The sequence below is a fragment of the Xiphias gladius genome, chromosome 11 (assembly GCF_016859285.1).
Source record: "Xiphias gladius isolate SHS-SW01 ecotype Sanya breed wild chromosome 11, ASM1685928v1, whole genome shotgun sequence".
In the NCBI taxonomy this organism is placed as follows: domain Eukaryota; kingdom Metazoa; phylum Chordata; class Actinopteri; order Istiophoriformes; family Xiphiidae; genus Xiphias; species Xiphias gladius.
In genome coordinates, this window is record NC_053410.1 from 13564495 (window position 1) to 13670892 (window position 106398).

A 106398-nucleotide genomic window follows, 5' to 3' on the forward strand; every position below is an offset into this window, starting at 1 on the left:
TAAAGTAATACAGGCCCATCATGGTGGCTCTTTTGGCGAACACCATACCATGTTAACTGCGACATCTTGGTTTGGAGACCGAACTGGGATCTTTGTCGCATGTCCTCTTTCATCCCCTGATCTCTTCTATTATGTCTTTCACCCATCATGGTACACTGTTGAATCAAACTGAAAAAAATTGGAAAAAAATCTTTAATCATTAAATTCCTTAAGAAATGTGCATAACATGCAGACTGTTATACTTTGTTGATGACATGCATCAACAATACTGCATACAGTATGAACATATTTCCCCCAGTCCTTGATCCTGTCACGTCTCTGTTGTCTGGTGCCAAGACATGTCTGGTCTGGCTTTTGGCCAGGCTGGGCTGGTCGCCACCACGGCCCTAGCAGCCTAGCAGGCAGACCTAGCTTAATGCTGACACATCGCTAACATCAGCCAGGGAGAGGAAACATCAGCAGAGCACCATTTCAGATTCAGACAAGGAGGGATACACTTGCTCATCTGCAGCAGAATTTAAGAAAATGTCACACTAACACTATAGGATATTATTTAATAAAATCCCCTTTGAAAGCTGTATAATTATATGTGTTTAAAAGATACCCGTGAGGCTTTGACAAAGTACACTGGCAGAAAATAATGGAAATGCACTAAAAAGGCCACACCCTTTCAAATGAACCTATGATCAGTCAAATAAAGCCATCATAAAACAGTTATTACTGTTTCCCTCGACAAGAAAAACAGACCAAAATATTGATATAGCCCTTGTTTTCAGTGGTTTCCGTCCAGTGCAGCAGAGAATTAAAAAGGTGTAGCATGCAAGAGATACGAACACATAACACATTATATCCACATGTTGGATAAATTGGCATATTAGTCGTGTAATTTTACTGAATGTTGAAAAATCTATTGTCTCATTGTAATTTTTAGTATAAACAAAAATGTAAGGCAGTAATAAAAAATATATCAGGACACAAATAGAATATATCTTCTTATTTACAGGCATTTTGGGGGGAAATCGACTGAGCAGCATTACCTTTTGTAAAATTGAATGGCACTCACAAACGTTAATCTTATTTAAATGCCTGCATAATGAAGAGGGTCACAATTACACAGAAAAAGGTTAAAAAACATTACGGTATGAACTAAAGAGTAGTAAAAACTGACACTATGCAGCCCCTTCAGAGTACCGATGTTACTTTCGTTCACATTGATATGACTATAATCGCCGCCCTTTGTGCTTGGCAAGCCATGCAAATGAGATTGGCAGAAACGAGTATGTGTTATCGATATGCACAGATATAACCAGGACTGCCACTGATTGATGATGCAAACCTTCTCCCTATAGCCTTGTTTGTGACCTCTGACTTGTCACCCCTCAGGCGGTTAAACTTATTACCCTTTGACTCATGTGACCTCTGCTGTGAAAGGAGCTAGATTGAAGGATGACCACAGCTTAGGTCCTATTGGTCGCTCACTGACCAAACTGTGGCTAGAGGGCTGACCATCCAAACCCTACAGGGATGTGACCCTGGTCCTGCCACACGCTCTGTGGATAATACTATTAACAGGTCAATACAAGCCTAAAAAAGGGGGGGAAGAGAATGCTGCTTTAACCTAAAGGATGAGCAAAAGAAAGAGATGAGGGGGAGATATTCAGGTCTATTTGAACAAATGGTCACCAACTTGATTTCCAAACAGAGATGTAATGACCTGACAAATTTTGAATAGCACTGACAATACGAGGTGGGATGTCCTGAAAACTTTAGCATTGTAAAAAATATGTTCATTTGCAGGTTGCATGATCAATATTATTCCCGACCAAACAAACAAAAGCAGCAATGGTGAAACAAATGTCTTATTTATTTAGGAAAAAATCTCAATCAGTTAGACTAAACCCCAGCAAAATAAGAACATTTTAGCTTAGTCATCCCAGTAAAAACGTGCTAAAACTCAATATTTAAAATAATTTGGAAGATGTGTTCAAATGTAGAATTATAATAAATATAGAACTTAAGATTCTGTTGCACATAGAAATGAAATGTCCATAGTGAATATTGTTATCAATATATTTGAGGAGTGCTGCTTTAAACTGTACCTCCAGCTCTAGTATGAGCAGAAGAGGGGTGTATTGGGTGTTTGCCAATACAGCACGTTACAAGCAAGACATGTGCTCTGTCTCAAACACACACACACACACACACACACACACACACACACACACACACACACACACACACACACACACACACACAGGGAAAACCAGTAAGACTAAAAACTACTCCCAAAATTCACAATTCGCTCATCTCCAACTCTTTAAAAATCATGATCACATCACTATCGTTCCCAAAAATGAAAAAAACAAAAAAAACAAAAAAACAGAAACAAAACAAAAAATAAACACAACCTTTTATAGCAAAGATGCTGCCATGTATTTCTACTAGACTTGATATGACTGAAAGCCTCTTCACAAACATCATGAATACGCATACAGAGGGTGTACACAGGGCATACATAATGCGCTTTGTCTCCCTCTACCCTTTGGGGTTGAGCGCCAATAAAAATAATAAAATGCAAGGCTAAATAATGCAACAAGCAGCCAAAGCCATGACCCCTATAAAATTAGTTTTGAAAAAGGCATTACAGGACGATAAAATAAAATCGAGCTGAAACACGTGTGGCTAGAATAGAATCCACTCTGCTAAAGTTGTCAGACCCGCGGCTACAGTAGAGCTTGTAAACAACCATACAAGCATGCATTCAATGTCACACAAACGCACATGCAGTCTCACACAAACACATACACATTAGCAGCAGAGGCTTGCGGATTACTCTGACACATGAAGAGGAGGAAATCTTCGAGCGAAGAAGGAAAAAGCGCAAATCAAAGAAAACTGAAGAAGAATTTGGAATAATGGCAGAAAGGAGCAATAAATAATTTGAAATAGTACCTTCTAAAGCATCAATGTAATGAGAGAAGGGTGGGACACCTGCAGAACCTTGCATGGTCTATCCAGAGCTCTTCAGCGACTGCTCCCTCACAGAGCACAGTGTGTGTATGAGCCAGAGAGAGAGAGTATGTGTGTGTGTCAGTGGCTGAGGGAGGGGATCCTACCCCTCCTCCTTAGGACTGTGCCTCCTTAACAGGATGGAGGGGTAGGTGGGGCCACTGCAATAAAGCAAACACACACACACACACACACACACATTTCTCTATGGTTGTTATGTCCTCGCTTCTCTCGCTATTTCCCGCCTCCACACTTCCATCTTTCTGTCTCTTTCCAAGACTTGCTAGTTCCCTCCTTCCCTCGCAGACTTGCTCTCATTCCTCTTGCCTTGTGCTTCCCTCTGAATTTTAGTCTTTCTGCAAGGCTCTTACACACTCCCTCTACCTTTCATCTCCCACCCCTCCCTATCGCTTGCCCCTATCCCCTCCTCTCCGACTGTATGGTCATATTAACATGCTCTCATTAATCTGGAGAGGAGAGGGACATATGCTGTTTCTGGCTGGTGGTCCACAACCTGCTAAACTCCTGTTGTCTGTGTGTTGTGCGCGCGTCCCGTCGGTCTTTAGTCTCATAATACTACAGTGCTAAGATTAAGCGGGACAGTCAGAGAGCATGGTGTGTTTGAGAGATGAAAAGAGAGGAGAGGGTCAGCGTGAAGAGGAGAGGAGTGGTGCCACGATCAACAGCAGCGAAGCACACTTTTTTTTTTTTAACCTTTTATAGTTCTTCTTGCTGTGGGTCGTTGTGCCACCACCCCTCCTCCCCTCCACTTATCCGGCCACCAAACACAAATCCCATCTGATTCGGGGAGTAGCCATTCCTACATAAATCACTTATTCCACTGGCCACACGTTACATTGAAAGTATTGATTTCCCCCCCCGCGCCGCAGCACTGATTGCAAGGAAACCCTTCACAACGGTTACAAACAGGAAGTGGAAAAACAAGCCATGGGAGTGTTTCGATTAACCACAATGGCGGACTCTGAAGCTTTGGTCACAACACTGAAAGAGGGGGATCTATGCTTTGCTGCACATAAAACACGTGATGGAAACCCCAAGACAGTATATCAAATGCAAAAAGAGCTGGTAAAACACAAAGAACTAATTAGTAAAATGTAACTCCCTGTTCAAAATGATACTTCAACAAGTTAAATTTGCAGCCACATTATCTACAAAACAACCAAGGAAGCATCAGTACTACAAGACGAACTATTACGTACATCTGTATTTCAGTATTTCCAAATCTGATATCAGTGTACAAAGATTAATCTCTTACTTTTGGCTATAGCTATTTAAAAAGCACGTGTTTTTGGAGCTTTAAAGGAGTAAATAGCAAACCTTTCAAAGGTGAGACAAAATAACAGCAAATGAAACTGAGGTTTTAAATGACCCACTGTCCTCAGATTAAAACTGACCATGAGAAGAGCAAATGCTGCTGTTTCCATGACAGCACAGCTGAGGATACTCTGACCTCTGACCTTTTACTCCTGCCTGTGCTCTGAAGCAGTGACCAAACCCAGGGGTCAATCAAAAAGGAGGTCAGCAGGGGTCAAATGGTAATGACCCCTCTCTGGTTACGCAACCACACCGCACCAACCTCCTCCAAGTAGCATCTGAGCATCATTCATCCTAATCAGAACAGTGCTCCTTCCAGGAGTATGACGTGATGCAGCCTCTGTATGATGAGGTAGATTAAGTCTATGTGATCATGCATTAAAGACTGATAGAAAGATTGTGAACAACTAAAATAAGAAAAGATGAAGATAAAGAAGAGATGAAGCATTTAAAATTGTCGATTTCCGTCCATTCTTCCAGTATATTGATGTGTTAATACTTCGATTCAGTTGGTAGCAGCTTTGTATTAACTAATCACTTCTTCAAGTATACCATTACTTCAACTTTGTTATAATATTGTCCCACATTATTTCACAATGATATACTATAACTTGCGATTGACAAAGACGGCGATGAACATGAGGAATACGAGCAGTAAAATGTAATAATGGTTGGGGTTATATATTTTAATTCATGGTATGTCTTACTAGGTACTAGGATAAACAGCAGAAAAGTTATAAAAGAAGAAAAGTGTAATATTTACTTGCAACATTTTTCCTGTGCAGTACATTTGCTAGTATGCTGAGTACCTGTGATGAGTCAGCACAAAATAAAGAAGAGTTTAATGACTGAACAGGACAATAAAAGTCAGATCCATCAGCAATTATGTAGGACTACTGTCAAAACTACTGGATTTTTTCCAATAAAGAATGTAGTTAATACACATCCCGAAAAGAAGAGGGGTTGATCTTTAAGAAAGGATGACACCGTCTTGGGGTAGAGAAACTGGGTTGGAAGAGAAGGGGGAAAGACAGATGAAGGGGTGGAGGGACTGATCAGAGGGGTGCCAGACACAAAGAGTCCAGGCCATGGCCGGTGGCACGCGATGGGCAGATTAACCAGCGTTTCCTCCCCTAACTGAAGCATTAGGACACCTGACTGAGTCCCGCCAATGGCAGCCATCCAAGGATTTGTAGGGGGGAGACAAGCTGGGGCTCGCCTTTCAACACTCAGGCTCTTCAACAACACAAAGAGAGGTGGGGTGGTGTTCGTGGGGGGAAAAAAATAGGGGGTGATGGGCTGGTAGCTTGGAGTCAGGAGGGGGGCTACAAGCCTTACCCCTCACCATCTGCTGCCCAGGCTAAGTGAGGACAGGGGTAGGGCCAGAGTGTGGGGTGGAGTATTCGAGCGCGTTCACAGAAAATACACGTGTATCTGCGTGCACGCACCTGTTAGTGTGTCAGTGGGTGGGTGAGTGGAATGGCAGATGGACAGGGCATACTCCTGGCACTGGACTGTCGATGTTAGTCATCCCACATTAAGGAGTATCCCCCTTCCCCCACATTCCTAACCCCTGCTACCTAATCCAGAGCGCCAGCCAATTCTTTATGTTTTGCTCAGTTTGATTAAGACATCCATGATTAGAGACATTATGGGCTGGGTGAGAGGGTGTGTGAATCGCTTATCCATTCGGCTGTTTACTGTAATCCAAGCCAAAACAGACACAGCCCCTTCTGCCCGCATACCACTTAGCAATATCTCTTATTCTGACATTGAAGACACATTCTATTAGTCACTAATCCAAGTTTTTTTCGCCCCATTCTCTCTCAAAAGAGGCACATCATATGTGCCTGAGATAGGGAACACCCCAGTAATTGTACTAGATATCTCTCTCTCTCACACACACACACACACACAAAATATTTGACAATTTCCCCCCTGTGCTGTGTGTCTTTATTGGCACATCATCAGTGAGCTGTTTATTTCCCTCTGTTAAAAAGGGGGTCAGAGGAGCAGACCGTTCAGTCTTGCTGAGCAGTAATCTGAAAATGCCTGTAATCCTCCATACAGAGCCCTTCTGGAGACTGTGGTTGTAGAGAGGTGTAGGCTCGTCTCCTTTTAGCAGCCATGTGTCTAACCAAGCTTGACACGCAACCAGAGCCTTACAGCTGCCAGGACACACACTGAGAGATGAGGCACAGTAAAGCTGCCATGGTCACTCACTGGAATAATTATGCCATTTTTCGCCCTATACAATGTAGAGTGAGTGCAGGTCACTGAACTTATTCAACTCAGTGTTAGAACAAGTGGCAGATCTGAGAGCCAATGAAATAACTGGTTCATGAACATCCCGTTATAAATTCAGGGTGTGCACCGTGTACCAAGAAGCACTATGTCGGAAATTTGAAAAGAGAACACTCAAAAAAAAAAAAAAAAACACAGCTCAATGACGATTGTTTACTTGGCAACACCACCAGCACGAATACATTAGCATATCAGTCATTATATGGGTGACATTTCTTTCGAGTAAGTACACGCGAGTCTTCCCAGGGGATTTCTGTAACGATGAAGATGCACTGAAGTTCCTGAAATAAATGGAAAAATTATCACATCCTTTTAACAAGTTTCCACATTGACAAAATTCGCAGGGACAGAAAAGTAAGGCGCAAAACTGTACTCGCCTCTCAAAGAAACTTTTGGGTGCTTTTTTTTTTGGTCTAAGTATGTATTATGCATCAGCTGTAATGTTGAACTTGCCTTGGGTTCGGAGTGGAAATCGCATGGCTCGCTGTCAGCCGTGTCGCTTTTCTTGCACACTGTACGTCCCAGCTGCACCTCCAGGATGTAATTTATTCCCGCGACCACCTACAAGCAACAGTAGGACTTATCATAGGCACCGTTTATGGTTTAAAATGTACGATGATTGGCCATATGACTCCGGTATTAAGTCTTACCTGAATTTTGGCCGATGTTATGTTCACAATTTTGTAGGCAAACTGGTCTTCTGCGTTGGCTCTGTTGAATTCAACCACAGCAAACCGCGCTGCCGCCAAAACCTTTGTGCTGTTTGCCTGGACTTCGTGGGGCTGACCGGTCATCACTTGTCCGGTGTTTCCAACGCGACCGGCTGAAGCACAAACGAAAATAAAAAACAAGACGGACATCTTAAGCCCAACAAGTTGCTTCGGAGTAGCTAAGGAGAGTCCCGGTTATCGTCTCCCGAGTGAACGAGTTCACCTTCAAAGCCGGGTTAAAATATGCTGACTAGAAACGCACACCTGTTTCCTATGTGTTGATTAAAATATGAACGTCCAAACTGAAAGTCACCACTCCGACCAGAAACTTCTGCGTTGCGCGGCAACCGCGTTGCTAAGCTGCCGTGAAGCTGGTGCTCCTGGCGGAAAACAAAGCTAATATGTGTTAATTCACTTAAAAATAAGATACGCAAAATCAGAAGCAAGAGACTAACACTTGATATTTATTTGTTTTTTTTAAAGAGAAAGAAAGCACTGTTTCGGTCTACAGTGACCTCTCACAGGCTACAAACAATAATTATTATACATGATAAAACATCATCAAGCACAGGTGTGACCCTAATATGATTATTAACTTTTAAAACAACATTCCTGACACATTCATCATAATTCTGCTGATAATTTACAACACTATTTAGAGACTCAAAGAAATGAAAATAACAAAGTTGCAACAGTGTTGTCAAGTGTTTTTGTTTTACAGCACTGACAAAGTAAATTAAATTTTTTTGGAATATTTTTTTTCCACACTGATCAACACACACAAATATACTTCAATATTAAAATATAACTATAAAAATATAAACAAAATGCAAAGGTGTCCATTCTGTTCACATATCCAAACAATCACGAATGTAGCCAAGTGTTTTTAGATGTCACATAAGCTGAATGGAGGTCACCTGTGTGTAATCAAGATGTGACAAGTGATTTTACTTTAAATAGTACTCTATCTGCACAGTCCAAGTGCTGGTTAGTAAATTACCTGGCAAAAACGACATCACATAATCGAATGAACATTCTAAACCATTATATGACAGGGCTCGTTAAAAGTATCAGTCAGGGGAATGAATGATATAACAAAATTTCCAGGGCACTGAGTATCCCTTGAAATAGGGATATCAAATAGCACTGCTTCAAATCTGCCTTGAGCAGGCCATCCTCAAAACCTTCTGAGTCCATGTGAGAGGGACACTTGTGTGGCAGGCCACCATAAGGCCTACTGCAACTGAAAAGGGGCTACAGGCTGATTATATTAAATGCAATATTTAATATAAACCAAACTCTGCACATAAACAAAAGCATCCAATCCCAACCAAGAAGCCTGATGGTAGCAGCATCATGCTGTGGGGATGCTTCCCTGCAGCAGGCCCTAAGGGCTTGTGAAGGTAGAGGGTCAAATAAATACAGCAAAGTACAGATATCCTGGTGGAAGACCTGCTTCAGGCTGTAAAAAAGCTATTTAGGAAAATATTTACTTTCTTACAAGACAAGTACCCCAAACATAAAGCTGTATGAGAGGAAAGAAATCAATCGACTCGAAAATCTGTGGCGGGACTTGAAAATGACTACTGACTCCCCATGCAACCTAATGGAGCTTGAGCAGTTTTGCAAGGATGCATGGGGAAATCACAAATCCATCCATACACACTCAAGCCCACAACTGCTGCCAAAGAAGCCTCTACACAATATTAAATCAAAGAGAGTCAATAATGCAATCAGTTATTTTGCGTCACATTTGTACTTTGTTTTGAACTATTTCTAGATACTTGACATTAAAGGCTTTTCCTTGATCACTGCAAAAAAAAACAAAAAAAAACTTCCACGGTAATGCGATGTTTTTGAAAACAAATACATGGTGACACAGTGAATACATTTTATAGGCAGTGATTTTTTTCCTTCTTTCTTTCTTTTTCCCCCAATTTATCATCTTTAGTTTTTCCTCCTGAGCAGAGAATTTCTGTCCCTTCCAGCAAAAGAAAGGTTAACAATAAATGTCATTGCCTCACAGATGAATTATTTTTTATTCAAGATAAGCATCAGAGAAAATTGACAGCGAAGATTTACTTGTTTTCTAGTGTTAGTCACTGAATTAAAATACCTATCAATTAGAGAGTGATACAGGTTACATGTTTATGCCAGGTAGTATTTATGAATGTATGTATGATGAAGAAAAATGACCTTTTTTCATCCATCCTTGTTAGGGGTTGAAATTGCAAATATTTTGTCTTATCGAGAGTCACACTGATAAGAAGATCTTGCAGACAGGGAGCAGGGATTGGTGAAGCAGGGGGAGCATGGTGCTGTTGGATGGGACATGGACCCCAGAACATATTGAGGAAAATGGGGATTAGTGGAAAGAAAGCAGTAATTTAGATTTAAATTTGGAGATGCTGTCATAGTCCCCCCTCATTAAAGACATAACATAAAAGACATTCCTCTGTTGTACTTGAAAGCATTGGTGATCCAGACACTGTCTAGTGTGGGTGGGACACAGCCACTAAAGGTGGGTGCAGGGTTTTGGTTTTTTTGGTTTTTCACAGTAGGAAATGATTTCTTCAAGATCAGTGTGGACAGGAGGAATAATTATAGTAGGGCTGCAACTAATGATTATTTTCATCATCGATTAATCCGTTGATTATTTTCTCAGTCGTTTACTAAATACGAGAAAACAGTTAAAGATTCCCATTATAATTTCCCAGAACCCAAGGTGGCATCTTACGATTTCTTGTTTTATCTGACCAACAGTTCAGATATTCAGTTATATTTGTCATATATGACAAAGAAAAGCAGCATACCTACATATCTCACCTCACGTTTGGCATTTTTGCTTGATATATGACTTCAAACAATTAATCACTTATCAAAAGGATTGCAGAATATTTTTCTGTTGAAAGTCATATTATCAACGATCGTTTCAGCTCTAGATTACAGCAGCTAATAACTCTTTATATGAATACATGGGCATATAAATGTTGTAATAAACCTCTTCTACCCTCTTCCAACCTTTATAAACACGTTTAGCAGCTGAGCTGTTTAAGCTTTTAAAACTTGATGTTCTTGTAGAAATCCCAGTTTCCAGAGATACCAAATGCCAATTCATTCTGAAACACAGGGAAACATAAAGTGATGCACAAAAGTTTATGTGGTTAACATCTCCATTTGATGTAAGGGTGCCGGCATTTGGAAATACACAGGCTTTTACAGTTTTACAACATGACTCGCCTTCATTCATTAATCAGAGGAATAATCAGACACATGAATATACTGTACAGCTGTGTGACATTTATGGACAAATTTTTATATGCCTTTGAAGCCAACTGAAATTTAAGGGGAATTTCACGTTTCTTAAATGTGAGAGCACGTGACATAAGGGCAGCGATAGATGAAGAATTCAGAGGAAATCCTGGAGGAAGACCTGTTTCAATCAGTAAAAAAAAAAAGAAAAGAAAAATAAAAACAGCAAAACAGCTATCTAAGAAAAATATTTGTTTTCTAGCAGGACAACTACCCCAAACATAAAGATACTAATCCATTTTAAAATTTGTGGCAGGTCTTGAAAATGGCCATTGGCTCCCCATGCAACCTGACACAGCTTGAGCAGTTTTGCAGAGACACACGGGGAATCAGATCATTTACTTTGGCAAAAGCAGCAATACCACGCTATAAAAATATTCAATTACAAGTAAAAGTCTAGCATTCAAATTTTTTACTTAAGTAAGCAATATGTACTGTAGGTATCAAAAGTAAAAGTACTCGTAAGCAGAATATTGGATCTTTATCACTGACGTTTAAGAAGCATTGTAATGTTGTGGCTTATTTCGGTGAAGCTAGTTTCACTACTTTGCATACTTTCGGGTAGTTTAATCTATAACATTGCACCATATTGTAAAAACTGGTCGTATCTTAATTTGTGGAGTAACTAACTATATAGCTTTGAAATAAACGCAGTGGAGTGAAAAGTAACGCTACAGTGTTTGCCTTTGGAATGTAGTGGAGGAGAAGTATGAATTAAAATCAAATAGAGATACTACAGAATAGAACACAAAAAAAATGTTCTTAAGTAGCGACGGTACTTGGGTAAATGTACTTTCAAGGGCACAAGTACTTTGCTGTACCAAACTACAAATGTACCTCTTTATTTAACGCCTGTTGTTGTCAGCGGGACTCCCTCAGGCAACAGCTGCTCTGCTGCAGTTAATGTTAACATGGCGGTGTGTTTTCTTACTGACATCTAAACTCTCGGGAGGTTTGGGCTGCCCTGTTGTCTAGTCAACCACAGGCATTCATCTGTTGATTCCCAATATTTTCATCATAACGAAATAATGACACGCCACCCGGCAGCCGATAAGCAGCCATGACCACAACCGCGTTCTTCTTCGTCGCGCTTCCTTGCAGCTCATTGCAGTATTTTACGGCAGTTGGCAAACAGCAAACGGCGCTTTACCGCCCCCCACCGACTCGGAGTCTGAAATAATTTTCCTCAAGCTGATGTGGCAAAATGGGTTTTGCGAATATGGTTCCGAAGTAGCGAGTTCACTAATTTAATTTAATCTCATTTTAAATGAATTCATTCCTTCCTGATGTACGCCCCATAATGTACATTCTGATGATTAGTAAACTGAGATTCGGGACACCTATGAATCACAATCATCATCATTTTTCATCACTAATGACAGGTGCTAAGTATAAATACAGAATAGAACAATTTGATCCAGAAATGCAAGTTAACTGAAATGTGTTAACATTCTTTTTTCCGAATATCCTCATTGGTTATAATAAATATCCAATTTATTAAAAATCCTTATCGGAGGTAGTTTAACCTCAATGGATGAAAATGAAGACAGCAAAGGTAAAAGGGAAGCTTGCAACCATCTTTTACCACCACAATAATAATAACAAACAAAATGTCAAAACAATATTATAATAAAACAAGTTAATGTTAGTCTTAAGGGTGGAAATATGTTCATTGCACATTTTCTTTGAAATGCTGTATTTAATTTATGAGCTAGACATATCTGCCAGTGTCTACATACATTTTTATTTAGACATTTCTTAGAGGAAAATTCTCACATCCTTATCCTGGCATTAAACATCGTGTCAGTGTAAAGATTCACTGACATCATAATATACAGTAAGTACCAGAATAAAGTAATATTTACAGGAGCAAAACAAAACATAGTCTTATGCTTTCCTGAAGGTATCATTGATTTAATATAAATTATTTTCCATATTGCAGTTATTTTTTTTTTTTAGGATTTTATTTTACCCAAATTTATTTTTACAAATATATCACCATATTGGTAATTTCGCAAAATGTTTAAACAATGCATTTGCAAAATAAAACAATAACAATTACGACCCAAAAATGTCCACATATAGCAATTAAATGTTTTTGTAAACTTAAACTACTTTTCTCTTTCTTCTAAATAGAGTATCAAAGGATGAATTTTAGACAAATTGAAATTATTTTATTTAAAAACAACAAAATATAAACCACACTACACTTTTAAAAAGCCTATTTTCTTTTTGTACAGAACATTTTAGTGTTGAACAAGCATTTTTAAAAATGGCCACATGTGAACAAACAATCATCACAAAGACAGGGCAATCAATTCACTGGAAAATCAAATTTCATAAATGTTCCTATTCCTTGGTGAGTATGATGTGAAGGTGTTTTCAGCAAACCAGCATCTGAAATGCAGACCCATTTATGTGCATTTAAAGGGGGCTCACTCCAAGCCAAGATAACTCCCATTTATTTTGGTCTTAATATACATCTGAATATAACACATACAGTAGTTTAAAAAAAACTAATCACTCTCTACCATATCAGCTCCATAAGAGCAAAATACATCCAACAAATTATTCTTAAAAAAAATTCCCTTGGACAATGAAGGAATGTAATGCTGGTTCATCTTTCTTTTCATGGCTGGAAATACCAGTACAAACACAAAAAAACAACACGGGAAAAACAGAACATCATCACCAACTCAACATTTGGAAAACAACAGAAACACTTGGATTATGCTACACGTTAGTTTTTTTTTAGTCCAACCTTAAACAATTTTATCAAATGTATATGTTGTTAGGTTTTGCTTCTTAGACACAATTGTCTGTATACATTTTTCTACCTTGAGTGGTTTGGCACAAAATGTAGCTGTATTATTTGTAGTATGATATGTGCGCTGCACTAAATAAGCAATTTGAAACAGTGCTTGGGCCGTTTAAGTTGTGCTGATATGAAGAACTGGCAAAATTCCAAACCATCATTGTCTTATCCAACTACTGTGTAATATCTGCAAAATAGAAAACTTTTGTTCATATTTAAATCTACAATAACCATGAAAACACAAACCAGCTGCTTTTTTTTTTTCCCTCTTACGGTTTGTTTCCATAAAGTATCTTCACCCCATCATAGGGAGCGTCGCACCTGAGGTACCATTAGCACATGCTTCAGAAACAGAAACTGCATTCAAGCTCGTCCAGTCAAAGGAAACTACGGTAAATAGAGAAATGTGTACCAGGGTTTGTCCTTGATATTTCCTCCTTTCTTTTTGACCCGCGGCTTGACAGCAGCAGCATGGTCACACAACATATCTGCCAACACTAACCTCTGAAATTGAGTTTTTTTTTTTTTAAAGTACAAAAGGTCTCCACCTCTCACAAGCCACACAACACACACACATTCCTTCCTAACGGGCCACTCCTGCAGCTACTGGCTATACTGGCTTTGCTTTTCTGGATATCAGTCGATGCCAGTTTCTAGTTTGAATATCAAACTGCAGCTGGACTCTCAGTTTGATTCCCTAGTTCTATAGATCTATGATATTCTTAGTATGCATGACGCAGGGCAATGGGAAAATATTGCCCCTTAAAATAAAAAAAAGGTCCAAAGTAAAATGACAGAATGCAGAATGGACCTATTTGAGGTATGTTTGTGGCTTAGCAGAGCTTCTGCTGTAGAGCAAATATTAATGATTATTCCTAGATCGTCCCTTAACAAAATTTGACAGACAAAGACAATTCTTTAAATCTGAAATATTTCTTACAACTTAATTTAAAGTATGCGCAAGGGAATGATGCAGAAGTTTGCAATGGGATTTAAAAGGGATCTTCTATGTGAATCTCTCCTGTAGATTTGACTAGTGGAAAGATATTTTACTTATTAGAATGAGGAGTGTTGTGGAACGGTGAGGTTGAAAATAAAAGATGAGCCATTGAGCAACAGGAGCGTTGACAGATATGTTAGGGAAGTGCCGCACTGCCCGAGCTGAAGGATGGTGAGGGAAACCCTGGTTTGTACACACAACTTCGTCTTCAGTCAGTATGATGTGCCCATTAGAACCACTACGTGTTCCTACAGGGTACTATTCTCGGGGGAGAACAGAGCTGCCAGGCCCACTGCTTCACTGTTCTGTACATCCTTGTCTGGCTTCGGCTTTTTAAAGAGCGATGGAAGATTCCGGATATGAACCTCTTTCCTGAACTGCTGGCACAGAGCTTTCTGTTGGCAGGGGGCAGAGAGAGATGAGGTTAAACAGAGCTATCCAAGATCTACCAGAAAGAATTTCATTAGACTGTACAGCCCTTTTGAGCTGCTGCACTTTTTTTTTTTTTTGCGCGTTACTGAGCACAGAAGATTTACTAGACTTCATAGCCAGAATCACACTGCTGAGTAATGACTTGCACTATTAAGGCCAGTGTCTCTGGTCACTTCTGATGTCTGTCTGCGGTGTGATATAATAGAGAAGTACTGCTCTCTAGTGGCTAAATGTGGCATTACCCCAACAGTTCCTGCAATGAGCTTCTTGAACTGGTCCTTCCTCTTTTTGTCTCCAACCTTCTGGGCATTGGGGTCCATGAGCCTGTGATCATACTGGTCCAGAGCATCCACACTGATGTTTGGGATCTGAGTCATTACCGCTCTCAGCTCTGTGTAGCGAGGCCGCTAAAACAGATAGACAGACAGAAGTACACACCAGCAAGGAGATTAAAAGAGAGATACATTCTCACAACTCAACTCAAATTTGGGAACATATTATACCCCTAAAAGTAAAAATCTCCACATATATAGAAAATGTGCTTTACTCCAGTACTACTACATGCAATTTGAAGACGTCACCTTGGCATTTTTCTCCATTTTCTGACATTTTATAGACAAAACAATAATCAAGAAAACAATGGGCAGATTAGTTGAGACATGATTGATATACTGATTGACTGACTGTTAGTTGCAGTCCTAGGTGACTAGGAGGAAGAGAGACTAAGATTGTAACTCTTAGAGGGAAAATGGATCAAACAAAGGTAAAACCAAAGAGCAGATATGGCAGAAATTATTGCCATTAGCCTCACCAGGTTTTCGTAGATAAGCATGGCCAGCTGAGAGAGGGTAGAGTTGCAAACTTCGTGCTGCCCATGAACCTGAAGGCCCCTAAGAACACTGGTATAGAACCACGTGACCGCCTCAGGAAGAAGATTACCCCCTACGACCTGGAGAGACACAGAGTGAATGTGGGAGGGAAAATTTTGAAACGTGAAAATCTAAGATACTTTTACAGCCACCTCCTAAGTCACAGGTGGTGAGTATTAATTTAGATATTCAATTAATTAAAAAAAGACTGACGTGGAAAAGGCAAAAACAGTGCACTAAAGAAGGGTGCAAATATATAAGTGGTCGGTCAGAAATGTTTGAGTGGCAAAGGTTTAAATGAAAATACACGAGAAGACCAAGTCTGATCTGATGCGGGGGGGGGGGGGGGTCACAAATATCTGCATTAAGTGCGTTTCTTCATGCACTTCCAAGATATTTTGAGTCATCCAAACATAATAATATTATCCAACTAGATTAACTTTTTGATAATCAACAAACCCCATTAAAAGATATGAAGAAAGAATAATACTACTACTGAGCGATCCCCCTGATGTAGCGTACCCCTCTGTGCCTCAGAGCTCTATTGTTGCCCAAAAACTATTAAAACACATCACTGAGTCGCACTGTTGCAGTGAACAATGGGTGTTCCTTCATTATGATGAAGACAGGCATACGGACTAACGCCCTTTTCGTTTTGGTCTTTCCATGGAAGTTATGGACGGTAACACAAATATACAATACAGAAAGCCTTATTCTTTAAAAGGAAAGGGTGACATGAAAGGACGTGTTTGTTGGATTGAGAGTGCTACCTGCCGCAGAAGGGTCCAACAGACCATGGAAGCAGTGCGGTGACAGTTAGTGGTGTCCTTCCACGAGAGCGAGGTGAAGGAGAGGGTCAATAGGGACATGTAGATGCTCTGTGTGAAGAAAAAGAGAAGTTTATATACAGTATTTCCCGTGTTACTATACTGTCCTTTGAACGTTATGCAATGCGTCTTAGGCTGACCTCGTGTTTCATCAGGCATTTTCCCAGCTCAGTCAGCTCCTCTGTGGGTTGGGCGGTAGACGCCGTTTGCACTGAATCCATCATCACATCTTCCTCTACGCGAGACCATTTCAAAACAAACAATAAGAAGCTTCTCGGAAATAAGAACAAATATAATCCACCTATTGATTCAAATGTTCTCATTTGACTCTTACCATCTATTTCCTCCTTATTTGCTGCTGGTTCAGGCACTTTTCTGGAAATACAGCTCACAGCTAGAGGGGGAAGGAGGAAATATTATGGCCCCATAAAAACTAAACTCGGTAAAAGCTGATCAGGCAGTTGTGTGGTATATCCTGGAAATCCCATGCCTCATATTTTCTTAATAGACACCATCAAAAAATACACTCTGTTCCTCCATGTGCGTGACACAAATCTCACCTTGTGTTGCAAGGAAGGAACACAGTCTTATCTACCGCAATATGGGGAGTCTTAGCTTAATCTAGGAATTATTATGGCTGATATTTGCACTTTCCTCGTGTGTTTTGAAACAATTTTTAGCTTATGTAGCTGGCAGAATCACAACCTTACCACATGACTAAAGTGCCTTGTGACTAAAGTAGTATCAAGGATTAAGCTTAGAGTTTCACTTCACGCCTCACTTTACAGTGAGTTAAGACAGGGACATTATATGGCTATCAACTTTAACATAATTTTAATAAAAATAACTCACATTTGAAATTAATATTTTACCTTTACCAACAAAAGCAAAGTGGCTGGCACATAGTACTAAATGCAATGCTAGTTAAAACACCTGTTTCACTGTCAAATTCCATCTTATTTCAAACTAACCTGTTTATATTTGGGAACATACGAGACAATAATTTTCACTTATAATAAATTATCTTTAAATCAAGTGTGATTTTATCTGGTGTTTTACCACACCTTTATGTGTTCTTTGTAACACAACAACTGTTTACCATACGTGTATGGAAATTGAAAAGGGAGCAATAACTAGCGATGCTGAGACTTACTGAGAAGCTCCAGCACCTCCCTGGTGAGAAGGCGTACCAGCTGCTCCTCCAACATCTCCTGAGTCACCTGGCTCTCCTGACACACCACCACCTCCTCCTCATCCTCACCACTGAAAACACAACAAACTGGTTGTCGGTAATTCCACATATCCAGTTCGTAGCTATGCCACGGTGAGCCATCAAAGAATTAAACATACACAATGTTCAACAAAGGCTTTAGAGTTACTATAGAGACAGATACAAATTACTATTATACTATCCCATAACTTACTTAATAGAGGTCCTCTGGTTGATGACCTGCCACTTGATGTTGAGTCTCTGTAGTATGAAGTAGAAGCAAGGCCATGAGATTTGGCATCAAAAAACAACTGTGACTGAGTGAATAAGGTGTATCTAATGGTGAGATTAATGATGAAGTTTTACAGAATGGGAAGTGTGGAGATCCTGACCTGCTGCATGTGGGCGAACAGAGGGCCCAGCAGGGGGCAGAGTAGACTGTTGTAGTACTCCTGAGGACATGACAGCACCAACTGTCTCAAAAACACCCGTACATTTGTTAAGGAAATTCAGTGTTAAAATAGAGCAAAGGTTCAAATTTGTTTATGTAGAATAGTATCCATCTAAATATCTAAATGAGTTGATAAAAAGATTTGGTACACAAATGATATCACCAAGCTACTGACTAAAGCATGAAAATTATTTAAAAAAAAAAAAAAAAAAAAAAAGGTAAATGAAATGGAGCAAAAACAAATAAGGATATGAATCATAGGGCGTAGTCTGTGGTCAGGCACATGTTCGAGGGAGACGAAAGCAGAGCCAGCTATTTCTTCAGCCAGCCTCTCAATGGTGTAGAATTCCTGCTGCAGGGACAGACCTGCATTTCCCAGGACATGGAAGCTGCAGAGGTTAAGAGAGCAGAAGAAGAGGTAGAATTTAATCTGCAACAGCATGTGCAGTATGAACAATGCTAAAACAAAAGTCCGGGGAAAAACTGCAACAGCACAATTCTCACCAGTTGTAATACAATGTGGTGAAAAATCCCTGCATGCGCTCCAGGTTGGTTCTATACACAGGAGAGTCATAAATATCCAGAAGATGCTGTGAGAGACCTGGAGAAAGCACATATTTAGAGGGTTTAACCAAAGTTTCTTTAAGATGGCTCACTGTGGGGAAGAGCATGTGCAGAAGGCTCCTCTTACCAAGAACTACATTTTTCTCTGCATCCATCACCTCGTGGGCCTTAGAAAAGGTCTCACTCAGACGAGCCATATTCTCTGGCATGAACAGACTGTTGTGAGTCCTGCAGTCAGGAGTAAATAAAAGAGTGTAACAGCAGATTTTTTATTGAGACAATGTTTAATCCACTGATAGCCATTTCACACCAATAACCCACGTACATGTCCCACCCATAAATCAAGGTCAGACCCAGTCTATAACGTGTAATCTAGCCAAAAAAAAAAAATTGTCGACATATATCATGTGTAAATGGCCTCATATGGGGATATTATGGTATTAAAAGGGGTAGTGCAAGCTACGGTTTCAACCCACTGGTGTACCTGATAAGAGCCGACAGGTTGGGCAGCAAGACCAGAAACTGGGCAGTGCAGGGGTTTCTGTAGATGGGAGCTCCAGCAGGGGTGTAACCAACCACAAAGCCACCAGCTTTGGCTTCCTCCAGGTCCGCAGGCCAACGTGCGCGTTTCACCACCCCCAACATAGCATACAAACAGAAACTCAACTAGAGGAAGGTCAAACAGGAGAGATAAACTGTTAAATAATTTATAACCAAATACCTGCAAAACTAATGACATTCCCCTCAGCCTCAGCTGTTTGTTCTTAGTTCCAATTAGCAAATGCTAACATGCCAAACGTAGATGGTAAACATGATAAACATACAACAACATGTCAGCACCATATTAGCATGCTAACGTTAGGATTAAGCTCAAAGCACTGCTTAATCTCGTAGAGCTGATAGCATAGCTGTAGATTAATAAAATACGGACTCCATAAAATATAAACTAAAAAAAAAATTGTTACTGACATATTCTGTCTTTACAGTAATTGTCTCTGACCGTTTATTTGATCTGACTAGTCACATAGACCTGTCAGTTGACAAACAGAAGTAAACTCCGTAAGACATACTGGACCTAATGTGTTCACCTTACGTTTGGAAACTTTACATATCTCTGACATCTTTTAAGTCGAAAATCCTTCTGTATCTTGCAGCGTTAAAACACATTTCAAATTCTGAACACACTGTTGTTAACTTGTGCTTAATTTCATTTTAACTGCAGTGTCTTGTACTTTAGTATTTTTTGCAGCCTTAATTGCAAGCCTTTGCCAAGTTGAGCAGGAAAATAAAAATCTTGCATTATGTGCTAAAGTTCTGGTAAAGTGAGTAAGTCTATACTGATTTCAAATTGTCAACAACTTCTGAAAAAAAAAAAAAAAAAAAAAAAAAAAAGCCAGGGACAGAAAATTCGCAGTCAGGACAAAATACTACAGCCTTTATAGCTCATATACGAACTCAGTTTATACACTTACCCGGCCCCTATTAAGGCCTGTTGTGTCTGTATCTGTACTTTGCTCATTGACCACCTGATCAGCTCCAACAAAGGACAGGAACACAGCAGGGTCCCACAGCACACTGAAACACAAAGAAGACATAACAGTCAATTATCTGTTACAGCATTAAAATACATCATGTACAATTTGAGGGAAATAGAAAGAATTCAAACGCACTGCCTGATCTCATCTGAGGTCCATTCTGCAACCACTGACGCCATTAGTTCGTCTAGAAAAGCCTTCTGCTTTGCGAAGTCTTTGAACTGGTTACTGATTAGCACCAGAGCTTCCATCAGTGAACATTTCTCCATGTGAGTCAGTGTGGCGTCGCTCGAGAACAGCTTTTTCACGTGATTGTAAAACATGTCAAAACAAGGCTGGAGAGGAAAAAAAAAAATATACAGCAGTCACAAATATTTACTCATGCCTGTTCATCAGAACCGATTGCTTCAGGTACATATTTTGTGCATAGATTCCATCAACTGAAAGCAAACATAATCGATGTCAAGCTATTTCACTTTAACTGGGATACAAGGACATTTACCAAGATGAACTGTGGGTAATCCCGGCAAATTTTGATGATAGAAGAACAGGCGTGCCTCCTCACATTCTTTACGGCTTTGGTCCGAGGTGCCTGAAGACGTCAGTTGGAAAATACATTTTTCGGTCTTGGAAATGAGGAATGAAGAAAAGTTCCAATATTTGGCTCTGTGAGGGCAACTCACCTTATTGTCATGACCAACCTCAAATGTGATGGCTTTAAACAGCTGTAGAGACAAAAGAAGAGACAAGTGAAACCAAACTTTAATATATTCCAAATCACCATATCTAACAATCATGAAACTACTTAATATTCATATTGCTCATTTCCATATGCCTGCAGGTATATATACACAATAAAGCATGTATAGTAGACACACATATATAATATGCAGTAACCAATGATGACTCAGCGGACCTTGCATAGGACCTGCGTCAGGAAGTGTGGTCTGTGTATGACAAACGGGAAGAGGGCAGAGACGTTGGTGAGCACACAGGACAAGATGAGCGGGTCTTTGGTGTCGTAGTTCAGCACGGCCCGCAGCAGCTCCATACTCTCATCTATCGGCAACTTCTACACGGTAATTGGCAGAAAGAGGGGGAAAGCCCTCACATAAGTATAATCATCATTATTACCTTACACAGTTTTACTCCATTACTGAAATTTGCTCCTGTTACCTCCTCTTCCAGACTTTTAAAGATTTGTGCGACCATGCACTCCATGAAGACAGTCATTGCATCCCACTGGACCACAGATGGAGACAGGAGGGAGCACAGGCCCTCTGCAGTCTTAGCTAGTGAAGTGCATGGAGAGAAGAGAAGTTCATTTGCTGCATATCAAATTACACTTTTTTTTTCCCCACTTAGGAATGCAAAGTTCTGAAATTGAGTCATCTGATTACAAAAAAAAGAAGATAAATTCAAATAAATTAACCCCAGAAAAAACCGCAACACATAGGTACAGAGCTATCATCCCCCTCTCTGAGGAGGGCAAACACTTACATGTGGTATCCCCAATGTCAATAGGGCTGGCAATCTGATACTGTAACCATTCTGCTGCTATCTGAAAGGCCTCCAGAGGAACAATGCGACACGCACTCCTCACCACCTCTCCCTGCTGCGCTCGAAAGGCTGTGAAGCATGAAAACACACCGTGAAGAACTTGAAGGCCCAAAATACCAAAGGTACTGATCATAAGTGCAGTAAAGCTGAGTCCATAATACTTACAATTAAAGAACGAGTTGAAGTCCTCGTCGCTGTCAAAGTCCACACGGGAGTACTGACAACTTGGGTTGTCGTCTCTAGATGGAAACCCCGTCTGGAGAGAGAAAGACAGAAGAAAGGCAAAACCTTTAGTAACACCCTGTGTGGCTCTCCATGTACACTGGCAACAGAAGCACTAATATCCCTGTCTCACCTTGACTAGGTTGGTCATAGATGCTCTGAGGTATTTGATAGCCATTTCCACAACAACCGCATCCTTTGACAGAGTCTCATGTCTGAACAAAGCTCCCCAAGTAGCCAGAGTGGACGACTTCAAAAACTGCAGAGAAGAAGGGGGGAAAAAAACAAAAATCCCAAGAGGAGAGATCAAACACAGCTGAGGGATTCATATTCTATTCAATCAAATGAAGTCTTTAACTCCGGGATTCAGGAGAAAAATTTTGTCATTTCACCTGACTGGAATGTGTAGTGAAGGCTAAAAAGGCTTCCATGTACTTGCTGAGATTTGCAGGTACTTCAACCTCTACATCTGAACCCTGTGGAGAGAACATGATATTTCCCGATGATCAAATATAAACAGAAAGTCTAAACTACGAAAAACATTCGTCTGTGATTTTACATAACGTGTGTGTGTGTGGGGACAAAGACCAGATAAAAAGATAAAAGGCCATGTGAACACAGGAATTAATGTGTGGTCACATTAGGATAAACTCACCACTAATGAGCAAAGCTGGCCTCCCAGAGCACACAGGACCTGACACAGCCTCTTTAGGAAGATGTAACGCCGCTCCACCACCCCCACTGCTCTACAGGCATATATACACAGGACTATAAGTCACAGCCAGATGTACTGAAAACACCGTGTAGCAACTGTTTTACATCTGCCTTTGTGCTCCACAGTAGGCAGACGCTTCTCATTACTTACTGCAATTCAGAGGATTTCTTACATATTGCCAGTCCATCTGCTGACCTGTAACCACACAGACACAAACCATTCATTAACAGTGAAAATGGTAGACTAAAGAGGAATGATGGGGCAAAGCAGCTGTACTCACTGGGCTGCAGAAAGGATGTAGTGGATGGCCACATCATCAAACAGCAGCATGAATGGCTTCCTATCCTCCAGCTTGCCCTGTGGCAGAATGACACATTTGGTTACACAGCTCATTATGATCACATCAACGACAAATATCCTACTGCTTCCAAATATCTATAAAACGTACTGTAGCGCGGCTCATCATTTCTATGGTTCTATAATTAAAAATGGGCAGTTTCAGAATCTAACTAGAAAGCACTCACAAAGCACATACTTTCAAGGCTGCACAATTCTATAAATATTAATAAATGTTTAATCTGCGCTTGGATCGGTATTATATACGCACAACGATAGACAGTCATGCTTACTGGCTGATGGTGGATCTGATTTTTGAAGAATACCTACATTCTGTCTGAGAAATTAGGGGTTTTATAGGGCTGATCGGCAAAATTTCAAAGGAATTGGCCTCGTGACTTATAGCCATTTAAATTTATGATGTAGCTATGCGCCATTTAAATGATTCTCCATCAGATTTTGCAGGATCTCTCAGAGTCCATTTGTGCACATGCCATATAAATGCGGTTACAACTACACAATTCATTCAAGAGGCAAGGCAATTTATGTCAAATGAGCCATGGCTACAAGAACGCAAATCTGAAAACCATACAATAAATTCAGAGTTTTTTGACCATATCAATGTACTCTGTGTATCAGCTTCGCTGATGACTTGATTGTCATGAAAACCAAAATTGCAAAATTGGTAAGTTTGTTTAGGAATTCAGAGAAAAAGAGTGTCTCCTCCACACCTCTCAGTTCAGGAGTTATGAGCTAAAACAAGTGTGTTTTAAATGGCGACATGGTAGGGCTGTTGCTCTGGATCTGCACCATTTCTTTCAACTTTCCAGCAAATTCCATTAAAATCTGATGTTTCTGAATCCGATGTTTTTGAGACAGCATACAGTAGTAAACATTTGACAAACAAAGACAAAAAAATGGGACTGAAATAAATCTCTTTACAGCTATCGGGCAAGTATTATGACTTAACCATGGACTTTCAACACGTGTTTTCGCTGTGACTCACCTTCCGGCTGATGGCGATGAGCAGACACTCTGCTGCCTCCAGTTGCAGCTCCGGCTCACTCAGCAGCAGACACAATATCTCCAGTAGATGGCAGTTCCCGGAGGTGATGTGCACCAGAGACACCCAGTCTATGTAGCCTGCAAGAGTATTCAGCGTAGCCACAGCGACTCGACAGTGAGCTCTGGCCTGTGCGTGGAAGAATGAGGGACAAAAAGGGGAAAAGAAGGGATGAGAAAAGAGAGTGACACTGAAGTAATCAAAGTAATCAATTTCATATGAAGCTCATTTTAGAGCAAAGATACAGTAATGTTTTCTCACCTGTAGTTCATGTTCAGGTAACCCTTTCTGGTTTAAAAAAAACAAAAAAAAAAAAAAAAAAACACACAAATCAGAGAAACATTATAGTGACTTCACTGTTAAGGTTTTACTTTTAACAATATGACTAAGTGTGATCATGTTTCAATAGATATTCTGTAAGTGCTATGCAAAGGCAACTGGACTTGCTTAAAGTTCTTGAAGACGTTTTGCCTCTCAACCCGAAAGGCTTCTTCAGTTCTAACTGACTAGTGGGGAGTTCAAGGTAAATATCCTCTGGTGAGATCAGCAATAAAAGTGAGTCTTTAGGATCACATGAGTCCTGGTGCGGATGGTTTGAAAGAGGAGTGTAAGAAGACATTTTTGTCAATCTGGAACAACCGTCACTAAACAGAGGAGGTGGTCTGAGACACCACCTGTCAGCCACCTACAATGCAGTTCTAAATTCACTCCCAAGACGGCTGAACACCCATCCACACCAGGACTCATGTGTCCGATCACTTGATGGCAGGGTGGGTCAACGATTAACTTGTCACCTTTATGGCCCTCAAGGTGTTAGCACCCATCCACACCTTGACCCATGTGATCCTGATGACTCACGTGATGACCGGGAGGCTTAACGAATCATGTGACCTCGACGACTCACTTTTGTTGCTGATCTCACCAGAGGATATTTACCTGGAACTCCCCACTAGTCAGTTAGAGCTGAAGAAGCCTTTTGGATGTGAGGCGAAACGTCTTCAAGCAAGTCCGGGGTGCCTTTGCATAGCACTTACAGAATACCATGACCTGGATGACTGAGAATCTTCACAGACGTTTCAATAGATAAAAACCATGATAATGCTGAGAAAATAATCTTAATGGTAGTTATTACTACAAAATAAAAGTTGAGACCCCACTGACCAGTTTACGGTAGTCCTCCACATTAAGTTGCAAAATTGCCATCATGAAACTGAAGATGCTTTCCATGTTCTGGGTAAGTGTCTGCTGGATGTCTCTGCGTCGCTGCGTTGGCAAAGTCTGGAAGGTGATGACATCCTCTGCCAGCCTCAACAGGATCAACATCACCAGCTCTGTCTGTGCTTCCTGTGAAAAGCACAAGTACATTTAAGGTTTACTTCAGTTTTAAAAAGTCTGTAACAACAGGAGTAAAGGGCTGCACCTTTTGTTGAAGGTTTGAAAGGCCAAGGAAATTATCAGATAAAATAATCAAGTAGTAATACTTGCTGAAAGAAGTCTATACCTACTACCAGAGGCCAACTTGACATGATGAAGCCTTGTACTTATTTGCACTCAAATTGCATGCAAACTAAACTATATGTTACTCACCCCTTGGCTGGTGAGAGCCTCCATCTCTTTCAGCATATCTGGCCAATGTTGAGGCCATTCTCTCTTTATCATTTCCACTGTGATTCGTGCCAGCACGTCTTTGATATGGCTCTCCTCCTCCAGGATAGAATGAGTACCCTGATAAGACTCAAAACAAATATCAGATAAGTGTCTACAACCGTAACAGTAATCCAAACTTTAAGTTTCATGTTAACCATAAAACGGATGGTTTTGCTGTTAACAGCCTATTACCGTCACACTTACATTTGATAACAGCTGCATGGCACACTCCTTCAAATGGACTTTCTCTTGTTGTTGCATGTTGTTCCATCGGAACCTGCAAGAAAAGCAAGCTTTCTTTCAAATATGCAGCTTTTAACATTTAACTATTTGTTATACTTGATTTATTACACTCACTTGATGACATGCTCCAGGATTTGTAAACCAAAGTGTCTCACGACAGCTGGTTGGGCTTTGTCGGCTAATTGTAAGCCACATGGGACACAGAAGAAGTTTGTCTCTTTAAACTCTTCACAAAACTGTAGTGAAAAATAAAGCTTGTTATATTATAGACAACTATATGGTTTTGAGGTTTTAAAATCATACTTAAATGAACCTAATATTGCCTTATACATGTAATGTGTCAGTGCATAGAGGCTACAACAACAGCTGCCTCAGCAACATTACGATAAATACTTAAATAGCATAAAGCTAACCTACCAACTAGCAGTTCAAGCAAGTTGCAACGTTGCCATTAGTTACATAATGTTAGTTAGCCTTGTTTGATGGAGCTTGGTTTTTCATAGCGGTGCGCAGGACAATCAGTATTAAATCCAATGTCACCATTTCTATGAATGAATGAATGAAGGTGAGTCGACAGTGAGGTGGTGGTGTGGTGATAATCATGGCATACCGGCTAGCCCGCAAAGCATCTGGCCATCATCACTGTGAATTTAGCTAACGTTAACGGACGTAAACAGACTGTATGAGCGATGCTGTTACTGCCGACCCCGCTGATAAGAAAAACGACTTTCTATTCAGCCTCGCAGGCACTTGGTGCTACTTTCACAACAGCTCCGAATAAATGACAAGCTCGACTCTAGCTAGGAGCTAGCTAGCAACACATAACGATGCTACCTTTAGGGCCTCCAGTCGGTAAATTTGGCTTGTTTCTGCATCCATCATCACATTCACAGCCTTGATGAGCTGATCACATATGGTAGCCACCTGGTCAGCCATGACTTCAGGTAGCGTCGGCACACTATTAAGACGAAAGCGAGGCGCTCCTTTATGCAAAAACACAAGCACAGCAGCGAGCTGCGTACGCTCAGGGAGGTACCAAGGTGCACAAAATGTGCTGTCTGCGTGAGGGATCCTGTCGCTCGCCGTTGAATGAGGATTCTGGGAAGTGTAGTCGAATGAGGATTCTGGGAAGCGCCATTTTTTTTAAATTAAAGATCGGCTATGTACAGACAGAGAAATCGCTCTTGATTTTTTTTTTTAAATTCTGATTTAAGTCTACAAACCTATGTAAAGTGTTTGCCTTCGTCCATTCGAATAGATACATGCTTTTTATTACTAAATGCTTCAACTATTTTGATGACCATTTTAGTCATTTTTCAAAATGATCATTGCTGCACTCCTGTACAAAATAGTTAAAAAATTAGCTCCATCTTGAGCAGCTACAACAGTAATACGTATACGCATTAATGCAGACGTAATGATAATCTATGATTATGATATAATGTATAATACTATTATAGTCACCGGGGGCCATTGAGTACTTTTACTTTTGATACTTTAAACTCATTTTCTTTATTATACTTTTTTGAATGTAGGACTTTTACATGTATAACGTATTTTTACAGTGTGATATTAGTGCTTTTGCTTAAGTAAAGTACCTGACTGCTTCCTTCACCATTGGTCAAAAATTGGTCAAGTCATAAAATAATCTGTAATGTGATGCCCGTCAAACTGTAATGCGATAAAACCGCTCGCCGTAACCCCACCCACTTCAACTTCAGCTTTCAACTTGCCAAAAAACGGGCAGAGTGAGACCTCTTACTTTTGTCCTGACTTAACTCAGGTTCATTCCTACCTTTAATGTAAGTTTAATTTTTTTTTGCTAAGAATATTGTTGTCGAAGTGTATATAATGGCGTTCTGGAGTAAATCCTCATAGTGTTAAAAGCTTTTATACCCTACAAGCGTGAGAAAGGCGTATTGTTTGCACCGGACAAGTCTGGCCGACGGGGGGTGTTGTCTGAACGGGGCGGAGCCAGAATTCCAAAGTGGAATGAGTTTCCTCTCCATACGTCACTCTGGGATAGGCTGCGAGCTACCGAGCAACGCTGTCAGTCAACGGGGCTTCGGGCTGATTGCCATCGCTTCCTCGGGTAAGTAAAATCTAGGGAAAAATATCAAACCATACCGGCATAGACTTGCGTATTGTTTTATCCGTAGCTTGCTCTCAGTACATGAGGATTTCTTTTAGCGCTGCGCGCTCGCGACGAGCCGTTGCAAAGTTTTAAAGCGATGCTCACACACAACTACAACGGAAACTTTTTCGTCGTGAAGGCCTTGTTATTTTTCTGCAACAGGTCCACAGGATACAAGTAACAACAATTGTTTATTATTATTATTATTATTAGCTATGTTTAATTTTGGTTGAATTTATGAAATAACGATGTGTTGTGTGTGTTTTTTGTTTTTAATGCAGGACGAGACCCCCCAAAAGGAGAAAGTAGCCTTGCCCGTCGCGGGTTTAGGCTCTGGGATTAAAGTGATCGCCAGTCCCACCGCTTTCGACGAAACTGCCAGTGGGAATTCATGCTGTGTTGGTTAGCTAAATGCGGCACGAAGCTAAAATGATGCCGGTGAGTTGATGCTTTATTTACATAGCTACAAGTTTCAACGTTGGATTACTATATCTGTTTTCGACATTATATCACAGCGTTAACCCCACAACGTTACCAGTACCTGGACATTTAAATTGACGTGGCAAGTTGATGCAGTTGCTACTTTGTGTCATTACTACGGGAACACGGGCTTGTGTTGTGAAGTTTGTTTTTTTTAGCTGTGACAGCCGTGTGTGTAATCGGATCATGTGGTTATGCCGTAAATTACATAATTTATTTGCTTTCTGGCATATTATTCCACGTATACACGGTTGTCTTACATGCAAACCATTCAACTAACCTGCGTCAAAATGCGTTGTTACATTTATATATCCAGTTCTGTGTCAGTTAACATTAACCTGACAAGCTTAACTTGACCGTAGATTCATTCTGTTCATTTGAACGCTTTGTTAGTATAAATACATCCATCCTGCTCGGAACACATAATAAGCAGAAGGCATCTGCCAAGTCGTGCTGGCACTACGTTAACCTCAGCTCTGGACTCCTGCCATGTCATCACTATCATCCCCATCATCATCAGAAGAGGTCCCCTGCTTTTGCTGCAGTGCAAGCCCCTATCTCTCAGCATTTCTTTGACGTGTGCAGAGAGAGCAGCGGACAGTGGTCTGCGTGCATGTGCTCACTGTGGAGAAATAACCTTCCCAGCAAATAGAAACACTGACAGGCTTTTTAACAATGACAGTTTAATTCTCTGTTGTGAGTTCTCTCTCTTGCTGGTAAAGGAGCAAAGTTCAAAGAAGTAATGGCTGGATTAGTAACTAGTGAGTGTGAGCTAAAATTCTTCTGTCTAGTGTTTATTTACCTGAGAATGTCATGACAAACAGGGCTGTAACTAAAACATATTTTCATGATTAATAAGGGGATTATTTTTTTGATGAATCATTATTTCAATAAAATGTCATAAAATAGTGATTAAAAAGCCCTCCAAAGTTTCCCAGAGCCCAATGTGACGTATTTATATTGCTCAATTTGTCGCACCAACATAAAAATATTCACTTTATGATTATACACAACAGAGTAAAGAAGCAAATCCTCACATTTTAGAAGTTGAAACAAGAGAATGTTTGGCATTTTGGCTTGGTTACTGAGTTTAAGTGATTAATCTGTTTTCTCAAAATAGTTGCTGGTTAATTTTCTGTTGATCGTGTAATCACTTAAGCAACTCATTCTTTCAAAACTAGTGCAATTTCAACACTAGTTACCTGATTATTTAGTTAAAACAGGAATGGACAGTCAGTATTGGAACATTAGTACTGTAGCATTTAGTGTTTTTTTTTGCCTCAGCTTCTCTGGTTAATTCTGGACCTTCTGTCTCTTTTTTGAACAAATGTGTAAAATCACACGCTGTACAAAACATAATTATACTTTGTTCAGTGATAATGAAAGAAAAATCTAGTGTAAACCTTTGTGTAAGTATGCTCAGGCTATACTAAGGTTGCCCTTCTCTGCTCAGACCTGCGCTTCCAGTAAAACAGCTTGATTAGTGAATTAATCATCTTAGCATTGAAGACAGATTTGTATTTGGATGACTCCTATCTGGTGTGTGACCTCAGTCTCCTACTGGCACAGTCATTTGTTATCATCAAGATTGATTCTCATTGACACCACTATGGATTGTCACCCTTACATGTTTTTATAAAAGATCTGATTTCTTGATAGGCCACGTGAGACCTTGGTAATTTCCCCCTTTACCCCAACCTGAGAATATATCTGTGTGTGTGTTTAATGAGATACAGCTTCTGGTATTCGCCTGATAAACACAAAATGGCCTCTATGTGGCCCGATGTGAGGTATTGTCTTAGAAAATACACCCCTAGCCCACGACCCTGCTTGTACAGGCCAGGGGCTCGGGGGTAGTGAGAATGTAGTGTCGTAATTGCTGCCTAGGGATGGTAAATAGGGGGTCACTGTCTCCTGAGCACAATGAGCTGTGGGGACTCTTTAACAGCGTGTTGTGGAGAGCCCTTTGTGTGTGTGTGTGTGTTTGTGTGTGTGTGTGCGTGCTGCCTGTGCTGTGGCAGCATCCTGATAAGGGATGCTCACCCTTTATTGAACAACAGCATGTTATAACTCATTTGCCCCTGACTTGCTGTTGTCTCTGCTTAAACCAGTCTTTGTTCTGCAGACAGTTATTAATGCCACATTTAGGCTTGAGTTGTCTTCTAGTTTATTAGCTCATATTTCATTTTGGAGTACTTTTTGTCAAGATAAATTCAGTAGCATAAAAGAAAAGAAACCAGAAAGGTAAGAAAATGTGTTAGCATCAGTCAGGAAAAGTTTCTGCATGAGTTTGGATTTCAAATGATGCAGACACAAATCCCACATCACTTCCTCATTCCTCTCCCATGATACAAATTGCTTGCTGTGTAGATTTTCAAGCAGATAAACTTTTGTGCGCCTTGCGTTCATTGACCACAGACATTTGTGCAATGTGATGGTTACACCGCAACAAATTTCGTGGTTGCTGGACTTTCTGGTAGTGTTATGACGGTGGGAAAATGAGGTGATGCTCTGGGAATCCTGAATTTGCTGTGTGTGTCAACAGAAACCTGAGTAGGCTTTCTCTGCAGCCATCACAGGCTTTGTGTTTACTCTGTGGGAGAGTATGTGGTGGTCACATTAGCCGACGGTCACATCAGTGATAGTCAAGGACATTCAAGAGCAATGTTTTGACTTTTGTCTAAAGAAGCGTTATCAGGATGACTAGGATACTGTATCCAAGCATGCAAGTTGGGTATCTGTGGAATATTATAATATGGTTGAGCAATGTAACATTTTGTACACAAGGCTGATTTACTCATCACAAGGCATTGCAAGAAATATTTGCTGAGGTAAGAAGGAAGATCTCATGAATGGCTGAAAATTTAGCTGAGCCCGTCATCCACAATTGATGATCTCATAAACAAGCTGAATCATTTTCTTGCATGCATAGTTTGTTAGACTGTGCATGCAGTGCATTTATGCCACATTATCAGTATAACATTAGCCTGGTTTCTGAGAGGAAGCACACCAGAGTCACCTGAGCAGGTATCAACTTACCCACATTGGAAAACTGAGTAACTCCTTGTGAAAAGCAGAATGACACGTTAAAGTGGTGCAATGCGAGAAAGACCCCTTTTTCACACAGTAGGGACATTGTGACAACACTGCATCTAAGGTCGAAAGACTAATCCAGCCATGGGGAACGGGGATCCAGCCATGGCTCATAAGTGTAATCAGGGTGGTCAGGGAATCGGCCTTCTAGGAAACCTGTGGTCCTTTTTTGACTAAATAGTTTCGCGAACTAAGGATTAGTTTATGCTCTGTCAGAACTTGTTCGTAGAGTTGTTCTGTACCACTAGATGTGTTGTCTGACCATGTTGGAAATTAAATGTGTCTATAGTTGTATCGAACAGCCACACAAGAAGGTGGAGTGAAAAGATGGCTGTCATAGAGAGGGGAGTGGCTACCAGTGGTTATCATTTAAATAGGGGAAAACGGCACTCATTTTCAGACAGTCTCTCCTGGTAGACATTCATAGTGTTGCACTCCGTCGTTCACATGAGAAGTGACAGAAAAAGTGACACACTTGATGCCAATCATGGCATCAAGTGTGTGTGAATGTCATATTATTGGTTTTGGATAGTTAGAGAAATGATCGGACACAGTCACACACGTCCAGTGATGTAATGTGTGTTAAGATTTGTAATTATTTTACATTTACCCACTTTGGGATTAATATAAAAAAATACAGACTCAAAGCTGAATGAACTTTGCTGCACTGTTTTAATTTATTATGTCGTCATCTTTGTATATTGTTTGTGCCTTTTTTGATGAAATTATGAATTTTTAAAACCCCAAAGAGGATATAATTCTAAGAATGTATTGGAAATAATGCATGGAATGGACAAAAAAATGGAAATCAGAAAGTTGACTGTGATGGGACAACCACACAGTTGTTATATTGTTCATTGTAATTAACTGTTATGTTTCAGTGGATGTTCTGCTACACAACTTGTTTCGTAGTTCAAATATATATGCTACTGGCAACAAGTGCTAGCTGCTATGTGAGTAATACCCCTGTCCAGGGACTTTTGTAGGGAGAGAAACTATGGTCCAGGAACTAAATTTAGACTTTTGATCCACTGGTCAAATAGTGGCTAATGTTCCCCAGTCCCCAAAAAAGTTAATGCAGTGTAACTTTGCCTCCTCCAGTCATTCACTCTCCTGCTTCACCGTGGACTATTTTTCATATGACAGATTAAACGCCACAAAGACATCATTCAGTGAAATTTTTTTTTTTTTTTTTAGGAAGCCAATTAGTGTGTCTGACACATCTTGGCTGTTAGTTTCCCTCATAAGATAAGTGCTGATAAAAGTAAATTTTGCATACACTAAATTCTGACACGAGAGGCTGGCTGTTCACAATTCTGTGAAAGCCACAGTTTTTAGTTATTTATTTTTATAGCACTTTTAGGTAATTTGAGTCTGTGTATATTATCTCCAGGTTGCTGTGGCCTTATTGTTTCTCTGAATGGCTTCATCCGTCCATCAAGAGGGCTCAGAAAAAAAGGATACATCCTCTCCCTTCTGCTTAATTTTGACTCCCATTCCCCTTATCTCTCAGATAAGAACAAAGTAGGAACTGTCTCATCATGTAGACCAGGAATGAAAGAGTATTGCGAGAGTGCTGATTATGAAGTGATAGGCTAAGTACTGCATTGCAGACGAGGTTGTCCTGATCTAAGAGTCACAGCTCGGTGCAGCTTCAGTATGTTGTGAAAGCTGCTGGGTTTTTTTTGTCTGAATGTTGCAGCTGAATGGGAGTACTGTGCGTTCTGATTCCCTATGCATTCTGTTGTTTGTTACCCCTGACCTTTTCTCCCTCATCCCTAATGCAGCATAGAGAGAGTGAGAGAGAGTGAATAAGAGACAAAGAGGAATAATGCATAAAGCCATCAGGGAGTTTTCTGCTGCCTCGCCTTTTTGAGGGACTGCTATGCTGGAACTGTGTCAACTCTTGAAGCTGTGGCAAGGAGACACACAGAGAAAGATGCTGCTGCAGTGTCTCATAAACTTACTGTAATCAGATTCAGAGGTGACTCCCTCGACAAGACATAGTTCACTCATTCGCTTACCACAGCAATATCTCTAATTGAGAGTGTGTGTAGACAGAAGGCCCAGCAGCCCTAAGGTGAGACCCCTCAGGCATGGTCAAAGATATGGCCCCCGTTATCCTCTGTTGTCAGCCAGCCTCAAACTGTTCACTTTTCCAATTGTCCCATATCTCCCCTAGGCATTATATCGGATGTTGTTTGACAGTCAATCCCAATGTATTCTATCAAGTCTGTCTGACACTTGGCTAATTTGTACTGACTGCTTCCATGCTTTGATATTTACAAACTGTAGATATATAAAAATGTATTAATTTAATAGGTGTGTTTTGCACAGTAGTTATTAACACACATTTTGATATTTTGCTTTTTTATCTTATAAAGGTATACTGGAGTTTTTTCAAATTGGTGTTACTATGAAATCGTTCCTCACTTGTGATTCCAACACACTAAAATAATTTAATATGTTTATAATATACTTCACTGTAACTTTCCCCAAGTCTTAACTGCTGAACTAATCAGTATTATGGATTTTAATATTCATGTTTTTAATTTATACTGACTGCATTTATTTATTCTTTGCTGTTTTATCAACAGGAGGTTGTAATCAGGTCTACCAGGGACCATAGCGACACAGTATAATATGCATGCGTACATAGGTTTTCTGTTTCAGATTAAACACACTCATGCAACACTATGACAAGCTGAAAATATACTTTACTTTACTTTATGCTATTATGTATGCTTCTTACTACAGAAAGAAGTAACATTTTTTTCCCTCACCTCAAGTGAGGGAAATGGAGTATGACGATAATTTACTCAAATCATCAGCAGGCTTCTTTACAACTTCCCTCTACTGTTTCAGTCATGTTTGCATCACAAGCTTCAAGAGTTGACACAGCCTCTGTGAAACAGTGTTGGAATGGTTAATCGACTAGTGGATAAACAGAAAATTGATAATTCTTACAACTGAGTAATCATTTGTGGTTACGGCTCATGAGTGTGTAAGTATTTATATTAAATACACACACTTCAATAGCAAATGTATTCTGACTAAGAGTCAGAATATATTTGGGTATTCTGACTCTTAGAGAGATGAAAAAGGTCATTTTAATTTTGGGCTTTTACAATTTAAGGTGTGAATTTGTCTCTTTTTTTTTTTGTTAAATTTTTATAGTCTGAAGAATAAATCAGATCTTAAATAATCTCAAGATGAATTGGTAATGAAAGTGATCTTGTTGCAGTTACAGTTTGAAAAATAACATGCAGTAAAAATAGACACATTTTCAAATTTCAGCTTTAAAAATTAGGGACCAAAACAAATTGAGGTACTAGTATCGTAATTTGATTTGAGTAAAAAATTACTTGCTGATGTTATAGGGAACATCGGCATGGATATGAAATTTGACTTTTTTCAAAACACAAAACTAAGATAATGAATGATCTCCGATGTTACTGTGGGTCTGTTAAGTTATATTGATGTGAATTTTCTCTGACCGGTTTGGCTTTCATTTCCTAGTTATCCTGATATTGCGGAGTAATTCCATTACAGTAAAATCCCTTGTGATTCATCTATTCTTGGAAATTGGAAACTGCAGTGGCAGACAGTTTTGATCACTCTTAACTCAATATGCGACCAATTGCATTTGGACCATGGTCTTGAGAGACTAATGCGGTAGAATTGACCCTCACAAGGAGAGAGTGGATTTTCAAGGTGGGACACCGGGATTGATTTACTGTAACGACTGTTTAGAATAACATCATCAAAGGATTGTTCTTCTCACTTGGTTTTAATTTTCCTTTGAATACAGTTTCATCAAGACAACAATTTCCTGCTCTGTTTATGTGCAAAACTCTATTGCTGCAGTCCACATATACGTTATCGGAACTATCAGTGGGAGTGCCACACACCAACATAGCATTCCTTCCTGTAATTGGCTATGGGTACCGTGTTGATCTTTTAAACTCAAGTCATCTCAGAGTCTTCTTTCTAAACAACTGGAAAGGCTTGAAAAGCTTGTTCCCCTGCTTCAAGGCCCCTCTGGCTTTGAGGGGAGAAGGGATCCAAATTATGCTGTAAAGACCCAAAATTAGCATCTTCTGGGCTGTAGGCTTCATAGCTGATATCTTCAGTATACTGTATCTCATAGAATAACCCCACACCTCCCTACAGGCAGTGCAGCTAATTTAACTTTATGCAAGAAAAAAATTGATGAAGACGCCGGTTTCCTTGCAGTAACCCAGAACAGCTGTTACAGTATATCTCTTTGTTTTTTGCTTTCTCAACCTCTCAGCCCTTTTCAGCCGGGCAGGCCAGCTGCAGTCACTCTCCTCCTCTTAGATGTGTTCTTATTACAGTGTCTTTTGTCTGAGGGTTTGATGTTACAGCCTTTCATCTCTGAGAGACACACACACTCCCATGCAATTATGTCCACAATAGAGGGTCTTAAGCATGTGCTAGTGACCCCCAAGATTGTTAAGGGTTTTGTTCTACTCAAATCAAAATAGTAACTAATTTTATGGATTCAAACACTTTAAACCAGGTAGTGAACACTGAAATCTGCTCATGAGAATGAAAACCTCTATACTGTTGGGCCTTGGTTACCGTGAAAGATATCTCTCTTCATCTTAAGGCATAGTAGATGTGGCCTGGCTGCAGGCTATTGAATTTAAGCTTACTATTGTAGTACTGAGCCAGTAGTCTGATGAAAGGTTGTATTTTTATATAGCGGATTAACTTAATCCCCCAGATATAGCCCCAATGACCTAGCCTTATAGCTGCTCTGATTTGAGAATATCTACAGTGCAGGCTGCATTGCCACAGTGCACAGCCACATGTCTTTGCACTGTCTATAATTGTCAGTTTGCATTTTGAGCTGTCACACCAGTCCCAAACCCTGAGAGACAGCTCTGATTTAGCTGATGCTGTGATGGAATTAAATCTATTGCTATAATAGAGCAGCATAGGCAGCACGTCCCCCTCTCCATCCCCATAGTGATCTTTTTGCCCGGTCTCAGGAATGAAGGAAGTGCGTTTCAGCAGTTGCTTGGTCGTACAGTCTGTCAGGAGGCAAGTGCAGCACATTTTTATCAGACATTGTCATGCACAATCCAAAAGGTGAAACTTTCTGGTAGATTCAGTGCTGCTGCTGGTCTGTTTTGAAATGGGCTTATCAGACTGTTACAACAGCAAGTAAAATTAAACAGCTCTGTATCTATGAATATTTTATTGAACTCTCAAGTTGTCTGGCTCAGTCAAAACAGGAAGTCAGGGCACTCCTCTCACCTGTCTGTCTAGGTAAACCCTTTTATAAAGCTGGCAGAGGCTCTGTGGTAGGGCTGGGCATTATGGAGTAAACCAAAAATTGTGATCAGTAGAAGACTCTTATCTGATATTGACTGTTCAACAGTCAATAAAAACAACTGTTTTGTACTTGAAGAATTACATGTGAAGTTGTCAAGTTTACACGCACACTAGTCTGCTGATAATAGAAAATCCAGCGGGACCCGTCATTTTCAGACACCGTCACCTTCCGCTGTGTTTATTCAGACAGCAATATTTTGTTTCATGATAAACAGTGTTTAAGAAAAATCCTTCAATATGAGTACAGTAAGAGGAGATTACAAAAAACTAAATATAAATGCACTACCTAACCCTATTTTTCATCTTCTAATTTTCCAAAAGCATTATTAATATGCAAACATGTATGAAAATCGGCCTGATTAGCTTAATTAATCATGTGTGTATATAGCACATGTGTGCAGTATCCTACCCCATAAGCAGTGACCGCAGGCATTAGGTGGAAGGGGGTCAGCAGCAGAGTGCTATCTCATTTAGATTGAGGGTAGGACTGGGTAGTGGTGGCCCTGGATCATTAACTTTAGTGCTGAGGAGAATTTGCTTTCGGTGTAGCTCGGTGTCCATCCCCCTCGCTCTGTTGTCTCTCTTTCACTCTCCAAATATTAACAGGGTCATTTGAATGTCCTACATTGCTGGGAAGTTTTGATGATGTCAGCTGCTCTGAACTGATCTCTGAATGGCTTTTTTTGGAATCCTTTGCTAAATGCAGACTACCTGAAATTGATGCCAGTTGAGTTTTTGTTTTAATCACCTGCTCTGACAGTGTCATTTATTGTGTTACCTGATTCCAGTTTAGTTCTGAGCAGCATACCACACACAGTAAAACTATTCTGATTAGCAGACAGGAAGAAACAGATTTGTTCTCTGGGGTGGTCTTCCACCACAGAGCTGTTAGGTCATCCATGCCTAGTGAGGAACATGGGCAGTGTCTGTTTACAGCTTTCTGTACTGTAGATTACTGACAAGGATAACTCACTGCTGATTCGCTCTATTGATGGGGATCTTTTATTTACCTCCCTGTTGAACAAACCAGTTTCCTCAGGTCCTCTGAGTCAGACCTACCCCTTGCTTCCACCTTCACCTCATCACTGTGAAAAAACAAACCTTTTTCTGTTTGTTTACGTTGCTAGGGAGATTTTCAGAGGAAACATGTCACCTGCCCCACTCACTCAGTAAGACTCATTTGAAGAAGAAAAGGGAGGATAAAGCCACTTATCTTAAGGCTGGTGAGCTTTTGCTTGGTGCACCCCACAGTTCAAAAGCAACCCAAATGCTTTTGTTTCTGCTCCATTGCTGCAGCTGCTCTGTATGCTCGCCCCCCAAGCCCTTTGTGCTTGTGACCCTGCTGACCTGATGTTCCCACCATGGCCCCTGTAGGCACATTCGTTCACAGCAGCTTGCTTAGAACAGAAAAACCTGACAGTATAACCTGGAGGTTTAGGGCACAAACATCAATGCTATTCTGACAATTATACATTTTCCATGTTATTCTAGGTCTTTGGCTGCTGCTTATCTTTTGTGCCACTGGTGATGTCACTGCGAAGACATTACAATATGCCATAACCCGGGGCTGAAACAAAGCGGTTCAATATCTTTATGTCTTGACATTCCCTAAGGCAGGTGTGTTTTAATATTGGTTTTATTATGGCCTTATCAAAGCTATCACTCCTAACATGTCATCAGATTAAAGATTGGAGCCTATTCCAGCCTTAAAGGTCTCTTAAGCATACATCTCTTTATGACTACATAGCATTTTTAAATTGACTGTCTGGGCTTTAGTTTGACACAGCCCACTTTCTATAATTAAAGTGGTCTCCCAATACCTATTATAACTATAAAGATTAATATTGTGTATAGGTATAGATTTGAGAATTTCTTTAAAATACAATAGCTGTCATAGTTTTTTTTGGGCTGCTAGCTGTTAGACAGCTCAGTTTCACAATTTCTACTCCGTTTCAACATGTTTGTTGTTGAAGGCTCTCACATTCCACTTCTATCAGTGAAAGCTTCATTGAGATAGTTTAGATAGTCCTGAACCAGTCTCTACCCTCTGTCAGTCACACACTCAATGACGTACAAATCCAGCTTCTCTGGAGTCTTTAGTGGTCTGCTCCTTCAGTGCTTGGCAGAGGTATTGTGTGTGTGTGTGTGTGTGTGTGTGTGTGTGTGTGTGTGTGTGTGTGTGTGTGTGTGTGTGTGTGTGTGTGTGTGTGTGTGTGTGTGTGTGTGTGTGTGTGTGTGTGTGTGTGTGTGTGTGTGTGTGTGTGTGTGTGTGTTGGACTAGGGGGATCTCTCACAGCGGTGACAGCACTAGTTAACAGTTACGTGGCATGGGATAAAATGGAATTCTGGGAGTTGGCCTCTGATTTCTCTGTTGACATGGAGGAATGAGGGATGGGAAATGCAGCTATCAGTGAAGCACACATATCACTCACTCTCTCACACATACACACACACACACACACTTAACCATAGGCAAATAAGACACTTATTACATAGAATTATGTTGTATGAATAATGTGTTCACCCTGCCTCTACAGAGGCCACCAGGATTCTCGATCTTGTGTTGCTGTTTAACTTCTCTATCTGATCTGACCAGCTCTCTGCCTCTCTCTTTCCCTCCTGTTGTCCCCAGATGTTCCTGACAGTATACCTCAGTAACAATGACCAGCATTTTACTGAGGTTCCAGTTACCCCGGAGACGCTGTGCCGGGACGTGGTGGACTTGTGCAAGGAGCCAGGGGAGACAGACTGCCACCTGTCTGAGATGTGGCGTGGATCTGGTGAGTGACAGTGCCAGTTTACCCAGTGTTAAATTTATCCATTTACACACCATGCAGAATATCAGATTTTCTGTCGGATGCTGTTTTGTTTGTGGAATATGGCTGTATCCCAGGGGAGAGGAGTCAGTGTTCAGACACTTGTTTGTCTCCTTCCTTTAATTAGAGGCAAATTGCATATCTGAAGTAGACTATATATGGAGATTAGCTGTGTGGTCAACTGCTTGGTGATTTCTTTTGGAAGGGTTTATCTCTTTGGGCCTGCAATGCAAATGAAGCAGAGCTCATAATCCCTGTAACAAACACAAGCATCCAGACATCTCCCACATCTCTCAGGTGGGAGGGGAGGGTGAGATTTGATGCCTGCCCCATTTTTTTCCATCTCTAAGAGTCAGGAAGTATTCAGAATCACAACTCAAGGAGCCAGGCTTTGTAGCTGTTTCCATGGTGATACTGCCACAAGAGTGAATAAAGTGCCAATTATTGTGTTTGAGTACTTCCACAAGTAGTCTGAAAAGACTGCTAACTGCTGAAAAGATTGTCTCATTTTGCAGCCATTTCTCACTACAGGCCCCTGTTGACTCCCCTCGAAAACACAGCAGTCACATTTTGCATCAAATTTCAATGTAAAGCTATTAATAATTGGTATGTTATAATATTTACTGATTTCCTTTGCAGTAATGTCATTACAATAGAATGGTTTCCTTGACCTCTAATTGACAGTAATCTGTCAATCAATTTGTGTAATGAAATGGTCGCAAGCAGGTTGAAGAAATTGTCTGAGGAATGGACGATGAGCCCTTTTGCTCAGTACCAGCCAGAATAATTGACAACACATCACAATTGTTTTCCCTGAGGTCATTGCTCAGAAAGATCAACTAGATGCAGATGGTGCTGATGAAAGGAATCTCCTTTCAAGTGTAGGACAGCAGTGTCAGGCTAGTGGTGGGGCAGGATTCACAAGGCAAACCTCACACACAAATTTAACCTACATAGGTATTGTCATGTGTTGCTAGGCTTAATATAATTAGAATTTTTCAATATTGAGTTTATGGGTGTTTTTTCATCTCACACCTGAGCGCTGACATTCTATTAAATATTCTGTCTGCAGAGCGAGCTGTAGGTGAAGGGGAGAGGATGCTGGATGTGCTCCAACGATGGGGGCAGCACAGAGCAGAGGTGCGCTTCTTTCTGCGTCACAACCGAGCCCCTAGCAGGGAATCGGGTAAGTGTCCATTTCCAACGCACACCCCAACCACACATTCAATGGATAATGAAGCAGACTCACATAAAGGTCATGGTTTAGACAAGGGCAGTCCACAGAGAAAATAAATAAAAGGGTTTTATATTGGCAGGCCTGAAATCTTCGAACAAACCTTATTTAGCCATACTGTTGAAGGCCTAAGTGAACGCACGGTGTCCCTGTCACATAGTCATAAGCTTGTTACTTCTTAGTTTTCTTAGGAACACAGAAAACTCTAGTATTTTGGTCTTGTGCTATCCTCTCAGCCCCCAGTTGCGTAACTAAGCCCTTTTACCCCTCACAGCTTGAGTCTGGCCCAGGGATTAGATGGCTGTTTTCCCTTCCTGTTATCTTTGCCTGCTCTTGTTTTCCCACACTGTTATCTTAGCTCTGCTCAGTCTTTGCAACACAGTTCTGTATTACCTTTTTCTGTTACCATATTTTTTTATTAAGGACAGGTACACTTTGTCCACAGTTTCTGTGTTGTTCATATTATTTATAGAAATACCGTCGCACTCAATCCTAACCATAGCATGGAGTCAATTAAATGTTAACACTTCCCTAATGTTATGCAGGCATGTTCTTTCTCACCAGGTCAGAGGACAAAATTTATTCTATGCTGAATTGAGCTAGCTAAGTAATCTCACACTTCATGTCACTTATTGAGCCTTAGCATGGCCTAATGTTCACACTAACGCTTAACCAATGCATGTGTTTAACATGCATACGGTATTTCAAGGGTCATCTTAAAGGGTTATGCAAGCTAAAAGGCTTTGGTCATTGGCCAGGGCTTTAAAGAACGGATCTGGATTGCCAGACCCCCTCCCCCCCAGCTGTCAAATGCCAGTAGCATGGTTCGATATAAGTGCATTCATGTACACAGACATGCACATACACACACAGTTGTGGGACCCACCCACAGACGGCTATGTATTAGGTTAAATCCTGAGAGTATTTGCAAGTCACAAAGAGCACTGATCCCAGTTGTTTCCCAGAGGAGCTAAGATCTACACCCTCCACTGCAGTCCAGAGAAAGCTGTACACTTAAGTGTGTAGCCCAAGCTTGTTTGTCAGAGACAATAAAATGCAAAAAGACACAAGGAAGTTCCAGTCATTTTTCACAGCTGTCTGTAAAGGCCAGTAGTTTGCTCAGTTTGGTGTTTCTTGGTTTGGGCTGAACTGAGGTAGTCGCCTTTGATGAAGCTCTGCAGTAGATTATGACGTCTGACGGAGTCTCCTATTTTTTTGGTTACTCAGGAGGCTCAAGAGGCTCAGAGCCGAAGAGGAATGGAGTGAAGGGTCCCCCAGACCGAAGGATGGAGAATGGGGTAAGTTTCTATATCTTCTTTTTAGACAATTTGAAATACCTTTAGCTTCTATCATTTTCAAGAAAAAAATATGTTTGCTGGTCAGTGAAAGGGGAAAGATATAGTTTCAGGCAATATTTTACCTGACACAGTTTAGCATTGATGAAAGAAGAGCTATTTATACCTTTTGATCTCAATTACTCAAACATTTATTTACTTTTTAAAACTTAATAGAAAAAACCTGAAAGTGTTCTCACTTACAAGTGCTTTTTGATGCACCTAATGTGCATAGCATTAGAATTACAGTTATAGCTTCCATTGATCATTGCAGATAGATTTTTGATTCATTGTCACAAAGACATTGTCATTTGTACCTAATTACCACCCTGTGGACCATATATTTCAGTATAAACATAAATTCTGTGACCTGGTAAGTTATTTCTTTATACTTAATAAAAAGCCAACTTGATGATTTGTCAAGGACTACTAATTAATTCAAATTTAGAAACACCCACTGTGTAAATGGTAATTAGAAATTAATAAGTGTATCATAACCAGGACATGACTGTTAAGATATTTATAAAGTTGGGACTGTCACATTTAGTCAAAAACATTTTGTCATAAACAATATTGTCTCTCATGCTCTACACCAAAAGGGTAACATCCTCTTTTGATGGTTTGGAGCTGCTTATACTTTTCTCACTTCAAGGCTACACTAGTAGACTTGTACAAGACCTGGAATAAATGTCAATAGACTTCCCCTAGCATATGTAACAAAACAAGAGTGAATAAGCATTCATGTGTACATGTACTGACTCACTTTGTCCCTCTGTTCATCCCTGTCCAGGTGGCGACACCCCGGATGGACATGACGCTGGCCGAGCTTCAAGAGATGGCTGCCAGACAGCAGCAGCAGATAGAAGCTCAACAACAGCTCCTCGCTTCCAAGGTGATAAAGAGGAATAGCAAGATGAAAGCAAAAAAAAGGACTGGTAGAGAGATGGGTGGATACAGGGGGTGAAGGGGTTAAGTGGTGGAGATGAAAGTAAAAGCCAGAGTAGGAGAGACAACATAATAGAGCAAGATTAAAGAGAAGGTTATTGGGAGAAAGCGGGGAGATAGTACACAAAACAAATGTACTAAAACAAGTCTAGTGCACTTATGGAAATTAGGATACTAAGATAGAGAGGATTTGGAGGTTGTGATAGACAGGTGAAATGAGTTGTGGATGGCTGCAGGGGAAGTGTTTATAATTTGAGAATCCTGAGACTTAAAATCTCGCTGCGCCGACTCATGTGGTATTTCAAAATCTCTTTTCTCTTGTTTGGAACTTGTTTCTCACCTTGCTCAGGACTTATTAATGACAGCGAGAAAGACACATGACAGAAAACATGTGTGATATAATTAAATATTTGGCTGACCGTTTTTCCTCCTACCTTATTTTTGGTTCACGCTAAGACAGCTTGAAATGTGCCATTCTGCTGATACAGGCATATGTACTATATTAAGATAACTAAAAATAAATACATAAATATACCGAAATACGCCCTTCAGGCTGCAACCTACGTCCATGAGCCATTTTTTCCTTCAGACTCAAGCACTGTGTATGCCTGAGGATAAAATAGCAATCCAGGGAATGTAACCTCAAGCAGACATGTACACTTGCACACAAGTCAAGTAAACAAACAGTCGTTACCATCGACACATGTGACCTGAAAAGTTCCGGATAGAGACTGTGTTATGTTCATCTTGGAACCTGTTTAGGAGAGCTCTGTCAGGTTTTTAACAAAGCGCACCATAGTTCATGACTGATGATTGATTTTGAAAGTTTAATACTGTTTAGCTCCACTCAGTGTTTTCTTAACCCTTTTTTTTTAACCAGGCATGATGGCATAAAATGTATTCCTGCTAATGGAAACAAGAACAGGAAGAAATCATTTTCTTTAAACAGGTAGAAACCCATGTTCTGCTAGCCCCTAAACATCTTACCAGAGTATGTATGTATATACACACTATTCAGCCACTACAGTAAAACTGGTAAGTGATTTTAATGTTGTGGCTGATCGGTCTAGTTCAATATACTGTATTGCCTGAGGAGACTTGGACAGTAACTGCTGAGGGAAGCATACTTAGCCATGGATTACTCATATAAATGAAAGTAACAGGGAAGTGTTTAATTATGTTTCTGACCTTTGCTCTGTGCTTCCCCTCTCCTCTGTTTTGTCTGCAGGAGCAGCGACTGCGCTACATAAAGCAGCAGGAGCAGCGTCAGCAGCAGCAGGCCTCTGAGCAAGAGAAGCTGCAGCGCCTCAGAGAGAACATCGAGAACCAAGAAACTCGGCTCAAAAAGGTCCGGGCCCTCAAGGGCCAGGTGGAGCAGAAACGCCTCAGCAATGGCAAACTGGGTGAGCTTGTGAACTCATGAATGGATGCCTGTTCAGAATATCGTATGACTGGATGCATGGAAGATTTTATTTTAGCAGATTAAGACACAGTGTGTTTCTTTGACTCACTGTCTTCATGATATTCTGTGTCTCTCCTTGCATCTTTTCCTCCCACCTCCTTGCCTCCATCATCTTCACGCACCTTCTCTCTGCCTTTTGTTTCTTCTCTCCACATCCCCCTCCTCTTCATCCCTGTCCCTCACCAGTGGAGGAGATAGAGCAGATGAACAACCTGTTCCAGCAGAAACAAAGAGAACTAGTGATGGCTGCATCCAAGGTTGAGGAGCTCAGCCGACAGTTAGAGTTGCTCAAAAATGGCAAAATGGATAACTTCCATGACAACCAGAGTTCTGTGGCTGAACTAGACCGCCTCTACAAGGAGCTACAGGTGTGCAGAAATAAAAATTTACTGAATGAAATTCACCAACTAAACAAAATTTAATTCCAAAGACAATATTTGTTTCAAATGAGCACACGTCAAACTATCTGTTCTCCCTGTCCTTATGTCCTGTTTCTTCTTGGTGGTCAGCTGAGGAACAAGCTCAACCAGGATCAAAACTCTAAGTTGCAGCAGCAGCGAGAGAGCCTGAACAAGCGCAACCTGGAGGTGGCTGCCATGGACAAACGGATCAATGAGCTCCGAGATCGGCTGTGGAAGAAGAAGGCAGCACTGCAGCAGAAAGAGAACTTGCCTGTAAGTATTATTAAACCAAACCAACAGAAAAAAATTCTCATAAACTGATACAGAACATCCTCACGTATCATCATTTATATTTTGTGAAAGGTGTTGACATAGCTTTAATTGTTAGTGTGACTTTCTCACAATTTGTTAAAACAGTGATATTCATATCTGCTATTAAGTGATGGAAATGGTTTTGATCAGAGCTCCCCCTAGTGGCCTTATTATAAAGGCTGTTTGTATCTTTCTTTACCTCCGGAAGCCTCAGATGTCCTGGCATTCAGAGCTCACCCATGCCAATGTAAGGCTTCTCAAACTTGTTATCCTCTGTCTGGGAAAATCTAGTGACCTCCTTATTTGAAGGAGTCAACTCTTATCCATCTTTTTCCATTCTTTGATCTCTCTGTCTGAGATAGCTGGTGGGGATAGATCATTGTTTTGATCATGTCACAGAGTCGAATCTGATTTTACACTCCCACTTCTTCACTCGGCTGTGTTTTCAGTCCCATTTGGCACAAACAAATCCTGAAGATGAGAGAGGAGTAATGAGTGCAGGCTGACATCGCAGACGGGCAGGAATGTCAGGGGAGATGCTATCTTTTCTGGCTGCACTCAGGAACAGGAAAAGGCAAATAACCAGTTTACCAAAGGCAAACAACTATCTTAATGAAAAACTCTGGCTATTCAAAACACATTTTATAATAAAATACATGACGGATTAAACACATACTAGAAATCAGCAGGCTAAATTATCCAGTCTTTATACTATCCCTAATGGGTGTTAAGGTTTTGGCTCTGACCTCTCTGCCTGATGTACTCCTGCTCCTCTGCTCCTCTCTCCCCTTTCCAGGAGTTGTTTTGAACACAGGTTGCCATGGGACTGTAAATAAAAGTCATCAGACTCATCTTTTGAACACACTGTGAGAAAGAAAAATTAACATGTTCGCTGCTTGAGGGTGAAAGCTTGATAAGGGAGAGCAAGGATGTGAGTTTGGTCAGAAAGAAAACAAAACCATCCTGACTGGATGATGGATGATTTTATGTTTTCACCTTTTGAAATGACATTAGTCATGACATGAGTCATTTCATTCTTTCCTCTATGCAGTTCTCTAATGGTTTTCCTGATCAGGCTGATTTCCTCTCAGACAAAATTAGGGTATATCATTGGCCTTCAACATTAACTTTCTTTCTCTCAACAAAATTAAAATTCAACCAACTAACCACAGAGATTGTTTTTCATTATTAAATGCTGTGTTGTAGATACAAAGAGTAGCCTTCTTAGTATATGGCATGCAATATGTACTAAGAAAATGAATTGTACAAGATCTGAAGTGGCCCATAAATTAGAACATAAATAATAAATGTTATAATGAAGACTTAACATATACTTCTGAATCTCTGCCTGGAGCCTTTTAGATAAATGGGCAACTTGCACCCTAATCCAACTTTAAATAAGCCCAACATCTCTTTTGATGTTGGCATATATAATAAAGAAGGAACAGAACAGAGAAAGGTGTGTGTGTGTGTGTGTGTGTGTGTGTGTGTGTGTGTGTGTGTGTGTGTGTGTGTGTGTGTGTGTGTGTGTGTGTGTGTGTGTGTGTGTGTGTGTGTAGAGATGCAGGGCTGAATGGGCCCTAGTGAGGAGGTGATTTACCCACACCCTGCCTGGAATCATAATGAGTGGGCCTTTTTCACACCAGCACAAAGACACACTCCATCCAAGCTGCTCTCTCCTCCAGCCAAACAGCAAGTGTCTTGCTGACATCACCCAAAAAACACGTATAACCATACTGGCTGAAGAGAGGTAGTCTGAGAGCTGCCAGCCTAGAGTCATCCCACTCCGTCTTAGTCAAAAAGTTCAGGAAACACTTGGAAAAGACTAACGTTAGATTGGAAATAAAGGGGATTATTTAGTATTTTGAACTGCTGTTGCATGTTTGTGCTTTTGTTTTCTCAAGAATGGCTATCCTGGTAAAGAGAGGGCTTCAAAAGACACTCACCTTCAGGTAACTAAACTAGTATTGGAGCTGAACAAATGTATCTCTTTTCTGTCTGATCCGATCTCTTGAGTATGATCCCAGATTCCATTAAGTCTGAGGTTTTTTTTTTTTTTTTTGCTTCGGACCCTTGATGGGTAAAAGGAGCCATGTTCATCTTGTTTTGATGTATGTCCAGGGGTTGAGCTATATTTTGAAAGATTTTAAGTTAAGTTTAACTCCTTAACCCAAGTGATTTGGTGAAAGTTGATGAGTCTGTTTAATTTTGAAAGCATATAGGCATTGCATTTTTCTTCTATAAGATGTTGCATCTTATGAAGTTGCTGTCTTCTAACATCAAGATTTCTATAAGATAATTAAAAAAAATAATAAAAATAAGATTCAGGATTTAACTCTTTACTCACTATCTGCAATCCGTATGTTTTCTTATATACTATAGATATTCAGTAGTAATTAAACAGAATGATTGCCAAGAAACCTGAATACCAGTGGGAAAATTATAAAGGCAGGGCTCAGAGGATGGCAATGCTAGTCTTTCATGACAACATTTGGCTCCAGAGTAAAATATCACAGTTACTGTTGGGTGGATTGCCAATATGTTGCATTTATAGGCATTCACGGTCCTCACTGAATGAATCGTAATTACTTTGATCCCCTGGCCTTTCATCAAGCCACCTCAGAAACTCTCATGGGTTTTGACAAACCCTCACTGAAAATACCATTCTACTGGCACCAACCACAGGTCAGAAAAATTAAGAAGAATCTTTGAACACTTCCACTCTCACCAGAATAAATCTTTTTGATCTGAGTAGCAACATGGCCCATTCTGGCACCACCCTCACCCAAAGCTTACACTTTTGCCTCTTTAGTGGCAAAGATCTAAGGAGTATTAAAGCTTTCTCACCATTTTTATTTTTATCCATCATACAATTTTTGTTATAGGGCTGCTATAGACTTTTAATGTTGATTATTAGTTTCTCAATATTAACTATAATTTTAGCATGCTTTCTATGACTCATCTCAATCTCAACATTTTCTGTATCATTCCTGGAACATCAGATAAAGTTTTGATTACCATTTTGTCATCTATATGTTTATGTGTCTGAATAGTGTGCTTTCTCTCTCTGCTATCTACTGCAATACAAGCTATTTTAAATTACCTTCATTGACCTTTGCCACTCTGACAGCCTCCTCTGTTTTTTTTCTCTCCCATCCTTTCACTGTACAGCAGCCCTCTGATGGCCAAGCCGGGCAGCAGTCAGGTCCATCTCGTGTGGCAGCAGTTGGCCCATACATTCAGTCATCCACCATGCCCCGGGGCCCAGTGAGACATGAACTGCTTGTAAAACCAGCCTACCCTGACGGCACTGCAACCCTACCAGCCCACGACCCACAGAGCAAGGCCGGCGCAGGTGAGCAACCAGAGACAATGCGCTGTCTGAAGCCTTTCGCCTCTTAACTCAAGACTTTTCCTTCCTGACCATAACTCAGATCTCTGCTGGGGCTGATTTGGCAGCAAGCCTTAACTTTGTCCCTTTTATCATTTTACATATAATTATTTGGCAAAATTGGGGGGAAAAAAAATTGGTGTTGTCAGCAAACTGTTGCTGAGTCTGCAACAGCTACTCTAAGTGAGCTGCAATAGAGTTATAAAAAAATGAAGCTTAAATTTTCAGATCACAAATATTTAAGGAAACCAATGGTAAAGTGTCCTCAACTACTAGGAATCCTCGACTGCTGTTCCCTGTGTTACTTTGTGTATGTCATCACAGAGCTGGGTATGTTTTGTTTTATTTATTATCTATTTTTACTGAAATGTGACAAGACTGTCCTGCCTCCAGCAGGAGCAGAGGAGTCTGGGACACCTGCTGTTTGCGATGTGACTCTGAGCTCAGAAGGTAGCTAGTTACCTCCTGGATGGTGTGTTGTGACCTAATATTGCTGAGCCTGAACATCTGTCTTTTTTCCACTCTCCTGACATTTTCTGAACTTTTGATATGTTTTGCAGTGAGTGAACCATTTTTTGAACAAGTGTTTTTATTGCAATGGTGTGTGTCTCTTTGTGCCATTCTTCACATCGCTCACACTACACCAGCCTCAGGTGTGCATAAGAGGTTATTTATACACAGGCAAATTAGCAGAGGTTTCCAAATAATGCCTACTGTAAAAACCAGACTATAAAGAAATATGAACGTAGTATAGGCCGCTCTCAGCTTTCCGCATTCAGCATCTTGGGCCTTGTAATCAAAACAATCCACTAGTAAGATTGCATTTTTTTTTTTTTCAGAAGGTGACTCTAGACTTTTTTTATGTGAACTAATTTTCTAATCCTAATTTGAAACCTTAAAAAGTCAGTCAGACATATCTGACACTGATTTTGAACACACACAAAATACTTGATCTAAAAGTTAGTTTTTTAGAATAACTTCTTTTCATTCAAAATGAAGACCAAATAACATACAGAGTAAGCTGTTGTTGCACCAGCTCTGTCTCCGACAGACTACAGGAGCATGTGTGCAGTGTAATGGAGGGGAAGTAAGTCTGACCAAACAAATAGTGGACCAGAGCAACATATCCCATTTAAGGATGTTCTTTGTATCATCCTGTATGCAGTCATTTTTTTTCACACTCTTCATCTCTGACTCGCTCCCTTAGCCCTAAATCAGTCCCCCAGTGGATGGTGGGCCAGCAGTGTGCTTCATGTTAATAAAAATGAATGATCCAACACCAAAATTAGTTATTGTAAAACAATAGCTGAAGGAATTCCCCTCCTTTGTTCACTCTCTCATCTCCTCATCAGCCTGCGTTTTCCTATTTAAAGCAATCCCGCATACAGGGAGTAAAAGTAACAGGTTTTTCCCAGTCTGTCGTGATGTTGCTAACAATTATTTTTTGCATGCTGAGTTGATGTGCAGTATGAAAAGAAGAGAGATAGGGATGGGCGGTGACCCTGAAGAATCTGCTTAGTGTACACCCATTCCCAGTTCTTCTATAGCAGGAACGTTGTGCATAGCATCAGGCAGGCTCCTGAGGGTTGTGCTGGTCTCTGCGTGGCCCCTCAGAGGGGCCCCCTGGTTGGGTCCAACCAACAGCATGTCTAGAGCAAAGGGAGATTTGGAGCTCTAAGGCTACTTTGTTTTTCTTGTCTTTCAAATACATCTTCCTCAGAAGCCATGTTCTTGTTTAAGCCTCTGAAAGAGCTGCGGGCTAAGAGAAAAGGTACACACTTGTGTTTATGTGTGCGTGTGTGCTTCTCAATGGCTTTGTTTCGATGTTTTTTTTTTGTTTGTTTTTTTCCATGAGAGTTTTCCTCACTGAAAAGACGAATAGATTAGATATTTTTATCATTTCTTTGCTGGATCTTTGGTCCTTTTTGCTTGTTTTGCTCCCGTTTGTTAAAGCATTTATTGAGCTCGCTTCTCAGTTCTTTTTCCTGCTGCTCTATATGGGTCAATAGGAACAAACAAATAACCTTCAGGTGAACTGACATTCTGTGCAGATTCTGACCAACCCAATCAGGTGTCGTTTGCCAAAAGCGTGCCTTTGTTGGTATATTTGTTCAACGCTTCTTGAGAGCATTTAACTACAGTCTGCAAGCACTGCAATGGATATCATCATGTTTTTACCATCTTTGATGTGATACTAGTCTTGCTATTTGCAAAAGCCTAATGCTTTTGTGGCTCATCTGACTGTGGATGTCTATGGACATGCATGGCCACTGGCTGGGTCTTAGTCAGTAGACCAAAAAAACCAGTGATGAGTAAAAAGGGAAGAAAAAAACACAAAATCCAGTTATTTTTAAAAAATCCATGATTTTTTGCTCTGTGTCTCTGCAAAAAACACAGCTCTGTGAATGTTGTGTCTGTCTGGATAGATAATGAAACTACTTTTCACTATGTGTATTGGTGCGTTGTTTCTTTATTTCAATGTAGAATCCTATGGTACATTTAAACACTTTCTGCCCCCCCCCCTTCTGCACTCCCTCCTCTCCTGTGGGTCTCCCAGGCCTTCAGCCATCCAAGCTGGCAGATTGGGGCCCTTCAGGTCCAGAATCCAACACCAACGGTCATGGTCCTGCTTCAACACTGCCACGAATGACATCTCACTCCAACTCTATCACAGAACAAGGTAAGAGACATACACACAGGCAAACTCCACATGCACCCAGACTATTTCCAGAGAAACTGCACTGCAATCCCTTCCTGTAGCTGTGAAAACAGTTAGTGTTGATTTGTCAGAGTTAAGTCACAGTGTGTCTGAACGTGATTCGAAACTGATTGCTGTCTCTACATGTGGTCTGTGGATAGATGAGACAGAACAGAAAAGGGACAGGAAGGTACGTCCATTTTCCATGTTTGAGCCAACGGAGGCTCCCGCCGCCTCCCTCCGCAAAAACCAGAGCAGTGATGACCTCGTTAGGGATGCTCAGGTAAGAGGAAACAAAAACACATGCTTAACATCCTCATATGAATAAAAGACTATACAGATTTTTTTACTACCAGAGAAATACACCAAAGCATTTCATTTGCTATCTCTATCTCCTCTCATCTCTCCAGTCTGCTCCTAAGGCTCCAGCAAAGGTGCCTCCTCCTGTTCCCACCAAACCGAAAGGCCCTGGTGTTGTGCCCTATGGCAAACCAGGCCTCAACACAGGCACATTCCCTAAAGCCAAGCCCCACAGCCAGCAGCCCCAGGCCGCCCAGAGCCGCAGCCCTCTCACACCCTCACAGAGCCAGACACTCCCTCTACCCTCCAAGCAGGACACTCCACCTGCAGCCACGGTACGGCCCTTCACCCCAGAGCTGCCATCCTCCAAAGACGCCAGCCTGAGTAAGCCCCAGACCTTAGCAGCCAGCTCCATATACTCCATGTACACACAGCAACCTGGCTCAGGCAAGCCCTTCCAGCCTGGTGTGCAGGGCGCTCTCAACAGGGCTCAGAACCGCACCAATGGATTTGTCAGTGGTAAGAGTATCCAGTTGTAACTTCTTTAATTAAGTGTTTGAACAATGTTTTTGTTGTGACCCAGATGAATGTGGTCATTCTCCTTTGGGCTCCTGGATAATAGACTCAATAGTAGTATTCTGTGCTTTCTCCTTGGGGTTTGGGTGTAAGCATACTGCTTAATCTAACTTTACATCTGAGAGGGCCATGTGTCAGAACAAGCATTAAATCTGAAGACTAATGCTGGAATTAAAAAAACAATGTTAAGTCAAATCTAAACATGAGAGTTGAGATATAAACAAGGGTAAAAGAAAGTAGTATCTTGTGTCACTCAAGATACATTCACTGCAAGTTAAATCTGCCCTGCTGCCATTTTCTTCAGCATACTCAGCAAGAAAATATTCACATGCCACTGACCAGAGGAGCAGCTAGAGAGGCTAAGCCGTCTGTTACATCTTTGCTTTACAAACACAATCACAGGCAAACATACCTGCTGCTTCTTACTGGAATTGTGGAAATAAAATGGAATAAATTTTTAAACAACCTCAAACCTCTGTTATAAGGATTTACTTGTAATGCACGCTAGCTCTGTACTCTAATATTATTTTGTAAGTATACTTAAGGAAATTAGGAGAAAACAGATAAACTATTTAGATACCCCTCACCATCTGCCAGTCAAAGGTACAATAGAAGCCTTAGATGGAAAACATAAATTGCAGAAACTAGATACATGTGCTTTGATTAATAAAAATGCCTCTGTCCAATATTAAGCTTAAAAGCAGTCCAGTATAAGCACAATAGGTCCAGTATAATAATCCATTACGCAGTAATAAGTCCAATACCACTCCCTCACATTACTCTGTCTCCAAGAGGGACCTTGTAGATTTACTGCTGGATCATGTTTAATCTATTTTATAAATATGTTTTGTTTGTTGTTTTTTTTGTTGTTGTTGTTATTGTTTTTTGCAGCAGCAGCAGCACCACCCCATTTTTATCATTTGAATATTCTGTAAATTCTGTCAAATAGATAAATCATTCCAGTAAAAAAAAAAAAGAACACTTTCTCTCGTCAGACTTAATATTTAGATTGGCTTGGTATTTAGCAGTATTTCAAGTCTGTCTGTAATTGATGTCAGCTGAGCATTCAGATCATTCTCATCCCTTCAAGGTTTTTGGACCAGTAATTTATATTAATACGTAATAATATGTTACATCATGTTTTTGTGACAAAACATTTTCTTACTATTTTGGTTTTCTTCTCAAATCTGATAAAGTGCAAAATTATAATATCTAACACTTTAATTAGCATGATGATTTTCATTTTGTTACCACAAGTTAAAGGCAGTGAAAATGTGGCTCCACCTTGTAATTATCATGCTATAATACTTTGCTTTATATTTTTTCAGCCATAATTTTATGACTGAAAAAGTTACAAATGAAAGGCAGTAGGGAGAGGAGCAGTGAAATTGGGCCAAGTAGTTTATACAGTAAGTTACAGAGAAAGAAGGGCCAGTCATTGGAATATTAATTCCATTCAGTAACTTACCCTTCACATGTGACATCAAGTAAAACAAGATCATATCTTTGTAGACATTGCAGTCTTAACACCTGTTTACTATCTTTGTTTATAGTGTATGGTAAACCAGTGATCCCCAGTGGAGGCTCCCAACATCCAGAGAACCCTTACCTAGACCACCGCTCCCCTGCCCCAGAATCTGAGGTTGACCACAGTGGAGCTAATAATGTGGGACCTAGCTCATCTGAGGGTCCCCAGCCTGAAACAGAGCGCATCCCCCGGCCCCTCAGCCCCACCAAGCTGCTTCCTTTCATTTCCAACCCTTACAGACATCAGAGTGAAGGTGACCTCGAAGCCCTGAGAAAGAAGCTCTACAATGCCCCAAGGCCCCTGAAGAAACGCAGCTCCATCACTGAACCAGAGGGTCCTGCAGGGCCCAACATTCAGAAACTCCTCTATCAGAAGACCACGCTGGCAGCTATGGAGACCACTGTGACCACACCAACCACTCCCATCTACACTGGTGAAGCAGAGAAGGCAGCAGAGGGATCTGTGGGGCCACATGTGCCAAGTCCTCTGAGTGGTGCAGAGAACCATCCATCAGAGACAGGACAGGCTCTAGAGGGAGGGCAGCCCCTTTCTTACATCCCAGGTGCTAATGTCTCTGTTTCAGCCCCTGCTGAACAGGCCAAACCACCTTCGGCTATCCCAGAGAGCGAAGACATTATTCTTCCTCCTCCCCCATCCCACCCAGCCCCCAGGCCAGATGATGCTCTTTTCCCACCACCACCCCCTGCTGGCTTGGAGGACACAATGCCCAACCTGCCCCCTCCGCCTCCAGAAGGCTTCCTGGAAGAGTTCCCCCCCTACCCACCACCCCCATATCCCAGTGGAGCAGAGCAGGACAGCTTGGGGGAGGACACATTCAACATGAAGGCACCTGAGGTCACTGGCCAGGTCACTCTGCCACCGGTACGAATCACCATCATAAACTGCTGAATCACAATTACGATGTGGCCCTCAGTTGCCTTGTTGAATGAAATCAAGGGCCTTGATCACTACAGTCCTGTGTAGATTATCTTGTTTGCTTTTTACTCTACATGTGTTCTTAAAACCCCTCACGTGTTTGTTTGTTAGTTCCACAGGGGCAGGTCACTGATTACAGTTAGTGCACACTGTGCTTTTCAACAGCAGTGACCTGCTCAGATGTTATACAATTAAATGATCCCTATCAAGTACTGCTATTGTTTCTGGAGAAAGTGGGCCTTATTCTGCTTACACTAAGCGGATAGCCACCCGACTTTCCCCCACTTACTTAGATGCATTATCTGTTGAAAATAAACACCAGTTTATATTTTCTTGTTCTTAGGCTCTTAGTGTAACTACTTAAGCGGTTTTTATGGTGAGGTGGCAGGTTTTACCCCAAAAGGGCAAACCAATGAGATTTCACTGTTATGACCCACCCCCCCACACCGTTTCCAATTTAAGACGCATTTAAAAACTAAAAAAAAACTTCTTCTCTTTTTTTTTTTTTTCTTCACTGGAGCGTAATTGTTCCTTATCAGTTGCGTAATCATGGTTGTAGCGAAATTAACTTGTGTTTTACAGCTTGTGCCGATAAACTGGATTAGCAATGCACTGAGATCTGAAAAAACAAGTACCTCCTCTGCTCTCAGTCCAGATTGAACACAACAGAGTAGACGCTTCCACCTCAGCGGGACAGACTTCAGGATGAGGCTCGAAGTCTCAAGTCCTAGATTTTCTTTTTCTTTTTTTTTTAATGTTGTAATGGCTGTTTAAGATCATTTGTGTGATTCAAAATTATGACTGTGTATTCAGGGAAAGAGGACAAACTTGCGCAAGCCTGGCTCTGAACGCATCGATCACAGCATGAGAGTTAAGTTCAACCCACTGGCTCTGCTGCTGGACTCTTCCCTGGAGGGCGAGTTTGACCTGGTCCAGAGAATCATCTATGAAGTAAGAATTGTGGTTTCTTTTGCATCTGTTTCTGCTATGTTAATAAACTACCATAGTATCAAAGACATGTGGATTAAAATATCCAAAAGAAGTCATTGTATTTCAGTATTTGCTGATTTTAAAATGAAACTTTTATTGAGTCTGTCTTGTAATTTCTCAATCACAGGTGGAGGATCCCAGTCAGCCCAATGATGAAGGCATCACAGCTCTACACAATGCCGTCTGTGCTGGACATACAGAGATCGTCAAGTTCCTGGTTCAGTTCGGTGTCAACGTCAATGCTGCGGACAGTGACGGCTGGTAAATTCAAGTTCATTGCTGACATAGTTGACAAGAGATTATTGGATCTCCGCCTCAGGCAGGTCTGAGCTGTTATTATTATTAATCTACATGTTAGAGTTTTCAACTGGACTTTCGACTGGGCAACTCTGAACATTATCTTGTATGAGCGGGTTTTAACAGCAGAAACCTGAATGTAGTGTACTCAGTCATTGTGTGGTTTTCTTCATATTTCTAATATCACTTCTTTTCCTCTGTTCTTTTCTCCTCTTTACTTTCCTTTCTCACCCACCCTCTAACACAGGACACCTCTTCACTGTGCTGCATCCTGCAACAATGTGCAAGTGTGCAAGTTCCTGGTGGAGTCTGGCGCTGCAGTGTTTGCTATGACTTACAGCGACATGCAGACGGCAGCTGATAAATGTGAAGAGATGGAGGAGGGCTATACCCAGTGCTCTCAGTTCCTCTATGGTCAGTGAGAGCTGTTTTGTTACTTTTGCATGCTATGTTCCTTTACTATTTCATTTTATTGTGTCCTGTGTCTTTGATTTTTTCTTGACAGAACTCACTATACTTGAAAGCTTTTTGTGCTGATTACTTTTCTGTATTGTTTTAAATCCATCTACCCTCAGGTGTGCAAGAAAAGATGGGCATCATGAACCGGGGTGTGGTATATGGTCTGTGGGACTACATGGGTGAAAACCCCGATGAGCTGTCGTTCCGCGAGGGAGACTGCATGACCATCATCCGCAGAGAAGACGAGGACGAGATCGAATGGTGGTGGGCACGCATGGGCGACACGGAGGGTTACATTCCCCGCAACCTCCTAGGGGTGAGTCATGAGTCAGTGAAAGTGTAATGATAGTAAGTGTGTTTATTTTATACAGAAGCCTTTATTTACAATTGCGAATTGACATGTCTTCTTGTTGTCCCTAACAGCTGTACCCCAGAATAAAACCAAGACAGAGGACCCTGGCTTAAAACACAAAGATCCCTGCTCATTCGAGGCTGCCAGAACTCTCCAACACACACAGACACACACACACACACACACACACACCCACACACAAACAGGCTTTAACAGACTGAAAATGAGAAGGACACTGCTGAAATGAAGAGACAAGGACAGACCAAACAATATGAAGGATCAACTATGAACTCTTTCTGGCACTTTTCTGTATCTACAACAGAGGGATTCCCTCACTTATTTTTCCAGGCCACACTGTGTACTTTGTATTTAAGACACTAATGGCATTGTTTTCCTTTACTCCACTGTTTTTGTTGTTTTTGTAATTAGTGTCTGAATTACTATTTCTAAAGTGACAGAAACTTAAATGTGGGAATGTAAATGGAACAAGCAGTATTTTTATTGCTAGAAAGCGATTTTTACACTTTTGAAACAGTCTTTTAAAACTTACTTCCTGGGCTATTTGTTATTTTCGAAAATACTTGGGGCTCTACATTACATGAGGTGAATGAGTGGATGATAATGATGATGATGTTTTGAAATGCTGTTACCATGACAATCTTTGAGGGCTTGTTTCTCGTCATTTAAACTGATTGACTGTGCCTCCGTATGACTGCACTGGAGGTGTAAAGTTTCAGTTGTGACCCACCGCTGTTCTGGGTAAACAAATAGAATATGAAATGATTGGTGGAAAAACGGTGATGAAGCTTTTGATTGATCTATTGCTGTTCATTCTGTGGTCTATGATACCCAGTGATCCAATACACACTCCTGCATTGGCACGTTTGAGATGCCATATACACTTTGTATACATGTATTTTTGTCACACAAAGTAGTGAAATGTTACTGTAGGAATGATATTGTTATGAAAATGGACTTTGAAACTCTTAAGAGACCCTTTGACCAAGAAAGAGAAGTCATGCAGTATGAATCTTAATATTTTATTACAGCCATTCCATGACAATATAGTAATGTAAGAAGGCAAGCCTAATACCAGAAACCTTGAGTTTTTGTAGTATTCACTAAAAGATGAGACATTACACTGTAAATTCACAGAACATTTCTAAGTTAAATCATGTCTTAAAAGCAAAAAAAGTAAAAATAAAAACTGAAACTTACATTCCCAAATGTTCCCAAAACGCAACTCACATATCTCTGTCAATGCAGATGTATTTATTTTTGTTACTCTTTTCTTTAGCTCTTTTGTCAGTACTATAACCACAAATGTACTGTAGTATTTCAAACATTTACAATAAAATGCTTTGTACTAAGTTTATATAGTCTTCTTGTTACTCACCACAGATGCAGACTTCTATCCAATTTTCATATCATTGTCATAAAGGTAAATAGAGATTAATTTTTAACCTTAATATTTGCCGCCCTCTGCTGGACAGAAAATGAAGCTTTCACCTGCCGGAGCAAGAATTCAAATATGGAAAGAGTCTAAAGCTGGGAGCAGGTTATAAAATACGTGAATCTTGTTGAATACTCTGATGCCATACATAAAACTTGATTAGCGTAAGCATGAATAACGATATCTGACCGTATTTTTTTTTTTTTTCTGCTGTAGACCACACCTAGCTTTAATTTGATAAATGAATTAAAGCTTGGTTGGTAGGGTCTGGAGTCTTGAATGGGTGTATGATGTTGTGTGGCTAAAATAAAAGCTACAGCTACTGACATTGTATCTTTTTGTGGAAGCATATATAGACTTCAGAGAGAAGTTGAGACTTTTTCAGTGAATCTTTACATTTTTAAAGAGTGAAATTTTATTTTTGCAGGGGGGGGGGCATCTTAAGATCATCCAGGTCCGATATCTATCTTCAATATTAATTCTGCTTCTTTCAAAGCCAGCACAAACCAACATTATTAACAAAGGAGATTATTTTCTGTCCTTGGTGGAAAGTAGGCAAGACACTAAAATCATTAGCTAATTATCTCATTTTGTATTTTACTTCACTGTCCCAAGACGGAATGTTGCAGAATAATAACTTCATTGCCTTTTAATTGCCTCAATCTCCAACTGAGAACAAACAGAAAAGTCCCAGCAGAGTGGGGCAAGAAAATGACAGATTTAGAATCTAAACAGCATCAGCATGAATTAGGAGTGAAAGATGACAATCCCAGAAGGAAATAACATTGTAATCGGTGCACCACGTACTGCATATGTGTTCGTCTTCATCCATAATCATGATCATTTGGGGTGTTCCATCTGCGGCAGGGCAAACAAATCACATGACTGCCCATATAAGATGAAATAAAGGTGGTTTATGAGGCAGTAATACAAGCAATGCTACAAGAACTGGTGAAATGCTGCTTGAACAAGACCAAGAGTCTCCAGCCATGCTAGCGACTCTGTGAGGCTGTGAGTATAATATTTACCATGTTCACTATGACATTTGCTTGCTAGCACTGAACACAATTCATTTTGCAAGTATTTCGCCACATAAGGCAAATTCAAATTCTGACCAGATGTTGGTGCTAGATGAAATGTCACCAAATTCACATGGATTTATCTTCTGGGCACTATGGATAGCCTAACCCCTGCCAAAAATCCATGGAAATAGGTCCAAAAGTTGTGAAGACATTTCAGTCTTAACCACAATTGTCAACCTCGTGGTAGCATAGGAGGAGAAGGGTTGGGATCGCCAAAATCAGTAGGATTGATCCTCTGGAGAGTGTGAATGTCTGTACAAAATGTCATGGAAATAACGTAATGGTTGCTGAGATGTCTTAGGCTGGATCAATGTGGTGGACTGGCAGATTGCCATCCATAGAGGTGTAGTGTTTTCCATGATCACCATCTGAGGTTGTGTTGTTGAGCTTCCCTCAAAAAACACACCCCATGCTTGCATCTAGGTACATGTTGTATGAAACAAAAATAAACAATTCATGACTGGAATTTTAATTGACTGGTTTGAAGTCCTGCTGCATGCTGCGTTTTGTGTGCAGGTCTCTGCAGATCTCTGTAGCAGAACAGCAGGCAGAGTGAAACAGTTCACACTCCTGGATTCTTTATCGTTATTATTAGCTACAACACACTGGGAGGAAAACAGAAGTGCTGCGTCTTGTGATGTTACTAATACATCCACAACATACTGTATGTCCATATATGAACTAACGAATCCAGTCCTTCTTCAGGTACTAGTGTTGCCGTGGTAACCAGCGGCCGTGACGCTCCTTCCTCCAGTAGCTCCGGTGAAGTTCTTTGTAATGTCCCCATGTGAGCTCTATGGGGTTAATGGAGCTGAATGTTTAAGACACAGCCTCTGTGCTGCACAAATCCCCTGCCGAAGTGAGCCAAAAATGCTGAATTCAACATCAACACTGCCCACTGAACATGACTAACTGCTTTCATGATTGATGCATACATTCATCATTTATAAATTAAAAGTTCTGTATAAAAGAGAGAACAGCAGTGATACACTGAATGACAGATAGCTGCTGTCGTGTCCCCTCATAATCGGAGCTCTCACACTAGCATGAGCCCTTTGTGTTTTTCAATGAGCAGTGTGAAGACCCACGGGGTGTATGCACACAGATAAAGATCTTATCTAGGTTGTGACTGTTGCCTTGTACAACATAATGACCCAAATCCCATGTGTATCCCCACTGGGCATGCTATTTCACTGGGTTAGTGTATCTCTGGGGATAGGAGTGATGGAGCCACCTTTCCTCACAGGCACCCTCATTAAGTGTTTGGCTCCTGTGTACATTACATCCACATTTACTAGAAATGCAGAACATAATATTTTTACCCGATGGTCCGAAGAGGAGGAAGAAAGAAGGCGGGGAAACAGATGAGGAGCCGCAGGTGCAATTATATCTGCATGCCTGAATTTGAGTAATGTGAGTCTTCCACAAGCAGCTGAAAAGTGCTTTGATAAAGAAGGTACCTAAACCAAAGGCTACAGTGACATCTTTAGTTTATGTTTCACATCGACCGTCATCTGTAAAACTGCTGTTACCATCAATCGATGTTGACCTTTAAACCTGCACTGAATTAATTATTCAAGAGCCTATGTGGTGGAGAATATCATTTTTCTTTGCTTTCTCCTGTCAATCAAATCTGATCAAAACCACAGCCACACAACCCTGATGTAGCAGATTAGACTCTTTGAGTGTTAAACTCTGAATAAATAATACCTAATGACGTTTTTCTCCCCTAACCTTAACTCTGATTGTTGCTTTTTTCATTTGTTTGGTTTAGTTCTGACTATTTAATATATCATGAAAAGCTTCAAGCTACTATAATAGATATTTGTATTTAAAAATGGACCATGAAAATGCTCGCATAAACCCATTGTATGTTACCTGTCCAGAGCCAAACAGCAGACAGGAAAAGTTATCGACTAGCTTTAAAATGAGAATCTATAGCTACGGAGCCAGATATTTCCATAGTGGAGAAAAACAGTGAACCAAAACCAGAGCCACAATGAGGGTGAATATTAGACTGTACATTCACCAGACAGCCAGAAACACAGTTCTAAATGGAGGCATTTGCTTGACGTGTAAACAGGCAAATGTTTGCTAAGTTTGCCATATCAACTTATCAGGTAACAGTAAGAGTGTTGTGTTTAATGATTAGTTGATTACTCGATAAGTCGACTGACTGAAAATTTGTTGGCAACAACTATGATGATTGACCAATCGTTTAAGTCATTTTTTTAAGCAAAAATGCCCAAAATGCTAAAATTCACTGGTGCCAGCTAGTGAATATTCACTAGTTTTCATAATTTTCATAACACCTTTGGGTGCTAGAATATGTTACTGGGGCCCAAGGGAATAATTATGGTATTTTTCCACTGTTTTCTGAAATTTCATAAAGTAAACAATCAATTGATTATTAAAGAAACTAATTGTTCAATATATTGATGATAATTTGTTGCAGCCTTACTGTTCTCCTATGATGTAATAATACTACCTTGCCTGAGGTTGTGTGTTCCTTTATACTAGAAACACAGCCAAAGTGGAAGCAGTTTAACAGAATTAGAAACACAACTTTATAACAAACAGTAACAATATAAACTATAAAACAGTGAAAGTCTTAAAACTGGATTTTGACACAAGGAAGGTGGAGGACTTTGCATTAGTTGAAATTCTACTTCAGTGGTGTAAATTTCCAACAAATTTGTGATTGATCAAATAATGTAGACCCAGGTGATACTGAGTTAACCCGGGGCCCCATAGGCGGTTGCCCCTTTGCCTGGTTGGCAATCCAGCCTTGCAAAAAACATGAGGCACTACAAGCTGATAAATATGTTTAAAAATATATTATTTGTACTTCTATTTAAGGAACGTATAAAACACATTTTAATGGCTTCCTTTGTTAAAAAGTTAACGATAAATATCACTGGTAAATGTTAAAAGAATTGTACTTGAGCCTCTTTATTACGCCTGGTTGCGTGTAATCCCCACTATCAACGGTAGGTGTCAGTGTGACGCCACCCTGAATGGGACAGGTTTTGCATTCGTGCCCCTCTTTCACTTTGCCTCGCAACTGTAGCTGTCCCTGCGCAGGCCGGAGCTCATGATACACCTGGGGGGGGGGGGGGCAGGAAAAAAGTGGGACAACGAACGAGGAACCGTCCCACGAATAACAACGAGCTGGCGAAGAGAGGACCGGAACACCCGACTCAGAGGCTGGTGGGGAGAAAAAGAAAGAAGACGAAGAAGAAGACGAAGAAGTGAGCGCGGTGGGAGGGCGGGCCACCTGTGACGGCGCGCGAGCGGAGAGGAGCCGCGCAGAGTGCCGGGTGTCATTTCAGCGGTTGTTTGCGTGTTTGAGAGATTGTGTGTGTGTGTTTATGTGTGTGTGTGGGCGTTTAAAGTCCAGTTGGATTACCCTGAGCACAAGGAAACGTACATGTCCTTTCTCTTCGCGGAATTTGTACGTAGTTCAGGTAAGACACACCGAACATTACACGACCGCAGCTTAGATACAATCTACAGAAAAAGAAGAAGAAGAAAAAAAACTCCTTTACTTATTGTGAGTTTATATTCATTTTTTCGTTCTCCTGTGGTGCCTTCATGGAATCTCTGCAGTGGCCCTACGGTGATAGTTGTATAGTACAAGTCTGTGTCGCCGGGTTATGTTTTTTTAACATCCCAAAAAATATCAATATAACAATCGGGTAAAGGTCCCATACAGACTTAAGAGTTTTCCTGTGATATCTGTATAATATCCTCTTAACAATGTGGGCTAATTTACGTCTGACTGTGGGACATCTGCCTGGGAGCCGTGTACCTGCTCCTTTGCAGTACCCCGATTCAGACGGGTGTATTATCACCAACTGAGGCAAGAACCGACCCCACGCATGTGTGTAGAATAGGCTTATTACCACGTATCATTGTGACAACACCCGGCGAACCGCCGCGTGCCTTCCCGCTTCACTTCACGGCGTCGCTGCGTTGAAACTCACCTGGGGCTGCGCTGGTGGAGTGCCATTCAGGCCGTCGGATATCAACGGGGATGCGGACGAACTGGGCGACACGCAAAGTGAAGCCGCAGCCTGCGATTCGTACGGAAGACCGCGTGGCGAGATGCCCGCCGAGCAGCTCTGATTACAGGGAATGAGCTGTAGGCACACATTGGCGATGACCACGGTGCTCGAAGAGCACGATCGATCCTGTCCCTATCCCCGGATGGTGTTTCTGACTGTGATCTAATCACTTGGCGCATAGAGAAACCCACGTAAACCCAGTGAACCTGCTTATCTGCCCCTTTAGTCTTTTACAATTCGAGACTTTGTGATATGGTAAGTGGAGGGAAACACTTCTAACACTTGCAAAGATGTGGTCATTTAACACAAGGTATGTTGTTGTTATGTAGACTGAGTCCTTGATGTTCTCTTCTGATTGTTCTGTATTTCACCCCATTCTTCAAAGGGTAGGTTAACTGGTTTTCAACTCATTCCTTAGTCAGATGTTGGTTTTGGTCATTTATAATTATGCTTTTATAATGACTTCACCAAATGCCTTTATTTTTGAGTAACTCAATATTCTTCTGCAGCTTCTCATTGGGATTTAGAACAGTCCATGATAAATCTTTATGAAAACAGATTTAAGTCTTTATGTTACATCAATGGAAAGATCATGATTTATTCTCTTGGCTACAACTTCACATTGCAAACATACTGCAAGTGTCAACAAAATAATAATAAATAATATTAATACAGTTTTTCCATATTCTTCATATATGTTTTCACTCCATTTACTAATACTATTATTGTAATTCTTTTTCTCTGTAGTGTAATTACCTCCACCAAGGAGGAGAGCACTCTGTTGCCCTCGCTGACACTTTCCCCTGTTTTAATGTTGAAGTTTTTTGGGGGGAGAATTTCTCCCCATTGTAGAGAGGGTCTAAGGACAGATTGTGAAGCCCTTTGAGGCAAAATTTGGATTTTGGGTTATAGCCCAAAAAAACTGTCTTGACTTGAGAGATGTTCTTTCTTTTGTCGTTGTTAACTCTTTTCAGTACATGGCTGAATTGAATTTAAGCTTCCCTTTTTTCTTAAATGCGATTGATGCTTATTTTTGAGGATCTAAACTTCTCTCTAGATCCACAACTGAATTTTAGACTTCAGACACTAAGCCATTTCTACACTCGGACTGCCATTAAACCCAGAGAGAACCCTGTCACAGAGTGGAGAGAGTCTCACAAATAACACAAATTAAGGTCTCTTTTGTCGGATTGTCAGAAGAGCTCCAGTGTGAAAGGTCGGTTTACAAACCCCAGTGTTACATTCAAAAAGTGACTGTACAAAGTATAGTACAGTACTGGGAACAAATAGAGTTCAGTTCAGTTCACTTCCTTTGTGTGTCCGTGTAACAAGAGTGTTTTAAGGCAGCCTGTCTCTCAGTTGAAACACAGCTCAATGGCTTTGACTGTAATGTTTTTCTACTATTTGTTACACACACACACATATACAACGCGAGAGTTTTAAGGTCCTTTGGGACAAGTGTTGTCTGTTGATGGAGCTATCACCACAGTGCGCCAATCTCCTCTATTCAGGCAGGTTTATAGACACTTTATAATTGCGTGATAAAATCCATTTCTGTGAATGCATGTCATGGGACTGAGAGCTGGCAGCAATATCAGGAAGAAGACAGATTAGAAAGGTTAGATGGTGAGTGGTAGAGTCATTCTAATTTCCTCTGGGTACGCCCCGTTTTATTTTCAAAATCCCTCTTTCTATAATTTCTTGAAGTTTTGACTGGTGTGCTCAATGGTCAATTGGCAATTGAAGGTCTCTGCATTTAGGGAGTCGGGGGTACTCAGAGCAAGTCGGGAGTAATGGATTATAGATGACAGAGAATTGGGAATGTCACAGTTACTGGCTCTTCCCTCTGTGCTGCTGGACTTTCCGACAGTGTTTCACGTCCTGTCTCACTGCTTTCTTTCCCCTCTTTCATATGTTCTTTCTCTTTCTGTCATATTCTTGTGAAACATCTCCGTCTGATAATCCATCTAATTTTGACCCTGATAGCCTATTTAAGTGATGTGATGTGCGTGAGTCAGATAAATGACTCAAAGTGCCCTACCACCTATTGAGAGGAGTTTAAACAAGGCGGGGAGGGCAATTGACGTACCTTTACAGTGTTAGACCGGCCACAGGAGAGCCAGCACTTCCTAAGAGAGAAGATATGACTGACATAATTGGTGTCCCCAAAGTATATGTGCCATACTGGGAGCAAGACAGAGCTGTAAAAACCTATAAAAAGTTAACAGTGCTGACAAAGGAATATTTCCCAAATTGCTGCATTCCAGGAACTCATTAAAGTAGCCTTGCTTTCAGTGTGGGGTTTTGAGGTTATCCTGAGTCTTAAAAGCCCAGTTGTCAATTTCTCTCATGGTAGTGGTGGTTTTGCACTGCGTTTTCTACAAGCCTCATACACTTTACACTTCCAAAGCATTTAGATTGATTTCCAACCTTCTAGCTAAAGGTTTAACTCGACTCCAATGAGGCAGAAATATCCATTTGCAGAGACCTGAAATCCATCACTTTGAAGATTTAATTGACTTTACTTTTATGTCAAACTTCCTTTCTGCCAAAGCTATGAATTTGCAATCAGGCACAGTTTTGAAAAATATTCCTTGCCAGTGCATTCTGAGAAGGTCCTGCATCCAAGAGTTTAGAGTCGGCTGTTGCAAAGTTACGCTTTTAATGCAAAATTAATCATCAGATTATTTTCACAGAAATAGTGAGCAAAATATATATATATATATATATATATATATATTTATATATATATATATATATATATATATATATATATATATATATATATAAAATTATTATTATTAATTAATTTATTTATTAATTAATTTATTTATTTTTTAAAGTTGCTTGTTTAGTCCAAGTCATAGTCCACAACCCAACAGTGAACAGCAGTGAAAAGTCACACAACCTCACATTTGAGAAGCTGGAAGCATCAAATGTTTAGCATTTTTCTTGAAAAGTACTTGAGAAATGATTAATCAATCAAAAGTGAGGATGAATTTTCTGTCAATTGACTAATCAACTAGAATGGCACTCAGTAGAGCGCATACGCCCGTTAATGCCGATGTCGAACGACGTACACCAGACTTCAGAGGAAAAAAATCTAATTCATATTGATGCTCCAGATCTTCCCCGAAATCCCCAAATTTTATGGGTTCTTCCCTGGCCCATGCCCCATCAGTTCATTACTTTTTGTGTACTCCTGCTGACAAACAAACAAACAAACAAACTCAACAAACAACAACAAACTCGGGTAAAATCATAACCTCCTCGGCAGAGGTAATTAATTGCTTCTGCACTAAACATTTTCACATTACTTTTCTTGACATGTAACCTATAGTAGGTTACATGTCTCTCTGCTTTTTTTAACTAAAGGGAAATCAGCTGAAGCTGTTCTCTGCAGGAAGATAGGAAATTAATCTAAAATGTATCTTTCCATAGTTCTGGTAGTCTATGAAAGTCTTACGTAATACTAGTGAGTGGTAAAAGGTTATAACATCACAGTGTTTACAGTACTTACAGTGCTGCTCTGAGCCTGTGAGTTCGACTGTTACTCCCTACTGTTAAAATCGCAGTTGGTAGAGTATCTCTCTTATCCACACCTGCATGTTGCTGTGTTTCACCCTAACATTATGCAGCTCTCAAGCCAGCCGTTGTCATGGTGTCAACCCTGAGGCACTGCTGGGACTTTCTGTAAGAGTGCAGTCACAAACACTTATACTAATGGCCTCACTTTTGTGGGTTTTTTTTTTTTGGTTTTTTTTTTTGTCGCATCCGTGCATGTGTGTAACTGGATTTGTGTTAGTGTGCGCGTGTGTGTGTTCGTGATAGAAAGAACGAGCACAGAGTGCTAGAGGCAGGCTTTGTTTAACGGAGAGCGCTAAACAGTGTAACTGTTTACATTTGGAACTGGGAAAGCATTATAAAGACAGAGGTGTTTAAAAGAGTTTTTAAAGAGAGAGGGAGAGTGTGTGTGTGTGTGTGTGTGCGCGTGTGTGTGTGTGTGTGTGTGTGTGTGTGTGTGTGTGTGTGTGCGTGTGTGTGTGTGTGCGCCGCGTGTGTTTGGAAGAGAGACAAAAAGAAAGAGAGTAAGAGAAAGAGAGATGTCACCATTCGCCCAAATAAAATTGGATAAGGCTGGTGTGTGCACTGGTGCTGGTCACGCACACACACTCACACAGATCTCTTTCCTCCTCTCCCCATCTCTCCCTTCACTCCTTCAAAAGAGGGTCTTGTTCTGTGGGAACAACATTGGCGTTCACATCACATCACACAGATTTTAGAGATTATCATATTTCACAGTCTTTCCACTTACGCCTGGATTTTGGTCATCTCAGGTACGTCTGCTGTTTGAGATGGTTTCACACCTCAACGACCTGGATTGCTCCACATCGCTGTTTAGTCCTCAAGTGTTTTCTCGTGATATCAGCACGCAGCTCTGTTTGACAGTCATTGTTTGGTTAATGATATTTTCAGTCACGTGTTTAGACTAGCCAGCTGCTACACACACACCACAGACTGCGAGACTTTGCAGCACTGAGAGACAGCCCAGTTTCACACAGCACCATTGATCTACAAAAGCACCAATATTTTATTGAGCGAATGCACTTTGCGTCTCTTTCATATCTCTTTCATCATCCTTGCGAAATCCTCCACATCAGCTTATTTGTTGCGTTTGAACTCTGTGTTCAACTTCACCAGCTTTTCTTTCTGTGTCAACTTCTCCCCTGACTTTTTGAGGTGTCACATTTTCGCTCACAGCGTCCAAATGGACAGCACTTTGTGTTTCTTGTAGTGTAGACATGACTACTAACACTGTTGGTTTCGTGTATCTTTATGCTTTATTTTTTCAGGTTTCTTCAGTCCTCTCTACGGCACAGTGAAAGAGGCTGCCTGCTTGCCTGCCAGTGTTTGTCTGAGCGCGTGGGTGAGTTTGTGTGTGTGTGTGTGTGTGTAGGGGTGAATATGTTTGTGTGAGTGCCTTTGCATTTGTATACACCCTGGTCGAAGACTGTTTGTCCCATGAGACGCTCGGCAGATATGCAGGGAGCTCGATCCCCTGCACTGCAGTTCCTGCTGCTGAGCTGTTGTGTGTGTGCGGCGGCCAGCTACCCATTCAAAACGCCCCTGGACCTGGATGTGACACCGCGCGTCACCGTGTTGAGCAGCGGTAAGCACGGACAAAAACAGTTTTCTTCCAAAATCAGTTTCTGGTGCAACACATTCCTGTCAACTGGTCAAAATTTCAAAAATCTTTATGATTTTCTACTCTTAAACAATGAACTGTTTCTAAATACCTTTTGTAGCTTAACACTTTAAGATGACTTCTAATTCAAATATTGCACAGTGCTTTAGTTTCAAACCAACAATCATTCTGTAAAAGAAGCTGTCAGGTTTCTAAAAATAGCAAATATCTCTTTCTGTAACATTGCAGCCACTGTCTTCTTTCTCGTTTTCGGTTTCTTTTATTTACTCCCCCCCCATCCCTCACTATCTTACCCTCTCCTGACACAGCTCTTTTCTTTTTTCCCTCCACTTTTTTCACATACATTTGCTTGCCTCTAGTGATTCTCACACTTGCTCCTTCTGTTAACCATGATTTTTTTTTTTTTTTTTCATCAAACTGTGATAATTTATTATTCATTTACCTTGTGTGAATGATGGCATGTAGCCCGAGGTGCCCCATAGACAGAGGTAGTGAAGTGCTTACACTCGGATCCCTGCGGAGAATCCAGGGAGACTGACGCCACTGTAGGAAGTTGAGAAGCACCGTAACCATGACAACTGTTGTACTATGGCACAAGATGGTTGTATACAGTATATTTCTTCTGTGTGTGTGTGTGTGTGTGTGTGTGTGTGTGTGTGTGTGTGTGTGTGTGTGTGTGTGTGTGTGTGTGATGTGTGCATGTGTGTATCTCCTTTAAGCAGCACTATTATCTGATCCTGGACTTTATTTGTTGACACACAGACGTGTGAAAGAAATGTTCTCATGTCTCCAGTTTGACTTGCAGCCAAATTCACTCATGCGATTTACTTTTAGAACAATATCCCTCCTCTCCTCTTCTCCTTTAGTAAATAGTTGTCTTTCTCACAATGCCGCTTACACTCATTACCAATCTCTTTTTTTCACGTTACTCCTCTTGCTATGAACCTCTCTTGATACCTTTATCTCTGTTTCTGTAAATCATTAGTTAGTGCTCAAGCTTGCAACCCACAGGTCCTCCTACACTCATCTCCTTGTCTGCCACCCCATTACTCTCTCATCCACTCCCCCTCCTCTCCCATCCATCTCCCATCCACAGGGCTTAATTTTGCACTTAAGCTTTGTCTCTCTTACTCAGTTTTTTCTTCATTAGTTTATACTTTTCATGGTTGCACTGTCCTCTTTTAATTCCCTTCCCTTGCCGTTTCCACTTGTATTTGTTTTTTTGTTTCTTAAGTTTGCATATCGATCGATATGCAAATTTACCACTAATCCCCTTAATCTCTGTGTTTCTTAGCAACCTAAAGGCGAAACCTCGAACCTGTGTGGGGTACTGATATGGTACATGCATGCACTTGAGCGCAGTCAAACGCACACACCTGTGTTCTCTCCTCAGTGCAATGCCACTTTTTTCCCTTTAGAAAAGGTGAAAAAATTCAAGGGAGAGAGATCATAAAGGGTTATTAATTTGATTAATTCTGTCTAAAACCTGGCAAAAGAGAGAGAGTAGGCTGTTAAAAAGACTGAAAATGTTACATCTAAATACCTTTTCCATTAATCTGTGACATATTTAGAAAATTTTGCCGTACTCAACAGTTGGTGGATTTAACTTTTGTTTCTTTTTTCGGCCTGTTTGCAAATCAGAATATCTGAACCATAAACAGGCCTGACGCTTGAGTGTGAATTTGTATGTAAGGCTGTCACATCACAGTCCAACGCCTGAAGCTTCAGCGTGCGTGCGTGCGTGTGTGTGTGTGTGTGTGTGTGTGTGTGTGTGTGTGTGTGTGTGTGTGCGTGTCCCTGAACATTGTGTACTGAGCTGATCAGCTCAGGTCTGTCCCAAGTGCTCAGGTCTGTCATGCTAAGTAAATAATATTGTCTGGGCTTCTCTTGCTGGCTTTCGCTCTTTTTCTTTCCCTACAGAATAAATCAAAGTGCCTATTCAAGCATGATCTTGTAAGCTGAGGCTAAAATGTGCTGTGGGATTGTCATATTTAGTTCATATCGCCCAGATAAATCTCCCTCTGTTGTGTCATACTATCAGCGGGGTTTTTTGAGCTACCTGGCTCCGTTTGTCGGACCCTCACACACACAGAGGACATTGTTTGTCCTAATACTCAGATTACACTGAGGAAATTTAGGCATTGTCTCTGTTATAATGCATTGTGTTCACCCACAATGAGACACCCAAATCACATAGGAAAAGGTATAGTTCAGAAAATCCCATACAGGTAATACTCTTCTTCCTCCTGCTGAGAATTAGGGAGGAAAAGTAGACACCTGATCACCCAGGAGCAGTCTAGAATGGGAGATGGCTGCTGCTGCGGCTGCTGCTGAATTGAGCAGAGTGGATTGCGTTTTGCAGCAGCTGATAGGAATCTTAATGACAGCTTACTTGATAATCATGCAATCTTCAAGGGCAAGTGGTTTGGCTGCGGATGTAGAAAGCCTGCTACTCTTGTGTTTGGCAGTGTTGAGCTATTGTATTCATCAATAGACATTAAAAATGGCCTGCTTTCAAGTTTGTATGGCCTAAATGCTGTCAAAACTCCACCCCAGATGGTAGTAAAACCTGCTCAGCATTAGTCAAGTCAGATTTTTTAATTAGACATTACATTTAGACATAAATTACAACTTTGGTGAAGTGTTTGGTTGTGTGTGTGTGGGTGTGTGCGTGGGTGTGTGTGTGTGTGTGCGTTGACAGTGATGTCATGTTTACCCAAGTAAGTGGAGTCCTGATAGATCATATGTTTAGAACTTACATAGCTCTCCAGCATGTCATGGCTGCAGCAAGTGACTTTATGAATTGTTTTGTTAGTGTGTGTGTGTGTGTGTGTGTGTGTGTGTGTGTGTGTGTGTGTGTGTGTGTGTGTGTGTGTGTGTGTGTGTGTGTGTGTTTCTTTGCTGAGTGTTTGTATGACTTAACCTCGTTAGTATCTTGTCCTGTCAAACAGATGCATCCCAATATAGCCTGGAAAACTGGACGTGGAGCATATACACAGAAACATTGAACCGCAGAAACCCACATTAAGTAGAAGTGGATCTCTGAAATCTGATGTTGTGTTGGGCCTCATTTCGTTGTCTTCCCCACACTCAGCAGAACTGTGTAGGACACGCTTAATCCTGGGGCTTTTATTGTCCATAGTGGAGTTACAGTTTCATTTTTGGTCAGTGCTAAATATTTTACAGAGAAAAGACGAAAATCCCTACAGTTGTGATGCTGGATTCAAAAAATTTGTGGAATTTTTCGCTGCACTAGGGGCGGGGCTCTATGAATTAAATAACTGATCATCAAAATAAATGACTATTATTCTATCATGTAATCAATAACTGACTAATTAGCTATAAAAATGAGCAAATCATTAGAAAAACAGTCTTAAAGGAAATGTCTATCCTAAAATACTACAGCTTTCGAAAAGCAGCTATTGATAAGGTATAGTGCTTTGCCTTTTTATTAGTTACTGTGTATTTTTCTTATTTCTGACTTAGTGCAAGGGACTGTGAAGTCAAGTAAAGAGATTTTATGTGCAGCTACAGTACAACAGAGTTTAATAAGAAAAATATTTTCCCAGCATTCCAAAAAATAAATCTCGGATTTTAAAGCGAATCCCACAGAATCAAAGAGCACTTTACACTGACGTTCCACAATCATACAGCGAGAAATCCATCGCAGAAGATGAATAGATTTATGTTTCTCCCTTTCTCATACTGTCAGGTTTGATTGAAAAAGCAGTCACCTTTCTGCTTTTAATAGGCCACAACCTGATGGCCATAAATGTATGCACATTCAGGGGCTTTCTGAAGGTATTGAGGGAGAGGTGTTAGTTTACGTTGATGTCCAACAGTGTGGATTTTTAAAAATTATTATTTTTTGTTCAAATTATTACATAAAAATCCAGATTACAATAGAAGCTGTACGGATTTGGATGTACACAGTACAGACTGATTCAGTAATCAGTCAATTGGTACTATAGAGGAAAAATAAGTCAATTCCTGGAGTATTTGAGAAAATATAAATGTGGAAAAGAGGATGCTTTTTCCCTAAAAAGCATAATTTGTTAACCCACAGTTCTTCCCATAGAGACAGACCATAATCAATAGCAGCAGTGGACACTGTTTGTGCTGAGACATGCATAGGTGGTAATATGTGTAGCCCTACGAATGAGAATCAGGCCTTTTTCTAGTGCAACAGCAAAAGAGGGTTAAATTGAGTTGTCGTGATCATTTTTGCTCCCACTGATTGAGTGGTTCATCTCTAAAATTTCACCAATCCTCCATTGCAGTGCCGCTGATTCAGCCACTAAAGAGCATGTGCGGTGCATTTATGTCTATGATGTATTTTTTAAGGACATTCGGAGTTGTGTTCCATAAACAGATGTAGCAAAAGCAGTTGGGGGGCTACAAAAGGTCACCTTAATTAACAGCCTCTCCTCTCTTTTCTCAGGTCTCCAAGGCTGCAGACGTTTCCAGTCCTCTGCAGTCAACTACAGCACCATCCTGCTCGAGGCTGACAGTGAGCGTCTCTATGTCGGGGCCCGGGGGGCTGTATTCGCGCTCAATGCCTCTGACATCTCAGCCATCTCTGCTCCCACTGTGAGTTTGTTTGTTTCTGTGTTGCTGCATTTTGTGTGACTCAACCACCACATATCTTTAACTCTACCATGGCTTCATTTGTATTCTACAATGCAGTAACTTTTTGAGGCAACAGTTTTTCATTTTGATGCAAAAGTATTTATTCCCACTCCACCCTTTGTGTGTTTGTGTGTATTTTTAACACAATAAATCACAGTTACACCACAGGAGCATCTTTCTGCATAAATTTACATGTTAATGAGAAAAAACTGGAAAAATCGACTACTGTATCTACTTTAAACAGATTCAGTATTCATGTTAATACCGTCCAGCTATTGAAAAATGTTGAAATAGAAATTAGCATACTATCTAGCCCAACCCAATATTTGCAGTATTTATCCTACTTTTTAAGTTAAAACTTAAAAACTGTGCCAAATGCAAAATTCTAAATGTGTCATTCATCATTCTGCAAACAATCCCCTGACTTCTGTGGTATCTTTGAAAACCCTGGGATCTTTGTAGAATAAAGTTTATGGATTGAAGAGTCTTTTTGCAAGTTTGTGATGACGGCTCCATACCTTGGTTGGTGATTATGAGAGGACATTTTGCCCTTTTCCCTTTGATATTGTTAACATTAAAGTTATAATCCGTACGATTTTCTTCATGTCAAACCCAATTATTGGTACTATTTATGGCTGGAATTTATTCACCAATCGCCATCAGATATATCTACACTCATCAGTTACCTCTCTATACCTCTACTGGCCATGCTGGTTTCACTTTGCGTGAACATGCACAAGGCATTTACCAGAAACAATGTATTCATGTGCGCATTTCAATTAATAATGTTATCAAAAAGAGCAGAACAACTGGTATTTTTGAAGCTACAGCGATTTATAAAGAAGGCATCAAATTTTCATGATGGTGTCTTCTATTGCATTCCTGACAGGTAGCTGCAGAAAGTGTGTTTCCTGTCCCTAATGATCAATAAATGTCTCATTTCGATCAGAGCTCTGGGATTAGATGAGATATTCTCAACAGTAACGACAAGTGTCACCAAATCAACTTGAACGGAAAACTTTAGGGTTATAACTTTTAAATTATGTCCTCAGCTGATAGCATCATTGTCTATTTCCATTCCCTTAAAGTTTATAGTTGGCAGTGTTGCTGTGATTGAGTCTATTGCACGTTGCAGGACGTTACTTTAAGTACCCATAGAAGATGAAAACCCTCTTTCACCTGTCATACTGCTGCCTTTCTTACCTGGTGACAACCTGGCATTAAGCTGTTATGCTAATTATGTTAATACAGCAATGTTGTCTGTCATAAGATATGATTGGTGGTTTGTGTTTGTGTTTATCTGTGTAACAGAAGAGTATAAAACATGCTGCTGTTCAACAACCCTGTAAATTCAGATGCTGTGATGGCAAAATTCCTAAAATATGAATTATTAAAGCAAAAAGATATTACTGTTCATTTATCTGCTGTCAGATCTGTGATATTTTGCTGAATGTATGCAAGTGATATGAAACCATTTAACTCTTTGTGTTCTCTTTCTGTCTTACTGTATGTTATGTGGTGTGTTATAGATTGAGTGGGAGGCCTCCCCTGAACAAAAACGCCAGTGTTTGCTCAAGGGAAAAGACAACAAGGTAGGCACTGAGTTTTTCCTTTCTCCCTCAGTCCTTTTGTTTCATCTTTTTGTGTTTGGTTCTCTCCTATGTGTTGATATTCACTCCTTCACCGTAATATTTTTTTCCGGGCTTTCTCCTCCTCTGCCAGACCGAGTGTTTTAATCACATCCGCTTCCTCCAGAGGTTCAACTCGACTCATCTCTACATGTGTGGGACTCATGCCTTCAGACCACTCTGTGCATACATAGTATGTCCATGCACAACAAACTCTAGTTCTTCAGACCTGTTAAATACATTTGATATTGACTTTCTTCCTATAGCCCTGCAAGGTACCTAAATGTCTTCATTACCCAAATTTTTTGTCCTGTAGGATGAAAAGAGGTTTGTGATATCATCTCAGCCTGAGGAGGGCAGAGACAAATGTCCCTATGGCCCAACAACAGGCTACACCGCCCTCATCATAGGTAAGGCCCTTCCACAGTTAGCAATCATGTCCAGAGTTTCACTCAACACCTGAATGACCTGAAAAACTTTTTTTTTTTCGTCCAGACCAGCAGATGTATACAGCTTCCCAGTATGAGTTTAGGAGCTTTCCAGATATCCGCCGCAACTCTCCTTCTCCCACACTGAAGACAGAAGATGCCCCCACACGCTGGCTGAATGGTGAGTTAATCTCCTGGAATGATAAAAGCCCCCTGACATGTTTGGATGGCAGCGTGGGTCCAAGCGTTCAGAGTTTCTGTCCGTCAACCATCTAACACCAGGTTAAGCTTCCATATCAACAAGCATCTACAGTACCCTGCTGAAGTAGCCTGAGCAGCTTCAGTGGATCAATAATGCATTATTTTACTTATGTTAAAACTGCTTCTAATTGATCCACTTATTCTTCAAGCAGCACAGCTTAGTTTTACATGTATAGGCAATCCTGTCTTTTAGTCCCAGTCTGCCAGTGTCCCTAAGTACAGCTCACAGAGCTGCTAGCATACTGTAAGACTCTTAGTCTCATTGATACATTCCTCCAGAAACCTGGTTTTGGGTTGCAACAACTCAATACAAGATGTTTTGCAGATTACTGAAGCATGTAAACATCTTCTCCTTTTACTTTTAGTTTTCACCATCCGTGCAAACTAAGTTATAGCCACGCCTTTCCCCTGATATTTGCAGGTAGCCGGCTGTTAAGTTAAAGATGGTTGTCTGCACCTGTACCTTTTCACTGTTTTATGTTTTGGTGAGACAGGTCGAATATTATGAACTGCTTTGTTCAGGGCAGCTACTATAACCACTTAAAGTGTGTCAGAGGTTCATGTCAGCAGCTTACCTGAATGAGACTCCATGGGTGTAAACTCTCTCAGTGGGTAATTAATTGACATTCATTTGGAATAGATTTTGTTGAGTCACTTATCAAGAATAAAAAAAATCAAAATGTGAGTCAGTGCATCCTTGTTCCCATACAGAGGCAGACTTTGTGGGCTCCACACTTGTGAGGGAGAGTTTGGGCAGCAGCACCGGCGATGATGATAAGATCTACTTCTTCTTCACCGAGAGGAGCCAGGAGCAGACGACAACCTACAGTCACAGCAGGGTGGCACGAGTGGCTAGGGTTTGTAAGGTGAGAGCAGATTAAAAAGAGATGCGGGAGATATTTTGTAACTTGCAAATGGAAGTAAAGCCATGCATCAGGTTAACTTAGGATAGGAAAGGGTACTATAATAGATGAGGGGCTAGATGGGGAATGCATTGGTAACAAGGCCCTATGTTGATTAGAGGAGCAGACTGTGTAGCTGATGAATGGGTTGCAGAGTCAGCGTGCCTCAGAGTGAGAGGTATGGATGACTACGGGAGAGAGACAGAATGTTAGGCATCCTCTGCTGCCTAAAGTGTGAATGGTTTGCATTTCCTTCTGCCCAGGAAGGAGTTAAGACTAGTGAGAGCCACCTGTACAGTGTAGTGACACAGTGTAGTTGTTTTTTCCTGTGGCGCCTTAAAATGAAGTCTGCTCACAAGTTCTCTCCATGAAAGTTTGGCAGCATATTTGGGTTTTTTTCATCTTAATCAAAATGCCTTGTGGCGGCATCGTGTGACATTTTCGATTTGCCACTGGCTGAATACATTTAAGAGTTAAAATCAAGGGCAAGATGATGCTGATTGTTGTGTTTCCAAACAAATTGTGGCCTTGAGTCAAGGTTCTCCTTTGTAAACCTGTCAGAGAATTTTTTCAGTTTGCGAGTGGGACAGTGGGTGTTGAAATGTGTCTACATAGGTGTGTGTGTGTGTGTGTGTGTGTGTGTGTGTGTGTGTGTGTGTGTGTGTGTATACGGTGGATTACAGTGGGGAGTCTTACCTATGGGATGCCATAACCTTATTAAACATAACCTCCTTTCCATCTTGTGTGCTTTTTAGGAGGTTCACTTCCCCTTGTTTGCCACCTTGAGCCGAGGGTTCAGTCTGTTTTTATTTTACCTAATATGACTCTTTCTACGCCCTCTTCCTCCTCCTCTGTTTCTCCTTTCTCCTCCACCTCTCCTCCTTAAGGGGGACCGGGGAGGCCGTTTAACTCTCCAGAAACGGTGGACGTCCTTCCTCAAGGCCAGGCTGATGTGTTCTCTGCCCGAGTACGACTTCCACTTTAACATGCTGCGCAGCGTGTTCGTCATGCCTGGCCACACGCCACAGGACACACTCTTCTACGGCATCTTTGGCCTGGAGTGGTGAGTGAGAACTTGTGTGTTGTCAAGATCCCCGGCTGACGGGGGCTTTGAGGATGCAAATGTAAATGAGAGGGACAAAGATGAAGGGCAGCAATCAATACATTGAGACAGTCAAAGAAGACGAGATGAAAGAGAAGGGCGAGACAAAGCGTGGAGAACTTTTTTACCCAACTGATGTTTTCAAAAAAGAAGTTGGGTGGAGAAGATTTGCAGCAGTTTGAAGACAGAATATTCAGATACACACAGCGCAAGTAGTTCCCCACACAACAGCAAGTTACAGTAAAGTTGGTTACCTTGCTGAGGGTTAGGAGTTGTAAAGCCTGATGCATGTAACGCCTCACTGTGGCTGTTCCTTCTTGTTACCTTGCTTCCTTGCAAAATTTAAAAATGATCTGTTGTTGAAAAAAATGCTAAAAAAAACTGTTGTCTTGTTTTGTAGTGGCATTTTTGAAGAACAGTTGCGGTTAGCTAACGTCAGAGAAACAAATTTTCTGGTGCTGCTTCACATAAAGCCGTCCCCTTGTTCGCTAGTTAAATGCTTTTTCTACGAAGCAGTGCAAGTAGGAAATGTTTTGAAAATGGTTTGAATTAGCAACAACTTAATACAGCTCTGAAACGGTGCAAAGGGACGGAACAGGTAACAATAAGGCTGTTAATCAGTGAGATAAAATCTCACTGGATTACATGCATTCATCGTTTTCCTGTTAATCCCTTCGTGTCTAAGTAGGCAATCTGAATCCACCTCCCAGCTGCTACTATATAGAGAGATAATTACTGAATGTAAATAAATTAAATGGCTATTGCAGAGAAAAATACCAACTAAAGATAGTAGTATCAAAATGTGTTTCAAATTTTATGAACATTTTTAGTTTATAACTTCGTTGACCTTTTGTAGAAACTTGGTAGAAACTAGTTTCCAGTTTTCAATGATTTCATTCACTACAAAGATGTATCAGCTAAAAAGTAAATGTTATGCCAAAGCAAAAATGTTGTGTGCTGGTGAAAGCATAAACAAACAACGAGTATCTTCAGCACCTCTCTCTCCTCTTGAGTTCCTCCCTTCCTGTCTCTTACCTCAATTCCTACTACACATCTCTGAAACCATTTTGTAGTTCTCTCCTCCTTCCCTCCTACTCTTCACAGAGATGTAAGACTTATAGTCAGCTTCGTACGATCTCTGTCAGTGCTCACCACCCTTCCCCCTCCCCTGTACATTCCCACATTTGTCTCTTTCCATCGTTTCAGCTAGGTGAGCCACTGATCTACTGTACTTCTACTGCTGTCTCTATGGCAACACTGGGTTTACTGCTGTTATTGTTCATGCATGTGCTCTGGTCTTTCTCACTGTGTGTGTGTGTGTGTGTGTGTGTGTGTGTGTGTGTGTGTGTGTGTGTGTGTGTGTGTGTGTGTGTGTCTGTATGTGTATTTGCATTGATGTCTTTAGGAAAAACGTGAAGGCGTCTGCTGTGTGTCGGTTTTCTCTTTCTGAAGTCCAAGAGGCCTTCCAAGGACCCTACATGGAGAACCAGGACTCTGGCTCTAAGTGGAAAGAATACACTGGGAGGATCCCTGACCCACGACCTGGAACGGTAAACACAGATGTACACACATACACACACACACACACACACACACACACACACACACACACACACACACACACACACACACACACAGAGCACTGCACAATAAAAAACATCTCCGTCCTCTTCAGCCTCCAAAGATTCACACTCAGAAACCCCAACGGAGAGCATGTGAAACTGATCCAAAGTAAAGATGTATAAAGGGAGGAAATAGGGGAAAAGATGGAGGGGAAACGATAGGGAAGATGAGTGGCAGCCTAAAGGATGAGGCTCAAAACACAACAAGCTTATGTCACTGAAACCCTTTTCCATGGTGAATAACTCTGGTGACAGTGGCTTAGTTGGGTAGCCAGGGCCGTGGCATCGTTAGCAGGAGAAGACATTATCCACTGTAGTGTCACTTCAGCACTTTGTAGGACTTAATTTTAACTTTGCTATTAAACGAAAACGGTCAAAGGTTTTAATTTGGGAGCGTGAAAGCCTTTTAGCGTAGTTGGCTGAAGTCATTTGTATAGCACAAAGAGAGAAGGGAAGTTTTTCCCTTAGGTGCAGCAAGAGCTGAGTCGCAGGCATGTCAGCACAAGCTGGTTGCTGAGCTCATACAGGCTCATTGTAGTTTAAGTGAAAAGTTGCATTTTCCCCAGACGCATTCTTACACAGCCCGCGTTTTCTTTTGGATTCCTTGAGTTTCCCTGCAGACTATCTCACTAAGCCTCATGACATCCTCTCTCCCTTCCACTATCTCTTTCTCTTTACAGAGACTTAATTACAAACGAGCCAAAATGTCTCTCTTTTTCTTGCAGCCCACATCATGCCTTGTTACGTACTCATCATCCCTATCTTTGGCTCCTTTTCCTCCAGTGTATTACCGACGTGCTGAGGGCCAGGGGCATAAATGTCTCCACCTCCTTGCCCGATGATGTGCTGGACTTTGTCAGGAGGCATCCTCTGATGTCCCAGCAGGTCCAACCTTCAGACAGGCGCCCCCTTTTGTTCAGGAGGACCACAGACTACACACACATGGCCATACACACGATCCAAGGCTTAGATGGACAAACATACCGTGTATTATACATGGGCACAGGTGTGTATGAAATCATGTCAAGTATTAATTGTGCAATCTGTTGCAGTTCATTGTGATGCTACAATGGGTTGTGCCTCGGAGTATTTCTTGTCCAAGTGCGGTGACTTCCTGGAGTGTCTTTGTTTTTGTTGTTGCCTGTCAATGACTAGTTGCATATACTTTTAGTCATATTAATTGTCCTCCATTCATTTCACTATGGTATGAAAATCAGAAACCAGAAACAGAGACCTGGTTGAAAATGGCAACCCATCAATGCTTCACTGTTATTTGGTTCCATCAAATTCACAGTATTGTTCCATGGCTATCAGGGTGTTGATGTATTGAAGGAGCTGCCAACAAGCAATGCCTTAAGAGTTTTCAGAGATTCCAAACCGCAAGACAAAAAATGCAGCAATGTGAATATGACAGTTGGAATTTTGTTTATTTGTTGCATCAAAGCATTGCTCTTTGCAAGAGAACCCTGAACCTCCTTGAGTACTTGAATACTATTACTGCATTTCCGCTCACACTCAACAATGCTGTGACGATGACAAGAAATACAGGCAAAGAAGTTAATTATCTATATTCAGTTAGTGTGATGTGTTTGCAAGTTAATTTGTGTTGCATACTGAAATGAATAAAAATCAGTGGCTGCCTAAACAGTAGGAAATCAAACTAAACATATCACTAACAATGATATGTTTTGGCTGGCTGACAGAAATGCATATTACACCCATGTTTCTCCCCTTCGTATGTGTTACTCAGATGAAGGCTGGTTACACAAAGCTGTAGAAGTCGAGGGTCAACTGCACATTATCGAGGAGCTTCAGCTGTTTGAGGAACCACAGCCTGTTAACAATCTACTGATATCTGCAAAACAGGTAATGTGTTTGACCGTCACATGCACACACACACATCTGAGGAGTAATCTCCATCCTACGGTACTTAAATCTTCTATCCTCCCCCAGATGAGTGTGTACGTGGGCTCTCCATCAGCCGTGGTGCAGCTGCCACTCTCTGACTGCCGCAGATACACTTTCTGCTATGACTGTATCTTTGCCAGGGACCCACACTGTGCCTGGAACGGAGCCCAGTGTGTGGACATAATGGCACAAACCGACAGGTGGGTGCTGAAGGGTGCATATGTGTACTTGTATGGCTATACATTGTGAGGACCAGTTTGAGTTTTAAACCACTGGAATTAGGAAATTGTGGTAAATGAGGACATCTTGGCCTGTCCTCAATTTCTGACACACCTTTAAAGGGCTGTTTGAGGGTTAAGACTTGGTTTCAGCATTCAGGTTAGAACTAGTTTTAGGTTAGGGTTTAGATTAGGGTTGGGTTTAGGCATTTAGTTGTGATGGTTAAGGTTAGGGTAAGGGGCTAGGGAATGCATTATGTCAGTGGATGTCTTCACAAAGATAGAAGTACAAACGGGCGTGTGTTTGCGTGAGAGAGATTCGATCAGGCGATTAAAGTGCTGCAGGTGCCCTTTTGTGTGTTTGATTTGAGTAACCTCAAATATCACGGTTCCCTATCACAGGGTCAGCTCCCAGAACTGTTGCATAATGACAACGCTGGCAGAAATGTTGGCTGTGATAGTAAACATGCAGCTGTGTACTTAAAGTGTACTGATTAACCTGGACAGCAATGCTTACTCAGTAGAAAGCTGTTATCTAAGCAATAAATTTACATGAGAGATATGAAAAGATCAGAATAAAGCATGAAATAGAAGCAGGAAAAAAAAAATATTTTATATGTTGCAGCAAATGTTTATTCTTTGCACTAATATTCTTATTGTTATGTTTTCTCCCTCTCCACAGATCCACTTTAATCCAGGACATCCAGCACGGCAGCAGGGGATGTGAGAACACACAAGATGGTACGCACAAATCTCATCTGCCGCTAGGTGCTGCTGCTTAATAAAAAAATTTGAAAAAAGTTTGCTTTTAACACAGTGAATGATGAAAGGGAGATTAAAAATAGAGAATGTTAGGAGTGACTTGAAGATGCATAGTTGTCAGGAGATGGCGTGAAGGCCTCCTCGTAAGTTGATTATGCGCACTGTGTTGGCAAAATCCTCTCCTCCCTTCTTTAATCACATTTTTTGCCATCTCTGGAGAGAAAAATCTGTTTGATATTCAAGGCAGCCAAATGCCTTCTCTCACTTCACAGTTTCAGTCTGAAAAAATTTAGCATCTTCTGCCCCCTCGTTGTTCTCTCTGTCTACAAGGTAATATGATGGCCGAAATTAAAGTTTATGCTTCAATAACTTTGGGCAGCTTTTGATAAATTTAGGAGGTGTTGAGTAATTAACATATAAAATGAGTCAGAGATGTGAGTTTTCCTCTAAACTTAATGTGAAATTAGACTTTCTCACTGTATTAATATGTGTGTTTCAGATGTCGTCCAGCGGAGCCGCTCTGTGCGGGTGGGTGATGACGTGCTGCTACAGTGTGAGCTCAGCTCCAACCTGGCGACACCCCTCTGGACTCTGGATGGCAGCGAGCTGCAGGGTTACGGCCTCAACTCTGGCTTCAGAACCGGCACAGACGGCCTGCTGATCATCGAGGCTCGGCAGGACCAGAGCGGGCTGTACACTTGCAACGCTGTTGAGAACAATATCAAGGTCGCCATAGTTAGGTATAATGTCACTATCCGCCTGGACCTGCCCCTTCCCCCACCTGTTGATCCAACTGAAGACCCTTACCGTTTCTTCGCTACCCTCCGAGCACCCACCGAGCGTTCATCCTCCGAAAGACCCCTGCCACCACCCCCAGCCCCTCTCCTCCCCCACTCAGAGCTGCTCTCCCCCAGGAACATGGAGGCCATGTACCTGTCCCTCATCACCATCCTCGGAGGCCTGTGCGTGGTCCTCACTGTGGTCCTCATCTATGTGGGCTTCTGCCTGCGCGTGGGCCACAGAGGGAAGTACTCATTACGTGCCGCGGCTGCTGCTTACCCGAACAGTAAGAGGCAGAACAGGAAAGGAAAACAGCACAGAAGCTCCTCCCACATGGAGCTGAAGACCATCTCAAGCCACTGTAATGGCAACGGCATTTGTAATGGAGTTTCAAAGCAACATAACAGCGACATCCAGGACGGAGGCTTCCTCCAGATTGTCCCCGGTGAGGGTCACCCATCACCCAATAATGAGCCTCCTCCCCCTGCCCCTCCCCTTCCTCCCACGCCGCAACTTCCGTCTCCAGAGTCTGACTTCCCCAACGGGCTGTCAGCCACGCTGCCCAGCGTGCTGAGGAGAATGAATGGGAACAGCTACGTGCTGCTGAGGCAGAGCGACTCTGAAAGCACATCACCGCTCTGCTACTCCTTTGCTGAGGAGCTCAATAGGATCTTAGAGAAGAGGAAACACACTCAGCTGCTGCCCAGGCCGGACGAGAGCTCTGTGTAGAGAGATGTAACTCCCCCTGTGGTGGGAGGGCTGCTGTGTTTTTACCTGGTGCTGAAGTGCCTGCTATAATACTCACGATTGTTGCAGACTAAAGCAATGAGAGAGTCTTATCTACATTCTTTACTTTGGATTCTTTTTTCCACATTTAAACATTCCTGCTTTTTGAACCTCTGGGCAGTTTGTCAACCTTAATTCCCAAATTTCCCAACACGGGTTCCACGTGAAGGTCCAAGTATGATGTAGAAAAAAAGTGCAATCTACCTCACCTCAGTGCTGCGAAGAAGGACGAGCAGTCAGACTGTGGTCTGGGCTGATATCTCGGTCACAGAAAGATCTCTGATCCAAAGCACAGATGCACAGACTCAAGAGAGGAGCAGAGCCCTGTGGGAGTATAAATACATGTGAAGACTTATGTTGTGGGGTGGCCATATTTGGCTCAATTCTAACTGGAGGGCAGCTAGCCAAAGTTTGTTTGCACTGACAAGTGAACAGATGGCTTATGCATTTTTAAAATGTGACATTCACACGTTTTAAATATTGAGGGAATGGATGTGGTGAGCGAGGGAATTTGGTTTGCAATGTTTTCACTTTTAATACTGACTTAACAGACACAAAATAATATACAATAACTCCTAACACTTTACACCAGCCACCAAATGGTGAACTAATCGTTATTTAATATTACTATTAACCAGAATTTGGAGTAAGTAATTAACCAAATTGAAGATTTATTAATTTAGTTAAGTAGTAATAACATAATGTATGTCACTTAATTATTAATTAATCACAATAGTAAAAATTAAAACAATTATTAACATGTGGTATTCAAACTTGTTAGAAATGAAATAATCATCCTTGTACTGCCAAAATTAAGAAATTTTGGTAATTACATAATTTGCAGTTAAACTTTTATTTATTATTAAAGTATGTTCAGACACAATAAGAATTAATGTGCTTAGAGCCCTAATTAAAGTCACAGTTGAGGCTCGCTCAATCCATTATAAATGGTTGAAATTGTCATATGTTGAAGCCAAATGTTGGTCTTTATTATAATGTTGCAGCTTATGTCTGCTACAAATAGGAAACAAGTGGCCATTAAAAAAAATTATATAAATAAACATTATAGGGTCTGTATTATATATAAAATTGATAGAATATTAATGAATAAATAAGGAAATAATGTTATTTAACCTTTACATTATTGAAGAAATGTTAAATAGTGATTATTTCACCAAGTGTTAATAGACACCCTAATGAATATATCACAGTGTTATTGATTTTAATGCACTTTAACTAAGCGCTTTGGGAAAGTTATTGGAAGCTATTATGGAATTTGACAGTGACCTGTCAAGAACCAGCGGCGTTTTTGACTTTTGTCAGCGTGAAGAGCTGCAGCAGTGAAACTCACAGCTGTGACCGCTGGACCTTCTTTGACACAGGTGGATTAGAAGGACTGTGATTGATCCGCTGAGCCTGAATCCACTGCTGAGTGACACCCTGCACCAGACCATAACACAAAGCCACTGACTGTGGGGCACAGGAAGAAGCATCCAAGGTAAGCAGTTTTTTACATCTTACCAACATATCTTATACACGGACACTTTGCCAAACAAGCACTTATAGAAATGCATCATGGAGTTAGTGTGCATGGTGAGTGCATCAGTGTTTTAAAGACTGGATACATACAGACCACTGACAGCACAGTGTTATCTTACTTTTACTGGATTTAAATCCACTGGTATTCTAACAGCTTGTTGATCTGACTGCTGGGTTGCTTATAATTTGCGGAATGGTTTAGGTTCAGAGACGCCTAAATGAAAACATCTGCTATAGTCTGACCCACTCATATACTGCATCACCTCAGACAAATAAACAGTCTGACAGTATAATTCATTTATGAGAGGAACCCGACCATTGAAGACATTAAAACAGCAAGGCTTCATTTCTTGTAATCGGGGTGACAGAGGAGGTTCATGTTTATGGATTAATATGCAGATTATTTTCTCAATGAATAATTCAGTCTATAAAATGTTTGAAAATAGGGAAACTGTCCATTCTAGTTTCTCCTACTCCGAAGTCATGTGTATAAATGTCTTGTTTTGTCTGACCAACAGTCCAAAACTTAAAGATATTTAATATACAATGAAATAAATCAGAGAAAAGCTGGAACCAGAGAATGTTTGGCATTTTCGCATAAAAAACGCCTGAAACAATCTCATTCAATCTCACACTCTGTTTTATTTGCCTTGCCTTTGCTGCATCTCACTGTTGTTCCACTGTCAGAGGGCAGCATTAATTAAACACTCGTCTTATGACAAGTCTGACCTTATTACGGAAAGGGAGAGAAGAGACAGAGTGAGTTAGAGATCTCCCCAGAGATTTACACTTCGTAACACTCTCAAGCTCCCAATTATTTTCTCATACCCTCAGACTCAGGGTGGGGTTTTGTAATTTATTATTGTACATCAAAAACTCAAGTGTACACCATATGTTTATAGGCACATTTATACAATTCATAGATTTCCATAGGTGATGTTATGGCACACTTATGCAGTGGCACATTTGATTGAATCTTAAGAAGCCTGTGATTTCAGGGTGTGAGAAGCTGTACTGTACGTGCTGCTGTGGTTCGCTTGAAGAGCCAAGCTTTCCAGACAGTGGCACTGATCAAAGACATGAAAGGAGAAGGACGTAGCTGCAAACCTCACACATTAAAAGCCTTCATTAAAGCCCTTAGACCTCATTACAAACCACAAGACAAGGTTAACACAACAGCAAGAGTTTTATTTGTAAAGTTTTCGCTCCATATTCCTATAAAACACCTGAAATCAGTGTTGCTGATATGTAAATACTTTGAGCTTTGTTTGAGCTTAGCCCAGGCCACACGCAGTCAAGTCTGATACTGTGACTGCTTTTAAAATAACAACCAAAAGTGAGGCGTCAATGGAGACACATTGCTTACAGCTGTGCCTGAATACCCCCCCTCTCTCTCTTTCGCTCTCTCTCATTTACAGGTCTAAGGAGCACAGGTCAGTTTTTTACATCTCCTAATTTCATTCGCGGGGATGCCATCTCCCAACCAGCATCAGATGGTAGGACTGGCCGCAATGATGTTCTTTTAATGAGCAGTGAAAAAATTTCACCATCGTTAGTGGACAACGACGCCAGAAGAGAGAGAGAGGCTGGATAAGGGCTACAGCATGAGAGTCTCTGCACCTAGAGCGCATCTCTGCTTCCCCTCAACCGGAATGAAAATCTTTGGCTGCAGTGTTTCACCGAGCAGCGTTTGTTCTTCAGACAGCGGCTCTCTGTGCGCAGAGAGCATCCTTGCCTCTGTTTGATGCAAACTTGTCAGACCAAACGCGACATATATTGACTTTTTTCCTCACACTTGCTGCATGAATTAAGTTTCAACACTGCTGTTTTATCTTTAAATCAAAACAAGGATAACTCGTCTTAATATTAATGAGAAGTGCCAAGGTTTATGTTTAAAAAGTGCTTTGTGAGCCTATTTTATCGCAAAACCAGAGGAGAGTGATTAATAATGTAATTTTGTACATTGTGTTTTGGAAGATATTGTCAATGTTGTTCAAGTGCCACATGTGAGACACCCATCTGTCGAGTAGGAGGGTCACAATTTGCCTGTGTTGCACAAAATGTGATAGATAGAAGCACGGTAGCCAAAAGCATGCAGAGCCTGTACCAGCACCACAGAATTTAATATTTATAACCTACTAATGGGAGGAAAAATACACCAATTTACCTATTCATTATAACTATTAATTAGGTATCATTCAGCTTTTCTGTCACTGTAATATCCACATATTAGTTTTGATCTCTATTTGCATGTTACACCATGCTTGTGCACACAGCAAATCAAATTATTTTACTCAACTAACACAAAGAATAACAGGACAGCGGGTTCCTTCACATTTCTGTCATGAGTTCAAAATAAAACTTTGTACCTCAACTTCTTCCTCTTCTCAACATTGCTTGTGCATATTTACAGTTTGCCTCTCACATTTCAAAAGCTAGGTAGATGAAACAAACCTTTACCCTGTCAAATTATTGGAGCAGAGCCCTGGTATGTTATAAGACGAGGCTGAGCAAACTGTATCATGCGCTAAATATCGTCAAACACTCGGGGAAAAAGGAGGCGTCTGCATTGTTACTGGAGGCAGGCCAGCGTTCCCGCAGCAGGGTACAGACTGGTACGGAAACGGTTGCCGGGAGGTTGACGTCCCAGGACTGGTTCAAATCCAACAGGACAGTATTGTCGACAAAACCCAAACATACAGTACTCGTGCTGTGTGCTGTGAAGGCATTAAAAGAGAAAGTGTTACCTCAGTCGATGCAATTATTATAAAAGAGCAACCATTCTTACTCTCAATCTGAGCCTTTTGCACTGATCTTTCACAAATGCCACAGTCGATATCTAACACCCACGGATTTTTCGGTCATCCATATGACCTTTCTCGTGTTCCTGGGTGAGAGGGTAACACCCAGCTTTCAGACAATAGCTCAGTTGTTGTAGTACATTATTGGCAGCACGACAAAACATTCATAAATAGGACAGCCGTTACTTGCACACACAAACAAGCACAGCCAAGGAGAAGATCTGTAAGAGAGCCAAGTACCTGCAGAGCCTACAGCTTGATATGTGATTAACAAACTCTCATGGTTGGTGTGTTATTTACGTAATGCTGCCTCAGTTTAATCAGGGTCAACAGGAAGAGCTTGTTCTGCCTCACGAGTGGCAGATTGGAATATTTTTATCTCATTCACTTAAAATGTCTAGATTAAATAAAGCGCTGCTGCCCTGATGAGATTCGTGTCATGACATACCACTGTCTTAAGTGTTCAAAACTGAGCTCATGCTAGTGGCATGGCTCTAGGGATGGCAGTGTCGGTCTGTTAGTCCGTCGGTCCACTACTCCGGTAAAGAATGAAGTATCTCAACATCTACTTGATGAATTAGCACAACATTTTGTAGAGACATTCAAGTTTCCCAGAGAATGGATCCTATTGACCTTTGTGATCCCCTGACTTATCTTTGAGCGCAACCATAAGGTTGACATTTGTGGTTTTAAGTGAAATATCTCAAAAATGTTGGGATTTACCGCAATACATCCATTATTTATCGCCCTAAAATCTGGTACACATACCTGTGTACCTCAGGATGAAGTATTATCACTTTGATGATCCCTTGACTTTTCGTGTAGCACTATCATCAGGTCAAAATTTCGGTTTGTCCAATATGTCTGTTTATGACTTACAACTTGCAAAACTAATGACTTTCCCATCTGGTGTACTTGCTTATTACCAAATATTAACATGTGCTTTGTTTTAAAAGGTAATATGATTGAAGTACTTTACACTATAATAACTCTTAATCTTCATCGAACTTACAGCTGCCTCTTATTGGTTAGAGTTGTGCTGTTTTGATGTTGTTCAGACACACTGAGTGCTATCTGTCTGCCCGCGCTCTTTGTAAAGCACTCCAGCCTGTCAGGTAACTTAATCTGGATTTCAAACATCTGTTCTATTCCTGGACTACATTTACATCTCAAGAGAAAAATGATTTCAACAGATCTTTTTTCTTCCTTGTGAATCCAAGCTGTAGATATTTGATAAATACCATCCCAGGAGAGGGAGAAGAAAGGGCTTTCAGTGACAGAGGAGGATAAAAAATAGATTTTAGCTTCTAGACATTAATCATATATCAAGGTAACCTTGAGTGAGACAGAGTAGAAAGTGTTGGGAGGTGTAGGAATCATGTCAGCATGGTTGATAGTTCCCACTCTTCTTGTTCTTCCTTTTTGCTCCTGTTGGCTCTGTTATCTCTGCTTTTTTGTCTTGTTTATCAGTTGTTCTTAATTCTCATTTAAATGCCAGCAGCAGCGCTTTTGTGTTTCACCGGGAGGGTTTGATAAACAAGAGGAACGAAAAAACACCTATAAAAGTGTGTGTCTTGATCAAATTTCATATGGATCAGAGGGCAAAGACAGTGTGACACACTGGGAAAGGACAAACAACTTTCTCATGATTATCCACCCATTGCTGCGCAAAACTGATGAATACACTCAATACGCTCACTGCTTCGTAATGAGGATACAATATAACAAAGAAATGAAAAAATACCGAGTTTACTTCTGGTTTGATGTCTCTCAATGTTTCACTTCTAAAGGTTAATTTTTTAAACCCCCCTCCATCCAGCATCCCCCGACCCTCCACTTGATGCCTGGATCTTTGCTGCCCATGTAATGTTGGAAATGTCACAGACGGAGATGTGGTGTTAAGAGTTTTGACAGTGGGATGAATTAAGAGGATCGGTGACAGTACAGTACAGCTAAAGCTGCAGGGACAAGCGCCCTGTCCTGTCTGTAGGTTTAATTAAAAAAAACCAAAAAAAAAAAACTGATGGTGTGGCTCGTAGTAGTGTTTCCACTCTGAGATGGTTTTGTGGATGTCGCCACTATGGAAAGCGTGTCCATTAAACTGACAAAGCAAAGTGTGTCACAGTGCAAGTCTTCTTCCCCAAAACAAACAGACACTGTTGTTGGTCCGTGCAAACAAGCCGCTCGTCTGCCTCCTCCCCGACCGGTTTGACACCAGAGGAGCCACGCGCCTCTGCGGTCGCGCACGCACACCACGCTCCCACATCAATCGGTCCTTTATTCGCCTCTTCCACTCGGCCCGACCGGTTCCCCGTCTGCCTGCCTGTCGAGTCTTCAGGCAAGACGCATGCCTGTCAGAGTCGGGCGGGCTGGCATCTGCAAACAAACCACATAAACCTGCAGAGAATTATGAGTTGTCTTCTGGAAAACCCACCACTAAAGGCTGGGGTGATTATAGGAGATTAAAATGATTTCTGAATTACCAAACTAGCTTATACAGCTTATTGGTTACATTATAATGTAAGCTAGCAGCAAATTTTGCCTGATTTTTTTTTTTTTTTCCTTTCCTGACACCGGCCAACAAAACCAATAGAAAGGCAGCTTTCTTTCCGAGCGAGAGCATCGAAAGCGGCCCTGCGTCTTCCCCGTTCACGGAGCAGGGACCGGGCGAGTAACAGGAGAAGGAAGCGAGAGCTGCGAGCCGGCAGGGGAGGGCGCAGACACACCCGGCTTGGCTGTGCCCTCGTGACACGTCACCTGGACGATTAGCCACGCGACAACATTTTTTCTTTTTTTTTTTTTTTTTAGTCAGGCGCACCCACATACACGCACGCGCCCGAGTGTCGCAAGTTTTTCTGAGATGGACCTCAGGTTGATGTGTCTTAACAGCAGCTCACAGTAAAACACTGAATCTGGCTCCGACGCGCGGTGCCGTCCCTCTCCTCCTCATTACATCGGAGCGAAAGAGATTTATTCGAGCACAGACTGCCGCGCGGGGACAAACATCCCGGAGAGGCAGAGACAAAATGTCTGATCTTTGGCTTTTGGACTTTTGAAATATTGATAGTGTGTAAACATCCTCCAGCCTGGCGCTCATATCTTGTTTGCCTTTAATGTTTAAAACTGGACAAAGAGCACTCAATTTAAACTGGGCCCCAGGGAGCTGTGCTGCATGTTATGCTGGTATGTTCATCAGGTGCCACTCAGTAATTACCACGTTCTTCTGTGTGTGTGTGTGTGTGTGTGTGTGTTAAAGGTAGGTTTGTATTTCCCAGGTCTTTGACAAAGATCCCACACCCTAACATTTCATTCTCACAGCCGTGGCGCCACCTGGTGGTTCTCTCGTCACAATAATTTCAAATGTACTTCTGCTGCTTACCACTGGAGGTCATAGCCGGTCTTCTTATAGAAAAATTCTCATCCCACTGTATGTTCCACTCTCCCAGAATGAACTGTCAAATCACAAGCAAATAAACTGGCATATATGCTAAAAGTTGCAACATAGCTCCATAGATAATACGTTTCCTTTTAATTAGCACATTTATCTATTTACACATTTAATCACATTTCACCTGTTGGCAGTACACACACAAAAGTCAAAGTCACACAAAGTCTGAAGTCAGACAGCTATGGAGAGACTCTGAGGGAGACAAAACAGCCCGAGATGTAAGTAATCTAATTGTGTTCAATCTATGTGTATTCGTATTAACTGTGAGTTTTTCTGGTCGAGCGGCCAGTGGAGCTTTCACTGCCGTCCTGCTGGATGACATCTGGGCTGCAGGAGCAGGATTACCTCTCTCTATGTGTTTGATGCAGGGTGGATTGGGCCACAGACCTGGGTCAAACGGCTTCAGTAAGTGATGAAAGTCTTTGTTTTAACCTAAATGGGAGAACTAGAGATTTGTTTTTTTTTCTGCATGAGGACAATTCAGGCTATGGCAGATAAGCCTAATGTGATTTCCTTTGATTGTCTGACTCTCTCACTGTACCCTCCTATAAGGCAAACACAACCCCATCTGGCTGAACAAAGCGAGGTTGCGGGTTGGCATAGTGAAGGGCAGACTGACCTTGACCCAGAAAACCTGGCACCCATCCTTCATGTCAACCAGCATCGACACCTGATGAATGTGTCACCTAACAACAGTGAGGCTGAGCTCCTGTCAGCTCCAGAGGGGCTGTTCCATAGCGGATCATGACCTTTGACCTTCCTGTGCAAAAAAAAGAAGAAAAAAAAAAAAAAACATTAGGGAAAGCAAAAATTAAACATGACATCAACATAAAACATATCACTGCCACTGCGAGGGAACTTTGTATCTGAAACTTTTTCCCAGGTTTTGCATTCGGGATCTGAAAAGATTTCACACACAATCCGAAATCACAGAATTTCCTCATGCAGTTAAATAATTAAAACCCCCAGAATGAGACATGTTCGTTTGCTGAACAGCAATCAGTGAATCAGTGACAGTACTTAAGTAAGGAGTGAAACACCAGAATGTAAAAATAATCTGTTGCAAGTAAAAGTCCAGCGTTCGATAATGAACTTAGATAAAAGTACATACACACGGACAAGTCCTATCAGCAAAATATACTTAAAGTATCGAAAGTAAAAGAAGTCATAATGCATATTGGGTGCTTTCTATCCTGTACTATTAAATTATTTATATATAATGTATATATGATTCATATGTAATATGATTATATATGAACTATTATACTCTAAAATATATAAAAATAAATCTGCAAGGTAACTAATAACTACAGCTGTCAAAAAAAGTGAAAAGTACAATACTTCCCTCTGAAATGTTGTGAAGCAGAAAAAAAGTACCTAAAAACTGTACTAAAGTACATTACTTGAGTAAATACACTCACTACTCTTCACCCGTGAGAGGCACAAGTCGGGACGAATCAGAGAACTGACTCGGCGATCTCTTGTTACAATGATATTTATAAAAGCATTCGCCTACATTAGCTAACATTAGCCACCATAAGTAACTGGTCATACCAGATCAAAGAATGCATTAGCAGCGAAGCCAATGAGTGTTTTTAACAGAGCAAGAGTTCGTTTTATTGCTCGTAAATCCAAGTTTTAATTTGTAACATGGAGAATGTGTTATTTCTTCTTCTTAAAGTTACATATTCTGTAATTGTGTGTGGTGGCTATGGAGGCCCAGAGAGAATAGACAGAGAATGATAAGGAAAAATCCTTTACTGAGAGAAGAAGTGACTGTTCGTAAGCAAACAGTGTTGCAGATTGATTAATTTGCAATAAAGTTAAACCTTATTCGCAGCTTTGCACAGCCTCAGGAGTCAGTGCAATCCCTCCCTTGCTAACTGGAGAAGTTAGACTGGTGGTTAGCTGACTGGAGAGCTGTCTTGTTGAATGGTGCATACCCTACATACATAAATTCGATCTTTCACACAGAGTATCAAATCTCTTTCAAATTGGTGTGAGTGTGGCACAAATGAGTAGGACTAGATACACACTCACACTGAATATGTCAGGGGGACCCAGCTCTTGTTTCACTGGGTGTGACACACAATCAAGATCAGGAAGGAAAAGCAATTTCAGGCTTCAATGACGAGAACGCTGTGTTTCGGTGTCATTCTTGTTTACGGTGAGCGGATAAGTCAGATATAGTGTGTGTGTGCTCATGCGTGTGCGGACACATGCATGTGTGTCTCATTTCCGCTGACTTACACCGTTTCCTACCTCTTAACATCATTTCATCCTGCCATTTATTGGAAACACATGTTGCCAGCGCTATCTATGCTTCAATCTGCTGTCACTGGAATGATCTTTGCTCCTGAAACTTTTGGATAACACCGAGACGCCGGCCACACTCACATTCAGTCACAAGTGTTCATTATTTCTTTTCAAATTTAGGAAGAAATTAAGTTATCTACTGATTCTTTTGTGGTAACTTGACGAAGCACAAATACCATAATACCAAAATATGTATGAAAAGTAAAAGTAGAAATAATAAAGTCTAAAAATACTCCACTACACATGAAAGGCCTGCATTCAAAATGTTACTTTAGTGGAAGTGCTAAGTAAGTATATGAGGTATTATCAGCAAAATGTATTTATAGTATCAGCAGTAAAAGTATTAATTATTCAGAAACACTCCCTTTTTATATTATTAATAATAAATGTATTATTCGATATTATTACATAATGTTGCAATTTGTCAATGTGAACCCAATTTTAGATACTTAATACACCACTGGTTGAATGAATGCATCATATTTTGTATTACATTCTAATGTTTTACATGTAAAATTTGAAATGAATACATTATTTACACTGAGTTAAAATGAAAAACACTGAATAGGTTTCAACTCAAAAGCACATTTAGATTCTTACCGTGACGTGCACAGGAACACGGGCAGCCTTTGTAAACTCCACAGACCTGCTTGCTGTGTGGCAGGTGCGTACCACTGTGCCCCAGTGCCACCTGTGTATATTTAGCCCTGATGCAGAACCATGCAGGGCTGTATCTATGCCACTCTTTGGTGCATCTTCTAAATGAAGCATAAGGTAAATAGACAATAAAATCTACATCTTTGGAAAGAGGAACCTGCTCTTCCTCTTGCTTTTGGATGTTTTCACTAACAGAAAAGGGAAATTTATTCTCCGAATGAGACGAAGGAGAGGATAAGAACAGTCAGTAGCCAAGTCGGTCTCACCAGGGTCACTTTTCGGGGTTGCAGCTGAGGCTCAGTTCAGCAAGTAACTGATACAGTAAATCAACAAATAACTTGCTGACCAGTCTGGTTGGGAAGTATCTCACCAAAAGCATGGGTATCAGCAGCCCTGCATCATGATGGTGACTTTCTATAGCTTCACTGAGCTTCACTTTTGGCACATCATGCACGTAACCAATTTCATGTGTTGAATTTTACTGGCCTATTTTGACTTGAATTTTTAGATCTTAATTGAACTTGATGGACTGAATCGATTTGAATATAGATTTTGAAATTGGGTGCTTACATTTTCTAACAGAATTTGTAGACCCTAAAAAATATATTACACATACTGGCAAGTAATGTTTTTGAAACTGCACAACTTTAAATTGACAAAATGTTCAAAGAGGGGAATTCAGACTGTAATAAATTTGTAGAGTGCTAATGAGGACCATGTTATATAGTCAAGAGCTCAAGAACAAAGAAGTAAGTGGACCTTGAGTTGAGATGGGGTTTTTTTTTTTCAAAAATAAATTATTAATCATACACCTTTTGGTCCATGTACAACACTGTTGTTCTTACTTTTAAAAAAAGTGACATTTGTGTTGAGGAAACAGAATTAGACCAAAAGACTGTAAGACACAATCTGTGACATAGTGGTGTTACATCACACACAGGCACCAGAATAGGACACAGATGACATGGAGATATCGGTTTAAATACCCTCACTGACTGTGTGTGTGTGTGTGTCTGTGTGTGTGTGTCTGTATGTGAGTGGAAGACAGACAGGCACCATGAGTGTGTGAGATGGTGCGTAAATCTGTGAAGGGTTAAGATAGAGCAATGCTAGGCTTAGAGTTAGTTTTAGGGTTAGGTTTCTAGTTAAGTGGTTTGATGAGTGTGTGTATATACATGTAGGTGTGTGTGTGTGTTTGCGCTTGTGTGGATGTGTGTCCTGTAAGAAAGAGTTGTTTAATTGAGTTAGAGGATCGAGCTCCAATCCTGGATTAAAGCTCATCTCTCTGTGTTTATCTCCCAGTGGACTATCTGAGAGGCAACAGAGGGGTTTGACCCAGTTAGACACACACACACACACACACGCACACATATGCAAAACAGCAGCGTCATAGTACTGGCATAATATGATACACAAACAAAAGCACACAAAACTGCAGCTTAAATAATGAAGAACTCTGTGTGGGTATCACTGCTTTGGTGATTGATTAACAGAAACAACAGTACCAGGTGTCCAGTCAGCAGGGAACAATTTATGACTTCGTGGGTTTGTGTGTGTGTGTGTGTGTGTGTGTGTGTGTGTGTGTGTGTGTGTGTGTGTGTGTGTGTGTGTGTGTGTGTGTGTGTGTGTGTGTGCATTGCAGCAGATGCAATATCATCAATACCTGGTCGAATAACCGAGGATGCAGTTAGTGAACTGGCTAATGGGAACAAGCATTCATGCTTCGCTAGAGATCCATCTCCATTTTATGAGGAATCAAGAGCTATCAACTTTAATCAGGAGGATCTGTGGGGGGGTCTGACATCAGCATGGCTCATATTAAACATTAGAGGAGGGATTGAAGAGAAATATGCCAACAAGCAGAGCTTTATGTGCCAAAAACGTTAGCATGTTCCTCCCAAAATTACATTTCTGAAGTATGACTCTGCTTGTTACTGCTGCTTGTGTTTTTACTGTTTTTTTTTTTTTTTTTGGCTCTGAAATTGAAGGTCAGACAGTCTCCGGGGTTGGTATTATGGAAGTTATGTACTTTAACAGCACTGGACTGGGACTGTCTCTTCTCTTTCCTTCCTGAATTCTCATCTCTCTTTCCTTCCTGATCATGGCTGACATAAGTTTTAATGCTGTTGCAGTTTAGTGTCTGTTATGAGCCCGGGGTCGACCCAGGGGCCTCAGTAACAACAGGAGTGAGTTCTTTTTACTCTCCCAGGCCTTCTCACATGAAGTACTATGAAGATGAACTGATGTGGTGGTCCACCGAGGCCACTTGGAGCCTTCAAGTCCTGGGCAAACAGAGGAAAATAGTTGTGGGATTTATGTCTTGGGCAGAGCATGACAAGCATGTCAGGAAAATCTGTTCCTTTACACTGAAATTGGAGGACACATGCATGAGTTGGTGAGAAGGGACTTTTTCTCTGAATTCCAACAGCTATTAAATAATTCCTAAATTAGTGAATGACTGTTGTGTGATTGAGATTGACTGAACCTAAATCATCTCCAGATTTCCTCCCTTTTGAATGGCAATGAGAAATAAACGAGGACCGAAGACTAAAAACTCCTCTCATTTCCAACCCTTTCCAGTCCTTGTTTCTTCATCCAGACCAGCCCCACTCCTTCTTTTGCAAATGCTAATCTCTTATGTAATAATTGTCCACACACACATGCTTTGAATTATTTCTAAGGCCCCCACTGTAATAACACTTCAATATTTTTTATGGCTTTCTGCTATTAAATAGAGCAGCCCTGACTGAAAATACTGCAACCTTACTGTCTCCCCCTGCCGTTATCCAACTCCCCAGGGAGAAGCTCCTGGTCGTTGCTTTATGATGGTAAAACACGGGCTGATTATTGCGCACTGTGGACACAAACACAAAATAAAAGAGAGACTCAGAGAGAGATGCCATTAAAAAAAAAAAAAAAAAAAAAAAAGCAGAGGGGTCAGGAGAAAAGGAGGCTGGATGGAGAGCAGGGTTTAGATACTCTAAAAACAGATGCTCCCTAGACTGGTCCTGTCTCCCCACATTAGTGCAGTGTACTCTCTTTCCTCTCCTACTCTGTCATCCCTACCTCTTCTGGCCCTTTCTCCACCTCTCACGTCTACTTCTTTCCTCCCGATGTAAAAAGTATCTCTGAGTCCCCCCCTGCCTCTCTGATGAAGGTTTTTTTTTTAACCCTGGAGAAGATCTACAAAGGACAATACCAGTCATTTTTTAAAACTGTGACTCAAAAGTAATCTAAGCTTAAAGGTCAGCTGGCTAGCTTCTCTGCACTTTCAAATGCATGTCCCGGTCTTCTTCAGTTCAAGGATGGTCTTGAATGGCCTCGCCTCCTGGATGTTTCACCAGCCATCCGCTGACTCCTGACTCTTTTCCTGTCTCATAAATAAGCAATGTAACAAACTTCCACAAGTACAAGTCTCAGGGCCTGAAGTTGGCTTTTTAGCCATGCCATCTGTGTGGCACTAGTAACAGCAAATGTTGGTCCATCGCTTTGGTCCAAACTGAAATATCTCAACAACAAGATGGATTTACATTTGTGATCTCCATAGGATGAATCCTACTGACTTTGGCGACCCCATGACCATACCCATTGTGCCACCAACAGGTTGCCATTTTTGGCTTTTAGTAAAATGTCAACAGCTATTGAATGGGTTGCCATGAAATTTGGTACATATATCCATGGTGCCCAGGCAACGAGTCTTAATGATTTTCGAGTTCCCCAGACTTTTTCTTTAGCACCACAAGTAGGTCAAAGTTTTCACTTATCCTGTGAAATATCTGAAAAACTATTAAATGGATTGCCATGAAATTTGCTGCAGACATTCATATTGCCCCCCCCCCCAAATGATTTGTCATAATTTTGTGGATTCCCTGACTTTTAATCTAATATCATCATCGGGTCAAAATTTCAGCTTGTCCAATACTTCTTTTTATGACCAAATACCTGCAAAACTAATGACATTTCCATCACCCTCAGCTGGACTTTGTGTTAAGTGCTAATTAAAAGGTCTTGGTATGGTAAACATTATACCTGCATAACATCAGTGTGTTAGCATTGCCATTGTGAGCATGTTAGCACACTGCTGTTAGCATTTAGCACAAACCACTGCTGTGACAAATTACAGCCTCACGTAGCCATTAGCACGGGTGTAGACTCTTCATCTTGTTTGTCTACATTTTCAGATTTCAACCCTTTTTCCTTCAAGAGCACCAGCATGGTTTTCTTTAGTGCAGGCGAAGACTCACAATAGAATACAATAGAAGGAGCATAATTATATGGTATGTGTACTGTATATGGTTGTAGTAACCATGTTTAAACATTTTGACCTAAAGAAGATCTGACTGGGATCAAGACATTGTCTAATTAAGTAAATTTGTGCTTTGGAGTCAGTGTGCAAGTGTTGTCGGTTATGATGCATGCCAGGACTTAGATGTTAATCATCACTGCACTTTCAGACTTGTTATCCTTTACTTTTTGTTCAATCTCTATGCAGAGAGCTCTGGTAATAATGATCTCATGCTCATCATCCAGACATTTTTGTTAAATTTTGATCACTTGACTGATCCTGTTAGAAACATAATATTATGAGCTGCGCCAGGTCAAAGATCAGGGTAAGGTATAGAAGGTGTATTGCATTTCTTGCACAGGAGAGGGGAGCCTGAGTCCTTAATTTGAAAGTCTCCATTTTTCTATCATTGCAACACACACACAGACACACACACACACACACACACACACACACACACACACACACACACACACACACACACACACACACACACACACACACACACACACACACACACAAACTCACACTCTGCACACCCTTTTACTGTGAAAAAGTAGCCATGCATGACTCATACTGGTGTTCCTCAGAGTTCAAGGACCATACAACAACAACATTTATGGAAAATAGCATTAGCTGGAAATACACTATAGCTGAAAGTCTGTGTGTGTGTGTGTGTTTGTGTCTGTGTGTGTGTGTGTTTACGGACATCTGCTGAGTGTCTGGAGACAGTCACGCTGTTTGTTTCACCTCAGCCAATCCAGACATTTCCACAGCTGCTGTTTTAAACTAAGACTCCTCGTTCTGTTTTCCACACCACATCTGCCCACATGTGTGCTTGATTTAAGAAGCAAGAAGATTTGCAAGACAAATCTTTGTTGCACAAGTTATTTTATTGTATGTGGTGTGAATGAGAATGGAGACACACCCTAAACACAAACTCTTTTCTAACGCACGTTGTGTCTAGATCCTAACACACTTGTTGCCGTGAAAAGGTGTGGAGGTGATTTAAGAGATGTGCTGCGCTGCTGCTTTGTCCTTGACTTGTTTTGATATTAGAAACATGCTGGTCGCCAGATCTTGACGTTGTGGCAGGAAGCAATGCATCACCTACCATCAACATGTCACTGTCAAACCTTCATGTTGAATTGTTGTAAACATACATTGGCATACATCCTGCAACTGCGTTTGCAATTGTGTAAAATCTGAAAGATGCTCATTATAAATGGTTAAAAAATATAAACAGTATAGAAACGTGTATTATTGATTTATAATGGAATTCCGGTGAAAAAAATGTGTTAAAGGTCTGTAGACAAATGCATCTGGTCCTGAATCAGACATTTTAAAGGTCAGTAAACTTCAAATCCACCAAGGTCACTGAGGCACAAAATGTTATTATTGGTGCAGCGCTGATGGCAATAAACAGAAAGTTATTACAAGGGGTGCAGAATGTAAAATCACAATGACTTGGCCTGATGTTACATAACTTTAGTTTTTCTCCAGTGTTCTCATTCATCATTTCTCAAACGTGCAGGAATTTCATTATTAACCTGCGGGGATGGACCGTTTTCGCGCAGCCAGATTTTCACATGACAGGGAGCTGCCTGCAGCCTTTTGCCTGACTAAAATAACCATCTGCACTGAGTTCTCTGGGACACAGTCAGCATAATTCACTTACTATTAACTACTAACACAGTCACACATAGACACACTCATGCATGCTCTAATCTGGGTCAGTACCCTGAAAAGGAGAAATAAGAGCACAAAGCGGTTTCATTTCACATAAAAATACAAACTATGAACTATGAGTTGGCTTCATCAGCTGGTATGTTTGCACGTGATTTTGTGTGCATGTGCGTGTGTGTGCGCACTTGTACGTGAGTAATTGTGACACCAGTGACATTTATGAATGCTCCATAGGGAAAGGTCAGGCCATTTATTTTATATTTGCCTGCCATGTATGTGATCTGTGAACAAACACTTCCAGAAGGCTGCAGCTCCCTTGACAGCACATAATACCATAGGCTCTATACTGCATACAGTGCTGCACTGTATATATATGAAAACACAATCCATGCAGAAATGCGGGAGGGGAATAAAACTTGCATAAGCATCTGAGATTAAGATGCTGTCGTATGATACATTGTGACAATTTTAAGACTTTGTGTACACAAATTAACTGAGAGAATTATGTACACTATAGTTTTTTTTAACAGCTGCTCCAGTGATAAGTGAAAATAAAATTCAAATAATTACAAGGAATGTATGACCCAAATGCAGAAATAGGCCAAAATATCTATGTATGCCTTAATATAGTGTAACAACCTAGAGTATTTCAGTGTGTACGTGTGTCTCTAGTATGTGAATGTGCAGTTGTGGTTATATGCACTGTTGTGTATTTTAACAGGGTGTAAGATATAGTCCACTCAACCTAGCGTCTTATGTTGCATGAAAAAATTAAACCTCAAATCTAAAAGCACTTATCCCGTGCTCACATTCTGCATGTCCAAATATGTGTGTGGCAGTTCCTTTCTAGTAACTATGACATTTACTCACTGTTTTTTTTCCCCCCATATCAATAATGTAGGATTATAATTGCTCTCCTTTGAAGTTGCTATTTAAATAATCCGGGGAGGATTGCTCTTGGCATCCCATTTTCAGTTCAGTGAGAAAGATGAGCCTGAAAAAAAAAAAGAGAGAGACTCCTGAATCTAGAGGTTGAGGCTGAGAAGCAGTGTTAGCTACAGGAAGTAGTTAGATTTAATCTGCTGGCCTGCAAACCTGCTCTGCTGTGATTAGTACTTACAGTGTATTCACATCACAGGGAGGTAAGAATAGGGATGATTTTGATGTAGTATTTCTTAAAAAACGCTTCATTTTTAGCAATGTCCAACATTTTCCACTATACTATCATGTCCAAGGAGTGAGTATGACCTTTTGGAATTAATCTGTGAGTTCTGCAATACACATGTCATGTAGAGAGAGTAGTGTACTAGTAATAGTGATGCAGAAGAAGAGAAAAAGATGATTTTCCCCGACTGAATTTTGAACATCAGTGCAAAATGTAACTGTAGAAATTCTAAGGGACTGCCAAGAAAGCCTAACCTTGATGTTTTCAGACTGCCATATTTTTTTCTGATATCAGACTGCATTGTACTGAAGCTGCGCTTGAAAGGCCAACATTAGGTCACATCATTTACTTTTTGCTAACCAGAAAAATGCGCCACGAAACACCAAAAAAGATCTAGAAATGCAAGGTAGATCACCTGTGTCTGTTTTTAAAAATGTATTATTTCAGATTGGATTTCTTTAATGAGGGAAGAAACCACACCTCCTTATTTGTCTCCTGGTTTTAAGTTGAATTTTATGCCACTTTTCAGGGACACATTTTAATTTTTAACATATTTGTTTACACAATAGTTTGCAACTAAATAGGGTTAAATGTGAGCAAATCCTTACTTTAGAAAAAAGATTTCGAGTTTTCAGAGCAATTTTATGAGTTCATATCGTCATTCCTAAAGCATGTTATGTTTGCATTTATATATTTCACGAGTATTTATAATATCTTTCCTGAATGCAGGGGTTTCTTTGAGGTCAGAGTTCAGCTACAGTGCCAGTGTAGCAGGGGATGGATGAGCATATGGGACAGTAATTAAAATGTATGAATGTGCATCAGGGCGAGAATAAAAGGAAGATCAAAGTGGTGGCTGGCGACTGAATAAATTATCCATGTGGTTATTTTTGTTGCACAGACATACTCCTAATGAGAAGGGAAGTATTAAATAATCATATTCAGTGCATGGTTTGAGTGAGTTTGCACTGCTACGGCCCCGACTGCTGCGGCAGCGGCAAAGTATTTCACAGAATTAGGTAGGAACTGAGCTGTCATATTGGTTTACAAGACCAACCTTGACAGCGATGAGATGAGAGGCTCTGAACAGACAGTGGTATCAAAACAGAGATGAAGCTGTTTCCCCTGCCCCAGTTCTCTGCTTCCCAGCCATGTAGACAAAGAATTCAATATTGGATGAGTTCGCAGGCTCAAACCGGAGCTGGAATCTGAGGGAATAAAGTGTTTCATGCTACACTGCACTCCCCTGATTTGACCATTATGGAAATATGTAAATAAACCTCCACAGAGGGCTGGAGGTGCAGCTCTGGGATTGGGGAGCTCTAATTGGGAACATGACAGAGATTAGATCCTGAGTTCTTGATGTATTTTTTAAAGGGCCAAAACAAAGATAATGGCATTATTCAAAATTCCACGTTGTTGTTTTGCTTGGAAGATTCATCCCGGACGCACTTTGTGCTTCATTGTTTACTGAACAGCTAAAATTCATCTACTTGGCAAATGAGCCATAAACGATTCATGAGTGATTAAACACAAAGGTTGGACAAGTAAAGGGTGCTTTATGTAGAAAGAGAGGAAAACAAAAATGTAATAATGCACTAGAAGAGTGTTGGCAGGTTCTTGTGAACAATTTGGGAAGCACTGCTGGGTGCACTTTGATATTTCTGGATCATATTGAGGCTGAGGGTCGGGGTTTGGTCAGGTGTTTAGTGGTGGATGAAGACCCCGAGAACAGAGCATGTGTGAGTCATATGATCCAAGCTTTTGGCCTTTACACAGACAGCCAAAGACAGACCAAAGCGGATTGAAAACAAAGGCTCGCAGTGTGTTATTTCGGCTGAGGCTTGAGCGTGAGGAATTTTTTATTAATCTGTTTCATCTTGTTTTATGGAGCTGTTACACCAAACTGTGTGTGAGATTTATCAGTTGAGTTGTTTCTCAGAGTCTCCCCTCTGGGAACCCCGTCCTCACAGAGCTGCCGGAGGCATATGTGTACTTGACTGTCACAGCATGTATATACTGTATACTGTAGCACACACAGATTATACTATAGCAGCTGAGCAAGGAGAAGCGAACACAGCTGAAGTAGGGAGGCAAATGTCTGAGTACACCGAACGCCTGTTGTTACATAATGTTGGTATTAAAAACTCTTGTATTTGGTCATAAACCAAATTATTGGAAAAATTTAAATTTTGACCAGAAGATGGTGCTAGAGGAAAACTCAAGGGATCATCAGAGTTATAACAATTCATCCTCTGGGGATCATGAACGTGTGCACTAAATTTGGTAATTCATCCAATAATCTATCCAATAATTGCCAAGACATTTTAAAGAACACCAGAAATATCAACCTCATGACAGCGCTAAGAAAAGTCAGAGGAACACCAAAGTTGTTACAGGTAATCCTCTGAGGAACATGAATGTCTGTGCAAAATTTCATGTCGGTCCATTCGATAGTCGACCCACACTGCCATCCTCAGAGCCACATGGATAAAGGCACAATTTTTATCAAAAACATGAAGAAAAAAATGGGATGAGAGGGACTTTTCGCTCAGTGATTAAAAATTAAACAGTCTTGTCTTGTAAAGACGTGACGGCCTGCCAAGGGCAAGGACTTTACTTAGAATAAAAACTTGAGCACACAGAGATCTACAACAGTACACACACAAACACGCACCCTGACACATACTTTAAATACTGTGTAAGAAGACAATAAGCTAATGGGGCTTTTTTGATGCTGGAAAAACAAGTGACACTCTAACCACAAATATGAGGCCCAGAAAATTTTCGATTTCTTCTGCAGTTAACCCCAGTCCGATGAAGCAAACTCCAATGGGACCCCACTGGGGATAAGGAGAGGCTGCAGCACATTTGCACGTTTCATTTCAGCTGGAAATCATATTAGCTTTGCGGGCTGCCGAAGCCTGAAGTTGAAATGAACCATGGAGAAAATTTAAAGGAGAAAAGGACTGGGAGAGGAAGGGGCCTTAACGTGTGTGTGTGTGTGTGTGTGTGTGTGTGTGTGTGTGTGTGTGTGTGTGTGTGTGTGTGTGTGTGTGTGTGTGTGTGTGTGTGGGTGGGTGGGGTGGAGGGGATATTTGAAAGAGTGAGATTAAGGCAAAGAAAAGGAGCAGAGATGGTTGATAATCTGAAGGGAGAGATGAGCAGGAGGAGACTCTGGGGGCAGCGGGGGAGAAGGAGGCGGACAGGTGATGGTTACGCACTTGGCATCGGTGCAGGAAATCAATTGGTATGTTGGAGGAGAGGTGAGTCGGAGTTCAACAGTGACGGGCTCCTGCCGGCCGAACATCAAAGACAAAAGATGCTGTTTCTTTAAAAATTGTAATAAAACAAATTTCTCTGCCTTCATGTTTTAGGTGTTTACAGTTGTGCAGATTTTGATCATAATAGTGCAGATGAGTGAGTAAGTAACACGTGATAAAAATGTAATGCTGCAATGCAGAAGTATCCACCTTAATGAGCTCTCGGATGTCATCCTGAGTCATAAAATATTTCTTAAAAGGAGCAAAGGAAATCACTGGGCACCTGATAAAAAACAAAAAATCCTTTAAAGAAGTAGTTATTTAGTAGTTGTTCATTTTTTAGGCTTTCTTTGACCTTTTCATGCTAAGGATCACATATCCCCACTAAAGTAATCTGATTGATGAACTGAAGACATTGCCAGAATTTAGTTATAAGTGGTTATACACCAAACAAGCCTAGATTTTGGTCTAAATGGAAGAGTAAAGACAACAAGCATCTTTCTACGCTAAATTGCTTTTTAAAAAAAAGCATTTTAGGAATTCTCCATAATATCATGGGTACATATTTATCATGACTGGCCAGTCTATCACACCTGCAGTATATCAGGATGCCCAGATAACTCTATATTGTTGCAGCTGCTCATTTTGAGTGGTAGGGGTTTTTGCACCATAAGACCTTGTAGAATTCAATCCATACATTCCTCTTACAAATTAGGTCATCCAGGCATTCATACAGCTCCTCTTTCATGGAAGAATCGGGCAGGTGGCAGTCTATTGTTTTGAGAAGAGAAAACCCCATATTGTGTTTCCAGGGTGTGTGAGCAGACAGGAGCCGGTGGGCGGAAATCTCTCTCTGCCTGAGAGTTCAAAGCAGGATAGAGCCAAGGAACTCACCTACAAGCAACCGGCTAAGCACCAGTTTTGAGAAGTTAACTAGCCCTGTCAATGGAATATTTTGAGTGAAAATGTTTTATTTATTTTTGATTCTGCATCCTTTTAAATTCCCAGATTCGAGCGCCGGTCCTCCTTGTGGCGTAAAGACATTATTGACCACTGAGACACCGGCATTTCAAGACTTTTTTGGCACAAGCCTTTTTGGTGCCTCAAGCAGAATTTGACACCTAATTCAAAAATGTTGGGAAC

General features: G+C 40.9%; 4 protein-coding genes and 1 long non-coding RNA gene across 14 annotated transcripts; 3 read left to right on the forward strand and 2 right to left on the reverse strand.

The window, feature by feature from the left end:
* Positions 1-6787: 6787 nt before the first annotated feature.
* Positions 6788-7623, reverse strand: LOC120796163 (cystatin-like). The gene is made up of 3 exons (XM_040138616.1): positions 7299-7623; positions 7102-7209; positions 6788-6929 (listed from the first exon to the last, which is right to left on the reverse strand). The coding sequence occupies exons 1-3, from the start codon at positions 7506-7508 to the stop codon at positions 6840-6842; spliced, it is 408 nt and encodes a 135-aa protein (XP_039994550.1). The 5' UTR covers positions 7509-7623; the 3' UTR covers positions 6788-6839.
* A 5120-nt stretch (positions 7624-12743) lies between these two features.
* On the reverse strand, positions 12744-27244 carry LOC120796621 (exportin-5). Of its 2 annotated transcripts, none has more exons than XM_040139642.1 (33): positions 26994-27244; positions 26274-26395; positions 26121-26193; positions 25857-25994; positions 25431-25613; positions 24531-24557; positions 24213-24398; positions 23151-23227; positions 23021-23065; positions 22811-22901; positions 22548-22631; positions 22289-22414; positions 22099-22189; positions 21874-22002; positions 21550-21665; positions 21290-21445; positions 21057-21098; positions 20876-20965; positions 20509-20708; positions 20311-20413; positions 19323-19504; positions 18966-19066; positions 18779-18875; positions 18527-18663; positions 18216-18313; positions 18038-18084; positions 17767-17876; positions 16948-17007; positions 16754-16848; positions 16557-16664; positions 15729-15866; positions 15160-15324; positions 12744-14880 (listed from the first exon to the last, which is right to left on the reverse strand). In XM_040139642.1, the coding sequence occupies exons 1-33, from the start codon at positions 27093-27095 to the stop codon at positions 14734-14736; spliced, it is 3666 nt and encodes a 1221-aa protein (XP_039995576.1). In that variant the 5' UTR covers positions 27096-27244; the 3' UTR covers positions 12744-14733. The 2 variants fall into 2 exon arrangements, with proteins under 2 accessions (XP_039995576.1, XP_039995575.1); XM_040139641.1 differs by having other exon boundaries at positions 25857-26003.
* A 716-nt stretch (positions 27245-27960) lies between these two features.
* tp53bp2a (tumor protein p53 binding protein, 2a) lies at positions 27961-58634 on the forward strand. Of its 5 annotated transcripts, none has more exons than XM_040139625.1 (20): positions 27961-28251; positions 28575-28731; positions 39863-40010; positions 41119-41232; positions 42508-42578; positions 43405-43506; positions 44788-44962; positions 45208-45389; positions 45531-45695; positions 47639-47686; positions 48909-49089; positions 51683-51805; positions 51985-52106; positions 52234-52642; positions 54253-55109; positions 55977-56114; positions 56281-56414; positions 56698-56864; positions 57026-57225; positions 57333-58634. In XM_040139625.1, exons 2-20 carry the CDS (start codon positions 28705-28707, stop codon positions 57372-57374), a joined length of 3405 nt encoding a protein of 1134 aa, XP_039995559.1. In that variant the 5' UTR covers positions 27961-28251; positions 28575-28704; the 3' UTR covers positions 57375-58634. The 5 variants fall into 5 exon arrangements, with proteins under 5 accessions (XP_039995559.1, XP_039995557.1, XP_039995560.1 ...); XM_040139623.1 differs by having other exon boundaries at positions 27962-28251; positions 48906-49089; XM_040139624.1 differs by lacking the exon at positions 27961-28251 and adding an exon at positions 28291-28470 and having other exon boundaries at positions 48906-49089.
* A 4426-nt stretch (positions 58635-63060) lies between these two features.
* sema4ga (sema domain, immunoglobulin domain (Ig), transmembrane domain (TM) and short cytoplasmic domain, (semaphorin) 4Ga) lies at positions 63061-89302 on the forward strand. Of its 5 annotated transcripts, XM_040139629.1 has the most exons (17): positions 63061-63263; positions 67502-67556; positions 68717-69033; positions 73511-73659; positions 75228-75290; positions 75421-75519; positions 75643-75736; positions 75822-75935; positions 76727-76881; positions 77805-77980; positions 79425-79569; positions 80425-80647; positions 81392-81507; positions 81595-81749; positions 82450-82508; positions 83029-85593; positions 87053-89302. In XM_040139629.1, the coding sequence occupies exons 3-16, from the start codon at positions 68886-68888 to the stop codon at positions 84036-84038; spliced, it is 2706 nt and encodes a 901-aa protein (XP_039995563.1). In that variant the 5' UTR covers positions 63061-63263; positions 67502-67556; positions 68717-68885; the 3' UTR covers positions 84039-85593; positions 87053-89302. The 5 variants fall into 5 exon arrangements, with proteins under 5 accessions (XP_039995563.1, XP_039995562.1, XP_039995565.1 ...); XM_040139628.1 differs by lacking the exon at positions 67502-67556; XM_040139631.1 differs by lacking the exon at positions 67502-67556 and having other exon boundaries at positions 63061-63250.
* A 2739-nt stretch (positions 89303-92041) lies between these two features.
* Positions 92042-92793, forward strand: LOC120796878. The gene is made up of 3 exons (XR_005708433.1): positions 92042-92101; positions 92252-92288; positions 92436-92793. It is a non-coding gene; the product is annotated as an uncharacterized LOC120796878 (long non-coding RNA).
* Positions 92794-106398: the final 13605 nt, after the last annotated feature.

Excerpts from the sequence above, each read along its gene's own strand:
- LOC120796163 (XM_040138616.1), bottom strand. The coding sequence starts at position 7,508 with ATGTCCGTCTTGTTTTTTATTTTCGTTTGTGCTTCAGCCGGTCGCGTT. Across the intron at positions 7,210-7,298 it reads TAACATCGGCCAAAATTCAG|GTGGTCGCGGGAATAAATTA; the intron begins GTAAGACTTAAT and ends TGTTGCTTGTAG. Across the intron at positions 6,930-7,101 it reads ATTTCCACTCCGAACCCAAG|GAACTTCAGTGCATCTTCAT; the intron begins GCAAGTTCAACA and ends CATTTATTTCAG.
- LOC120796621 (XM_040139641.1), bottom strand. The coding sequence starts at position 27,095 with ATGGCTGACCAGGTGGCTACCATATGTGATCAGCTCATCAAGGCTGTG. Across the intron at positions 25,614-25,856 it reads AGGCTCTCACCAGCCAAGGG|GAAGCACAGACAGAGCTGGT; the intron begins GTGAGTAACATA and ends TGCTTTTCACAG. Across the intron at positions 15,325-15,728 it reads TGCTTATCTACGAAAACCTG|CGGCCTCGCTACACAGAGCT; the intron begins GTGAGGCTAATG and ends TATCTGTTTTAG.
- tp53bp2a (XM_040139623.1), top strand. The coding sequence starts at position 28,705 with ATGCGGCACGAAGCTAAAATGATGCCG. Across the intron at positions 40,011-41,118 it reads TGAGATGTGGCGTGGATCTG|AGCGAGCTGTAGGTGAAGGG; the intron begins GTGAGTGACAGT and ends TTCTGTCTGCAG. Across the intron at positions 55,110-55,976 it reads GCCAGGTCACTCTGCCACCG|GGAAAGAGGACAAACTTGCG; the intron begins GTACGAATCACC and ends CTGTGTATTCAG.
- sema4ga (XM_040139629.1), top strand. The coding sequence starts at position 68,886 with ATGAGACGCTCGGCAGATATGCAGGGAGCTCGATCCCCTGCACTGCAG. Across the intron at positions 76,882-77,804 it reads GAGTGGCTAGGGTTTGTAAG|GGGGACCGGGGAGGCCGTTT; the intron begins GTGAGAGCAGAT and ends CTCCTCCTTAAG. Across the intron at positions 82,509-83,028 it reads ATGTGAGAACACACAAGATG|ATGTCGTCCAGCGGAGCCGC; the intron begins GTACGCACAAAT and ends TGTGTGTTTCAG.